Source organism: Ursus maritimus, unplaced genomic scaffold, assembly GCF_017311325.1.
Source record: "Ursus maritimus isolate PB19 unplaced genomic scaffold, ASM1731132v1 scaffold_17, whole genome shotgun sequence".
Taxonomy (NCBI): domain Eukaryota; kingdom Metazoa; phylum Chordata; class Mammalia; order Carnivora; family Ursidae; genus Ursus; species Ursus maritimus.
The window spans coordinates 46,475,434-46,599,409 of NW_024424119.1; the positions used below are offsets into that span (position 1 = coordinate 46,475,434).

At 45.6% G+C, this 123,976-nt stretch overlaps 5 protein-coding genes across 10 annotated transcripts; 2 read left to right on the forward strand and 3 right to left on the reverse strand.

The window, feature by feature from the left end:
• Positions 1 to 20,084: 20,084 nt before the first annotated feature.
• On the reverse strand, positions 20,085 to 45,333 carry FBXW2 (F-box and WD repeat domain containing 2). Of its 2 annotated transcripts, XM_040631803.1 has the most exons (8): positions 45,253 to 45,333; positions 45,042 to 45,150; positions 40,240 to 40,749; positions 32,748 to 32,942; positions 30,482 to 30,615; positions 27,518 to 27,604; positions 26,495 to 26,664; positions 20,085 to 20,737 (listed from the first exon to the last, which is right to left on the reverse strand). In XM_040631803.1, the coding sequence occupies exons 3-8, from the start codon at positions 40,727 to 40,729 to the stop codon at positions 20,449 to 20,451; spliced, it is 1,365 nt and encodes a 454-aa protein (XP_040487737.1). In that variant the 5' UTR covers positions 40,730 to 40,749; positions 45,042 to 45,150; positions 45,253 to 45,333; the 3' UTR covers positions 20,085 to 20,448. The 2 variants fall into 2 exon arrangements, with proteins under 2 accessions (XP_040487737.1, XP_008697053.1); XM_008698831.2 differs by lacking the exon at positions 45,253 to 45,333 and having other exon boundaries at positions 45,042 to 45,173.
• Positions 45,334 to 48,052: 2,719 nt separating this feature from the next.
• Positions 48,053 to 50,811, forward strand: B3GALT9 (beta-1,3-galactosyltransferase 9). The gene is made up of 2 exons (XM_008698952.2): positions 48,053 to 48,058; positions 49,466 to 50,811. The coding sequence occupies exons 1-2, from the start codon at positions 48,053 to 48,055 to the stop codon at positions 50,567 to 50,569; spliced, it is 1,110 nt and encodes a 369-aa protein (XP_008697174.2). The 3' UTR covers positions 50,570 to 50,811.
• A 3,346-nt stretch (positions 50,812 to 54,157) lies between these two features.
• PSMD5 (proteasome 26S subunit, non-ATPase 5) lies at positions 54,158 to 72,835 on the reverse strand. 2 transcript variants are annotated; one of them, XM_040631804.1, is made up of 10 exons: positions 72,444 to 72,835; positions 66,243 to 66,423; positions 65,142 to 65,255; positions 64,577 to 64,705; positions 62,668 to 62,777; positions 61,444 to 61,586; positions 60,367 to 60,558; positions 57,750 to 57,859; positions 57,230 to 57,370; positions 54,158 to 54,965 (listed from the first exon to the last, which is right to left on the reverse strand). In XM_040631804.1, the coding sequence occupies exons 1-10, from the start codon at positions 72,614 to 72,616 to the stop codon at positions 54,708 to 54,710; spliced, it is 1,551 nt and encodes a 516-aa protein (XP_040487738.1). In that variant the 5' UTR covers positions 72,617 to 72,835; the 3' UTR covers positions 54,158 to 54,707. The 2 variants fall into 2 exon arrangements, with proteins under 2 accessions (XP_040487738.1, XP_008697173.2); XM_008698951.2 differs by having other exon boundaries at positions 66,243 to 66,387; positions 72,444 to 72,832.
• Positions 72,836 to 73,155: 320 nt separating this feature from the next.
• LOC103670374 (protein CutA homolog) lies at positions 73,156 to 93,409 on the forward strand. 3 transcript variants are annotated; one of them, XR_005835236.1, is made up of 5 exons: positions 73,156 to 75,256; positions 86,530 to 86,589; positions 88,384 to 88,429; positions 88,687 to 88,736; positions 90,111 to 93,409. XR_005835236.1 is itself a non-coding variant. In XM_008698828.2 (5 exons), the coding sequence occupies exons 1-5, from the start codon at positions 81,026 to 81,028 to the stop codon at positions 90,211 to 90,213; spliced, it is 378 nt and encodes a 125-aa protein (XP_008697050.1). In that variant the 5' UTR covers positions 80,819 to 81,025; the 3' UTR covers positions 90,214 to 93,409. The 3 variants fall into 3 exon arrangements, 2 of the variants coding, with proteins under 2 accessions (XP_008697050.1, XP_008697052.1); XM_008698828.2 differs by lacking the exon at positions 73,156 to 75,256 and adding an exon at positions 80,819 to 81,144; XM_008698830.2 differs by lacking the exon at positions 73,156 to 75,256 and adding an exon at positions 83,243 to 85,321.
• Positions 93,410 to 94,677: 1,268 nt separating this feature from the next.
• On the reverse strand, positions 94,678 to 114,192 carry PHF19 (PHD finger protein 19). Of its 2 annotated transcripts, XM_040631805.1 has the most exons (15): positions 114,080 to 114,192; positions 111,446 to 111,646; positions 110,879 to 110,960; positions 108,483 to 108,578; positions 107,880 to 107,980; positions 107,176 to 107,324; positions 105,441 to 105,536; positions 104,628 to 104,696; positions 104,320 to 104,440; positions 102,045 to 102,112; positions 100,586 to 100,747; positions 99,962 to 100,049; positions 99,138 to 99,223; positions 98,165 to 98,260; positions 94,678 to 97,282 (listed from the first exon to the last, which is right to left on the reverse strand). In XM_040631805.1, the coding sequence occupies exons 2-15, from the start codon at positions 111,629 to 111,631 to the stop codon at positions 96,940 to 96,942; spliced, it is 1,743 nt and encodes a 580-aa protein (XP_040487739.1). In that variant the 5' UTR covers positions 111,632 to 111,646; positions 114,080 to 114,192; the 3' UTR covers positions 94,678 to 96,939. The 2 variants fall into 2 exon arrangements, with proteins under 2 accessions (XP_040487739.1, XP_040487740.1); XM_040631806.1 differs by lacking the exons at positions 107,880 to 107,980; positions 111,446 to 111,646; positions 114,080 to 114,192.
• Positions 114,193 to 123,976: the final 9,784 nt, after the last annotated feature.

Consider the following 123,976-nt stretch of genomic DNA (forward strand, 5'->3'; position numbering starts at 1 on the left):
ATGATGGTATCTGTGAAGACCAGGTGCTCACACGCGCGTGGCTAGTCTGGTGTCACTGGAGCAGCTCCCCGGCCCCTGCTCCTACTCAGCTCTCCAGTTCAACAGCAGACATCTAGGCTCATCTGCTGCTTCCCCAGGGAGCTCTGTGCTCCTGGGGCAGCCACACAGGTCAGAGGCAACCAGAGAACCCTGTTTTAAAAGTTTCTGTGAAAGGCTAGAGTCTGAGCTTCACCTCCTTCACGCTGCTCCTTCCCTGGCTTTCAGAGTCTTGTTGGGGACCCTGCACTTACTTCTCCAGTCCGACCTGTTCTCAGGGTCAGGGATGACAGAATAGTTCACCCTGGGGTATAAATGGCACTACGCCCTCTCCCAGGGAGTCCTGTATTTTATCAAAAGTCAACGTCCTGAGTTAAAGGAATACATCAAGACTTGTGTAATTTCGGTAATCTGCCCTCCAGGTGGGCACGGGAGGGAGTGCCTGTGGAGTCGCCAGGTGGATGGCAGGGCCCTGCATGTAGCCGGGTCTTCTGGCTCGGGCCAGTGCTCAGTCCACCAGGCTGCATTGCCTAGTTCAGGTAAAGCATTCATTCCACAACCACAAGCATCTGACTCTCGGGAATTCGTGGGAGATTTGCAGAGCACCCAGCTCTGCACTAACGGCTGGTGTACGATTCCTGTGGAGGCAGTTGGGGAAGGGTGGGGTGGCCCCAAATAAGTGGACAGTCAGAGGACTGGATATCAGTTGAGGATGTTCTCATGGAAAAGTCTAGCCCCTTCCAGAAAGTTCTGTCTGGCTCAGCAAATTGTCTTGTCATCTCATTGGCACTGTGTCTGTATTTCTTTCCCATTTCAGACCAGGAGAGAACACATGGGCAATCTCTGCAATTTGGTTTTATCTTTCCTCAGGAATGATCTAACCTTAAGCAACAAGGCCAAGAAAACCTATTCCCACCCTTTGGTCCCTCAGTCTGCTTCTAGGAATGTGTCGTAAAGAAATACTTCCAAAGATTGTTTTAAAAGCTTGTTTTCATAAAGGTTGATAGTATCATATATAACAGCAGAAAGCTGGAAATACCCCAGTGCCAAATGACAGGTGGAAGGACAAACTGGCCCATCCCCTTGAAGGAATATTATGACAAGCCTACAAATGATAAATACAAACCTTGTCAAGACGTGGGAAACACGTACAAAAGAATGTCCAGTGAAAATATGAGAAATCCAAACTGCACAGGTCTATCAATTTCTTTCCTAGAGGCCTATACCTGAAAACTGGAAGAGCTCAGGGAAATTTTAAATACAATTTAAATAAAGCACATTTCTTTTTTGTGGGTATTTGTGTGCTTAGATAGGTAAATAAAACAATCCTTGGGAAAGTGCTGTTTAACTTTTCAATATGGTTCAATATAAAATTATTACTCATTTTCTCCAGAATATAGTTCATGATTTTTATAACTGCTAATTGTTCAATGCCCCATTAGGTGGTCAGGACAGAAGAATGATTGTTTGCTGCCTGGGGGTCGGGAGAATGGGGATCTGAGTCTTGACCAGGCCACTCCCTTCTCAGGTTACTCCAGGAGCTGGGATCCAGGCAGAACGGCACACGCTCACCCTCAAGGATGGGTCAGTTCTTGTCCTGCACCAGGGGAAATCCCCCACCCGGCCCCACTGGCCCGTCCTTCTAGAGAACTCCTCTGCTCCCCAACTAATAACATTAACTATATCAGACTGGATTCTTGGCTGCAAACCACAAACATCTCTTATGCCTTTTTCAACGATAACAGTTCTTGTTGCTGGTATCACCGTCATGAGCATCCCCGTCATTGGGTGCTGGCACTGCACTGGGCTTGGTGGTAAGGGTTTGATGTGCATTACCTCTTTTTATCCATAACTTTAAAAAGGGGCAATTACTCCGAGGTAAAAATGAAGTAATTGAGGTTTAGGAAGGTTGAGAAACTTGCTCCAAGGCCACAGATTTAGTAAGTGGTGGAGATGGTGTTCAAAGTCAGAGCTAACGACAAAGCTGTAGGTCCCACCCACAGGTCCTGCTGTCCCTACAATGAAGCCTCTTTTGGGCTGTCACAAAAATCCAGCCAGCCGGTGATGGTGCCTCTATCCTCCATGGGCCCCTACTGGCCCTAATATTTCAGTGCAATTTCCAGATGCTGGCCAGAGTTGGTTGTTGACATTCACACTCCAGAGCCATGAAGCTGGCTTTCCTAGCAGCTCACACGAACTGGCAAGAAGCAGAAAGTGCTCTCATGGCCACAGGAAACATCTGCAAGTCCTCAAGGAGGCAAGACCTGCCCCTTTATCGTTTTTCCAGGAGAGATAGCAAGAGTGTCCCATCTGCAGGGATAGGACAAACATGCTGCGTTTACTTTCCAGGCTGGGTCCCAGCAAATGGAAAAACTCACTCCTATTTAACTTTTAGGATCAGCCACTTGGGAGCAGACCCCACACTGGGCAATAGGCTCACAGTCTTGAAATCAGAGTGACTGACTACCTGCCTTCTAGGGCTCACGGGGCAATGGTGAAAACAGTAATAAACCGCATTTGCAATTCAAGGTGACTGGTATGGGAGAGAGGATGTGGGGTAAGGGGAAAGCATGAACTCTGGAGTCAGAAAGACCTGTTTCTTCACATCCTGGTTGTGTGATTCTGGGCAAATTTCCTAACCTCGCCAGGTTATTTCTTCATCTGAAAGAGATGTAAATAATTATACTTTTATTGCATAATTCCCATGAGAATTGAAAGGAACAAACATGTGAATAGTTAAAATTGTCTAGCACATAGTAGGGCTCTCCAAATGATAGCTATTATTAATATTAGCAGTATTATTATCCAGATGCCAGTAAGGGTATCTATAAATGTTGTTGATAAGACGAAAACAACAGAAGGGACCTATGAGCTGGGTTTTGACAGGTAAGTAGGAGTTTGCTGAGTGGCCTGTGGGCAGGACGAGTTTTCTAGTTAGAAACAACAGCAAGGGCAGCTTTGTGAAGAAGCATGAGTGGGCCAGTTAGGAACTACTGAAATGTTCCCATCAAGCAATAAGGAACTAGGCTGGGTCAAGATAAGTCTCTGAGATCCCCTTACTGCAGTCTTCAAATAAAGGAAAATAAAGGACCTCTCTGGGTAAATACGTAAACCAGCATTCTTGTAAGCTATGTTCTCTGTAGGGAAGCAGCCACCACACCCCTGGCCGGTCAGTCCACAGGGAACACATAAACTAGCTTCCAGGCACCCAAGCCTCTGATTCGCCTCCTCTGGAGTCATACAGGCTCGGGTTTGATTCCTGGTGGAGCCACATTCCCTGCTATATCACCTTGGCAAGCCACTTGTCTCTCTCACCTCAGTTCTGTTATCTGAAACAACGGGAGTAATTAAATATTACATAGAAGTTATGATACACTATCTCAGCCCCCAGTGCATGACGGATGAGGGGTGAGGAGGGAAAGAGGGTGCTCTCATGCCTGAGCTTACAAGAGAGTGAGGGCGGGACTCACACTTTCTGGGGAAGCCTCGCAGTCTCAAACACCGAAGATAGAAAACTAGACTTCCACCAAAATGCTATGTTTTAGATACTGCTCTGCACTTGGCTTTTTTCAATGAATAATACATCACGCCAATATAGATCTTCCTCGTTCTTTTTTCTATTGAGATATAACTCCCATGCCATAAAGTTCGCTCTTTTAAAGTGTACAATTCAGGGATGCCTGGGTGGCTCAGTCAGGTGGGCATCTGACTTCAGCTCAGGTCATGACCCCAGGGCCCTGGGATCGAGCCCCAGGTCAGGCTCTGCGCTCAGTGGGGAGCCTGCTTCTCCCTCTGCCTTTGCTCCTCCCCCTGCTCATGCTCTCTCTCTCAAATAAATAAATAAAATCTTTTAAAAAATCAAATAAAGTGTATAATTCAGTGAATTTTGTATGTTCACAAGGTCGTGCACCCATCACCACTAATTCCAGAATAATTTCATCATCACCCAAAAAAACATAGTACCCATTAGCAATCCTGTCACACCAATAGTACAGATCAATGGTTAGAATCAGAATACAGATCTGCTAGCAAACCCCTTATACCAATAGTTAGAATTTCCCATTCCCTTCCCAACCCCTGATAACTACTTATTTTCTGTCTCCATGGAGTTGCCTATTCTAGACATTTCATATAGGTGGAATCTATTTATAGTGAGGCCTCCTGTGTCTGACTTCTTTCGCTCAGCATGTTTTCAAGGTTCATCCATGTTGTAGCATGTCTCAAAACTTCACTGCTTTTTACAGTTGAATGATATTCCATTGTATGGATACATTTTGCTTACTCACGAGGACATTTGGCTTGTTTCTACTTTTTGGCTATAATGAATAATCCTTGTTCTTTTCTTTGTTTTGTTTTTAAAGTAGTCTCCATGTCCAGCATGGGGCCCAACACAGGGCTTGAACACTCGACCCTGAGATCAAGACTGAGCTGAGACCATGAGCTGGACGCTCAACCGACTGAACCACCTACGCGCTCCATAATCCTTGTTCTTTTTAATAGTTGCATCGTATTTTATTGATTGGTTGGCACCTAGTTTATTTAAGCGCTTCCTACTGAAGGATAGCTCTGATCGTTCCCATTTGGGGCTCACACAAAATGCTAACGCAGAAAATGTTGCCACAACATCCTTCTAGTCTTCCATAAGAGGCAGTCAAAATTACCCCGTTTCCTGAGGAAATTATCCAACCAAAGCAAAAAGTTATGTTGACAAAGATGTAAATTGCAGCAATTTTCACAGTAACATAAAATTGGAACTACTTAGAGTCCACGATAAAGGAGACATTTAGATAAATTCTGTTATTCGACAGAATAATGTACAGTCGGTAAAAGTGATGATTATGAAGGCGCTGTAGCAACAAGTGGCTTGCTAATGACGATCTTCAATGAGAAAACCACCACCAACAAAATACAAAATGGCACCACTTGCAGACGTGGGTTCTCACAATTCGATGTACAGAATCCTAACACATTAGAGCAGATCTGCCCTTGGCACCAACTTCCTCATGTCCTCAGTGGGGAGAGTGAGGCTCAGAGAGGATGAATGACTAAAGTAGGACTGTTCAGATCTGGGATTTGAACCAAGGTCTTCTTTAAGGCTTGTATTCTTTTCACTGTGCCACCATCCAAAAAATGCTTCTGGAAATAACTTGTCCCCTGGCAGCTTAGTCAGTGTCGATGTGTACACAAAGCAAAATGTGTCTGGAAGTCCTTAGAGGACATAAAATAACTACACACACACACACACACACACGCACACGCACACATGCACACGTACACATGTGTGCGCTCACACACACCTGGTACAACCAGTGAACACATTCACATTGATAGAGAGAGGATAGGAGGACTTCATTCATTAATTGAGAAACTTTGTTAAGCACCTGCTATAAGACATGTTTGAGGCCCTAGATCCTGGTAATGAATGGTGCTCTTCTGATCTCACAGCATTTACGTTTGGCTAATGGTTGCTGGACATCTAGTATATGCTTCACATCTGTGCTATTACACCAAGAGCATTAATCCTGCTTATTGAGGTAGGGTGTCTTACGTGCCGTGACCAGGCACTATTTCTAATCTCATAACAACTGTATGAGACAGCTGGCATTAACCCCATTTTACAGATGAGAGAACTGAATATCTGAGAGTCAGGGCATCTCCGAGGGTGACACAGACCGTCAGGGGCAGAGCTGTTTTTCCAATGCACATCTCTCTGCTCTTAGAACTAGGGCTCTGTTTCCTACCAGGCAGCTTGACCTTCTAACACCCACTCATCACGAAGCCCAAATAAAAGCCTAGGACTCAGTGTATTTGTACCTATCCAGACTCACTGAACTTACGGGGATGGGACCCAGGAATCTTCTGTTCTTTTTTTAAAAAATCAGTTGTCAGGTTTATTTTGAAATTGGCTGTCAGAATCTTCTGTTCTTAGTAAGATCTCTATAGACTCCGTACCGATGCTAAAGTTTAGGAACCACTGACCTAAGCTGTATCCTGGAATCCCATAGTTCAATCTTCCAAGAATTAACCCCCGCCTCAATCCTCAAATTCCACTAGGGGGCAGTATAGGCCAATGTGTCCAGAGAAGCAGCCCATCCTTGAAGGGAGTGGAATCAGCCATGACATTCACTCATTCATTCACTGGACCAGCAGTGAGAGCCTGCCAGGTGCCAGGCACCAAGCCAGCCACTGGTGGATGATTCCTGTAACTCTTCCACTGTTTACAAACTAGGAAAGTTGCTTTGGAGCAATGTGGTAGAAGGAAAAACAAGATCATAATATTTTGCAGGCTCTCCCATCAAGGGGTGGTGACTATTTCCTCACCCCTTGATTTGGGGCTGACCCCATGACTCGTTTTGACCACAACAACATGGTGGAAATGACTTGTGGTGTCCCTTCTACCTTTACCCCTTGGAAGACTTCTGCCGTGGAGACCAGAAGCCGTGGGTGAAAGACCATGGAGAGAGGAGGCCCAGACATGTAGGGGAGGCAAATGCAGACTGGGCACCAGGGGAGCCCAGCAGGCCCAGTCCACCTGCTGGATTGTGAGAAATCATAAATCACTGTTGTTTTAAGCCACTAAATTTCAGAGTAGAATATTACCTAGCAATAGATAGAAACAGCAACGCACAGGGGTTACTCATTTCCTTAACAATTATTTATTAAGGGCCTACTGTGCACCGGGTTTTATATTATCCTAGATGTTGGGATCTGCACCTTGTGGAACAAGATAGGAGAAGCCCCCAGCCTCATATGGGAGAAGACAGATGATAAGTAAGCCGATAGACATAAAATTTCACTGGAGATTAGGGCTGTGAAGAAAATCAAAGTAAGAAGTTCAAAAGTGATTGGTGTTGGACATGGGGATTTTGAAGGTTGAGTGGTCATGGAAATGTCTAGAAAGGAGAAATCTGAATAGTCCTAAGTACTGAGAAAGAGGACTACCAGTGGAGATCTGAGAGAAGTGGGTTCTAGGCAAATGGAAAATTCAGTACATACACCCAAAGCAGGAAAATCTTCATATATTCACACAGCCTGGAGGCCACTGGGGTCTGTTAAGTACATTTCTAGCTTAGGGTAACTTTGTAACATATTTAGAATTCTTTAGATTTCAGTTTGCACTTCACTCAGAGCACAGTAATATCAGTCCCTCACATTCAGAAGTGCTAACTGAAATGGATACAGTTCGAAAGTATTTGACAAAAGATATCTGAAATTTCTTTATTTTTCTGGCTTTGGAATCAGCGAACTACTTTCCACTTTTCTGTCCTTCTTTAGTGTTTTTTGTCTTTAGTGTTCTCTTATAGTGTTTCAGACCAGATTTTCAACCTAGACTACCTCTTCAAAGAATATTAACAGTTTTAAAGCAGATAAATTAAGTTATGGGTCCATATTAAGATGGTAAACTAACGCTGGGTTCTCTCTCTTTACCAAAATGGAAAGACAGAGTTGAGGAGCTGGCAAAACAACACATAAGAAGAGGCCCCCGGGGAGTCAGATGTCTGTCTGGAACTGGTGTGTGCACCTGGGAGCAGGGAGGGGGTACCTGCAGTGGGGGTGGGGGGTGGGGGGGAAGCTGATGGAGCAGGAAGAGGACAGGCTGAAAGAAGGGCCTTTAAGGCTGGCTACTGCCTCATCAGGTGTTGTCCTGGGATAACCGCTGCCTGCCTTTCCCTGTGAGAAGCCAGCAGACCAGGCAGGCTACATGGGTCAGCCTGTCAGGAAAGCAAAAAGCCTCAACAAGAAGAAAAAGAAAATGGAGCCAGAGATTACACCCCAGAGAGACTGCCTCCTCCCAAAGCTGCTGCTTACTGTGAATTTAAAGACAAATCCCTGACCAGGGCATTATGTCCACCTAGAAAGGTGGGATTAAACCAGAGAGATCGAGAGTCATTGTGGAGGGACCTGAGGTTCTGTGACCTGGGTTACCCCCTCCTCATACCTTAAACCAGGTGGGAGGGACAGAGACTAGAGCCTGGTCTTCAGCCCTTCCCCCAAAACATTACAGAGCAGTGATATGTCAAGGGAACTTGCACTCGCAGACCAAACTAATTAGCCACTTGAGAAGCACAACCACAGCGAAAGGACAAACATCTACCAGGACAAACATCCACCATCTGAAGCAAAATGACTGGAACAGACTGGCTGAGAATATGCATGGAAAATACACTTAGGAAAGTAAGGCATTTTAAGTAAGTAAATAAATAAAGCAAGGCACGTAAAAATATAAAGCAAGAACAGGAAATCATGTTTTACAACTTTTGTGATGTGTAATTAACAGACAATTTGCTGCACACATTTGACGTATTCGATTTGAGGAGTCTTGACATAAGTATCCATCTGTGAAACGACCGCTATAATCAAGATAATGAAGATCTCCTTCCCCCCCCCCCCCCCCCGCGAAAAGTTTCCTCCTGCCCCTGGTAACTCACCCATAACTCCATCTCCAGACCGCCACTGATCTGCTTTCTGTCACTCAAGGTCAGTTTTCCATAGAGAATTTTGTGTCGTTAGAATCTGAGCGTCTGCATTCTCTCGTGTACGGCTGATTTCACCCAGCGTGATAATTTTGAAGTGCATGCTTGTTATCGTATTTGCTGATAGTTCTTCCTTTTTGTTGCTCAGTAGCATTCCATTGTGTGGATATACCTCCCTTTGTTTATCCATTTACCGAGAGTAAAATACTCCTAAAACTTTTGCTCATTCAGAGCCTTGCCTCTTTTTTAAAGTCCTGCCTTTGGTCTCTTTTCATCTATAGATTCCTCTTCTGTCCTTTTTCATTTTCTTACAAAGTCTGTGTTGCAGAATCGTTGAGCCTGCAGCTTCCCGCAGACCTCACACCCCCGGGGGCCGCTCCGCGCTGTCCTCAGTCCTCAGTATTCCTGCCCGGTGGCAGCTGCGTTCAGAGAATGGTTCAGATTCAGGTTTGGTCCCTTTGGCAAGACTGTAAGAGACCCGTGTCTGGTTGTTCCTCTCACTGGGATCCTAGCAGCTGTTGACGCTTTATGCTTAGGTATTCGGTGGGGCTGCCAACTGGTGCTTTTCTATCGTTCTTTTCCGGCTTGGAGTTGGAATACTTTTATTAAGATGCACTTCCCCTCACCTGTTATTTGTTGGTCCTCCGGGTCTATAGTCTCAGGTACATGGCATACATTCAATATGCAGTTTTGACCTTTTGGTTTAAATTGAATGTTTTCTTGATTTACAGTTTTTAGTGTTTGTTCTGTACCCTTGCTTCGGTGTTCTTCTTCGGGACCCCTGCTACCTGTGTGTTTGATCTCCTTTGCATGCCTCAAAGATGTATCACTTTCTCTCAAATCTTGTGTCTCCGATTCTTCGTTTTCTCTTGACTTACACATCTTTTTCTTTATCCTCTATGTCTCTTAAGGTGTTTGTTATCTGTTATGTTTAGTCCTTAGGCTGCTTGTGGTCCAGACTTCATTTCTTTTTTTTTTTTTTAAAGATATTTCATTTATTCATTTGAGAGAGAGCGAGCATGAGCGGGGGGGAGAGTCAGAGGCAGAGGGAGAAGCAAACTCCTCACTGAGCAGGGAGCCTGACTCGGGGCTCCATCCCAGGACCCTGGGATCACGACCTGAGCCGAAGGCAGACACTTAACCAACTGAGTCACCCAGGTGCCCCCAGTCTTCATTTCTTAAATAATTTCTCATTCTTTTCATTCCATTTTTGATTTATGCAATTCTCTCACGTCTTATTCCATGTGCTTAGTATTTTCATTTGTAAAAATATTATGGTTTTGGTCTCTTTCTAGCCACGTCTCCGTGGTGTGCTTCCATGGTCTATAGGGATGTTATTCTGCTTCCTCTTGGTCCCTTTTCTGTTCATAACTTTGGATGGAATTTGGCCTTAATACTTTTCTATTGTTTATTTGATTGTGAAATGATCTTTCCTGGCTTTTTGGATTAAGACTATGTACAGGAAAGATTTTCAACCTTTACAGAATCCTTTCTTCTGTTGCTTTTGTGTGGAGTTTAAAAATAAAGCAGCTTGCTTTCTGGGACTTCCTGCCCCTGTCCTTATCCTTTCTTGGGTCTGGGCCATCTCTTTCTTTCCTTGTCTTCAAATTCTGATAGTGTCTTACATGTTCCTACATTGCCTACAAAGACTCTCAAGAGGAATACAGTCTCTCTCTCTCTTTTGTCTCTGTCCTGCTCAATTCTGCTTTTAATCCCAGGTGTTTTTCCTAGTGTGGGGTCCTGTTCTGGAAGAAAGCAGGCAGTCTCATGAGCTTATAAGGGCTGCGCTGCTCCAGCCCTTTCAGGTGTTCTTCCAGCAGGCCCTTGCCTGACTCACTGTTGGGAGAAGACAAGACTTCTCCCAGCTTCAGATGACATTTTTAGATCGGCTGTCCCTCTTCAGTGATCACCTGTTGCCTATCTTGGGTTCTCCTGTTCTCACATCCATCATACACTACCCCGTTCCTTCTTTTTCCTCCTGCACAAAATGCTATTCTCATGGCAGTTTTTGGTTTGCCCCATCTGTTTATATTCTGGGGCTCATGGGGTTACCCTGTAACCTACTTTTAAGTATCGTCTGGGTTTTTGGTTTTGCCACTGAGGGTTGTTTTTATGTGCAGATTTGGAGAGATTGAAAAACTAGGCCTCCACCAACAACAACCTGCTCGTTTTGTGTTGAATTTCATTTGTTCAATGATTTTGTCTTCAAATTCTAGCACTGTCTTATGTGTTCCTGTATTGACTACAGAGACCACCAGGAGTAATACAATCCAGCCAACCACACATATCCTAGAGCCAGCTTACAAAGGCTGGTAACTTACAGGGTATCTGGGATCGAGAATCCTCTTAGCTAGGGAACTCTACGGAGAGTTACTTCCTCCGGGAATCCGTGGTTATCACCCCTAAGTAGAGCTTCTCCCTTATTTGTTCTTCATTATACCTCTTGGGTTTTGTGTGTATGCCCCTCCAGGGAACAGTGATATCCAAGAAGCAGGGACCATACATATTTCATCTCTGTATCCCCAGGCCCTAGCACAATGCCTGGTATGGGGACTTCATAAATATTTCCCGAGAGAAGGAATTTGAGCTAAACTTAGATGGCTGCAACTGTATTACATAACTTAAAACATTTTTTAAATTATGCTTAAAATAATTCATACTCATGGCAGAAAATGTAGAAAATACAAAAAAAAGAAGCATATAAAAATATTTACCTCTAATCTCATCCTCAAGAGAGAACCATTATTACCCTCCTGGTGTATTTCATTTTGTTCTTAGTTTGAATAACGTTGCAGGCCATTTTAACCCTGTTTTTCATGTGTATTTTTGCATTTCCCCATGTTTTATTCTTCCTAGCACTATGTAATAGCTGTGTATTATTCCGGTGTATGATAAAAGCAATGTAGTACAAAATTAAAGGCATTTCTAAGACAATAAAGACAAGTTTGCACAGAATGCCTGCTGACATCCTGACATAACATGCCCTATCGTAACTGGAAACGAGTAGAAGGCAACTCCAGTTTTAGAACACATTCACAAAAAAGTTCTTAATAGAATTAATGTACTCGAGTCATCGCCAGATGCTATTCCCATAAATTCCAGTAGGTGGCAGAACAGGTTAGCTAATGGTGGTTCTCAACCTTCACGGGCATCGTCATCACCTGCCAGGCTCCAGCTTGAGTTTCGGAGTCATTAGCCTTGGGGTGGGGCCCAATCATTTGCATTTCTAACGAGTCCCAGGTAATTCTGATATGCTGGAAGGCCACACACTTTTATAACTTTGAATTACAGAAAGTCGACGTAGATCAACCCAAAGCACATTCACCCCCACATCCATGCATCCCCGCGATCAGCTTACTTTGTACCAGTTTCACGAGCACAAAGGATAACAGATTTCCTGTTTTCCAGACATAGTCTGGGGGGGTGGGTGCGGGGTGCGGGAAGAGAAATGAAGAAAATAATGCTCTGTTTATTACTTCTACCTCTCTACGTTTTCTTCCTGACATGCAGCCTTCGTGAATGTTTGTTTTTCTGATCCCGTCTCAAATAGAGTTCAAGCTTTGTGACCTTAAAGTTTGAATGATCAACTAGTTCAAGAGTCTGTACTTACATGGCTAAATCTGCTAAACTACCAAACTCAGGAATGTCCGCTCTCCTAAAACTCTCAGAGAAGAAAAATCTCCTCTCTCAACCCACCAAGGCTTGAGATATAAAAGCACACCGGACAACCTCCTCCCTGATTCTGCATGAATAAAAATAAAACACCAGTATGACTATGTTCTTGGTATCTGCCTTTGGTTGCCTCCTGGATAAATTCCCCGTTTTAAATTTCATACATATTATGGTTAATTTTGGGAGAAAAACTTGGTTCATGATTGTCCACATATTCCTTTAAGTACCACTGATTACTGTGATACACCTGCATTAGGAAAATATTAAAAATACAGTTCTACTATATATCCAGTACTGCTGATTAGCTCTCCTCTGCAGTTCTGGGCCTTACTAGACCTACTTTAAGAGATGATGCAGGGGCGCCTGGGTGGCTCAGTCCATTAAACGTCTGCTTTCCTCTCAGGTCATGATCTCAGGGTCCTGGGATAGAGCCCCACGTCGTCATCGTCTCGCTCCCTGCTCAGTGGGGAGCCTGCTTCTCCCTTTGCCTGCAGCTTCCCCTGCTTGTACTCTCTTCTCTCTCTGTCAAATAAATAAATAAAATCTTAAAAAAAGAGAGACAATGCATATTTGTGACCTATCACATTGATTACTGGGATGTTAATAGTGATTGCTGATAGGTTTGCTTTCAACACATGCCTTGGGTTTAATTATTATTTCTAAATTAGTGATGCCCAAATTAGTGAAATTTTATTTGTGACCTTAATTCATCTCGATGTTTCCCAAGTACTTGAAAACGTAATAAAGGTAAACGGGTGAAAGATGCAGACAGAATTCAAAAGAAATACAAATAAACAGTTTTAAAAAATCTGGTTTCTGTCTTCACATAAAGACAAGAAATGCCAATTAAAGCAACCTTGAGATGCCCTCTATATACCTACTAAATTGGCAAACATTCAAAATAACCAATCTTCCCATTAAACTAATTGCTACAATAATGAATGACTTCATAAAATTCTGCAAACTTGTAGGTTACATCAATATAAAAGAAAATAATGGCAAAACATCTGTGATGTTTTCCAGTTAACATAGGAATCACCAGGTAAATATTGTTAAATTCTTTGTCCCACAACAAGAGTTGATTCATATGGACAGTATGATTTATGGTTTGTTTTTTTAACCAAATACCTCCTCGGTAATTTATAATGGCTTTGCAGTAATGTGTATCAAATAAACAGTACTGGAAAATGGATATGCATGATTCAAGTATTGAAAGATATGTAAATACATCTCTTACAGTTAATTAAAAAAAAACACGCAAAACTGATAATGTTGTGGTAAAACACTGTATTTAATCTAGCAAGGTGACAACATAAATCCCTTTGACCCCCCTGGAAAGCCATATGATAAATATGATCAAAAGCCATGAAATGTTCCTTCCTAGACACAGAGGAGTTTCTGGAGAGCCCGAAATGATCCTTCTTGACTTTGACAGTCCTTAGACAGGTGTTCACTTTGTAACTTCAATAAACTGTGTGTTTTACGCACTCTTCCCTGTCTGTGAAAAAAATGTTGAGAGAATTCTTCGCTTTTACCGATGAGTCTTCTACTGGGAACTTGTTCTAAGAAAATATGCACAAAGAAGTCCTCTCTGTAGCATTGTCTAAAAGCAAAACTGGAAGCTACCTAATTATCCACCAAAAAAGGAACGGGTTAGCAAATTATAATAATAAAAGAATATTGCAAAGTATTACGGTAACCGGAAAGACTTAAAGCACATTTTTGACAACGCGAAACACAATGATTTGTCAATGACTTGTAATCATATAAATCTATACTTAAGTGCATAAGGATTAGAAGAGAATATTAAAAATTGTTGTGATACAGGAGCTCTGGGGAATTTTCTCCATAAATTTGTCTTGTTAGATGATCTTTACCACAATGAGAGCAGAACGTGTGGTTCAAATGCAAAGGACAGGAACATCCCACTGGCAAAGACTACCCATTTCTTTTTTTTTTTTTTTAAAGATTTTATTTATGTGACAGAGATACAGCCAGAGAGAGAGGGAACACAGCAGGGGGAGTGGGAGAGGAAGAAGCAGGCTCACAGCGGAGGAGCCCGATGTGGGACTCGATCCCGGTACGCCAGGATCACGCCCTGAGCCGAAGGCAGACGCTTTAACGACTGCGCCACCCAGGCGCCCCAAGACTACCCATTTCTAATCACGGAATGATCATCAAACATTGTGCCCACATGTTCTCAGAACAATTTAGATGTTTATAGGATATGGCAGAAGAGGGGAGTCTAAGAGGAAGAGCTGTGTGTTTCGCTTCAATGCTCTGATACTCTCAAAAGTTATTTTTTTTCTAGCTAATGTAGCCCCTAAGATGATCTGCAGAACTTATTAAAATACCTTCCCAAGAACTTACTGAGCAACATGTAATAATTCAACCTTAAACGGTGTTGCTGGGGAGAGAAGGTATTCACCTGAATTTTGAAAAGATTATGGATCAAGCGTGAAAGTTAATGGTTTGCCAACTGCAAAGGGTACAATGTGATGAACTGCCAACAGACTGCATATCTAACTACCCCAGGCAAAAATGTTGAGTCAAGCTGAGTGGGGGATGTTGGTCATTTGAGGCTCTAAAGATGGTGGGAAGTCAATGGGATCCTAAAGGCTGGCCCTAGGAGTGAGAGAGAGTAACTTGGGGGGCTTTTCAATGAGAATGGGAGAAGACCCAAACTCCAGAGTCAGGAAAAGAAAGAGCAAGAACTGTTTGAAGAGATGAGTTGGAACTCAATTATGGATAGGTTAATAAATCCAGACACCTCTTGTTGGTAATAGGGAGTCACTGAGGTTGTTTGAACAGAGGAACCACGTGCTCAAAGGAGTGGTTGGCGAGATGCCCTGGAGGCAGGTTCCACGGGTTTGAAAGGTACACACAAGTGGCGGAAGGGGGAAGGAGCCGTCCAGGTTTGGATGAAAGAGACTTGAAGTAGGCAGAGAATGGGAAGGGAAACAAGGAAAGGGGGGGAAATCTAGGACCTGGGTCTGTGGAGGCTAAAACTCTGGGCCCCAACCTCCTCACCACTCACTATTCCTCCAAGCAATTAGCCATTTTCCAAGCCTCAATTTCCTCTGTATAACTGAAGTGACAATCTGCCTGTAGTGGTACTGTTGGGGATCAAAGGTACAGGGCCATGTTTGGTGAATGACAAGGAGTCCTACAAATTTAATTTTGAAGAAGAATGAACCAACTAGAGGACTGGCTGAGTAGTGGAGGAGGAAGATAATCCCAAAATCTGGAACCTGCATTAATGGCACTCTCCCCCAACCCCCACCCAATTTGCATCTACTCATAGAGCCCACCGAAATCCTTTCCTTGCATTTGACTTTTCAGTGTATTGTTTTCCTCTTGGATCTCATTCAGAAATTGCTATAATGTTGGGCTTAGATTCTAGAACATGCAGAAATATTAAAATATTAATGTTGGGCTTAGATTCTAGAACATGCAGAGCTGCTTTAGCTCACACCAGAGGCAGTTCCATTTCTAAAAACACATTCTAAAATGCAATTGCTCTCGCAAAATCCCATCTGAATTCGTTGGGGAAAGAAGGTGAGAAAATAGTCTTAACTACAGAATGTATTTTTAAGGAAATGCAGCTTTATTACTTTCAAGTACAAACAATAACTTGGACTTGACTAACCAAGTGTTGCCTAATTGACAGAACCTGCCTTAGTGTATAGATATTGATGATTTATAGTTAGCACAATCACCCATGGTAGAAGAATGCTTCGTGATGCATGAAAATAACTTCTCATTTTATAGAGACATCTTGTTCCACATTCGTTCCACTATCTGCTTAGGCAATCCTTTCTCCCAGCACCCCAGACACTTCAGATAGAAATGTCACCTCTTTTCCCTAGATCACAACATACATCAAATTAGTGAAACATGAATTGATACATTTTTACCACATTGCCATAGATGTTGGATTGGTGAGACCAGCCTTTTTCAACCTGAGCGTTCTCATCAAGAGCACTAAATCTACATTAGTGAAATACGTCTGTTCGCAACGTGAACAGAGGGACACAGAATAATTGTGAGCTTCGTCATCTGAATTAATGATTTTCCAGGTTTAAATATGCAAAAACATTTTAATTTGAGCACATTCACAAAGAGCAGAAGTAGCTGGGTTCTTCAAACTGCAATAATCCAGTGGGGTTACACCCCTCAGTACTGTGATGCTGACTTTAAGCAACTAAAGTTCCCTGTTCTAGGGAAGCTTGGAAACACATTGAAACAACTTGACAGCAAACATCCATCTGCACTGAGCATGATCATTCGGCATGACTAGGGAGTGGTGCAAAGACTACCCAAGACTCCACTGGAGGACTTATTCTGGGAAAAAACCTCACTTTCCTAGAGTAGTCACAAGGGACGCTCTGATCAGACACTGCCAAAGACAGCCAGTGGGCATTTCTATCAAAAATGCTAACCCTTGCTCTTTCCATCACTCTAGCTGGGGACTGCATAATTCTCAAGAGGGTCTTGGTGGTCTTAAAAATATCTTAGCAAGCACCAGCATAACCAGGTAGGAAGGCTATGTCAAGGGGACAGACCTAAAGAGCTACTCCCCTACCCTGACAAAATCTGTGTCCCTAAAGGCAAAGGTGACCGTGTGCCCTGCCCCAGACTGTATCCTAGAGCAGTGATCTGATTCTGCACACTTCCCTACTGAGAAAGGCACTTGCAGGCCACCTTGGCCCGCAAGAGGCCCAGAGGAGGAGGCCCAGAGACTGGTAGAGTGATAGTGGAAGATTCACCTCTAGGTTCCGAAGAAGCCAGGGCACACAGCCACAGCTTCAAGAAGCCGGCTGGGTTTGGCCAAAGCAATGTTGTAAAGCCTGCCTCCACCATCCTTACCTACTTCTGTCGGGTCAAAATGCCTAACCTAACAAACAACTTCTTCATGTCTAAAATAATACTGTTTCCAAAAATATTTCTTTTCTCCCTAAGATGTTTTCTAAATGCAGAGCAGTAATCACTCTCCTGAGAACAAAGACTAGAATGATAACATAATTCTCACTTATATTTTACTAAGTGTCTGCAGTGACCAGAACAATGTTTCTTAAGAAAAAACTATGAAAAATTAAGAGCAATCCTTAAAATTTAATAGCAATATTTCCCTACCTTCCACTGATGAAAAGCTATCTAAAACTGTGTACCTTCCTGTGCAACTTTTCAAGATCTAGCCTCCCCCCCCCCCCGAAAAGAAGTCTTTCTTCCTATTTCTCCAATAGGTCTAAAGGTCAGCTTAGGGCCAGTTTTGACAAATTTGACTTACTACTTCGAATAATGGGGCTGGAGGAAATTACCTCCCTTTGGAAGGTGAAAATGTCGCACTCTCAACTCTCCTGGACCCCCAACCTCCCCCCAGAGCCTGAAGTTGTTTCCCTGCCCCTTATGAACCTGAGAGGAGAGGAACCCTTCGCTTCCACGACACTTCACTCAAGAAATCCAATCCTCATAAAAAAAGAATGGGGTCCCTCCGCTCATGACTTACGAATTTTTCAGAAATGAGAATGTTCACAAAAAAAGAGGAAAAGGCAATTTTCTTCCACTCTGAGCTAAGGAAGCAGAAGTCAGCACGCATGTAAAATAGTCCCCTAACTCAATGCAAGGGGACTACGCCACTCCAACTTTGGCGATCCCCTACCCACTTCCCTCACTGACCCCCCACTTCACTTTCTTTCTTAAAGGACGCGTTAGCTTTTCATTTTTATAAAAGCTGGAGTTTGTATGAATAAACCCAGCATCTATACAGCTATCAAATAAAATGCTCAAGTGAAACGAAGGCCTCCGTGAGGAGGAATAAAAGTTAGGACTCCAGCCACTGCCTCAAGCACTGCTGTCAACATCAGCAGCGTCAAGCCACCACCCGCAGGGAAACTTCAGTATCCACTGAAAATTGAAATGGGACGTTGCCACAAAAGTTCCAGGTTTGTCATTTTCAAAAAAAAAAAAAAAAAACACATTTCCCACAAATACCTATAATGACTTGCCCTGTGAAACTGCTGGATGTATCTGGAAGTAAGGTGGGAATGGGGATGGTCATCAGATCAGCGATCTCAGAGATCTGTTCAGGCTGGAGAAAGGAAAAAGGCAGTTGCCCTCATCATTGCCCCACGTCTCCTGAGGCGCCTGCAAAATGGACTCCAGCTGCAGTTCCGAGTCCATTTCTTGGAAGACCGAGCGGAGCTCATGCACATAACTCAGTGTGAGATGGACTTCGGGGATGGAGAAGATACTACTTTTTTGCCTAATCGCCTTAGAGTCTCACCAGGAATACGAACTACACCTGTCCTTGACATCTAGAGTATTAACTCCACGGCATTCAGAGGTCCCCTGTCAGGCTCTGTGCCACTGCGGATTCTGGGAGAGCTGGGTCCCCACCAGGGTTGGCTTCCTTCTCAGCTCTGCCAGAAAGCCCTTTGCCCACGTGTGAAATGGATATGCTTTATATCTGCACCAGCGAGGATGAGGCACTCATGCTCCCAGGCAGAGGCTACCACCGAGGTTCCAGTTTGTGTGTTCATCTTCAAACTACTTCCCGTTGGTATGCGGATGAAATATGCCCCCCTCATTTTCCTGTAACACCATGGGAAACAGTTGAATTGTCCTGGGTCTGGCTCCCTCTACTCTCTCCCTAATGTCTGTGACAGTTACGTTAAAACATTCCCACTGATGATCTCAGAGTTACCTAACTTTACAAGAATGAGAGGGTGGAGGGTACAAACTGGCAGCTCGTAAACACACTTTATTTAGCTCACTGTATTTTAAACTATCCTCAATTAGCTGTCATCATTTTAAAAATCAGAAGATTTCAAATAAAAATCTGGATTTCCACTCCCTCCTGAAAAAATTATACGAGCTGCCGCCACAGGGCTCACTTCTACCTAATACTTAGAGCTGAGTAACTGCCCCATTAGATAAGCTTTCCATGATTCAGCACAACCCTGCCCAGCACGCTCCAATCATTTACATCATGCATGGCTGCCCCGGGCATTTGAGTTTGTGAACCCCAATCTAGGGCAATTCCTCATTTTAAAGATGAAGAAAATGAGGGTCCAGGGATAGAGAGTTAATCTGCCTGAAGCCACACATCAGATTAGAGGCAAAGGAGCAAGAAAAGTCAGGTTCAGGTGTCTTTCTAAGACCACCCATTCTAAAGAACCACGATTCCCCTTAGCATTTCATCTAGTTGCTAACATTTTCTAGGTGGAATCTGTTATATTTTCTACATTCCTTCTTTATCCATCCTTTTCATATAGCTGGTTTCCTTACAGAAAATAACTTTGTACCAATGATTTCATTTAAATATCTTCAACCTAAAAGAAATAATGAATTGGAAAAAACTGAAATGCCAACTTTTGCCCACACCTCAGCAGACACAGGACCAAAACCTTAGAAATCACTTAGCTTAACACCTGGCAACACAGGGAAAAATGGGGCCCAGGGAAGTGATATACTGCGGCTGCAGGGATGCTGGGTAACAGAGCTGGTCTTCAACCTTCTGGCTCAGTGCTCTTTCTACCGCATCCCATCACCTCTGTGCACTCACCCAGGCGGTGGGGTACCAAGGACCAGCTTGCTCCACATGGAAACAAAAACTCCAAAACTCCCTTATACCTTGGACATGGCCAACCTTGACTCTGCCAAGTGCTAGAGTTTAGAATGTGTTGTGAACAATTTATAGAACTTGATTTGCCCTGGAAGACAGACTTTCTTTAGAACTGGCATTTGGTGGAGAGTTTATGAATGTCACAGGACTCAGTGGTCTTTATAACACTGGCGGTTATAAAAGCTAAGCCCCACGTGAGAGAAGTTGCTGGAACAACATCATAGCACCTTTGCTTCAACTTCAAAAGAAAAAAAGGCGATGGTAAGAAGCTTTAATAGACTGAATGTGTTTTTATAGGCAACCAATTAGCAGATTAATGAACCATTTAACCTTCTTTACTGAAAACCAATATTCAAGGACGATGAACCCCAAATGCATCCTCTTATACTGACCAACGTAACTAAGTACAAGTGAAGTCAATGGTGTACCCCATTAGCATGCTGTGCTGTGTGTCGAGAAAACAAGCCCGCCCCCGCCCCGAGCCCTGGCCCCCTGGCAAACACAGATAAATGATTGTGCACTGCGCGATGATACCGTTAGGTGAGAACTTTGGTTCATGCAGTCGGCTGCCAGAGAGGTTGCATTGAAAACCCGCAGCCCCGGCACCCAAAGTCAGTCAGCGGTGGTCAGCTCGTGGCGTCAGCCGTGCTCCTTCCACAACACCAGGTGAATACTGTGGTCAGGCATGCTGGTGGCAAAGACCAAGCCCGTGTCATTGTGCCCATCCAGTCCATTGAGCCAGGATGCTTCGCCTGCCAGAAAGCTTGAGCCTCTCTTTGATTTCCGGTACTCTGGCAGAGGCCAGCGGCTAATCAGGCTCTCTGTCCGCAAGTCCATGATGTACAGGTAGCGGTTGTCAAACAGCAGGGCAAAGATGTCTCCAAAGCCAAGCAAGGCCAAGTTTGCTATCTCAGGAGTCTTGATGACCCTACAAAGACGAGAGTTAGGAAACATTAACCAGAAAACAACTTTACTTCTGTTTCTGCCACTGTAATCTTTCCTGGAAACATAGAAAAACAATGGAAAATTCAAGAAAATTTGAGAGTTAAATGAAAGTTTTCGATAAAGTGGAAGAGACAGAAAGCTGAGCTTCCTTAAGAAAGGGGAGGGGGAGAACCCTTCACAATGACATGATAACACAGGCATGGAAGGAGAAAGGCATGGTACCTGATGAACATTTATGAAAGCACACAATGCCTACCCAGGCTGAAAAGGATCTTACAGATTATCTCGCTTAACATCTCATTTCCAAAATGTGAAAACTGAAGTCCAGCTAGGGTACATACTTTGCCTAAGGCTTCACGACTGGTCAGTTACCAGTAAGCAAGGGACTCACGTGCTACTCTATTCAGCAGGTAGCAAACTTTAAAAACAGTAGAGGCTGAAAGATTCAAGTTTTCCTAAATAACCAAAAACATTAATAATAAATGCGTGAGAAGTTGTTAGGGAAAACACGGGAGTGGTAGGACAGACAGACAGCCTTCACCTTCTCCAAATGCTGATGACAAAGGCACAGAATGGGAGAGATCCAGCCAAAGGGCAGCATAAATGAAAAACAAAAAACCATAGTCTATTGTCTGCACACTTAGGCAAAAGGCTGACAAGAAAAGGTGATGTTCTCTTTGGAGGCACTAGGAAAAAAGCTACGAGAGAAGGATACGCAAATTCTGCTCTGGGACGATAGGTTTGGGCCCTGTGAAAGGTCGATTAACCTGAGTTTCAACAAGGACACTACTTTCCAAGAGGTCAAGCGGAACGGCAGGGCCTGGTAACCAGGACAAATAAGGAACAGGTGAAGGAGATCAGCTGCGAGGGGGAGGAAAAGACATCGCAGGGACAGGGAAACTATAGCTGATCGTCACCTGTAAATACAAAGTGAAGAATGTGTGAGGCCAGACATGATGAGCTCTGGAAGAGAGAACTAGATCCAAGGCAAAGAGTCACAGCAAAGCAGATTTCACCTGACATTAGGAGGAGAGGGGATTTAGTCATGAAGGCCTGTTCCTCACACTCAAGCCATCCCACACCAAACTTGCTGGGCAAACCTGTTTCTCCTCCTCACTTCCTGGCTTGCTCTTTCACCCAGCTTCTCAAGCTAGGAAACATGGCAACCATCCAACTCTCCTCCTTATTCAAGCCGCAGATTCAATCACCACCATCCATTGATTTTACCCCTTAAATTTTCTCCTACTTTATTCACTATTATCTAAATTGCCACAACTTGCCTGCACTGCTGCTGACAGTTCCAACTGGTCTCCCCACATCTACTGTTGGCCCCTTTCAATCAGCTAATCTCACCTTAAAATCTAATCCTATTACCACCTCTTTTCACTTTACACCCTTTGAGGACTCTCTACCGCATTCACATCTCCAGTGCCAGGCTCCTACAGTCTTACGGCCTTTGAACAGACTGGTTTCTTGGCCTCCAACGCCCCTTACTGCACGCCCATTGCTGGCACTTAGTTAATGCAGATACTCATCCTTCAGAGCTTAGCCCAAACCTCTTCAAAGAAGCTTTCCCTTACTGCTCAACTAGGTGGGGTCTTGAAGTACTCCACACAGTGTGGCCCTTAGCCCAACCATGAAAACATCTCTAGGTAATTAGCTATTTAATGTCAATCTTCCCTCCTGCGGGTTAGTAATTTCCCCCAGTGTGATGAGCATCTCTGCAGGCTCCCAGTGTAGATCCCAAAGCCTAAAACACAGGTCGTGCTCAATAACTATCTGCTAATGAATACAGCAGTGGTGCAATGAACATGGGCAAAGAAAAACTCCTACAAAGTAAACTGGGAAAACAGCAAGAAAGTCTAGTAAGTTCCACGTCACCAATGCAAAGTAGGAAATAACCAAAAACTTAGATAACTGGGTGGCTGGGGGTAGGATTTAAGCCTGGTGACGATGAGCTGACTCCAAAGACTGAAGCACAAATATGTTACAGAGGAGAATACAGGTCTCGATGGGCTCACTGCCCCTTTAGCTTTGATTACTTTAGAACTGTAAACAGACATCCCTGCTACGCAGTCTGGGCCCTTGAACTTAAATAACTCTGCTTACTGTACTAAGATAACTCAGCTCCAGAGATTGCGTCACATCTTAGATTTATTGAGCAACATGCTACCATTTGCGCTTTGCTCCATTTCAGTTAGCTTCAAAGCGTAAGCAGCCCTATCTGATCTTAGCAACTGAGGCCAAAGGAGTTGCACTAAGATTTCAAAAGAGTATGGTTTATTTGTGTTGCAGGAGGTGGAGAAGAGGCAAGAGATAAAACGCACCCCCTCCCAAAATCTGAATCTAACACTTCCTAGCAGCAAACAATTCTGCAGGTTTATTGCTCAAAGCTAGTGTATCCAAATCCCAAAAATTAACACAACTTTCATCTGGGTCTCTGGACTCTCTAAACGCCACTCGGAGTCAGAAAAATACAAATGTGAGAAAGGTAGATACAGGATCAAATTAAAACCTTTAGAAACTCAAAGCATTAAAAAGATGACGATACCTCTATTCCACCTTACTTCTGCATTCCTCCCATCCAAGTCTTAATCGAAAACAAAAACACAGGGCACCTGGGTGGCTCAGCTGGTTAAGCGTCTGCCTTCGGCTCAGGTCATGATCCTGGAGTCCTGGGATCGAGCTCCAAAATCAGGCTCCCTGCCCCTCTGCCCCTCACTCAACTCATGCACTTTCTCTCAAATAAATAAATAAAATCTTTAAAACAAACAAACAAACAAACAAAAATACTAAACCGTACAAGGTCTGATTTTCCAACGGTGACTACTTGGATTTTGTGAACTATAAAGTTCTTTCAAAAATTCCTTCTCTCTGGCTTGCTCGTACTTTAAGCATACGCCCGCTGGATGATGCGAGGATGGACGGAGAGACAGACAGACGGATGGATGGAGAGATGGAGAGACGAATGGATGGATACAGGACTAGGGTTAGCTGTGGGATGCTGGGCAAGGCCCATACCCACTCTTGGCTTCATTTTCCCCATCTATAAAATGAAACGCTTAGACTAATGTTTTCTGGGATCTATTCCAGCCTTTTTTTCTCAAAGCATAATTACCAATCATTTCTAGAAATGATTCTGACAGTTTGGAATCCTAATTGGTTAGAAATGTAGGTCTGATTCCAGGAAGACATAAAAGGGGTTATAACTGTATGACCAGAGAGACAGGGCCCGTCAAAGTCCTGCTGGCTAGTATGACAGATCCCATACAGCTGACCTCAAACAGTCATGCATAAAAACAATGACAAGAACGTTCAATTTTCTGTACTACTCCAAGTCAGCATTTCCTGAACCATGCTGCAGAACACTAATTCTGTGAGCTGGTAATAGGTGTTCTCAAAAAAAGGGGCTTTGTATACAATGAGTGTGAGGTACAGTAGGTTAAACAAATTCAAGCAGGCTTCTTTGTGCAGGGCTTCTCAGAGCTGTTAGTAATAAAGATCTGCCAGGTCCTGTGCTTGGTCCTCATTACAAGTACTTCATTTGATCTTCACTTTCCAGATCAGGAAACTGAGGCACAGAAAGGTTAAGAAACTTACATAAAATCCTCCAACTTACAGGAGGTGGTGCTGGATTCTAATTCAAGGATTATCACCCAAATAATTTCTCTTTTTTTTTTTAAAGAGAGAAAGAGAGCATGCATACCCGGGAAAGGGGGGTCGGTGTGGAGGAGCAGATGGAGAGGGAGAGAGAGAATCCCCAAGCAGGCCCCACACAGAGGGGAGCCCGACGTGGGACTTGATCTCAGAACTCTGAGATATGACTTGAGTCAAAATCAAGAGTTGGGACGCTCAACCAACCGAGCCACCCAGGTGCCCCACCAAAGTAAGTTCTCTTAGACACCATATAGCACTGGCTTCCAGTAGCCTCCAACATGCTTACAGATACCATCAATCTCCAAGAAGGGTCTAAGGTATGCGGTGAATCACAAAATTATTAGGCCATGGACCTCTTCTTATTTCTCTGGAGATAAACTCTGTAAGTTGTATTTTTCTCTAAATACCTCTGTCTTTCTACTAGTGAACAGAAGGCCACTTGATCCCTCAATGCAGAATTCTACTGACTAGACATACATAATTCAGAACTAGACACACAGATGGCCAATGACACATGAAAAGATGTACAATATCACTCATCATCAGGGAAATGCAAATCAAAGCCGTGACGAGGAGTGTCTGGGTGGGTCAGTGGGTTAAACATCTGCCTTTGGCTCAGGTGATGATCCCGGGTCCTGAGATCAAGTCCTGCACTGGATTCCCTGCTCTGTGGGGAGTCTGTTTCTCCCTCTGCCCCTCCCCCTTGCTCACGCTCATTTGCTCTCTCTCTCTCAAATAAAACCTAAAACAAAAACAAAAACAAAAAACCATGATGAGATATCAGCTCGCACCTGCCAGAACGGCTAAAATCAAAAACATAAGAAATAACAAGTGCTGGCGAGGATGTGGAGAAAAAGACACCCTCTTGCACTGTCGGTGGGAACGCAAACTGGCACAGCCATTGTGGAAAATAGCATGGAGGTTCCTCAAAAAGTTAAAAAAGAGAATTACCTTACAACCCAGTAATTGCACTACTAGGTATTTACCCAAAGAATACAAAACACTAATTCAAAGGGACACGTCCACCCTGATGTTTACTGAAGCAGTATTAACAATAGCCAAGATATGGAAGCAGCCCAAGTGTACATCAACAGACGAATAAAGACATGCTGTGTGTGTATACACACACACACACAAAATGGAGTACTGAACAGCCATAAAAAAGAATGAAATCTTGCCATTTCTAACAACATGAATGGAGCTAGAAAGTATAATGCTAAGCGAAATAAGTCGGAGATATATGATTTCACTCGTATGTGGAATTTAAGAAACAAAACAAAGAAGGGGGGAAGAGAGAAAGAGAGACAAACCAAGACACAGACCCTCAAGTATAGAGAACAAACTGATGGTTACTAGAGGGGGGGAGGTGGGTGGGGGGTTGGGTGAAATAGGTGATAGGGATTAAGTAGTACACTTGTCATGAGGAGCAGTGAGTGACATACGTAAGTGTTGAATCACTATATTGTACACCTGACACTAATATAACACTGTAGTGGTAATTATACTGGAATTAAAATAAGAAACTTAATAAATATATCAATATTTTACTAAATACACATTATCTGTCTAAAACTATATTTAAAAATATATATATCAGAACTAGGGACCTGCACTATCTCTTCATCCAAGCCCCTCATTTTCCTGAAAAGCATGCTTTTTTTGTTGTTGTTTTTTGGTAGGCAGCAACGTTTACTGAGGGCTAGTAAAAAGCTCCCGAAGAGGGAGGAGACCCAAGAGGGATGCCCAGCAGGTTCAATTCTGAAAGGGGAAGTGACACAGTAAGAGGAGATTAGAACCTACATCTTCTAGGCTCTAGGTGTACAGCCTATACTCTATAGGCTCTATAATAATATAGAGCCTATATTATAACTCTATAATAATTGTCTCTAAAACTCTATAATAATTGTCTCTAAAATATTTTTTATGTGTGTGATTTTCAGCATATAACTCTGTTTATAACATTTCCCAGATTCAAACTACTGACTGGTTTATCCACATATTTAGTCTTGTCTTTACTATTAAACCACAACAAAAAAATAAACGGGAACAGACTGTCAAAGGTGAAGGCTCAAAGAAACATTACCTGAGAATATCATAACTGGCGAAGTCCCACTGGTAGAGACCCAGTGCTGAACTACAGACAATGTATTTGCCATCGAAATGAAGTCTTGGCTGCAGGCAGATACTCCTATCCTCAGAGACAGACAATGTCTTTAAGCACTTGCAGTTGATTTCTCTCCCAATTGGCCAAATCTACAGATAAAAGAAAATTAGGGAAGATGACAAATCATACACCACAGAAAAGCTTGTCCTGAAACAGTGTCATTTGTGTTTGCCGACGCCAGATATAAAGTGAAGTACGTCGGAAAGACCACAGGTTTTATGGTTGACAGCCATGGGTTCAAGCCCTGCTGCTGCATGTATGTACTGCATGATCTTGGGTAGAATACTTCACCTCTGCACCCCAGTTCCCACAAGGAAGATACCTACCACACGGAATGGTTTAAAAAATGCAGTAAGAACAAATCTAAGAGTGCTCTCTAAACTTTTTGCAAATTGTTTTTTTTTTATTAAACAAGTAAATTTTTATGTTTTCATAGCTTAGATCTAAGAATTAAAAGGGTATGAGATATGGGTCTTAAGAAAACAGAATGTGAAGATAAATTTCTGTGGATCTTTTTTTCTTCATTTACAAATCAGGGGTAGAAACTGCCTCATACATACGGGACACCTGGGTGGCTCAGTCAGTCAAGCGTTTGCCTTCGGCTCAGGTCATGATCCCAGGGCCCTGGGATCAAGTCCCACATCAGGCTCCTTGCTCAGCAGGGAGCCTGCTTCTCCCTCTAACTGCTGCTCCCCCTGCTTGTCCTCAGTCTCTCTCCCTCTGACAAATAAATTTAAAAATCTTAGGGGAAAAAAAAAAAAGAAACTGCTTCACAGATAGAAATAATGAGTAATTTTCTTTCCAAGGAATTTCTTTAAGATGACTTATACTAAGACATTCCTGCTTCCCTTGAAATATTCCCCCTGTGCTACACCATTTTAATTTTCTTGTATTTGCTAGTTTTTCTTTGATGAGGCAAATTAATGGAGGGGAAAACCTCACCTTGATCTCATATTTGTCCGCACTTAGGAGTATGTAGTCTCCAGGGCTGTGCAAAAGAGACTTGACTTTACACTTTTGCAAAACCACCTAGAAATATAAATATCCATGTTACAGCAAGATCCTTTTAAAACTATTTCTATATTGCTTTTTTAAAAATTAAAATATGAAAAAAAGCGTGAAGTGAGATGGTATGCTGGAAGAGCTAAGCTGTAATTCTATGACCACGTTAGCCTCTAGTTAGTACAACCAGATTCTCTGGTTGTCAGCAGGATCTAAAATTGTCTAATGTTGGCAGCATTTAATTTCCGCTTTAGTCTGGAAGCAAACATTAGGAATGATTTTAAAAACTGTAAAATGTGACTTTACAGAAAATGTGAGGAATAGGAAAGAAAACAGGTCTACCTAGAAGCAGATACGAATGATCTGTTTTCCTGAGAACGTGCATTATAACAGAAAAAGCACTGGACTTGGGACCAGAATCTGCCATATACTGATTCTGCAACCTTGGGCAAGACGAGCTAGCATCTTTGTTTCTCAATTTCCTCATCTTTAAAATAGGGGATGAGGAACTTATTATATCTCATAACTGCAATGAAAATGAAATAAAACAATTAAGTGAGGAGGAGGAGGAGGATGTAATAAAAGCTAACATTCTATTAGCACTTGGAGTAGGAAGATCAGTAGGAGAAGAAAGAGAAGAAAGGGGGGGGTAAACAGAAGGGGGAATGAACCATGAAAGACTATGGACTCTGGGAAACAAACTGAGGGCTTCAGAGGGGAGAGGGGTGGGGGAATGGGATAGGCTGGTGATGGGTATTAAGAAGGGCACGTATTGCATGGTGCACTGGGTGTTATACGCAAGTAATGAATCATGGAACTTTACATCAAAAACCAGGGATGTACTGTATGGTGACTAACATAATAAAAAATATATTATTAAAAAAAATTCCATTAGCACTTGGGATAGTCTATAAACATTTAAGGGCCAGTTATTTTTGTAATAAGTCAGCACCAAGTGAGAGGGAGGCCAAGCTCACTTCTTCAGAAGTTTGGGTTGCAGATTCAACTGAAACTGACAGACCTACTACACACAGATGCCCTGCTGGGTCCTGTCCCATCATCTCATTCAGAATTCACAGGAACATTTAACAGATGAAACTCAGGCCCTGAGGGAGGAGTGACTTGTCTTAAGACATCACAGTCAGCGTCCTGGCCCCAAGTCCAATGTTCTTAACACAACACCAAATTGTCGTGTGTAACTTTTCCATTTAAATATTCAATGTGCCCACTACAGAACTGTGGTAAAAGATACATAACATAAAATGTACTCTTCTCAAACCATTTTAAGTGTACAATTTAGTGGTGTTATTGATCTTCTCACAAACTGTCCTTTTAGTTCCGCCTATTTCAGAAAAACACATTCACCCACGTGAACTAAAACCCACTGGATGGCTCTAACTCCTCCTCCTTTGTTCCGCACGAGTCGGTAAGTTCAGCTGGCTTTCCCTTGAAGACAAATCCTTCATGTGTGCTCTTCTCTTTCTTCACTGCCACCCGGGTCCGAGCCACAGGTATCTTTTGCTTAGACTATTGCAAAAGCCTACCTGGCCTCCCTGGGTCTGTTTGTGCCCAACTTCAATCCATTTTTTTTACCTAGCAGTTATTTTCTTAACAGATAAGTCACATAGCTCCTTGCTCAGAACACTCAACTGTTTCCTACTACACATATGACATCCAAATCCTTAACATGGCCAAGGAAGGCCTACATGATGGCCACCTCTCCCATACCGCCCCCAACCACAGCACAGCTCCACTGGCCATCAGGCCATCAAATGTTCTGGGATCTTTCTCACCCCAGGGCCTCGGCACATACTGTGCACTCTGAAACACTCCACTACTCTTTACCCAGCTACCTCCGATTTCTTCTGCATGTTTTGTCCCTTGTCAAGAAGCTCTCCCTGGGGCGCCTGGGTGGCACAGCGGTTAAGTGTCTGCCTTCGGCTCAGGGCGTGATCCCGGCATTGTGGGATCGAGCCCCACATCAGGCTCCTCTGCTATGAGCCTGCTTCTTCCTCTCCCACTCCCCCTGCTTGTGTTCCCTCTCTCGCTGGCTGTCTGTCAAATAAATAAATAAAAATCTTAAAAAAAAAGAAAAAAAAAGAAGCAGCTCTCCCTGAACAAATTAAATTAGATACCTTCTAGACTTTTTCACAGAACGCTGCATTTTGCCTTCATAGCACTTAACGGCATTTGTAATTGTACATTTATTTGTGAAATTATTGTTTAATAACTGTTTCTCCTACTGGGCTAACACTTGGGCCAAGCCTGGGTCTGTTTTGCTCACTCCTGTATCCTCTGTCCTGCACAGAAAGGAATGGGAAGTTCAGGAAAGCGTTTCTGCATGACATTCCCATGATTAATATTCCATTTGATCCTCACAGCCACCTTTTTTTTGAAAATGAGAAAACACCACAATATTCTTTTAAAGATCCCATACGTTTTTCTTTATCCCATTTCTTGGAATTATTATTTTTTCAAGATGAAAACTGCTTTCCTGATTAAAAAAGAAATAAGTTTATCCTAAAGGGAAAAAAACACCTACAATTTCATAAGTAATAATAACCTGTAACATTTTGGTGCATAACACACTTATTCAGAAATTGATATCGTACTCTACAATGTAGTTTTTTGTCTATGACCTGTTTTATTTGCTCCCTCTACCCACCGAATACATTGTGGGCATTTTTCCACGTCCATAAGTCATTCATTTGTTAACTGTTTACCAAGCGTCTTTTACTTGGCTGGTCACTGTTGCAGGCCATCGTGCACTGTGGGTACATCCGCTCCATCTTACGGCTCCCCTACCACTTACAAGGCAGCACCTAGCATCCTCCACCCCACCCCCAGCTCCCTCACCCCTACAAAGCCTGATGTCAAGGAGATTTCTTCTGTAAGTCTTCCTACCTTGGTGACCCATTCCGTGTGCCCGGTGAGTGTGTTCAGGCACGTCCCAGCAGATAAAGCCCACACTTTCACAGTGAAGTCTGCAGAGCCACTCACCAAGATGTCCAGTTCATCATTGTAGTCAACGCTAAACACTAGTATATATAACATACACAAAGTTAAAACATGCCCCTGTGAGGGTCTTTTATAATAAGAGTTCAATCATGTTCATTCTCCCTACCTGACCAACTGTGTCATTTCTCAACCAGAGACACAAAAGAATGGTGCTACTCAACTAAGAATTTTATGATAAGAAATACATCCATTTCAAAATTCTTGTTATTATTATTATAGCTTATTATTCTAAGGATGAAATGTCCCAGGAATAACACAATCCTTTTTACTTGTGCTAGCTTCGAACTGAGAGGTAAAACCAGCGCTGGAGATAATGGCATTCCCACTCAGGCCTGCCTGCCTGACACTCCACAAAACTAATCCAGCTCATGCAGGGAAAATACAACACAGGCGGCCCTAGTCAGAGTTGCACTATTCATCACAATGAGACAGAATGTCAAGAATAATACCCATAATCAAGAAAACAATACCCATAATCAAGAAAAGCCAGTGAAATGAGAAACACACACACACACACACACAAGTATCTCAAAGGTCAAACTAAACCATTCTCTCCAATTACCTGAATTTCTTCATGGGTGTACCCCCAGTACCTACAACAGTACCTGAGTACAGCAAGTATTCACACATTTGTTTTTAAATGCCTGCCAAACTCTAAAGGAACACTGGCGACCCAGAGATGAAGACATTGGGCTTTTCCTTAAGGAACTCAGTCTAAGTGAAGGGTGAAGGAGTTGTCCAAAAAAAAAAAAAAAAAAAAATTAACTGTTTACCTCTTGCTAGGGAAACACCAAGGAGAATGACTAACTCTGCCCAAGGGTAGCAGGGAGGACTTCAGGGAAGAGGTGATACTGGAGATGGGCCCTGAAGGATGAGTAGAGTTTATCAAGAAAAGAAAGAGAATATTGCAGGTAGAGGGAACAGCAAAGGCTTGGAGTTAGGAAAAGCCATAGCAATGTCCAGGGAACAGCAAGGAGGAAATTTTTTAGAGCAGAGCTCTTGAAGTTGATCAGGCATAAAATCACCTGGAAGTCAATGTACATCTGGACATACAGAACAGTACACTCAATTTAACATATACCATGCTAAATCATGTACCTTCCAATATTAATTTCTATAACAAGCAAGTGGTAACAAATAGACTGAGGAAAACATGTATAAGATGACAAACAAAATGGGGAAAATTGTTGTCAGCACAATAGCTAGTTCACTTCAAAATATTACTGAGCACCAGACACAATACAAGGAACTCAGGACCTAAGGGTGAACAAGACATGCAGGATCCCTGTCCTCCTGGAGTGTATAGCCTAGTGGGGAATCAGACCGCCATACTTTTTTGTATGAGGAGTGTTAGGACAAAATACAGGTTATCGGGAAACCTACAGAGGGGAGTCCAAGAAGGCTGCTTATAAAACATGATGCTTAAGATCATAGACTGTGACTCTCCAGGGCCGAGGCAATGGGTAAACAGAGGAAAGGAAGAAGGGAGCTGATGCACAAGAAGCTGGGAAACAGCTCAACATGATTTCTGCACAAAGCTATAAAATACAATACAGCAGAGGTTAGCAGCTCAGGTCTCAAGGCTACATTTAAATGACCAGTTTCTGCACACTAGGCCACTATAAAATTATTAGGAAATATTCAGGTATCTGTTTCCTTTATCTTATCTCTAGGCACTGGTTAATTTTAATCAACTGTCAACTCCAATCCAACATAGCATGTATAGATCATACAATCTGAGAACTACTGTCACTCCAAAGGATTTTCAGCCCTAATTCTACAAATAGAGTACACTGAATTTATAAGTGTAGGACTTGCTCAATTTGGAGGTATGGAACCTGACAAAAACAAAATAAACTGATTGTTCAACAGGGTATAAATGAAACACATAAGGAGAACCACCCCTTCCCAGCACAAGGGTACACAGAAGAGTTCTGAAATGTGCCAAGGAAAAAGCAAAATTCGGGAAAAAATTCCAAATAGGAGTACCTTAAATAAAGGGATTAATCGCTATGACTAAGAAAAAAGAGGAGGGAAAGGCATGTTAAGTTAAAAAGCAAAAAGAAAACAAAACGGGGTCACATTCTTGGCTCCTGATCTTAAGGAATGAGGTTAAAGTAACTGTAGAAACCCCTGAAAAAGGGCAACACACCCGCCCCTGTGTGCCCCCGGAAGTGCTGGGTCCTGGCTCCAGAACTCCATTCCCAGCAGGCCACAGTGTTGTCAAAGGAGCCTGTCACAAGCTTCTGCTCATCAAATTTCACTGCTGCACAAGTGTGGGTCTGGATGCCATAAACGCACTGTCCTGTACTCACATCCCACAGTTTTGCAGACAAGTCATCTGACCCTTCAAGAGAAAAACAGGGAGGTTAGTAAAAAACCAAACACTAAAGAAGGAAAATCAATCCCCAAACCATGGTATTCTTCAAGTAGAACCTCATGATCCCCTCTTCTAGCATTTCTATTTCATAGCTGAGAAAAGCAAAGTACGGGGAGGGAATAACTCACTCATGGTCACCAAAATGGTGTGAACAGCATGCAGACTGCAAACTTTTCGGTTTAGTCCTTTTCCCTTTACTTTCCAATCTATAAGGCTGTAGTAGACTAAAGCATCCCCTGGTGCTTCACTTGTGAGATTTCATAAATCTTTGACTACAATGAGCTTTCTGATTTGAGCTTGAAATGGAGTATTACCTATGACTGCACATATACATATGCATGCCTATCCATGACCTAACCCTGGGCAAATAACGCATGCAGAATAGTAAAACTGCCTGCTGGAATATATTCTACTCTAAGATCAAAGATAAGCCTCAGATAATGGGCTAACTTCTGCAAAGGCTAACTGCTAATTCCTTGAGCCATCCTGAAGTGTATAAAGGAACCTCTAAGAAAACCACGGATAAATTATTCCCAGACATTCACAACAACTCAACAATGAGCTTATAAAGACTCTTAAGATTCTGCAGAAAAAAGTAGGTTTTATTCCTGCATCTGATGAGATTATACTGATCATGATGATAATTCAGGATTAGCTTTAATTACGTTTAAAAGTCTAATGATTAAATCAGCCTCACAAACTTACCTTTATAACAAAAAAGTAATAATAAGAATCAATAAAGACGTTTTGAGAATACAAAAAATACAGTCACTATGACAAGGACATAGTATGCAGGAAAGCTCTGAATGACCAGTTTTAGAAAAGACGAAATGACTAAATAAAGCCGGCCACAATTTTACCTTTAAGGGCTGGTGAAAAGCCACTGTTTCACACAATGGAAAAATACCACTTATGAAAGGGGTAGAGCATGAATTCAACCTGGACAAATGCTAGGAGAACACACTGAAACGAAGACTATATTTGCTGTCACTTTACTATTGAGAGACTCAATTTCTCCTTTATCAAACAGGGGGTGGGACTTGGTTGGTGCTCAACAGTCATATGGAGACAGGAGAATCATCTGGGGAGGGGCACTGGGCTGGCTCAGTCAGCAAAGCATGTGACTCCTGATCCTGGGGTTGTGGCTTCAAGCCCCATGTTGGGTGTAGAGATTACTTAAAAATAAAATTTGGAAACAGTACTGTCCAACAGAAACAAAATACACACCACAGAAGTAATTTAGATATGTAATTTAAAATTTTCTATTTACTTTAAAAAGTAAAAAAACATGTAATTTCATTAGCTCAATATATCAAAAATACAATTTCAACATGTAACCAATATAAAAAATTAATGAAATATTTTATATTCTAAGTCTTTGAAATCCATTGAGTATTTCCCATTTCACATCTCAGTTTGGACTAGCTACACCTCAAGAGCTCAAAAGCCTTATGTGGCCTGTGGCTACTATACTAGACAGTATGTCTAGATAATCTCAACTACACAACACTTAAAAATGGTTAAAATGAGGGGCGCCTGGGTGGCTCAGTCGTTAAGCGTCTGCCTCTGGCTCAGGTCGTGATCCCAGCATCGGGCTCCCTGCTCAGCGGGAAGTCTGCTTCTCCCTCTCCCACTCCCCCTGCTTGTGTTCCCTCTCTCGCTGCCTTTCTGTCAAATAAATAAATAAAATCTTTTTAAAAAATTGGTTAAAATGATAAATCTAGGTGTTCTATAAATATGCCTTAGGAAGTGGCATGATTGGCTCCTCAATCTTGCGTATATTTTACACAACTTGATAAAAACAACAAAAAAAGGGAGATTATCATAATTATTTAAATTAGTTTATATAGGAAAATATTGGGCCATTCAGTTTCACACCTTAAAGAAACATCAGAGAGCAATTACCTTGACTTCAGTTCGATTTTATAGTGTTGCAAGTCTAGTCTCCACTGTTAGGCTTCAGGAGCCATTATTCTCCCCTCCTGTTTAGTTTTATTTCAACATTCCCTGTGGACTCCCATTTGCTGTGCTGACCAGCAGCAGGTCATCAATGATGCAACCCAGGGATGAAAGGGGACTAAATAAATGCAGACTATTTTTCATTATATGAAAGAAAAAAAACAAGCCCTCTCTATTCAGGAAAGATGATGAAAACAACACCTTGATATAAAAAATTACAGGGATGGGTATATAACAAAAAGGTAAGCAGAAAATGGAGCTGTAACTCAAATGGAGTAAACTATCGATCAAGTGAAGTTTAAATATTTAACTGGTAGAATCAGATCTTGGCTCTCAGCCGCCTCTTGGGGGCATCTGATTCTGATGACCAAATGAAGAAACATTTGTCACTGCATCTTCGAGACAGGCAATTTTCAATGTCCTTCTTGAAACTCTTCATCACCATTCTGCTTCTGTACTTCTTCCCCCTCTAAGTACACTCTTCGAGGATCCATCCTAGGCTCTATTCTTCTTCCTCTCCATCTCCTTTTAAAATTTCCCTGTTCTATGGGGCGCCTGGGTGGCTCAGTCGTTAAGCGTCTGCCTTCGGCTCGGGGCGTGGTCCTGGGGTCCTGGGATCGAGCCCGCATCGGGCTCCCTGCTCCCCTGGGAGCCTGCTTCTTCCTCTCCCACTCCCCCTGCTTGTGTTCCCTCTCTCGCTGGCTCTCTGTCAAATAAATAAATAAAATCTTTAACTAAAATAAAATAAAATAAAATAAAATAAAATAAAATAAAATAAAATAAAATAAAATAAAACTTCCCTGTTCTAGCCATAGCTGTGATGTGGCTAACCCCTCAACCTCTTGCATCCAAAACTCTGATGTTGCATTTCCAGATATTTGTGGAATCTCCACTCGCATCCAGCTGCATTAAGTTCATCCCAAACTGAACTCCCTCTACCCTCTCGACTTTATTCCTTCATTTCCTATTCTTGTTACTAGTACCGCCAACTTCCCAGATGTATATATAGCTAGAAATCCCAGTCATTTTTTAAATCAATCCTTTCCTCGCCACATACTCAATCCACTGCCAAATCCTGTCAATTCCATTTCAGTGGCTGCTCTTCCATTTAACTGCTCCTTTAAAAAAATCTCTACCCTTACTGTCCTAAATCTAGATCTATTTACTCTTATCTCAACTGAAATACTCTAATACTTTAATTTAGAAACTCTACATTTGTCTCTGTCAAAAGGTCTCAACAGAAGTAGTATCATCTCCTAAGGGAACATTTTAGAAATGTGTAGGGGTGATTTCAATTGTCACAATGATTCTGGGGCAGGGGGTAAGGGGCATTACTAGCCTCTATTGGGCAAAGGTTGGAAATGCTAGACATCCTGGAACGTTTGGGACAGAACACAAAAAGAATTGTCTCATAATTTGCATGACTTCTTAAAGATTCTGCCCAATACTAAGTGAAAAGCTTATTCTTAGTTGTCTGAGCCTCAGACCTGTTTTATAAAAGCATGGAGTTTATTCTAAATTTTCTGAGTGTACCAGGTAGGTTGAGGAAAAATGTACTTTGCTTTGTTGGGGACTTTGCTAAGAGTTTTTCACCACTTGAGGTCACATCACTGATGGTACAAATACAACATTCCGCATTTAGAGCTGTCATGTTCATGATAACAGTACATACACAGGTGCAAACGTGTGATTACACGTCTGTCGTCTAGCACAGCTGTGCATGAGCGCAACACGTTTAATGTGTATTATTTTAAATTACTGTCTTTTTATTTCTGCTCTGGATCAGAGTTTAAGTATTACACTAATTTTTTGAAATATGTGTACGTGCAGCTAAGTTATTTCTATGAATTTTACTTCGAGGTAAGAGAATATTATAAAATATTTATAAGAAGAGGACCTGGGTCTGACAGAGATAAGAAACACTGGTCTACTTGGAAGATAGCTCTGATACTGGCCCTTTTTCAGCTCAGAAATCTTTCGTATTTTTTTTTTCTTACTACTCACAGAAAACTGTCCAAACTCATGTTCCCAATATTTAAGGTTTTTATACTATACCTCAAGCCAATTCTTCAGCTTATATTCTAAGAATCTCACAGAATCCCTACTTATATCCTGAGTTCAGCTAAAATGAATTTTCTTTATTTTCCTCCTATATGCTCCATGCTTAGTCCTTTCCACACCTTTGCTAATGCTGATCTTCCTACTGGAAAGCACTTATTCTCATCTCTCTAATATGCACCCATTCTCCAAGATTCAACATAAACACTGCTCAATTTTTGCAAATGGAGGAAATCACTCCTTCCTCTGAACAACTACATGATTTGTTTTCTCATATAATTCAACTATATCATTTGATCACACCTCTTTTGTAGCTATTATTGTTCTTATTCAACTATAAGCCAAAGTCACAATATGGCAGCTTGCAGACTCAATATGACCCAATCATAATATTTTTAAAATGTGAATAATACTTAAAAATACACTAAAAAAAATCAAAATATTGCACAGAAATCTAGATTTGGGACTTCTCTTAATATCAGATCTGATTACCCTAAACTTAAATCCCAAATGGCAATAATTCACTACAGTGGAGCAGCAGCTACCCTCTCTAGAAGGGCAAGTGCTCTCTGATTAGCAATAGTTTACATGGAGACTTAATCAGGCTACCTTCCCGATCCCAGTGTGTACGTTCTCTGAGCAAAGAACTGTCCTAATTCATCCATGCATGCCCTGACATTGTCTTTCACACAGAAGTCATTTTATAAATATCTACTGAATGGCAGAAAGCACAACAGGTTCCTTTCGTAATTACCATTTCAGAACAAAGCAGAAGGATAACTACCTAATTCACTATACTGTGTTAATTTTTAGCATCAGCCACCAATCTTTTTGGCAATACTATTTTATTGCTTGTTCAAGGGGCTAATCTAAAGATGTCACTGTAAACTTATTGCCAAATTCAGAATTTCCCAATTCAACCAAAGAGAAAGCACAAGCTCTTCAGTAATAGCATGCAACAAACACATGTATAATGGTATAACAAATACTTCTCTCACTGGTTACAGTCCCAGGGATGCTGCTATTAGAAATATTAAACCAGGGGCGCCTGGGTGGCACAGCGGTTAAGCGCCTGCCTTCAGCTCAGGGCGTGATCCCGGTGTTATGGGATCGAGCCCCACATCAGGCTCTTCAGCTATGAGCCTGCTTCTTCCTCTCCCGCTCCCCCTGCTTGTGTTCCCTCTCTCGCTGGCTGTCTCTATCTCTGTCAAATAAATAAATAAAATCTTTAAAAAAAAAAGGAAAATTAAACCAATGCTCTGGATTATTTTCAATAGAGCCTAATTTTCAGTATGCAAAGCTGATGAATTTAATCAGAATACAAAATACAGAATATAGGCCACTTAGAAAATAACCTTAAAATGCAGGGGTGGGTTCACAGTTATTGTAGATATTAACCTTCCAGGTAGTTAAAGAATTCAGTGAATGTGTCCCATTCACTTCTGCTTCAAGTAACTGAAGTTTTACTGCATTTCAAAAGTAAAGTTTGACGAGAATTTTTTTCTTTAAAATGCTCAATGTGGTTCTGAAAATGAGTCAACTGACAGTATTTACTCAAGTGCAAGTGACCACAAATCTCAAAGGTAATGCTGTCTTAATCTTTAAAAACTACCTGCCATTGATCATAAGCAAAAAGGATACAGAAAAGCTATCACCCCAAATGGGAAAGTACATCAAAGTATAAAAGAACAGATGATGCCGTTCCAATAATCTGGCTTATAGGACAGGGAATAACATGAGCACGGAGTAACTTTAGGATGACAAACAAACAAAACCATGAAAGCCTTAAATTTTATAAAACTGGCAAAATATCTGGCATTTCAGAGACTATATCACCACATGAGAAAAATGTATATCCTTGAGAAATCCTACATCTCAAAAATATTAAAATTGAGTCTAGTGGAACTCTCAGAAAGAAGCAGGTTATTTAAAAACTTTGCTGTGGCCATGGCACCAATTCAATCTCTCTGCAAAGGACAGTAAGAGGAGCTTTAAAATCATTCATATTTCTGGATCTGTGATTCTTCTTTGAGGCTTCTGCCTCAAGTAAATAATTCGAGGGGAAAAATGCAAAAAAAAATTCATAAAAATAGAAACAACCTGAATATGCATTAATATTCAACTAAATAATGATGACATATTTACATAAAAGAACAGGAGGTGCTATTAAAAAAGGCAACTATGTACTTTAGATAATACTCATAAATGTTCATTAGAAATTATCTTGGGGAGCGCCTGGATGGCAGAGTTGGTTAAGCACCTGACTCTTGGTTTTCAGCTTTGGTTGTGATCTCAGGGCTGTGAGATCAAGCTCTGTGTCGGGCTCCATGCTCAGTAAGGAGTCTGCTTGAGATTCTCTCTCCCTCTTCCTGTACCCCTCCCACTTGTGCTCCCTGTCTCTCGTAAATAAATATTAAAAAAAAAAAAAAAGAAAGAAATTATCTTGAATGAAGAAAGAACACCAAGTATCCCTAAATATTATATACAATGAAAGTGACTAGGCATTGGGATCATTGATAAGAACTGCCTGGAACCATTCTAGACATTGTCTAAGAATTACTTACAATGCCTATCAAAATGTATTGCCTAAAACATATGCGCTGATTATAATTATATGCAGAAACATATGCCCATTATAACAAGAAGATACACATAATTTCAAATTTTAATGATTACTTTGTTATATAGTTACTTAATTGCTTAGGGTTAAAATATCTAACTTTGTTTCCATGTTCAGCCTCTTCTAATTCTTCTTAAAACCACAGGAATTTACAGCAAAAGAGAAATACTTCCCTTTCCATATTTTATAGACAAGGAAACAAACACAGAGAGGTTAAGTAATTCTTCCAAGATGATCTAACTACTTGCTAGGTCTAGACACCAACTTTTCCACTGACTTTTCTCAAAAAACATTGCTGACAGAAAAAAGAATTTTTAACCAACATGGAGAACTGTACATGGAAGAAAAAAGCACTGAAAAAAATAGTTACAGCTTTCTGATTCACATCACATTTAAAAGAATGTCTGGAGCTTTCTTCTCATACAATTTTATAAAAATGATTTGTTTTCTAGAGGGAAAGAGGATAAAGGGAGGTAAAACCACTCAGGGATGGGGGTGGAGGGAATGCCACTATAGATATATAGTTAATACTTGCCATCCTCAACCCTAAGGAGTAGTTTGTTCTGTTTCTAAGATTATACCCTACGAAATGCAAAACAACAACAAAACAGTTCCAGGGTCTCCTACCTGTACAGAGAAGTCCATCTTTATAGTAAAGTGCATACACTCTGGCACTGTGTCCAATTAATGATGAGGTCTCAAAGGCTTCATGGTCCTCCAGTTGCTTCATTCTCAAAATAGCCTTCAAATAAACCTTCTTCCAGTGCAAAGCGTCCTGAACAGAATCATCTATCTGCCAGCCCAAATTTTTACACGCAGTCTGCCACACCTCTGTACAGGCACTTATCACCTTATTCCACTGTTTAGAGACGAGGCAGCATGTGAGTAAAGTCTGAGGATCGAGCCATTTTAACAAATAAAAACTGAGCTCCAGGGGAAGGAGTTTGAGGAAGTCCCGCTTGAGGAGAGTCTCCAGGTTATTGGAGAGATGCCTGAGCTGGACTGCCCCACTCAGACTAATCAGGTGATCCAGAGTTTCATTTTTCTGCAAGTCCGTCAGAGAAAGAAATGTAACAGAAATGTTATCAAGCCATGTCTCAAAGTCCTTTCTCTCCATAAGGTTATGGAAAAATTTACCTGTGGCACATCAAAATATTGTATTAGTTCTGCTCAAAAAGACTGTTCAAGCAAGACTGCTAACAAATGAAAATTAGTGTAAAAAACGTGGCATTACAACTTTATGCTTAGTTACTACATTACAACTTTACAGTTAATAAATTGCATTTGAAAATCTTCCATGCACACAGAGGAAAATACATCTGAGAAAACATATTTTAATAAATCATGATCTCTGAAACACAAGTCAGTGAGACTTATGTAGGTGTATGTGACTTGCTCCTTTTGAAGTCTAGCACATGCTCCACGCATCTTCACAGTAAAAGATTTACAAAGTATTTATTCATTACAAAATAGTTTATTCCACATACTTCTCCCCCACCACATCAAAACCATCATAACACAATTTCCTTAATACATCCTATTTGGGTACTAAAATCACAAAAATAAGCACCAGAAGGCAAGTCTTCTGAGCAGTAACTGGATTTATTAGTTATCATGCTGGGCACAGCCTGACCTGTTACCAAAATCACAAAACTGACTACTGACTTTTCAATAGATGTTCAGGCAAAAAAGGTTTAGGGAAGAAAAATAAGCAGATGTAAAAAGTTATGTGGCTCAGGTATTCTGGCTCTTCTACTTTGTTTATGGCACTGCCTGTTAGAACATGAATTACCAAAGGCCTCAGGTGACCTTACACAGTTTTTATAAGTCTCATATGAGCTGGTGACAACTCCTAACCATGAGGTCAAGGAAGCCTGCACAAGTAAGTCAAATTAGTAATCCTGGTGCTTCCAAACACCAAAAAAACCAGGTAGCATCATCTCCACTTTGCAGAGGAGGAAGTTAAAAGTCAGAGAGGGTAAGTGATTTGCCTAGTGTCAACAGAGCTATTAAAATAGCATCAGAACAGCCTGGAGGTCAGTGCTCTCACCGTCAGTACTCTTCCAACCCACACCAAGCTGTCTCTTTCTGATGACGGCTACAACCAGGAGAATCACAACCTGGTCATAAAATCTGGAGGCACTGTAACTATCTGATTACAGCACCTTCTCCTTTAGGAGAATGACAAATTGCTCCAGGACTAACTGGAACAAAAAAACCCTTACAATATACAGCATCACATACTGTGTCAAGGTGTCAACCCACTTTTAACAAAACGGACTAAACTAATGAAAAGAAAACAAAAAACAAAGCAAATCAGTAAAAACATCTTTCCCAAGGCTGGCTATATGTTCATAGATGTTAGTGCTGGATGATCAGTACACGGAGGTCTCTTTATTATCACATGCTTAAACATTTCCATAATTTAAAAACAAAAAAAAAAACATCTTCCCTTCTAATCTGACCACTTATTCTCCCACCAGATTGTCATACTAATTTTAAAAAATTATATCCAAATTAATGCAGAAGAGGAAAATTCCTTCCCATATATGTCATCTAGGTCAAGTCTACATCAAAAGCCAAATCTCATCTTCCCACTTTGTTCATGTAGGTCAGTAAAAATCATTTTCACTTATTTCCCAATACCAAATTTGACAAGAATGTTATTGGACACAAAAGAGTAAAAGCAACCAAACCTTCCAATCATATCTGATAGTTTGGTTTGGGGAACAGTGAATGAACTTTAAAATAATACTCTGGAATCCTCAGGGTTTGGGCTAGGCAGGATTTATTAGTTTAAGGATTTACCTGGCAGCCAAAACATAATCAGTTCACCAAAAGTTTTATCAACAAAACAAGCTAACAAGCCTCCTCCTTCTGAATCCAAACATCATTCTATCTGTAACATTTCTGGAAATTTTTTACTCTAAAAAAACCACGCACAGTAAGGCAAAACAACTCTTTTCTGTGGACGTTCACAAAATGTCACGACAGCTAATTAATTAATACTGGCCAATTAAAAACACCAAAACATCTACCCAGGAAGAAGTGTGGAGGACATCCTCTCTCACATCTACACACACACACAGGTATCCATACATCCATCACAGAAATACTTATTTCTGCTTATAAGCTGAATTATTATTTAAATGACTACAAGGAAAATTTATAATACCCATGAAAACATTATCAGGTTTCCACCACTGACAAAAACTAAGAGACATCCTACAGAATGCCAAATTAATGTACTCATGACACCACAGAAGATTATGGGACAAACTTTCCAATGAGCACCTTTAAAAAACTCAGCCATTTCTGAGATTCAGATATTCTCTTAACCCCTAATAATTTTTTCCCCAACACTGCACTATTAAAAAAACACCAGTTTTTACTTTCCTAAAAAAATCAACTGTCTTTGGAGGGAACTTTCTTAAGATCGCAGGTTACAGGTCTAAAAGGAACCGTTTTAGAGAGCCTCTAGGAATATCATGTACTGGCAGCACAAAGCCCAAATGGGACAACTTCAGGAAGCAGGGTTTCAATTCAACAGGCGCTTTCCAATAATATAAGGGCTGTCTCCAGAATGGTGTGAGATTCCCATTGCTGGGAAAGTTGAGGACAGTTAGAAATAGAGGGAGAATGAGGTAAATGAAAATGCTCTGGAGTGAGTCAAATCTTTTACTGATTCAGCCACTTCCTGCAGAATCATGGACAACTTTGACCAACTTCTAAACTTCAGTTCTGTCATGTGTAAAATGGAAGCTATCACTTTGAGAGTTATGAAAATCAGAAATAGGGCAGGGACATCCTTAACACACAGTCTAAAGTAACTCACATCATATTTTTGTTAGTTTTATTACTATGAATACCTGCCAGGAAAGCTTATAGTAGCCCTAAGGTTGGAACAGATAGAACCACTAACATCCCTTTCAATCCTATGATCCTTATCATAAAGTTTCCCTTAAAATGGCTTAAAATATATGGAGGAAAAACTCAAGGGATTAAACTTACTGGGGTTTAATTTCATAATTAAGGATAGTTATTGACTTGAGGCTAGAATTTCCCACTAGGTGCACTTTTGTCTCTACCCACACTTCAATTCTGCCTTGCCCTTTTTTCCCCACTTCAGATTAAACATTAAACCTGCCCTTCTGCCCTCAATATTAACAATCACAAGGCTCCGACATGGGTGGTGTGAGAAAGACTCCTAAACTGGAAGATGGGAGGTCTGGATTTGGTCTCTAGTTCTGCCATTCACTTCCTATGTTCTCTTAGGCAACTTTCATATTTGTATTGGTTTTAAAAGACTTAAGTACTACTCATAGACAGTAACTCCTTTGATTATCAGAACTTTGTGGGAAGTATCAGTACTACTGCCCTTAACTAATAAATGAGGAAATGTATGGCCTAAGAAGTGGAGTGACTTTCCCAGGGTCCCATAGGAAGCAGCAGCTTAACATCCTTCCCAGCCCCCACCCTCTGAAAACAAAACAAAACCTATACCCCTAGGTTTTATTAGAGACCGCCATTCTGGATAAAACATCACATATGTGTTTTCCTCTTCTCCACCAGGACCCGGCCTAGTTAAGAATGAAAGCATGACATTTGTTGTTGGAGAGGTGGCTTCATCTTCTCTGTTTTCTTATCAAGCATTATCGGCCGTTACAGTACAGAGGTTTTGAAAACGTGTATTTATAAACATACACATGCCTGTTATCTTTTGAATATTCAAGAAGCTGGTAACACTGGTTGCCTCCAGAGAAAACTGGAGCTAAGGAATAGGTGCGAGGAGCCCTTTCTTGAATTTAAAACCATGTGAATATACTATTTATTTTAAAACCGCCTTTAAGATAAATAAAAACAGCTCGGAAAGAATACAGTGTTAAATACAGGCTCTGCAACTCCACTTGTTGCTGAGTGACCCTGGGGAAATCACTTCACCCGTCTGAGGTCCAATCTCTTCACTTGTAAAATGCAACCACGCACAGCATTCCCTACTAAGGTTTTTGTGAGGATTAAGTCGGATAATGCACGTAAAGCGTTTAGCACAGTACCCGACACACTGTAAGCCTCCAAGAAACGCCAGTTACCATTATTATTTAGCATTAATATTGTTATCTGTATTTCAAGCGGCACCCCACATACACACCTGTTTCCATCGCATACCCACAACTATGGCGCAGTCCCTCACATTAACACAGCGCTTTGTACTTCATAAACCACCTCGCCACACTTCATCATCTTTTAAAGTCATGGCTCCCCTGGGACATCATTGTTAACTCATTTCGCAGCTAAGGAAACTGAGGAACTAAGAGGCAGTAACTCCGAGACTCAATTTTCCCATCTCTAAAATCAACTCCAGATCCCTTCAACCCGTTCGTCGCTCCCAGGTCCCCTGCTTCCAGAGTCGTGTTCCGCGCAGCACTGACCTGAGCGAGCGCCCCGGGGCCCGGGACCTCGCGCCGGGCTCACACCGACTAGGCGCGCTCGGGCCGCCAAAGCCTCGCAGCGGCCGGGTCCGCTCCGCAGCCATGGCGCCTGCACGGAGAGAAAGACAAACGGCCCGAGGCGCGGCTGGTCAGCAGCGGCGCGGGGGCCTAAGAGCCCCCTCCTCGGCCCGGCCCCGCCTCACGTACAGACCTGGACCAGCGGCCGCCGCTCGGGGTCTGCAACCTCACAGGGGAGCGGCTTCCGGTGCTGCCTGCGTCATCTCCGCGCGTCCCTCCGCCCGCGGCGCCCAGCGGACGCGGGTGCACTTCCGGCCCCGGCCTCGCGGGGGAAGCTGGCTGGCCGGGGAGAGCGCGGAGGGAGGGGGAGCATGCGCGCTACAGCTTAGACCTGTGGAGCTTCTTCCTGAACTTGTTTCACAGCTATATATCGGAACCGCCTCTCCTCCGATCTGACCTTGCACTGTGTGGCACTTTTTCTTATCCTCTCTTTTCGGAGGAGAGGGAGGAAAATTTCAGAGACCTGTCCAAAGTAAAACAACCCATTGTGCCACTTATTTTTTCCCAAACACTGTTCCGAGAGATGAGCGAAAAGCACAAAAATACACGATCGCCTGGGATTTACGTCCTAGCGGGGGAAGCAGACAGTTAAATAACTAAGCAAGGCATGGTGCAAGTCTTAGCAAGTGCTAAGGAGAAAAATTAAGCAAGTTAAGGGGATTGGTGAGCGAAAGAATGAGTCAGGTGATCTGGATTCGAATCCCACCCAGGTCTTACACTCCGGCTGTGCCTATGGCCTACTTATTGAACCACTCTGATTTATTTCCCTCTTCTGCATAGTAGTTATAGTACCCTCCTCGCGTGATCCTTCTGAGGACTGAAAGATGAAGCATAAATCTTTAAGTGTCAAAGAACTAAAACTGCTTCCTATGTACCAGGCGCTTTGGGTCACCGCACTCAATTCCCACAGCAGCCCTACACGGTAGTTTCTATTATTAGTTGCGTTTTTAGAGAAGGGGAAACCGAGGTCAAAAGGGATTTAATTATCTTGCCCAGAGTCTTACTAGCTGGCTATCATAGGATTTCACCCCAGGACCCCTGCAGAGCATAAATTCTCCTTGTCTCTCTGTAAAAGCTCATAAACTGCATGCACACAATCGTATCTTATACCAGAACCATCTGATAAGAATTTCAGCAATGATATTTTCTATTTGCACTGTCTAATAGGGCAGTCACTAGCCTCTTGTGACTATTGAACACTTGAAAATGCCTAATATGACTGAGGAAATACAATTTTAATTAATTTAAATTTAAATAGCCACACGTGGCTATCGGCTACCTTGTTGAACAGACTGGTCCAAGAGATATAGCACATTATATAGACAATACGACAGTCACATATCCAGTTAGTGGTAGAGAATGGCCAAGGCTCCAAGCATCCTGGGTCCATCTGGTGTACTTGAAACATGGGAAATAAAAATTTGACTATGTGAGGTAGAAGTCTTGAGAGTCAGGTCTCAAGAGAGCAAATTTGATTTGGTAGGTAGCAGGAAGCCTCTCTAGCCAAAGAGTGACTGATGACAACATTATAAGAAAATTTAGGAAGACATGGGTACTAAGATCAGATAACCTCCATGAAAGGGAAGGCAGTGCCAAGGTAATTAAAGAAACCAAGCACCCCTATGTGTCTCAACCCCAACATGGTAGGAGTTTGATGACTCAAACTGAAAATCCCAGATGGAGCTGCCTGGAGATAATGTTGTTTGACCTACCCATGGACCAAACAACCACACTGTCTAAGTTGAAGCCAAGAGGAGATCTGGGAACAAAATTTATAGCTCTGAGAAATGAAAATTGCAAAATAGGATTTGTGTTTAATTAAATACAAGATGTATTTAATTGCTAAACTTAGAATGTATAAAAAATTTCCTTTCACTTGCATTTTCTAGGTTAGATTTTCCCACTTTGTAAAAATTTCCAAGATTGCATGACAGTGGTTGAGAAACCATAGCCAACTTTGAATGTAATGGGATTTTCCTAGCCAACCAATTACAAAAAAAAAAAAAAATGCTGTGAACGGCAGGCAGGAGATCAACATGTGAAAAGACAAAGATGAAATATAGCCCTGCCTGAAAACAGAATGCTCAGTACAACTGCTTATGTGACAAGAACATGAAAATATGCTGCATGTTGTTTCTTTTCTTCAACTTGCTGGTAGAAACAGTGTTTGGAATAATTCCTACACATTCGTGCCCTAGGAAAATGGCAGACATTAAGTGCTTAGTTTCTTCAATTCTGGCTAAAATGGACTACATGTTGCTTTCTATTTTGAGGTAAAAATTCCTGGAGAGATAATCTGGGTGACAGATAACTGATCTAGTAAAGTTCTTGCATAGCCTATAGTAGGAGTTCAAAATCCTTCCCGATGAGACATAAGCCGAGCCTCACCTATGATGTTTCTTTGGGGAGAAAAAAATGTACCCATTAGGGATGACAAGTATTCCTTGATGTTTAGTACATGTCTTGCACATGCATATACCAGGGAGCAGGAACTATTCCAATTGTTTAGTTCCTTGAGAGCACTCCAAAACGGACTGTATGACATTTCTCCTTGTGTGATGATGAGTGGAGGGGTGATGTAGGAGAACTGCTTTTTCAACTCCCACACTTCACCAGGAATTCAGCATAAAGGCAAGGGGTCAGTTTTGAGAGGTACACAGGTTGGAAGTGTTTGAACAGGCTTGTGTTCTTTGTTCTTTGTTCTGGATTCACTCTAGCTGTAACATAATATGCACTTGATTTCCTATGGAGCCAGCAGGTATTCTGGGACAAAAGCTCAGGTTGATTAGGAAGAAACTTTATCCTTAAAGTCTCAGGCACAAAGTACTTCACTTCAATTGCTGTTAGACTGGAATGGTGCTCAGCTACATTTGGGCATCATTTGACATCTGGACTCAATAATTTCCAAAGCCCTGAAATTGCTCACAGACAACATGCAGGTAAGTTTCTTAAATCTTTGAAGCATTTGATATTTATTAAAACAGGCTTTGAAAAAGCTGAAGTTTCTTCTATGTGCAAATCATCAGCATTGAGAAAATGGAAAGGAGTTCAGATTATAATTGCAGGGCTGATTTTGTGGAAGAATACTTTCTGCATGCTTTGCCTTATGTAGATATGAAAGTTCTCGAAATAAAGGATAAGGCAAGAAAATTGAACGTGGAACCCCTAAGAAGTAATCTTTCCAAGTATTACATCCTGAGCCAGTCGGAGGTGTGTAAAGGGAAGAACATATAATTCGTTTTGTTTTGTTGTTCTTTTCCAATTTAGTAGACATAGAAAAGGAAAAGATGAGAGGATTCTCAGTGGTTAAGAGTGAGCTTCGGAATTTCGCAGACTTGAATTCAAATCATAGCCCTACCTTTTGTACTTAACCATTGAGTGATCTTCAGCAAGTTACGAAACTTGGATGCTTACCTTAATTTTGAAGATAACCTATCTAAAAGGGTTATTACCAGGACTAAATGAATTAAGGCATGTAAAGTGCTTAGCACAGTGCCTGGCACACTGCAAGTGCTCAGTAAGAGGTTACTGTTATTATGGGAGGCTTTGTCAATCGAAGCTCCAGTAGAAATTTAATTCCTTTAATGTTTCCTTGCTCTGTTACGTTACAATACTATATTTACCCTTCCAGATGGAAAGTTTCCATCTTCTCTGATGATGTGGAGCAAATTTGGCACAGGTCCATCTTAGCTCTCCGAAGGGGTGCTATGCAGATAGCGGGAATTTGCCCATATTGATAGATGTGTCAGATGGATTAGGGGACATTGCCAAAACAGACAATGTCAGAATTCAGTATTAGATTAAATTGGAAAGTCATACTAGAAGGATGTAAATGTTTGATAGTACCCATTGTTCACTGGCCAACAAAAGCAACTACTTCATGGAAAATTTTCCCTTGACCTTTGTAATTAGAGAAGAAACTGATCCAAGTGCTTCACTTCCAGAAAGAACATCATATATTTTCTTGTAGGTTTTTAGCACAATGCTTGCTACTTTGTATCCATGTGTCTATGTCTGAGTCCTCTTTGCTTCTCCAGAGTGTAACACAGTGCCTTGCATAAAGTAAGTAGGCTTCCATCCAAACAAGGGAGAAAACAACCAACTAACATTTTATTCAGTTTCTACTTTGTGCCGAACACCGAACTCTGCAGCACTGGAGGAGAGAGGCATGATGCCACCTGTCCAAGGGGCCACGATCTAGTCGGAGAGACATATAACAAAAATAAATCAGAAATCCCTAAAATAGTGTACTCAAAGTGCTCTAAGAAGTACTTATAGCATTCAGTGGGGGCAAAAACAAGAATGGAGATGAAGTTTGAATGAACATGTGTTTTCTTCTTATTTAGGTGACATTCTGCAGGATCCGGACTCACCAGTGGTGTTTCATTCTATTTAATGTTATCCTATTCCATGCCTTGCTTTTTGGGGCTGATTTTGTGGAAGAATACTTTCTGCATGCTTTGCCTTATGTAGATATGAAAGTTCTCGAAATAAAGGATAAGGCAAGAAAATTGAACGTGGAACCCCTAAGAAGTAATCTTTCCAAGTATTATATCCTGAGCCAGTCGGAGTTGTGTAAAGGGAAGAACATATTTTTACTCTCTCTTATCTTCAGTAGCCCAGGAAATGGAACAAGGAGAGACCTCATCAGGAAAACCTGGGGTAACGTGACCAGTGTCCAAGGGCACCACGTTCTCACGATGTTTGCTTTGGGAATGCCTGTTTTGGTAACTACTCAGCAAGAGATAGACAAAGAGTCCCATAAAAATAATGATATAATTGAAGGAATCTTCTTGGACAGCACTGAGAACCAAACCCTGAAGATCATCACAATGATGCAGTGGGCTGTGACTTTCTGCCCTAATGCCCTATTCATTCTCAAGGTTGATGAAGAGATGTTTGTCAACCTACCAAGCTTGGTAGACTATCTTCTCAATCTGAAAGAACACCTTGAGGATACCTATGTAGGAAGAGTTATCCATCAGGATACACCCAACAGAGACCCCAATAGTCAAGAATTTGTCCCTTTTAGCGAGTACCCAGAAAAGTACTACCCAGATTACTGCAGTGGTGAGGCCTTTATTATGTCCCAAGAAGTGGCTCGGATGATGTATGTGGTTTTTAAAGAAGTACCCATTATGGTTNNNGCTGATGTGTTTGTAGGGATTTGTGCCAAGTCCATTGGCCTTATACCCATCCACAGTTCAAGGTTTTCTGGGAAAAAGCACATCAGATACAACAGATGTTGCTATAAGTTCATTTTTACGTCCTCAGAAACTACAGATGCTGAAATGTCCCTGGCATGGAAGGAAATTAACAGTGGGAAAGAATGTACCCTGTTTGAGACTTACTACGGGCTCATTTCCTGCAAACTTCTGACATACCTTGACAGCTTTAAACGTTTTCACATGAGTACCATAAAAAACAATGGCATGTATTTTGGTGATTAGGACTTTTTTTTTTTTTTTGCTTTTTCTTATAAATGTGTTCTTTTTAAATTAACTCATACCTTGTTATAGAAAGCATCCCTCCTTCCTTGTGTTTGTATAGTTTCTCTTAGCAAGTTGCAAAATGTTATTAGTGCTGTGATGTACGACATCATATTGAGATCTCATTTTATGAAATTTAAGTTGATAGAGCATGATTCTTTTAAAAATAAAACCTTTTTGGGCACCTGGGTGGCACAGTCAGTTAAGCGTCCGACTCTTATTTTCGGATCAGGTCATGATCTCACTGTCGTGAGATCAAACCCCACACGGGCTCTGCACTCGGTGTGGAGTCTGCTTGATTTAAGAATCTTTCTCCTTTTCCCTCTGCCCCTCCCTGCTGCTCTGTCTCTCTGTTTCTCTCTCTAAAATAAATAAATAAATCTTTAAAAAAACAACATAAATCCAGAAATGAGAGAACATTAAATTTAATTATAACCAGAAGTCTTGTTTCTCTTTACAGTTAGTGAATTTGTAAACATCATATTCTGTGGAACTGTCATGACTTGGCAATAACAAAGGTGATTGATTTTGGGGAATGCTCAGAATTCAAGGAAAACACTCAGGAATGTGTTAACAAGTTTTCATCTTGGATGTAAGCAAATATTTTAGTAATCGGGTGGTGGAATTATACACTTAACTTGAAAGTATTAACCACCTAGTATATGTTAACTTAAACCATACCAAAGATTTGGATCTCTAACTCTTTGTAAAGCAATTTTCTTCAAGTCCTAGTTAGACACTGCTTTACAGATGGGATGCAACAAATTCACGTTTCATGTTATGTGTATACTCTCCATTAATTTCCTAGGAATGCTGTAAGAATGTACCACAAATTGAGTGAACTAAAAGAACAGAAATGTATATGCTCAAAGTTCTGGAGACTAGATGTCTGAAATCAAGGTGTTGGCGGGACCCTGCTCTCTCTCTCTCTTTTTTTAAAGATTTTATTTATTTATTTGACAGAGAGAGAGAGAGAGACAGCCAGAGAGAGATGGAACACAAGCAGGGGGAGTGGGAGAGGAAGAAGCAGGCTCCCAGTGGAAGAGCCTGATGTGGGGATCAATCCCAGAACGCCGGGATCATGCCGAGCTGAAGGCAGACGCTTAATGACTGAGCCACCCAGGCGTCCCAAGGACCCTGCTCTCTCTGAAGCCTATAGAAGGTAGACTCCTTGCTTATCTTTTCTAGGTTTGGTGGTGGGGAGCCATCCTTAGCATTCTTTGGCCTGCAGACAGATCACTTTAATCTGTCTCCATCTTCACACATGCCTTCTCCTGTGTGTCTGTGACTTCACGTAATCTTCCCTCTGTGCTGTGTCCAAATGTTCCTGCTCTAAGGACACCAGTCATTGGACTGGCACCCAAATGACCCCATCCTACTTTGATTACATCAGCAAAAACTATTTCAAAATAAGGTCACATTAGGAATCAGGGGTTAGGATTTCAACATTATCTTTTTTGGGGGACACAATTCAACTTACAACACACTTTCTGATTTCTCTTGTATAAAGACTAAGCACTAGATCAATAGCTCCCATCCTGGGGTTCTTGGGATTTTAGGTGTCCCCAAAGTAATACACTTTGCACATCCCTGCCATGACACTTATTAGATCATATTTTTTGATATATTACTAAAATATACTGAGCCTCAGTTTATGTACAAAATCAATCTTATAGGACTTGTGGACGAAATGAGATATGTCAAGCATTTAGCATTGGATTTGGCCCCTAGTACACATCCAATAAAAGGATGAGGCAGCATTTAAAAACGTATGTTCTGAGTTAAACAGCCTAGGTTCAAATCTTGGCTCCACTTACTTGCTATGTGATCTTGTGCAAGGTCCTTAATTGTGCTGTGCCTTGGCCTCAGGTGTAAACAGGGTAATAGCAGTATTTTATTCCTGGGAGAGGAAGGATAGCAACATGAGTTAATAGATGAAAAGTTATTTATTTATTTTTGGGGGTCGGGGAGAAGCAGAGGGAGAGGGACAAGCAGACTCCCTGCTGAGCAAAGAGCCTGACTCCGGGCTTAATCTCACAACCCTGAGATCATGACCTGAGCTGAAATCAAGAGTTGGATGCTTCACTAACTGAGCCACCCAGGTGCCCCTGAAAAACTTTTAGAACAATGCTTAACAAACATTTGTTTGCTATTATCTTCAAAATATAATCAAGTAACACATCTGACTAGCCACCAGGAAGCCAGGTGAACATTCTAGCTCTGGAGTGTACAATTTGTCAGAAATAGTAGCTCCTATTAGTAATAATGATAAGGAATTTTGTAACTTTCCCCTTTTAAGTTCCAGGGTTTGGTCATATTGCCTTGTAGTTCCCCAAATGTTTCTTGTTTTCATGTCTGGGCCTCTGCTTGCCCTGCTACTCTCTGTTATTTTTTACTTGACTCTCTCCTACTGGTTCTTCAAGATTCAGGTGTTTCCTTCTCTGGAGAACCTTCCTTCAAGTCTAGGGTAGGTGTTTCCTGTTTTTCTCTATTATTGTACTTACTATACACTAATGTTCTATTTCTAACAGAAATTAGTTTCTCTTTTCCTCCACTATTAGTCGCTTGCTACCTGGGTGTTTTTGAGATAAGCTACTTAGTTTCTCTGTGCCTGGGTTTCTTCATCAGTGAAATACAGATGTAAAAATGTAAACGAGATGAACTTAGCACTTAGGACAATGTCTAACACTCTTCCCAATGCCAAGCATAATGAGCAGTTAATAGTGTTTATTGATTAAATGCAAAATAAAATAATAATTTGCAAATCTTATTTAATCTTAGAAAAAAGAAGTCACAGATGCAAAATCAGAATGAGTGTGTAGGCCACACATAGGAGAGAAGGCAACTCTCTGAACTCTGATATTAAATGAATAAAATCAACATCATGGATGAGATTAAACAAAAGTCATCTTAGAAATAGAATGTTTCTCAGGCCAGCAAAGACTTGGCTGTAGCCTAATTAGTGGTATTAGCTGTGGAGAAATGATCAGTATGGAAACAAACAAACAAACAAAATATCAGAGATGGTAGAAATGAGATGACCCATCTGGGACAAGAGAATTCCAGGCACTTGAGAACCATTTTGTTACAGAGCGGGAATGGTTTATCAACATCACCATGGCTTAAAAGAGACCTACCTCTGGATTCTTCTGAATCACACTCTGATAGCACACTCATGCCGAAACGTCTGACTGGTGAGTGGTGTGCAGAGTGCTTTTCCGGCTAGAAAGCAGGGCAAAGGAAACAGGTGGGAACATTTTTTTTGTCAATGAAAAGAAAGTGCATCCTCTGTTAATCAATGTGGTGGCATCCTGGTTTATATACAGTGTCCTGCCATCTGACTCTGGTTATTAGGAGTCAGTGTCTCTCTCTCTGAATTGATGGATCTGAAAGATTAAAAGCAAAACCCTCAACAATGATGATCCACAAATAAGTAAAACAAGATTTTGGGGAATCTTTCTGCTTTAGCATGTAGCACTCCTTCCAAACCACAAACCACAACACAGTAAAATTCAATGATAAACAACAAAAATAGCAAAGAACATTAGAAACATTTTAAAAAGATTTATTGTTCATTTTCCAAAGGAATACAATGGTAACAAAAAATCCAAAGACACCTTATTAAAAGTATTTATTCTTAGCATGGAGAACATAATTTCAAGATTCCATATTGTTTTTCAAAGAATATTTATATCTGAGACATTGAAAGTGGAATCAGAAAGGCGAAAAGGACCAAAAAGAAAAAAAAAAGGTGGTAAAAAGAATTCAGAAACAATTTGGTTCCATTCTATTTGAAGCGAATTTTAAATAAGACAGTGAGTAATTCCACGAAAATTTTCTGGGAGAACAAAACCTCCATCTTGGAAAGATTAAGGCAGTCAGAAGAATCTGAAAAACACCCGGTGCAATTAAGACCAAGTTTGCCTGCTTTCCTGTTTGCACACCGTGTTTCCATGCAGAAACACCACAGATGTAGTGATATAATTACGTTAGACACTCCATGATAATTCTGGGGGAAGGGAAGCCTCTTTTGTAAAATACAGGTGAAGTCAAATGCCTTAGGAGTTTTGGTCAAAAACGGTCTAGACTCTAGAGGAAATCATTCAGCTCCTTCCACGGCTGTTGTGGAAATAGGTTTCACATAGTATGGACCTTCACTCAGGTAAGTTCTGAGCCTCAAATAATTTGGGTTCCCAAAGATTTCGGCAATTGTCTTGGAATTGGCAAGTGCTTTCACCAGTTCATATTTGGCATCTTTTGAAGCTTTGTCATGCTCCACAGACCGGTCCATCACATACTCCACAAACCCTGGACTATTAAACATAAGTTTCTGAGCCCAGGGTTGATTTGCGATGGCCTGAAATGGAAAGCAGAAAGATCACAACTCCTCTGAGCCTTAAGAAGTTAAATGTGTTACTCGGAGAGCACAATCCTTAGAAAAAAAATTGGGCAAAATGAACCTTAAAAATGTTACTTTTTGGGTTACCTGGGTGGCTCAGTCGGTTAAGCGCCTGACTCTTGATTTCAGCTCCGGTCATGATCTCAGGGTCCTGGGATTGAGCCCCATGTTGGGCTCCACACTCAGCAGGGAGTCTGCTTGAGATTCTCTCTCTCCCTCTGACCCTCCCCCCACTCACACTCTCTCTCAAGTAAATAAAAACAAATCTTTAAAAAAATGATACTTTTTGCCTAAATAAATTCCCTTCTGAAAATCTAAGTTAAGAAAATAATCTAGGGGCGCCTGGATGGCTCAGTCAGTTAAGCACCTGACTCCTGATTTTGGCTCAGGTCATGATCTCAGGGTCATGAGATCAAGCCCCATGCTGGTCTCTTGTTCAGCGTGGAGTATGCTTGTCCCTCTCCCTCAGCTCCTCCGCCCACTCATGCACGTTATCTCTCTCAAATAAATAAATAAATAAATTCTTTAAAAAAAAGAATCTAAATGTTAAAAAGTTTTGTATACAAAGATGTTTATTATAGTGTGAGTTATAAATATCTAATAGTGGGGGGATGGTAAGTAAATTATGATATATAGCAAGAAAAAATAAACATTAAGAATAATGTTTATAAAGAATAGGTAAATCTATGATATTAAAAAAGTAGATCCAAATTATATACATGGCATGATTACAACAGTGGAAAAATAAAAACAAAAACTAGAGAAGAAAAGACTACCCTGAAGAAACTCTCATATGTGTGCACAAGATAATATTTTTGAGAATGTTCATTGTAGTACCATTTGTAATAGACAAATACTGAAATCTTCATAGATAGGAGAATGATTCACTGTGGCTATACAATGAAATAATGACTTTTTTTTTTTAAGACTTTATTTATTTAGAGAGTGCAAGTCAGGGAGGGGCAGAGGGAGAGAGAGACTCTCAAGCAGACTCCACACTGACTGCAGAGCTCAATTGGGGCTCAAACTCACAACCCTAAGATCATGACCTGAGCTGAAATCAAAAGTCAGACACTTAACCAACTGAGCCATCCAGGTGCCCCTGAAATAAAGACTTTCTAATTGCCACTTTTAATATACACAAACCTTAGAAACATAATGTTGACGAGAAAAGAAGGATATGAACAGCATGATACCATTTACAAAGTTTAAGAATATGCAAAATATCGTAATTTGTTTTAAGATACACACATATGTAGTAAAAATATAAAATCATGCATAGGCTTGGAAACCATGAATGCATGACAGTGATTAAATCCAGAGAGGGAGGAAGGGGAAGGGGTTGGCAGAGATTGGAAAGTATTACTGCTGTCTGAAATGTTTCACCAAAGCATGCCTGGGTGGCTTAGTTGGTTAAGTGTCTGTCTTTGGCTCAGGTCATGATCTCAGGGTCCTGGGATCAAGTCCTGCATCAGGCTCCTTGCTCAGCAGGGAGTCTGCTTCTCCCTCTCCTTTTGCCCCTCCCCCACTCGTGCATGTGCTCTCTCTTAAATAAAATCTTAAAACATTTTTTTTCACCAAAAAAAAAGTAAATAAATACTAACACTAAAAGGAAATACACGAAACAGGTCTAACTTTAAGTGATTTCAAAAATTCCTACTTTGCAATGTTTTCCAAATTCTAAAATAATAAATAAGCAGCTTTTATGAGAACTGACACTGCTTAACTCAACCTTGTGGGTCTGGGCAAAGCTTGCTGAAGACATACCTGAGCTAGTCCTTTAAGAATGAGTAAGAGGTTAACAAGCAAAGCTGGGGAACAGTGTTGAATGTAAAGGGCACATAAAGGTCCAGAGATATGAAGCAGTTTGGTATCACTAGAGCATTAAGTACCAGAAGGGGAATGGCAGGAAGTAAGGCTCAGGAAGACTAGGGCTGGGTCAGTAGAGGGCTGGCTTGATGGCAGATAAGGAATCTGGAATTAATTCTGTGATCCCATAGAATCCTGTCCAAACCTCTGCCACAATATCTAATATCTTTAACTGAAACAATCTGTTTACGCATCTGTCTCCCTCATTAGTCTGCACTAATAGCATAGGGCAGAACCTGCACTACGCACTGGTATATTCCAGGGCATGGCAGAGGCACTGGCTCACTCTAAGCACTCACATGCTGAACTAGCTTCATCCCAGAAGGACCCGTGAAAAAGAAGAGGATGCTTACCGTGAACACTTTTAAGGCAGCGCAGTGCAGTTCAGGGAAGGGTTGATTACTTATGCCACGGAAGAGCTCCAGTGGATCCCGGGATAAAGAAGAAAACCAGGATTCTGTCATCCGCAGGAGGTCATCAGTCTGCTGCTCAGGCTACAGGACAGAAAGGGAAAATCTCAAGCCTTTGGAAGTCAGGAAGCCTGGGTCTGATGGCACACTGTCCTCAGTTTGCTACGTGATCTCTGCTAAGTCTGGAGTATACTTTCCCAAACCCAGCTCAGACTTCCCCAGTTGTTTTTTGTTTTCCTGATCGGGTTGATTAGGCAAGCTCTAGGGTCCTCTCTCTCCAGTTCTAACCTCGATGCCTCCACTTTAACTTAAAAAATGTCACCAGTAATATAGTGAGGGTTATCTTCTTTTACTAAAAGTTGAGTAACATTTACATTAAGTTAACCAGTATTATGTTGACTTATACAGATTTATTCTCCCAAACATATCCCACTGTCCTTCATTAATTTCCCAATTTACTTACCGATATATAAAAAATAGATGAAATTGCATCCAAACACCTAATTTTGAGCTCCGTCGAAGCATTCTTTGCTTGATATCCTATTTTCATGAGCAAGCGCTCAAAGCGAGTTCCTTTGAAGGATAACAAAATATTTTTTATTGTGGTAAAGTTAATATAAAATTTATCATTTTAACCATTTTTAAGTATACAGCTCAGTGACATTAAGTACATTCATATTGTTGTGAAACCATCATCACTATCCATCTCCAGAACTTCTTCATTTCAAACCATTAAACAGTAACTCCCCATCTCCCCCATCCCCTACCCTGATAACCAGTATTTTACTTTCTGTCTCTGTGTATTTGACTACTCTAAGTACCTCATATAAGCAGAATCATATAATACTTGTCCTTTTGAGTCTGGCTTATTGTACTTAGCATAATGTCTTCAAGGTCCCTACATGTTATAGCATGTATGAGAATTTCATTCCTTTTTTTTGTTCCGACTGGTCCACGCCGAGCGTGGAGCCCAACATGGGGCCTGAACTCATGACCCTGAGATCAAGACCGGAATTGAGAGCAAGAGTCAGACATTTAACCACTGAGCCACCCAGGTGCCCCTCAGTCCTTTTTAAGATTGGATATTTCACTGTATTGTATACACATTTTGTTTATCCATTTGTCCATCAATGAACATTTTGGATTGTTTCTGTATTCTTGGCTATTATGAATAATGCTGTTATGAATACAGGTGTACAAATACCTCTTTAAATTCCCTTGGGTGTATATCTAGAAGTGTATTTGCTGGACCATATGGTATACTTTTTTAAAAAAGATTTTACCTATTTATTTATTTGAGAGAGAGAGAGAATGCACACAAGCCGGGGGGAGGAGCAGAGGGGGAGGGGAAGAGAAGGCAAAAGAATCTCAAGCAGACTCCATGCTGAGTGCAGAGACCAATGTGGGGCTCAATCTCAGGATCCTGAGATCATGATCTGAGCTGAAACCAAGAGTCAGTCACTCAACCAACTGAGTCACCCAAGCACCCCTCTATGTATAATTTTTTGAGGAACCAACCACCATAATGTTTTCCACAGCAGCTGTACCATTTTAAATTCCCAACAAATATGTACCATGGTCCCAATTTCTCTACATCCTTGTCAACACTTGTTATTTTCTGTCTTTTTTTTGTCATAATAGCCATCCTGATGGGTATGAAGTGAACGATGTTCACTTTAAAGTATGCTTTCATATACTATGACCTCTATCAACCTAAACAAACACAAAAATTAAACACATAGTGGAAGAGACCAAGTGACAGGCCTAAAACACACATTCATATGCAATACAGCATATCTATATAAGCCAAACTGCAGAGGTTTTGGAATCAAAGGACTTGGATTTGAGTACGAGATGACCCACGGTCTGTGTGATCTTAAAAATATTCTTAACTTCCCTGAGTTTCAGCTACCTTATCTATAAAATGAGAATGCCATAGTATGTTCTTTGCAGGACTGTAAAAGGATTACATGTCATAGGTAAAAGCACTTAGGAAAAGTATATATAACAAGGATACTAGTTGTGATACACAACAGCATACTAATTTTCAATTCAAGATATATTTCATCAAGGTTTTAATAGTGACCACATTATTTTTTGTATAGAATTCAGGAGTGTTGGGGCACCTGGGTGGCACAGCGGTTAAGTGTCTGCCTTTGGCTCAGGGCATGATCCCCGTGTTATGGGATCGAGCCCCACATCAGGCTCCTCCGCTATGAGCCTGCTTCTTCCTCTCCCACTCCCCCTGCTTGTGTTCTCTCTCTCGCTGGCTGTCTCTATCTCTGTCAAATAAATAAAATCTTAAAAAAAAAAAAAAAAAGAATTCAGGAGTGTTTTAAGATACTCATGAATGCGCCGTAAAAGTATCATTCTTAACATAAAATTCGCAACAAATTTTTGTTTCTTTTTCTTCTTGGACATTACAAATATAAAACAAACGTGTGTTTTCATTAAATATTCACAATCCCCAGAAGCAGTTGTTTACCCGTTTTATGAATGAATGAGGAAAAGAGGGCCTATAGCAATGAAATGAGGATATGAAGTTCAAAAAGCAAAGTCAGTGTTGGAACTGGGACATGAACCCAGGTCTTTCTGACTCCAGGCCACAGTCTCTGGACCAGGAATACCATCAAGGAGGGTGCAGAGGGGACACAGTGCTTGGTCTAGCCAAGTAAAAGATAAATAAACAAAAATTCGATAATAATTATGAGACTTTCTGGGATGAGTCCAAGGTCACAGTAAGAAGACTGCCGTCTCCAAGAGCAGTTTCTACAATGTAGTTAATGCGCCAGCAAGTGAGCTTATATACTGAATCCTTGTCAAAAATGAAGATACCGGGGCGCCTGGGTGGCACAGCGGTTAAGCGTCTGCCTTCGGCTCAAGGCGTGATCCCGGCGTTATGGGATCGAGCCCCACATCAGGCTCCTCCGCTATGAGCCTGCTTCTTCCTCTCCCACTCCCCCTGCTTGTGCTTCCTCTCTCGCTGGCTGTCTCTATCTCTGTCGAATAAATAAATAAAATCTTTAATTAAAAAAAAAATGAAGATATTCCTAAAGAAAGCCAAAATAAGGCATACCAACCTGTTTTTTGTAAAACTTGTTTTCCTTCAACATTCGATCCCAGGATTCCAATTGTGTCCACTGCTACACCAATCATGGTGGGGTCCTGACTTTCAGTCATTTCAAAGACTTTTTCCACAAAGATAGGATAACGCTCACAGATCTGTTGAGGACTATCCATGATAGCCAGGTTTCCAAAAAACTTCACAAATCCTAAAGGTATTTCCAAAAACATACGTTAATAGAGGAGGAAGACCACATAAATTGTGGGCCTTATGTTTTCATAGGGGCCGTAATGAACTACTGGCCAGGAAGGGGAGAATGGTTATAGTACTGTACTTGGTTGACCGGCAACCAGACAGCCCATAAGGAGATACCGAAGGACCTGTAATGTGTGGTGCTGAGAACAGAAACCCCAGGGTGTCAATGGAGCTGGATTTAAATACTGAAGCACTGTCATATGCAAGAGGAAGAGCAAAGAACAAGGACCACTGGATACAAACTATAGGAAAACAAGTTTGGAGTGATTGTTCGAATAATTTTTTTTTTTTTAATAACCTCTATGCCTAATGTGGGGCCTGAACTTACGATTCTAAGATCAAGAGTCACATGTCCTACTGACTGAGGCAGCCAGGCGCCCCAAGAAATTTTTAAACAGAGATGTTCATCGATGAAGTAAGCTAGGCTACCTAAGGAAGGAATACATTTCCAATTCCTGCAAGTGCTCAAGAAAAACTAATTAGCCATGTCCTAGAACAGCATGGCTGAGTAGATCCTATGTTAGATAAAGACTCCACCAGAGATTTGCTGAATCTGTGAAATACACTATAAATGTCATTAGTAGTATTTTTATTTATGTTGCTTTTGACTGACATTTGAAAGAAACTATCCTAATGCTCTAAACAGCAATGGTATTTCCAGAAAATCAGAATCAATAATGCACGGCTCCCAGGACAACAGATTCCACCTCATTAAGGGACTGTGGGTATAATCTAAAGGGAATCTGCTCTAAAGAAAAAATAATCCCTGGCCTCTCCTGTCAGAGATAACTCAGAAAAAACATACACCATCATTTTCACAGAAATCAGTATTTCTTACCTGGCAAATAGAAACTAGAGAAAGGGTCTGAATCTGCCCCAACAATTATATTAGAAATCTGATCAATTACTCCTTCTTGAGCAAGGTACTGTCGTCCATGATGAGTATATGCCAGTGATGTCACCATTTCTATACAGGTGGCTCTGAAATGCCAAGATTTTGCATAGTTTATATAGCATATAACATAGTTTATACATTGCTTTTATAGGCTATCTTACTTAATTGTTTTAATCTGAAAGGTCAGTAATCCTGGCTCTACTTTTCAGATGAGGACACAAGGATGAGAAAATTGCAGTGATTTGTTCAGAATCACATTGTTATTACAAGGTAGAGTTTAGACTTAAATTTTGATCTTCTGAGTTGAGGCCCATTACTATTTCCACTGTAACAGAGCTGCTTCCTAAAGAATTTTTTTTAATTTTTATTTTGAAATGTCATGCATATACGAAAGTAAAGAGATCAGTGCAGTAAGCCCCGATGTACCCATAATCCTGATTGCACAGCTCTCAAGATTTTGCCTTACATACGGTTTTGACAAGATTTTGTTTTTCATCTTCTTTCTTCCATTTTTGCTGAATTATTTTAAAGCAAATTCTACTCATCTAGCCATTTTTCCCTGCATAATTTGGTATGCATCTCTAAAAAACATGAACATTTTCTCACACAATTATAATGCCATTTCCACGTATTTTAAGAATTGATAAAAATTCTTTGTAACACAAGCAGGGGGAGTGGGAGAGGAAGAAGCAGGCTCCCAGCAGAGGAGCGTGATGCGTGGCTTGATCCCAGAATGCCAGGATCAAGCTCTGAGCCGAAGGCAGACGCTTAACGACTGAGCCACCCAGGCGCCCCAAAAGCCCATGTTTCTTCTATCATGCCATAGTGCTTTTATTTAACAACGCCATAAAATGTGTAGGATAATCTATTAATACAAAATGGCAGTTATGTGATTGCAAAAACACACATGCCTAAGGACAGGGAATACGGTTAATCTAAAGTAGTTGAATTGTCATGGTTGATGGGGGGGGGGCTCGGCTACATTCTAGTATACTGTCACAATATAACTTGAGTAATTTCTAAAGGCCCTTTCTTTAGGACAGCAGTCAAGAGATTGCAACCCAGGCCCAGGGTCTCATAGGGAAGATCACTCTTAAGTCCCAAGGCTGTTTCCCATGCCTCCAAAAAAAAGACATTTTGCTTTAAGAGCTCTCTCAGCCAACATACCTGACCAGCACATCCTCCCCAGTCAGCTCTCTGAGGAGCTGGGTTACCAATCCACTGGTGGTACAGTAGGTTAAAGATTCTGGTGAAACAGAAGAAATCTCCACAATTAACTGAAAGAAAAAAAAAAAACAGAAAAAGCAAAAAGGTCAAAACAGTCCCAAATCTGTTAGATCTCATTTTAAATTAAACACAGGACTAGGCACTTTATATAACTGAATTTTTAAAAAAAATCCATTATTTATCTCCATAAGTAGAAAAACGTCAATGAACATGTAAAAATTACTTTGGCACAGAAATATTCCATTATATCTGATTGTATCTGTGGGGTTTTTTTTTGTTTTGTTTTGTTTTTTAAGAAATCATCAATTCATTAATCAGGGTACGAAGGCTGAATCAGCAAAAAGATTGCTAAAAATCATTCATTCATTCATACATTCTATCAGTCGGTCATTCACGTACTCATTCCACAAGGTTGTCCTGAGGGCTTATGGAGAGATATAGGACACTGAAGGATTTTAAGCAGAGGAATGACAGAACCAGATCTGAATTTTATAAAGATCATCCTGACCACATCTGAAAACAGACTAGTGGTGTCAAAAATGGATGAGAAGAGACCAGTCTGGATGGAAATACAGTAGTCCAGGCGAGAGATACTGGTAGTTTAGACTAGGGTGGTGGTGGCTATAACAGGGAAGAGAAGTGCATGGTTTAAGTAAAACTGATAAAGCAGGATGATCTCATGGATGTGTGGCAGGGAGAACAAGGCCTCACAGAGAACGAGCCCAAGGTCTAATACCCAACCATGCTGACTAGGATACAGGGCCAATGTGTTGCTGCTATTTTTGGTTGGAGCATGGGCTGGGTAAGGAAGCTTAGGAGTTTGGGTTGAGCCTGAGTGTGAGGGGCCTAGAATACATAGGTCCAAAGGGAGAACAGTGAGTAAGCAGCTGGACATGAGGGTCTGAGCTCAGACGAGAGGCCTGGGTTGGAGGTTTATGGAGTCATCCCAGATAGACAGGAACTGAGATCATACGATGAGTAAAACTGCCTAGAAATGAATATACAGTGAGGACAGGGTTTGGGAATTCACCTTCATGAACTACAACAATTCAAAAAATTCAGTAGAGGATAATGAGCCAGGAGACTGAGAAGAAACAGCTAGAGAGGCAGAAGGGAAGCCAGGATAGCATGGTACTGGGACATGCAAAGTAAAAACGTGTTTTGAACAGGGAATTAGAACAAGGGTTCCATTTTGAATATGCAGCCTATTAACTGTACGGCCTGGGTCAGCTACTCCATCAACAGTGAGGTTAATGACCATCAAGTACAGGGTTTACCGTAAAAACTGAAGACAAGTTATGTGGCGATTTAGCACAATGCTAAGTACAAAGCCCGTGCAAATGAGAGTCATTTCTTCATCTTACCACTATAACTATTCCAAAGTCTAGTTTTAACATTATCTCCTCTATTGTAGCACTTTATGGAGTGCACTGTAAATATTTTTTATAGGACTGTCTCACACACTAGGCTGGGAGGTCACCCTCATATCCCCAGCATCTAATATAGGGCCTAACACAGACTATCTGCTCAGTAAGTGCACGGTAAACAAGCCATCTTGCCTTCCAGTGTAAGCTCTACCGCATTCTGAATTGTAGGCATCAGAAAGTGTGCTTTCAGGGTCACCTGGGTGGCTCAGTCGGTTGAGTGTCCAACTCTTGATTTCGGCTCAAGTCATGATCTCAGAGTTGTGAGATCGAGCCCTGAGTTGGGCTCCATGCTGAGTGTGGAGACTGCTTAAGATTCTCTCTCCCTCTCCCTCCCTCTCTCTCCCCTCTGCCCACTCCCTGCATTTGCGTGCACTCTCTCCAAAAAAAAAAACAAAACAAAAAACTCATGCTTTTAGTCTTACCTCATACACCCTGTATCGAACAATGTCGTTTGTTTTCATTACCCTTTTCAAATCATCCAGCAGATTGCTTTCAAATAAAGCCTCCAGTCCTGCTTGGGTTAGTGATATTCTCGACAGGGACTTAATGGCCTAATAAGGAAAGAAAATACCTCTTGAATCATAAAAATGCAGAATATTAATATCTACTTCATGAGATTGATGTGAAATTAGTGTGCGGACTGCATCTTGCACAATGAGCATTCACTATGTTTTAGCTATCATTATTTAAAACTGAAAAAGATACATAGTATTCCTTCTAGAAAACAGATGATGTAAATTTTATTTCTTATCAAGCAACCTAATATAAGCTCCATGATGGATAATTTAGATATGTGTATTCTAGAAAACAGAAGGGGTTTACTGGTATTCATTTGACACCATTTATGTATCTGATACCATCTATATTAGGTTACGAATTCAACTATACAAATCATCCATCCTAAACTTCCACCTCTCAATCCAGAAGGCCTTCTTTTGTTTTTTAGGATACTCTGTGTGTTTAAGCTGATGGTTCTAGGTGACTCACCGCTTTAGCTACAGACAGATTGTCTCCACCAATACAATAAACGATCTGTTTTAGTAATTCAGCATTATTTAGAATCTCAGTAACAGCATCAGAATTTTCAACAATTTTTCCGACCTGAAATAAAAAAGCAATCAGAAACTCCCTTGGTGTGCATTTATCTTAGGAATTACTGATTACAGCTATAAGACAAGCCATTAAAAAATTCAAAATGACCCAAATTCATTAAAGCTGAACACACTCCTGGTATAGTCACATTATTGAAAAGAAAGAAAAAAATTAACAGTAAAGAGTTAGACACTTCAGTGAGAGAAGACAATACAAATTCTAGTTCTATCAATTTTTAGCTACACTGCCCTTGGGCAAATTAACTAACTTCTTTGAACCTAATTTCTTATCTGTAAAATGAGAACACAATACTTAATTGCAGGATAGTTATGACGACTAAAGGAGACTAAATAGGAAAAGTACCTACCACTGTGTCTAGCACATAAACGGTCAGAGAATCAATCAATACTTTCTCCTTTTCTGTTGAATTAATACTTCCACAGGAGAAAAGGAAAAACAGTACTTGAATGCCTACTGAATACTAACTGCTTGGGTCCTAACATCTGAACAAGATAATCCTCAGCAGCAGCTCTTCACCCAAATAATAGGGTATTTTGGTTACCAGGGTTTTAAGAGTTACTGTCTCAATTTCTTGGTTTAGTGGCCTTTACAATAATACTTTGTTCATGCCACTATAAGACCTAATATGGCAATTACTTTGTCTAGATTAGGAGCTCCTTGAAGGAAAGAAATCGGCTTTATTTATCTTGGTAGCTCTAACACTATATGGCACAATGCCTGGCCTGAAAAAGGAATTCAGTCAGTATTTGATGAACGAATATTTCAGACAATACTGACTAGAACTCATTACTTTAGCTGGGATCCTCCTGGTTATAGTTAGCTATGCACACTAGAACAGACTAGATACTTCCTAGGCACAGAGAGAGATCATGTTTTCTTTATCTCTCTGTCTTTGGCACCCAACACAGAGCCTGGTCCAAAGCAAGTGGTCACTAAATGTCAGTTCCTTTATTATATGCTAGTAAAACTTCATACCTGGGACAGAGTGAGAATTTTTACAGAATCATCGGGGTGAGTCAGTCCCCTCTGAAGGTCAGCCCCGAGGTTCCGGGCCACATGAACTGGCTCCATAGCTTGGAGCAATCTCTCCAGAATGGATACACACAAAGTGGTCTGTTCCCTAAAGGAGACGTCACAGATCTCATTAGTTTGTGTCCTGCCAAGTACAAAGTAACAACCTATTAAGATCTGAATCCTGGTTCAATGAGATCTTCACCCTTCAAAATACTAACTTTGGGGGCACCTGGGTGGTGCATGTCATGATCCCTGGGTCCTGGGATCGAGCCCCATGTCGGGCTCCCTGCTCCCTGGGGAGCCTGCTTTTCTCTCCCCCTACCCCTGCTATTTCTCCTTCTCTCTCAAATAAATACATAAAAATCTTTAAAAAAATACTAACTTCTACTAATTTATTAAACGTTTACTAAGTACCTATTATGTGCCATGCCTGTGCTGTGGCTACAAAGAAGAATATATATTCTGTAGCCTCAATGAGGTCAGTCTAATGGAAAATACAGAAGAACAGAAAGGCAACTATAATCAGATGCATAAATGTTAGAGGTTAGGGTTGGAAGCTACGGGAGCTCAAAAAAGAACATGGAGACCAGGAAGTCCTCCCAGAGGGGTAATAGCTGAGCTAAATTTTAAGAAAAAGTGGGAATTATCTAGGAGGACAAAGGAGTTCCAGGTAGAACACATGAAGGAGCACAGAGGAATGAGGCAGTGTTATATGTTCAAGGAAGTATAAGGAACTCCATATCACTGGGGTAAGAATGGGAGAGAAGTGGGGAGAAGGTAAGAGGGGAGGTACGAATGGGGAGAAATGAAACAGAAAAGATGCACAGAAGCCAGATTCTGATGGGTCTTTTTTGCTATGGAATTCAGACTTTTTCCAGAAGGCAATGGCAAGCCATGAAGTATATATAGAGTTTTTCAGTTGGAAGGCAGGTGATGAGGGAGTGAAACGGGGGAGTAGTAAGGAGGGATGGAGAAGAGGGAAAAGATTCAGGAGCAATGAAAGAGGTAAATGAATCAGAACTTGATGACTACCAGTTGTGGATACAGAAGATGTTTCAAGAATAACTTCCTTTTCTCTTAATGGGCAGTGCAAGTAAATAGCCCAGTACTCATACTGTTAATAGGAGTATACAATTAAACTGATACCACTTTTCTAAAAGTTGATTAAGCAATACATAGAAAAAGGCTTAAAAATGAACACAACTTTTTTAACTTAGGGATTCCACTTTGTATAACTGCACCTAAGGGAATAATCAAGAATGTTTATTATACCCAAGATAACTGAAACCATATGTCCACACAAGAATTTGTATGTGATGTTCATAGTAATAGAAACAACCCAAACGCACATCAATTAAACACAACCCGGTTTTATCCATCCAATGGAATATTATACAACATGGATGAAGTGTGGAAATATTATGCTAAGTGAAAGAAGCCAGATATAAAAAGCATCCTTTTGATGATGATTCCATTTATATGAATGTCTGGAACAGACAAACCTATAGAGGCAGAAGGCAGATTCCTGGATGTCAGGGGCTGGGGGAGGGATAGAGAGGAGGAAGGGAGACGAGGGACTGTTAATGGATATGGGTTTCTTTTCCTTTTTAAAAAATTGTGACTGTATATACCACAGCATTTACCATTTTAATCATTTTTTAATGTACAGTTCTGTGCATGAAAGTTCATTCACATTATTGTGCAACCGTCACCATCAACCATCTCTAGAAGTTTTTCATCTTCCCAAATGGAAAACTCTGTATCTATTTTTTCTAAAGATCCATTTATTTATTTGAGAGAGAGCGAGTGGGGGGTAGGGGCAGAAGGCAAGGGAAAGGGAGAAACTGAGCAGGAAGCCCAATGCAGGGCTTCATCCCAGGACCCGATTCATGACCTGAGCCAAAGGCAGATGCTTAACCAACTGAGCCACCCGGGTGCCCCAAACTCTGTATCTATTAAATGCTAACTTCCCATTCTCCCCTCCCCGGAGCCCCCAGGAACCACCATTCTACTTTCTCTCTCTATAAACGTGACTACCCTTGGTGCCTCATCTAATTGGAATCATACAATACTGTCCTTTTGTGACTGGTTTATTTCACTTAGAATGGTGTCTCCAAGTTTCCTCATGTTGTAACATGTGTCAGAAGTTCCTTCCTTTTTAACGCTGAATAATACTCCACTGTATGTATCCACACTTTGTCTATCCGTTCATCTGCTGGTAGATACTTGAATTGCTTTATTATTGTAATTTCAATTTGCATTTCCCTAATGACTAATGATATTAAGTATCTTTTCATGTGTTTATTTGCCATCCATATATCTTCTTGTTCAAATATTTTGCCCATTTTTAAATTGAATACTTTTCTTGTTACTGAATTTTGAGAGTTCTTTATGTATTCTGAATACAAGTCCTTTATCAGATATATTCTTTGCAAAGACTTTTCTCCATTTGTGACTTGCCTCTTTATTCTCTTAACTGTGACCTTTGAAGAGCAGAGTATTTAATTTTGATGAAACCAATTTATCAATTTTTCCTTCTATGGATCATGCTTTTGGTGTCACACCAAAGAAATCTTTGTTCAACCCAAGGTCATAAAAATTCTTTCCTAGGTTTTCTTCTAGAAGTTTTATAGTTTTAGGTTTTATATTTAGGCCTATAATCTCTCATACACTGTCGGTGGGAACGGAAAATGGTACAATTACTTTGGAAAACAGTTTGGCAGTTTCTTCAAAAGTTAAACACCCACCATACGATCCAGCCATTTCACTCCTAGGTATTAACTCAGAGAGAAAAGAATATGTCTATGTAAGGAATTGTACACAAATGTTCAAAGCAGTATTATTTGTAATATAGTCAAACTGAAGACAGCTCAAGTGTTCACCAGCAGGCAAACTGATAAAGAAATGCGGTACATCCATACAAGCAACTACTACTCAGCAATAAAAAGGAATGAAGTATTCATCCACACCACACGGATGAGTTTAAAATAATTATGAGGAGTGGGAGAAATCAGAGTACATACTGTGGGATTCCATATATATATATATATACATATATATATATATATGTATGTATATATATATGTATATATATATGTATATATATATACATATATATATTATACATATATACATATATAAATATATACATACATATATACATATATATATATAAAATATAAATAAAAAACCTCTTTTTTTAAAAAAAAGGCAAACTCATCTATAGTGATTGGTGGCTGCCTGGCTGAGGTGGAAAGGGATTACAAAGAGGCGCAAGGAAACTTCTGGGGGTAAGGCATATCTTTGCTATCCTAACTGTGGCAATCATTTCGTGGGTGTATACATATGTCAATACTTGTCAAATTGCATATATTTTTTAAAGATTTTATTTATTTATTTGACAGACAGAGAAACAGCACAAGCAGGCGGAGCGGCAGGCAGAGGCAGAGGGAGAAGCAGACTTCCCGCTGAGCAGGGAGCCCGACATGGGACTCGATCCCAGGACCCTGGGGTCATGACCTGACCTGAAGGCAGACGCTTAACCAACTGAGCCACCCAGGCACCCCAAATTGCATATTTTTTTTTAAAGATTTTATTTATTTGACAGAGAGCAAGAGAGCACAAGCAGGAGGAGCGGCAGGAGAGGGAGAAGCAGGCTCCCTGTTGAGCAAGGAGCCCGATGTGGGGCTTGATCCTAGGACCCTGGGATCAGGACCTGAGCTGAAGGCAGACGCTTAACCGACTGAGCCACCCAGGTGCCCCTCAAATTGCATATTTTATTATGCGGAGTTTATTTTATGCAAACTACATCTCAATAAAGCTTTTTTTTTTTTTTTTTTACAAGCAGCCATAGGTTAAGCTGTATAGTGCATAAATTTTAGGTCACATGTGGCCCTTTATACCAAAAAGCCAAAGAGTTAATCTACTATCAGTCTCCACGTTGTAAAGCAATAATCTTAGGACTTACATTCTATCACAAAAACTCCTGTCAAGATTCTAGATTTACATCTATTAAATCAGACTCTGAACCAATATCTAGCAACCTGGGTGGTTTTGCCAGGATAAAAGAAATAGATCTAGAGACTGCCAATCTACTATCTGCAGAAGAATTATTCCCACAAAATGCAACTGGTATCTACTATGTAGTCCTGAATTACCCTGCACTTGATCTTAGCCAAAAGGCCGAGAAGCGATTCTGAATTACCCTGTTTTAAAATTTCCATTAAAATTGTTTCTAGAGCACTGCTCCTTCATTAGGCAAAACACATCCCCCACGGACCTTATTCTTCAAACTCCCATGCATTTCATTTGATCAGCCTTGCGAGATCTGCGGGCACAGCCTCCCTTCCCGGGGTTTTGGCCGGGACTGCAAGTTGCCCCGGCCGCACCAACAGCAATAGATCCCTACTGTATCTCTGGTGTTAACTTGTAGTATGATATTTGAAATTTTCTTCATCCATGATATAAAGCAGTTGGACTAGGTGGCCTCTTTAAAATTTATGAGTCTGGTCATTTATCTGGCATATATTGTACTATGTGCTACACCCTAAGAGGGATGCCGAGATGCACAAAATACATCCCGTGCATTCAAAGAATTTTCAAACTAGAAGTAAACACATAAAGAACTATAATATAATGCAACAGTGTCAAGTAGCATTAACAGAAATGATGATAATGTCTCTCAGGAGATCTGAGGACCATTCACTTGAAGCTGGAGTGGCCAAGTGAGACTTTTTGCAGGTGACAGCACTTTACCTGGGCTTTCAGGAATGGAAAGAATTTGGAGAGAGGGAGGGCATTTCAGTTAGAAGGACTGGCAAGAACAAAGTTAGGAAAGTGCCAAGTCATGCTCAAGGGAAAGTAAATGGTGCCACATGATAGCTGAAGCAGATGAAATATTGTAGAGGAGTGGAGGGAAAAGATGAGGCTGGAAAAGTAGGATGGAAATATACTGTAAGGGCCCAAATGCCAGAAAAAGAAGTCATGATTTCACACTGCAGACAATGGGAAACCATGGAAAAGATTTGAGACAAATGACCCAAGAAGTTAACTGTGGTTCCTGTGTGGGAAGAACATGCTGGACAAGGAAGCTTAAAGGTAGTGAGTCAGACTCATGCAAGAGACATAGCAAGAGGGAGAAAATGAGGGACAGAAAAGAGATATTTCATAGGCAGAACCGGATAATGTTAACTAATGGATTTAATGAAGTGCAACATGTATAAAAAAGGGAGGACTCTCAGAAGGAGATTGCCAAGAAAGCCCCCTGAAATCACCCAGGATTGATCCAGTGATTTTTTACCTTTTCAAGTAGAAGGGTCACTTTTACATTTCTGGATCACAAACATTTGTAAACTGTTTTAAATTATCGAATGATCAAATATAAAGTGTTTTTTAATCAAACAGTACATATGTGCATAAAATGAAAAAGTTGCCATCCTAAGTCCCACTTATGTATTAATAGTTTCTACTGTATCTTTCGGATATTCTCAGTGTTATACTAGTCTGTGTACTGGGGGTGGGGGCGGGCGATTGAAATCCTTAAAAACGTTACACATAATGGGATCATAAACTCACATAATTTTCCTTTTCCATTCAACAACATAGAGGTTTTTCCATGTCCACATATATAGATCGACCTCAATTTTTCTACCAGCTGCACAGGGTTACACAGTAATGTATCATTATTTATTTCCAACCCCTTTTAATGGCTATTTGGGTTGTTTCTAGTTTTTTTGCTGTCACCTTCTGCCATGCATCTCTCTCTCTATATAGGACATTTTGAGTGCGAGCATACCTGCCTGTTCAATGCCTAAGGATCAAAGATAGGTTAATTTAAAATGTGGATGGATCTTGCCAAATTGCCAGGATAGGACCCCTTCTTAAGAGAAAAAAGTCAAGACCCGTACACACGATTGCGGAGCTTCCTTCTAGGTGGGCAACCTCGCTTTCCCTCTCCAATTCCTATTTCAAGGATGAAAGGCAGTGAGGCCGGGCGACGGCCAGGGGCACACAACTAACGCTGGACTTGAGCGCCCTATCTGGCCTCCCGACCCACGGTCCCTCCCGCTAAAGTGTCCGCGATTTCTTTATCCTCCCTGCGGCTGGGGAGAGCCCCTCCCCTCCTCGCAGCCACCCTGGTCTCCAAGCTTGGGGTCGTCTCACCGGTGGTTCTCGTTGAGCAGGGAGAAAAGCGGGCCGAGGCGCAGTTCTGCCGCCTGCTCGCGGAGCTCGCTGAGCGGCACGGTCTGCAGCACCGAATGAAGCGCGCGCAGCTCCTCCAGCGGCGCTTCCAGTCGCGATACCTCCCTCAGCAGCGCCAGCGCCTGGACCGCCATCGCGCCCCTCCCGCCGGGGCTCGCGGGGCTGCGGGTGCGGGATCCCGGCGCGCCGCTCCGAACCTCGCGAGATCTGCGGGGCGCAGTCTCCTTTCCCGGGGTTTCGGCCGGGACTGCGAGCTGCCCCGGCCGCACCAATAGCAATGTGGGGCCGGCGGGCAACGCGCGCGCTCGGGGGCCGCCAAGCCTCGCGAGACGGGGGCCGTCAGGGGCCGGGCCAACTGTCGCCGGTGGTTGCGGGGTCGCGGCCGGGCGTCATCGTGGGCGCCGTTCGGTGGGTCGCGGAGGCCGACTTTCCGGTCGGCTTGCGTATTTCCCTTAGAGAGCGAAGACGCGGCAGATGCCCGGCAAGCGGAGTGGTGACAATGAGGACCCACAGAAGGTTAAACGGCCCCGCGGGCGGCCTCCCGGCCCTAAAGCCAGGCTGTCGGCTGCGGCGAGGGCGGCGGTGGTGGAGGCCGCCGCGGCTTGGGCAGCGGCCGAGGCCACCCCAGGCGGCGCGGAGGCCATGGGCATCCTGCTCCCGGGCCAGACACGAATCAAGAGGAGGCGGAGGGTCATGCCTCTGGAAGACAAGATGAAAATTCTCGAGAAGCTGGAAGAAGGCGTGAGTAACACCGACGTGGGGCGCCTGTTTGGCATCAACGAGTCAACCGTGCGCACCATTAAGAAAAACGAGAAGGCCATCAGGGCCAGCATGGAGAGTGTTTCGCCCGTCTGCTCCAAGGTGCTGTGCATTCCCCGTGACGTAAACATCGAGAAGATGGAGACCGAGTTAACCTTTTGGGTGGAGGACCAGACCATAGGGGGGCGGCCTCTGACGCTAAAGGCCATCTGCAGCCAGGCCAAACGCATTTACAAGCAGCTGGTGGAAACCACTGGGAAGGGCAACCCGGATAAGTTTCATGCGAGCAAGGGATGGTTTGAGAAGTTCAGAAATCGCTACAGTCTGCGAAATTCGAGGTTGATGGGGGAGGAAGAACCACTGAATGCCCAGTCGGCTCCCAAGTATTCCAAACAACTCCAGAGACTGATCAGAGCCAGAGGCTATGTGCCTCAACAGGTCTTCAACGCCGAGGAGATGAGCCTGTTTTGGAAGTGCATGCCTTCACGTACTTTTAGGGAAAAAGACAAAAGTCCTGAAAGCTTAGAGGAAGCGAAGGACAGGATTTCCCTCATTTTTTGTGCCAACGCCGCCGGTGACAAAATGATTAAACCCTTGCTGCTTTATAAAGACCCTAATCCCACGTGTCTTTTGGAAAAAGATAAAAACCGCCTTCCTGTGTTCTGGCGATCGCACCCCAAAGTATCATTAACCGCTGCCCTCTTTTTGGATTGGTTTCATAATTGTTTTATCCATCAGGCCCGCAGTTATTTAATAGAAAAAAATCTTGAGTTCAGAGTGTTGCTAATTCTGGACAGAGGTCCCAATCACCCAGACTCATTATTCTTTGCTCATCCTAATGTTGATATTGTGTTCCTCCCTCTGGAAGGCACTAGCTATCTTCAGCCCTTGGATCAGGGTATAATTGAAGCATTCAGGAGGTATTACACCAAGCATATGTTTGACCACTTTGCTGACTGTATTGAAAAAAACCCTTGTCTTACTTTGAAAGAAACATGGCAACAGTACAGCATTGCTGATGCTTTGGTAGTGATAAAAGAGGCAATGGATGATATAAAACCGGCTGCTCTTAATAAAGCCTGGTGGAAACTTTGGGCTGATGTTGTAAATGATTATGCATGTTTCCCTAGAGCTAATGAAGAAGTTGCAAAAATCATAGAGTCTGCAAAACGGATGGACTTAAAATTCCTTGACATTGAAGAGGGTGAAATTAATGAACTGCTCAAGTTTCAAGCTTTGGCCATAACGGAGAGAGAGTCTGTATCAATAAATACGGAAGAAGACAAGTCCCCAGAACCAGAGGTAAAGATGAATCTAAGGAAATTGAATGCTGTTTTACGCCAGGCTTCAGACCTCATTGATGCTGCAATTGATATGGATCCTTTCCTGGACCGAAGTTTGGCCTTTAAAAAAGACTTTAATAAATTGTTATATACCTATAAAGAGGTGCAAAAGAACCTTCAAAATAAAGCAAAGGAGTTGAAGAGTGAAAAAGATAGAAACAAAGAGGAAGCAGTGTGGATGAAGAAGATGGGTACAGAACTGGAGTCTGAATCAGAATCCGAGTCTGAATCTGAATCCGAGTCTGAATCCGAATCTGAATCCCATGAGGAGGAGAAGGTAAAGAGAAAGAAAGAGGACAAGAAGCCTCCAGAAGAAGATTCTGGACCCTCAGGCAGTGGCACTGAGACTCTTACTATATCTGAAAAATCTGCCAAAGCCATAAATGCAGAATTGGACTTTTGGAATCTAACCTTGGAATTGAATCTGGAGAGAGTAGACGCTCCTGAGTTAAAGGAATAAGAGAATCCAGAGGCAGTTCCTTCCAAATGACAGTTCACCTCTTGCCATGCTTCCCCTGTTGCCCCAACATCTACCTTCATCATGACCATCCTTATCATCACCAGCCACACATTCATATCATTTAGTCATTCAACAGTTATTGAGCATAAGCTGTGTGGGGTCCTGTGCTAAACTTGGGGACAGCATCTCAGGAAATCATCTCAGGATCTAAGGTAAATGGTCATTTACCAGTGGCTACATTTCTTATTAATGTAATAGGTATAAAAGATCACAGCCTTATTTTACTGGACTTTGGATATAAAGGTTTTCTTAGGACCACAGCTTCATTTTCTCTAATCCAGTTTTTCCACAGATACTAAGTTCTTCAATCACAAATGGAAATTTTCTGAGTTAACCGTGGTAGTCAGTATGAGATTACTTTTGTTTCGTTTGATGCTTGTTTGTTTAAAAGTTTATTTTTAAGTAATCTCTACACCCAGTGTGGGGTTCAAACTCACAACCCTGAGATCAAGAGTCACATGCTTTCCCACTGAGCCAGCCCGGAGTCCTGAGACTACTTGCTTTTGAAAAGCTGACATGGTCTTACATTTTCTACAACATTCTTACATGAATTTTCTTTGTTAATCTCCACTTTAGACCTGTGAAGGTGGTATTAGCCCTTCCTTTACCACCCTCCCCCCAGAGCTCAGCCCTTCCTTTACCACTGCCCCTCCCCACCCAGAGCTGAGAGAGTTTATGTAATTGGCCTGAGTCTTCACAGCAAATCATGTAAATGATAAGACCAGGGCTACAAATGGTTTATAAACTACTTTGTCAGACAGGGTGAGAAGTGTGGGCCTTTAAGAAGTTAGAGTCCGAAGTAATGAGACAGACAGTAAACAGATAATTAAAATAAACACAAAGGCTGTGAACTGGCAGCCTGCAAGCCAGATTTGGCTAACAGATGTGTTTTGTTTGGTCTGCCCAGCATACGACAATTTTGAATTGGTTTCCAGCATTTCCCAGGTTCCTTAAGGTGCTGTTTACAAACGATGCAATTCACCAATATAAGTGCATAGTTTGTTGAATTTTTTTAACACTTGTGTAACCACTACCACAGTCGAGCTATTGAACAGTTTCCTTAACTTACAAAAGTTTACTTTGTGTGCTCCGTCCTTTCCCCTGCCCCAGAGATATCATTTAAAAATTAAAATATTTCACATTAAAAAGCTGGATTAAAAAATTGCGCAGCCTGGCATCAGTGGACTCCGCATTCCTGAAGGGCCCCAGTCAGTCATTAGCTTGCGGTTCTTCTTATTTGTTTGCAGCTCTGCATGGTTGATGATGTCAAATGCTGCCACAGAAGTGTGTACAGAGTGCCTTAGGGGAAATAGAGGACTGTGGGATTAACCCTGCAAAAAGCTGCATGGAGCAGCTGGCCTAGAAAGATGAATGAGTTCCTAGGGAGAGCAGGTGGGAACAAGAGTATTTTAAGCCAAGGAGAATTAGATGGGAGATCCTGGGAGGAGGAGGTGCTGTGGGGGATGGGAAAGCAGCTGTGTGTGTTCGTGTGTGTGTGTGTGTGTGTGTGTACACACGCATGTGTGTATGTGTGCTTCCCTTGTTTTTGTTGGTTGGATGGGCCCTATAAAGTGGAAGAGTTTTGTGTGTGTGTATTAGTGTTTGTGTGCCGTGGTTTCTGGAAGTTTTATATATCTAAGAAACTTAGATCTCTTTATCTGTACATGTGGGTATTTTGTCTTTTTTTGTTGTTGTTAGAATGGGAACAGAAAATTAGTATTTTTGTTTTTGCAGGGGTTGTAGGTCTGCATATGGTGTCTGGGTTTTTTGTTTCTAGGAAGAGAATTGCCTAGTGAGAATTACTCCCTCTTTCCCTGCCCCCTCCACTCTCCCCTCCCAGCCAGCCTGGCTGGGGCCTGGCTGGACAGTGGGGCAGGCAGCAGGTGGTGAGGGGATGGGGCAGTGTAGGCCCTCAGTGCCCGCCCATCAGCTTGCAACTCAGCTCGAGGCCGCAGTTTGTTACGGCTGTGCTACTAAATTACCAGCGACGCCATGGACAGGCTGGGCTCTCGGTGCCCTCTGCCAGGATACCTGCGGCCCTCTGTCCTCATATGCCTCCTGGTGAGTGCCCCAGGCTGCAGTTCTGTGAACTCTCTCACCCCTAAACCTCCAGCCCGGGGATTGAGGGGAGAAGGTGCATTTCTTTTTTCTGCTCCTGGGCTTTTGAGCTGGGAGCAGGCAGGAGATGGAAGGAGAAATCCCCCAAGAGACCCCCCCCCAGGTGTCCTGGAGACTATAGCATGATTCTGAAGATGACCAGCAACCCTTCACTCCCCACTTTGTGAGGAGGAGCGGCTGGGCTGCGTTTCATTGCCAGGGTTGTCCGGGGAGGTGAAGGGCTGTCTGCTGGCGGAGACTCATCTAGGGATCACATGGTAGATTCTTTTAATCTTTCTCTTGCAGTCACCATCTTGCTTTGATGCATTTGGGGAAGAGCTTGGTTTTGTCATCTCTGCAATATCTTAAAATGTTAAGGTTGGAAGTGGCCAGAGTACCACCAGTGGTGTGGTAATGGTGGTTGAGCACGAGGTGGAAAGAACTGTAGGAGAGGGTCATAAGTCTTGCTGTTCACTTTTTGGGTGATTTCTTCTCTCTAGCCCTTACATCCCTCATCTGAAAAATTGGCACAGATCAGTGGCTCTTAACCGCTTTGGAACTGTAGGTTTTCTTGATGTGTGTGTGTGTGAAAATTTGGATTTGTACAGGGAAAATGTATAGGTAAATACAATGTAGCACTCAGTTCCAGAGTTCCTTAAAATTAGGTCGATTGGAACGTTAGAACCACTGGGTGGTTTCCGAGGCCCCTTCTGCCTTAACACAGGTTGTAAAGTCTATCATAACCTCTTTAAAGCTATGTAAATATTCCAAGACAAAAAAAATGGCAGAATGAAATATGAACCAAAGGGACACATAAAATATTTTGAAAGAATGTAAAATTAGAAAAAGTGTTTAGTAAAAGGTAAGTATGAAAATTTTATGAAGACTTTAAAAATTATAGTGAATCTTTTTCCATTATAATGTTTCTATCGGGGAATATTGTGATGTGTGTATTTTCCGTCAATTTTGCATTCATAGGATGTCACAGAATATGTCATAGAATATATCCTAGTCCACCTTTGGTTCCAAACTGGCCTCTCATGCTTCTAATACATTGTTGCTAAGCGCACAAACATTTCTCAAACCTCCCTGTCAGGGGTGGTAAAGTCCTGTGCATGTGAAAATGATTGAGACTGAAGAGCTCATGCCCACTTGGCCGGGGCGGGGGGTGGAGACCGTGGACATGTGTAAACAGCTGTCTGTACTTCACTGTGAGCAATGGAACAACGGAAGGATGTGAGCAGCAACCCTGGCCTCTACCTACCTACTAGATGCCCAGAGCATCTCCTCCCCAGTCATCACAGTCCGAATTGTCTCCAGACATTGTCAGATGCCCCCCGGGGGGTAAAACTGCTCCGTGTTGAGAACCACTGGAGTATGTGAAGCTGAAATGACACCACTAAACCCATTCCTAGACATGCTCACTACAGTTCAAAGAACCCACAGTGGGATGCAGGGGTCTTGGATTCAAGTCTTGGTCCTATCACAGAGTTTCTGTGTGTTCTCAGTTACCTTGTTTGTAAAATGAAGGGTTATCTTAGATACCTGAGGGCCCATTTACCTCTTAGCATTTTGACTGAGTTCATATGAGACTTTGAATACATTTTAGATGAGTTTATAGTTAATCCTGTAAGCTCAGTTTTCCACTGATACCTGCTGGCTGAAATGTTCCACATCTTCCCTAGGAATGGCTTTTTTGTTTGGGGGACAGGCCACTACCCCTTTTGTCTAGAGTCTGTGCTGGAAGCCACTTTAGAGTCTTTGGAGCCGTACAGCTCAAAGCTAACAGTGTGTGACTCAAAAGCCCTATCTACTTCACTATTTAGTCTTTCTTTTTTTTTTTTTTTAAGATTTTATTTCTTTATTTGACACAGAGAGAGAGAGAGAGCACACAAGTCAGCAGAACGGCAGGCAGAGGGAAAGGGAGAAGCAGACTCCTCGCCAAGCAGAGAGCCCGATGTGGGACTCGATCCCAGGACCCTGGGATCATGACCTGAGCCAAAGGCAAAACCTTAACTGATTGAGCCATCCAGGTGTCCCCGCTATTTAGTCTTAATAACCACATCTTGCTGGCATATTATTAATTCACTAGTTTACTAGTATTTATTGTGAATCTTCTGCATGCCATAAACCGTGCTGGGGGTACAGTGATGAGCAAAGCATGGTCCCTTTGATTACAAAGTCTTTTTCCTATCTGGTTTGAACCCATGACAACTCTGAGGCAGGCAACAGAAATGTCAAAATCTGCATTCTCTAATAACAGAGAAGGGAGAGGAGCTAACTTGTCGAAGACCACGGGGCAGTTAGCAGTACTGGCACTAGGATTTAAATCCTGCTCTCTAGTGCTTTTATTTTTGTCTTAATAGTCTAATTGAGTTGTCATTAAGAAACGCACACATGCAATAAAAGCTTCATTGAAAAGCCTGGTTCTTTTGTTCTTGTTTGCTCACTAGTTTAGTTCAGAGGACTGGTATTTTGATTTGGAGGTGTTGGTGGAGGTAGTAGGAGGGAATGAGAAACCCAACCCAGACAGGCCTCCAGTCAAACTGAAGCTCCAAACATAAAACCCCTGCTCAGGCCCTGCCAAGAAGTAGGAGCCAGGCCCCAGGCAATAATGTGGAAGGAGTGGGAGGACAGAGGCTTTTTTGAGTGAGGCCTGAGCCTTGGGCTGGGAGGCAGGAGAAGCACACTTCTGTTCAGCCTTGCCTGAGTCACCGTGGGCCTCCCTGTAAGTCGCCTCTACCCTGTTAATGGCCCCATGATCTCCCTCAAGCAGAGAGCCCTGGAATGGAAGCCGTTCTCCAGTTTTCAGTTCCTCTTATTTTAAATGTTTATCATTAAAATAGTAAGAACAATTGTATCTTGAGTGTCTTTTGCTCTCACATTGTCACTGCCATCTTCTTTGCTGAAGATCTTAAGGTCTGTTTCCTAGATCATTGTAGTGTACTGCCTTCTGGTCACTCCTCTAACATTACTCTGCCTAGCTTGACCATGGTTATTACTCTCCTACTTAAAAAACCTCCAAAAGCACCCTATCCCATGAGTACAAACCCCAAACTCCTCTGACTGACCCTTTCTCTATAAGGCTAGACAGTCTCGTTTCCTCCTGGTAGCATAGCTGCAGATTGGATGGCTCATCTGTCCCTAAATACCGCTTGAGTTTGTACATATTATTGTTTACTAGGAGTACCTCCCTCTCCTGTTGTAAATGTACTTATGATTTCAGATCCACCTTAAACAGTATATTTTCTTCGAAGCCTCTTCTCCCTCAGGTACAGCCTTCCTCTAGGTCCCACCACGTCTCAGTTACAACAGCACAGGTCACATTACTTGGAATGAGGCTACCTTTTCCACTGGACTGCCCACAGTGCCTGCGCAGACACAAACGAATGGAAGTGAAATTAACTCTCTACGACATCAGTAGATCATTCATAAATCATCCCCATAGGATGATAGCATCTCAGTGGATGCCAGTTGACATTACCTCCACTAGCAGTTTTATACAGTAAGAATGGATTTCCGCTCATCCAGACAACGATTCCTAACCATGGCTTCACCAATTGCAAGCTATATGATCTTGATTTCTGAGCCTTCATTTTTTATCACCTGCAAAATGCAGAGGAAAACATTTAGGTGCAAAAACCTCAAGTGCTAAAGCCCAGTACAGATACCAGGAATCATTTCGTGGACGGGGAATGGGGATGAAAAAATGATGCTTAGCCTTGGTTCCAGTTTGTTTGAGCTGGCAGATGTGTATCACTGCTGACCTATGCTTTTCTTTCCCTACCATGTAGATCCTGACAGCTTCTTTCGTGTCATACCCCATGCTCAGGACCCTTAGCCTGTGGCTCCATTCAGCTGTCACCGGCAGCTATGTCTCCGGCACTTACTCCATCGTCTTTGTCAACTGTCCCAATGAGCAAATTGCCAGAGATATTGCCAGGTACGGTGAAGGAGCGTAGGTGCTGCCCCGGGAGGCTGGAGGAGCTGTCGGGATGCTCTACTGTGTCCGCTACGCAGCTGTCTGCTTGGGGTGATAAGAGGAGCACGGCCGATAGTCCCCAACAGATCCTGCTGCTGGGCCTGAAAACATTGAGTGGTGCATGGGAGCATTTAAGGGACATGAGGCGAAGAGAGCTAGGTGGCTTGTCCAAGGTGTTAAGGTCAGAGGACAGGGGAACTCTGCAGGCTGAGAATTTAAGTCTTCTAACTCTTGGCTCAGCTCTCTTTCTTCTTGGAGATATGCTCTTAGCTTACTCCCAGAGGTGCTCACCAGGGCAAGTGAGGAAAGGCTATTCCATGTATTTGGTAAACTAACTAACTTTCTTTCTTTCCTTTCTTTCTTTCTTTCTTTCTTTCTTTCTTTCTTTCTTTCTTTCTTTCTTTCTTTCTTTCTTTCTCCCTTCCTCCCTCCCTCCCTTCCTTCCTTCCTTCCTTCCTTCCTTCCTTCCTTCCTTCCTTCCTTCTTCTCTCTCTCTCAAAATTTATTTATTTATTTTAGAGACAGAGAAAGAGAGTGTGTGAGCAGGGGGAGGGACATAGGGAGAAAGAAAGAATCCCAGGCAGACTCCCCACTGAACGTGGAGCCCAGTGGTGGGGCTTGATCCCACATCTCCAAGATCATGACCTGAGCCGAAATCAAGAGTTGGACGATCAACTGACTGAGCCATCCAGGTGCCCCAGTATTTGGCAAATTCAAAAGCAGCTATGGTGTGGTGCAAAGAGCGCTGGACTTACAATCAGACCAGGGTTTGAATCTTGGCTGTGCCACGTCAATAACTGTGTGACCTTGGGCAAGTTGCTTTCTTTCTCAAAGCATTAGTTTTCTGAGTTACAACATAGGATAATGCTACTTACCTCACAGGACCACTGTGAGGGTGAAATGATACGAAATATGTACAGTTCTTACCCCAGTAAATTGGACATAGCAGATGCTCACTAAATGTCTGTTGTATCTGAATGTCTCCCCTCATTCCTTTTTATGGATGTGTCTCTGAAGAGGGTTAGTGGGTCTGGAGGGTGATGGACTTGGCTTACTCTATAACTCAGCCATCTTGAAATTTGATGATAGACTAAGTTACGGTATTTTAAAATCGAATCTGGTCTTTGGGGACACACAGCTTCCAAATTCTTGGTCACAGATTAACCTCGCAATTTATTCCATTTTTCTTCCCCCTACCAGAATGTCTGTTTTTCCCTCATTAATATTATATTCGGAGACTAGCACTTGTCTGAAAGAACCCATGATTACTCCAGAAATATGACTGTAATATTTAGCAGCTAGGAATTGAAATCCCTTTGATGCTTCTGGTATACCTGGGGTATGTGCTGAACTGTTCGGATCACCCACTCCGGGTCCTGTCAGGGAACAACATCAGCTGACATCTGTGAGGTGGGGTATTGGGAGGAAAAGGACTCTTAACGCCTCGATCCTACCTAGTCGAAAGGCCCGTTCAGTAAATGGATCCGTGTGTGCCTGGGGAGAGGTCTCTCTTGCCTTCTTGCATCCAAGGTTCCGATGAGAAGTCAGGTGTTTGTCGAGGTCTCATTCTTTGTAGGCAATGCTTTTGGTCTCTGATTTTAGAAGTTTCTCTGTCTTAATATTCAACTATTCATTTGGTAAATATTCTCTATCTTTCTGTGTCCTTTTCCTGGATCTCCTAGTTAGGTAGATGTTGAATTTGTTCTCTGGGACTGAACTTTTATATTTTTCTGTTTCTTTATTCTGCATGCTGGGAGAATTTCGGAGCAGTCTTCTCTCTTCTTTGTTTCTCAGCTGTTTTGCTATTCAGCCCTTCTATTGTTTTTGTTTGTTTGTTTAAACAATTACAGTTTTTTAAAATAGTTTTTTAATAGTTTTCCTTTTCAAGATTTCTAATTGTTTTTTAATAACCAACTGCTCTTATTTCATAATTATCTGATCACATTTTATGGATGCAATAACCTTGCCTTATCTCTCTATGGATATTAATTATACTTAATGTATTTTAAATTTTTTTCCAGCTTTATTGACCCATAATTGACATATAACATTGTGTAAATTTGAGGTGTACCACATGATACTTTATATAAATACATATTGCTAAATGATTACCACAGTAAGGTTAGCTACCACATCCATGACCTCTCATAGTTGCCTTTTGTGCGTGTGTGTGGCGGAAACTTTGAAGACTTGCTCTCAGCAACTTTCAAGTACACATAATTTTACTTATTTTAAAATCTTAATTTTGAATGTTCTATTAACTGATTCTCTTGTGTAAATTCTTCTGTTTGTTCAGTTTTTGTCTCTCTTAGTTACTGACCTTCCTCAGTTACTTGTGATCAGCTGTGACCTCGCTCATCTTTGTAGTCACCCTTGGGGGCCAGTGCGGCTAGGAATTGGCATTATGCAGCACTGCTTTTAGAGAATGTGGGCTGGGGGCTCTCGTAACTTCTCTCCTAGCACTTAGTGCTCCTGCCTGGGCCCTGGCAGATTTCAGGGGTCCGCCTGCTACTGCCCTGGTGTCCCAGCTACTCACCTCGATGGTTGCCTCCAAGTTCCTGCCTGCTCTGGTTCCTGTCGCCTGCGGACAGGCACCGTTGCTCTCATCTTCTGTGGCAGTTGCCTGCACGCTCCCACTCATGTCTCAGGGTGACCTTTTCTTCTTTGGGGCCTCCTCGTGGTCGCTGGCACGTAACACGTCCTTACTGTGTGCTGGCAGGGCTGAGTGATGAGTGTCTCCCGTTGTTTCTAAGGTCTGCTGTCAAAGGCAAGGCTGCAGCATCTGTTTAGTCCGCCTGCTTGACCTTTAGGAGCCTTTAGGGGTGTGGCTGTGGAGCTGTCACTCAGCCTGTTTTGTTTGGTGTTTTTTATTAATGTTTTTGATAGAAAAGAGGCAGACAGGTTTAGTTGCCAGGATCTGTAGAAGGAGAGCACATGGTACATGATGGGGAGGGCCCCAGGAACAGGAGCAGGCAGGAACCCCAGCTTAGCTCCAGAGCCAGCACTGAGGCCTGGTCCCTCAGCTCCGGGCTAGTGGTCTGTCTTCCGTAGTGTTCTTTAGAGTTTAGTCTGCTGCCTCTCAGTTCTGGATTGTTCATGTATGGTTCCTGGCAGGTTCTTAGATCTCTTTATTGAAAGACACATTCTTAGCTAGAAAGATTAACTGGAATCATTTCCAGTTGGGGCCAGGGTGAAAATCCTGAGTGTTGAATCGGAAGACCTGGATTCTAGTGCCCTCTCTGCTGCCAGCTCCCCATATGACCTTAGGCAAGTCTTCCATCTCTGGGCTTCCATCTCCTGTGTGTAGAGGGAAGTGGATTAGATCAAGGGCGCAAACACAAGTACCTACAGGCAGGCCCCTAAATGAGCAAAGTGGACTGGAGTGTCATGAGGGCAGGTGATGGGGGATAAGCAACCCTGACTCCTCCTGTGTGTTGGGAGGAGGGAAAGCAGTGGGAACTGTGTGGACCTGAGAAGCGGATGTCACGCCTCAAGGGAGTAGCCACTGCTCAGCTTTAGCTAAATGTGACCTTGTTGGACTGTAGTTCTAATGTTACAAGACTTAACTTTCTGGTGAGAAATAGATAATCTGTATTTTTTGAGTGTGAAATATCCTGGTAATAAGTATTAGTAACAAAGTCAAGATTTTTTAAAATGCTGTAAGAGCCAAACCATGTCTGCGGTCTGTGATTCACTAGTCTGCGAACCTGGCAGTTTCTCGAGGCCCTAACAGCTCTATGTGTTTCTATCTTCTGCTCTTCTCAGATGGGCGTGAGGGCTCCAGCTCCCATCTCTGACTCACTGTGTGTCTTGGTGTATGTGTGTGTGTCATCAGTCAGCTGACGTGCTTTCTTTTGCTCTCACGCCCTCTGGTTTTGTTTTTGTTTTTGTTTTGGGTTTTTTTGGCCATAGGGTCTTTTTGAATAACACAGTCCTCCGGATTTCTGCAGTCTTCTACCTGTGGACAGGCTGCTGGGATCCGTCACCGTCACCGTCACCGTCACCGTCACCGAGGAGTTTATAATCTGGGCCTTTGAGACAATGCGATTATTTTTTTTAAAGGTTTAACTCACTCCCTGTGTTTCCTTGCCACCTTCAGGAGCAATAAAATGGGATTTCTCAGTGAAGAGTTGAGTGAGTAAGTCTTGCCGTGGTTGCTTAAACAGATTTGTGCCATGTGCCTCTGCTTACAGGGATTTATTTAGCTCTGGAACACTCCAAGGGAATGCCACATTAATGTGGAGCCTTAAATAGAGCACTGTTGAGCCTGGAACCCATGGAAGAGAAAGTAGGTCAGTTCTCTTGGCAGCAGCAGAGGGCAGGAGGGATCGGTGAGCAGGGCTCAGACGAGGTTTATCTGGCAGGGTCCAAGCACTTCAGAGCACAGAGACCAGTCCCTCTTGGCGGCCTGAGACCTGAGAAAGGTTTGTCAGGGCCTGCCTGATTCTGAGGGCTTCCGGCTTTGATGCCTGGGAATGCTTCTTTGCATCGATGAGCTGGTGGTGCCCCTGTTTCTGAGACACGTACACTAATTAAGGCACATCTGATTGTGTTCCCCAGGGCTCGGCACAAGAATCAGAACCTCAGACCAGGAGCTCCAGGCTGTGGTCTGCCCCCAAAATCTTAGAGGTCTGCAGAGTGATGACTGTGCTTTTAGGGCTGTGGTAGAAACCTTTTCATAAAAAAAGGTGAAAAGAGCCTATATTTGCCAAACACAAGGTAGGACAGGGGTTTTGCTTTTACTTGGAGTTATAGCTGTTCTGTGCGGTCACATGGGTATCTACAGAGCAGAAGCAGTGAGTGTCAGCCCGATACGTACCTGAGAGATAAAGGCAGAAGGTGGTGATAGGATAAAACGACGGTGGAAGGCTTGGAAGCCAGTGGCCGAATTGATCCTGTTATGGTACAGCAGGGGGGTCAGCCTGAGTGAGGGGGGCATGCCCGTCTTGGGTAGGTGCTCAAATACTTATTCTTGGGTTGAAAGAAAGAACGTGGTTAAAGTCACACAGCCATCCACTGCACGCTCAGGAACGGAATCCAGGTCTGTGTCCAGTGTTAATCAGCTTCCCTTCCCCAGACAGGGCCTGGCCTTAAAACTGCCTTGCCGTAGCTACTTCCTTCCTTTTCTCCCCACCCAGGGAAGGATTTATAAACTGCGCTGTCTTCAGAAGTTTTGTGCATGCTGGTTATGGAATGTCTTGGTTTGAGGGGGAGGGGGTGCTCTAAATGGTTCTCTACTTAGACTCTCATTTCCTGGGTAATTCCCAGGAACTCCCGTCCCTTGTCCCTTTTCTTAAGATGCTGGGTACTTACCCTGGTGACGGTGACTCTGTCTGTTTGCTTTAGGGCTAGCCTGGATAAGAAGCTGGCTGCCTCTGTGAACATCCTGCCCAAGGCGTCCTCACTGTGAGTTTTGCTGTGGCCTGTAGAAGGGTGTGGGGGCGCTAGGTCAGGTCCTGCTGGTGGAAAGAGCACTGACCTACTGGGAAATTTTCAAAGAACTGCTCAAAGGTACTAGTTTAATAAACAATTCATTGTTAATTTGTATTCAGAGGAAGTCACCTAGTGGACATCTGTCAACCAACAAAAGCAAAAATAGCCTTTAATGGAGAAGGGAGGAAAAAGGCCTGTATTTTAGGAACAGTGAATCTTGTTTGCACTTTGTTTAAATTAGTTAGCTTGCTGTTAGCAAAGAAGTCCGACTGGGCATTCCATCCCTGAGTAAGCCTATTAGGGATCTCAAAGAAAATAATTCCCACTGCTTTTGAATTCTCTGGGGGTTCTCTGAGGGGTTGGCCTCTGTGACAAGCTATTTCTTTGTTATCTGCCTTTCTTTTCTTTAACACCCTCACTTTAGTTAATTCTGGTCTGTTCCATTGCCCTCATCAAAATATGTCAGCATCCCAGAACTAGCTGTGCAGGATTTGTCTTGTGCCTTGATCTCTCCCATCAGCCTGTTTCTCATCTCCTTCCTCCCCTGGTTGGAGGTGGGGAGGAGAGAGAAATAATATCTACTCTGAAGGTCAAAACAGAAAAGTGCTCTATAATGGAAGCTCCCTCCACACCCCTCCCCCAGCGATGTTACCCCCTCAGGGACTCACATCATCTATAGCTATAGCTCCCAAATTCGTCTGTGTTTTAGATTCCTGAGCTCCATTCTAGATCTGCTCTATCATTCTCCCTGAGGGTGGGGCTTGGGTCACTGAATTTTTTAAAAATCGTTTAGGCAATTCACATAAAGCCAGTCTGGGAACAAGTGTGTGGAAACTAGAACGGAATTTGAGCCTCACCTTCCCTTCATATGTCCATCCTTTTTATAATTGACCCCTTCACCATAGCATCAGTGGCCTACGTCATCTTAGACTTGCCCTGAGTCAGTGTAGATACTTTCAGACCAAATTTCTTTCCCTTCCCTTGATACTGTTTTTGTACTCTTTTCTGAACTTCATTACTGACTTTGTCTTTTAGCTTTTGTTATAAGGCTCACTTTTTCCCTGAAGCCTCCCTGCTTTTTTAATTATTCATTTATAGGCACTGCACTTTGAGAGTCAATAATAAAAGTAGCACCAGTCCAAAGGATGGGAAGGGCCTAGAAGCCAGGAGTATAGGATGAGCATAGAAAGAGCTGAAGGGGAGCCTGGGTGGCGCAGGCGGTTAAGTGTCTGACTCTTGGTTTTGGCTCAGGTCGTGATCTCAGGGTTGTGAGATCAAGCTCCACGTTGGGTTCCATGCTTAGCCCGGAGTGTGCTTGAGACTCTCTCTTATTAAGATAAATAAATAAAAATAAAATCCAAAAGAGCTGGAGATGCCCGTTTTGGAGGAGAGAAAACATAGGGGTCTCTGCGGGGCTGCCTTGAGGTGGCTCTTTATGTGGAAGTTGGAGAAAACGACTGGGTGGCAGATGTTGGCATGCCATAAAGAAAACCATCCCATGTGAAAGCCTGTAAGGTACATTGATGGACTTCTTCAAGAGATGGCGAGCCTCTCACCCCCAGGAACATTTAGGCAGCTTTTAGAAGTATGCATTAGAGTGGTTGGACTAGGTGACCTTTGGGGACTTGGCCAATTCCAGACATTTTTATGTGGGCTTGGAAAGATTTTCAGGTCTCCACCTTGGTAAGTCACCCAATTGGGCCAGGTTTGGCACCTCACTGGGCTCCTCTTGTGAGCCTCATAATTTGGTTTTGTTCTCTTCTCCAGGTACTTTTGGAATGGAGAAATTGAAGAAGCCACTGAGATCCTTTTGGTGAGTGAGGATGGGGAGTCCTGGGGCCTTGTTAGGGGAAGAGTGAGACCAAGGCCTTTTCCAAGGTTCCAAGTAAAATTGAGCAAAGATCAGCCCGTTGAGGTTTTTGCCCAACATCGGATGCCCTAGGCTACTTTGTGAATGTACCAGTGCCTGGTCACCTGGAGGATGCTGTTTCCTGAGCGGCCAGATGAATCAGCAGCTGCACGACTGGGGCTGAGGTCCTCCCTAAAGCAGGGATTTTTTTTTTTTTACAGCTAATAAAGACAAAGACTTCCAGGGTCCACGTGCTGTCCAGCTATATCAGGTAATGCTGGCATCTCTTCTCAGCCACGGATGTGCTGGGGACTAAGTGAATGAGCTTGAAAAGCAGGAGTCCTAGAACCTAGTCACCAGCCTCCCACATGACCCCGGGCACATCCCTGCCCCTCAGAGTCTCCGTCTGTAAAATGGGAGGCTAGAATGAGTTAGTTGAGACAATGGTTCTCAAAATTGTGGTCTCAGAATCCCTTTACACGTTTAAAACTATCAAGGACCCAGAGGAGCTTTGTTTACATGGGTTATATTAAAGTTTATTGTATTAGAAATTTAAAAAATTTTTTAGTTCTTTTAAAATAACAACAATAGGGGCACCTGGGTGGCTCGGTCGGTTAATCATCCAGCTCTTGATTTCGACTCAGGTCATAATCTCAGGATCCTGGGATTGAGCTCCATGTCAGGCTCTGTGCTGGGCATGGAGCCTGCTTAAGATTCTCTCTCCCTCTGCCCCTCACCCCCCCCCAAAATAAAACAAACACATATGCTGATGTGTGTCCCTAAAATAAGAAAATTCATTATCCCCAGTCAATGGATAAAATTACCCCAACTCCCAAATGTTTAAGCACCTGTGCGTGTGTCGTGATTTACTAAGTCTGCTATCTCATGAGAACTTGACAGTGCCTCTTTCATTGGAAAGGAAGCAGGGGATTATCACCCCCCTTTGACAGATGGGGTACTGAGGCCCGAGGCCTCCTATATCTTCGGTTTGAGAAGTGAAGAGAACTTGCATTGTGTGCCGAGGGCCAGGTGAAAGAAATGGAGAGAAGGGAAAGATCCCTGTGGGTTTGGATGGTCAAGGAAGATCCCTTGGAGAAGGTCAGTCGTTGAATTGGGCCTTGAGGGATAGATAGGCGTTTAAATGATCAACAGAGAACTTTCTAGGTGGAGAAGAGAATCCAGAGGTATGGGGGGGTTGTTTGGGGAAGGCACAGTGAGGGCTGTGGGATAGTGATGAAGACAGTGACATTTAATGAGGGCACACCAGGCTGGTCAGTATACCAGGTGAGCGCTTCCTGTGCCTCGTCACATTTACTCCTGGGCAATCTAGTCATGGAGGGACTATTTTTATCCCCTTTTTTGGGGCCTTTGGAGAAATTAAGTGATCTGTCCATAGTTCCATAGCTCTGAGGGGCAGACTTAGAATTTGAATCCATGACTGTGAGACTCTGAAGTCATCTGGCCCAACTCATCCCTTATTGACAAGTGGGAAACAGGCTCGGGAGCAGTGGGGCCCAGTGCCTCACAGGGACAGGTGGGCTGCAGCAGATCGCAGGGCAGCTCGAGTGAGGCTTTCCAGTTGGGTCTAATTGCATAGGCTGATTCTAATCCTCGTCACTCACAGGGCTCTGCTTTCTTTCCAAAGGTTGGTGCATCCTTTTGAAATCCCAGAAGTCTTCAGTCTTCCCATGGACCAAGGAGATGTCCACTATTTCAAGTGGCTGGAGGAGGGCATGGAGGAGGACTGAGGGGTGGGGGGGGGCTTTTGTGTCTGCTGATGGCTGCCTCTCGCCTGCAGCAGCTGCACTCTGGGGCAGGGGGCCTCTCTCGGCTTCGTAGCACCTCTGGATTCCATGTCTTTGTCGGCACAGAAGAGCTAAGGAACTTGAGAGGCTGAAGGCCTGAGCGCCGGGGGCTGGAAGAAGAGGCTGGGTTGGTCGGGCCAAGCAAGAACCCGGTGGAACTTGTCTCGAGTGCTTCAGGCTTATAGGTGGCCAGGGCGGGGTGGGAGGGTGAGGATGGTTATGTGGGGGGCCAAGGGGAGGTGGCAGTGAGCATGAGGTTTGTCATCTGCTCCTTCAGTCACTGGGCCTACCTTGAGTGCCCAGGATGTAATTACTCTCCTGCTTCTTATGAGGAGGAATGGACCTGGTGACCTATTTACCCGAAGCGTGTGGGATGAATGTCGCCTTCTAGGGGAACTGGCAAGCACTTTATCCAAAAGGATGAATTGCTAATGGTAGAAATTCAGGGACAAGCAAGATTATTTCTTGTAACTAAAGATTTATAGTTTATAGTTGTTCCTGAGTCCTGAGAAAGTGGGAATGGGCTTCACGGGTGTGGGTAGGACTGGGGGAATATTAGGAATTAGACACAGCCTCATGGCTTAGAAGCAGATCTAGACTCTTCCATAGCCTGAATGTGACAGGTGTCAGAAGGTTCTGGTGCCTTGCTCATTGGAGACATAGGTTGGGAGCCTGTGGTACTAACCTTGTCACTTGAGCATTGACACTGAGCATCCTAAAGTGGAAAGACCCCTGGGGAACTGCCAGACCAGTGTTTTCCAGACTTGTTTCCTTGGGCCTTAGAGGTTGACAGAAGGTACCCTGGGTGCTTCTGGGTAGGGGTAAGGGTATGAGGCTCCCCATCCATTCCTCAACCAGTATAACTACCTTTTATCATTTTTATATATTAAGCTCCCTTGTAAGATGTTTTTTTATTTTTTTATTTTCATTTTTTAAACATGTTCTTTGTTAAAAGCTAGTAAACCAGTGGCCTAAGCCAGTCTCCATTTTATAGATCACCGAAGGACACTGAAGTGCATGGAGGTGCCGCAAGGGGGTGGCCTGTCGCATTGAGGATGGTAAGGCCAGGCCTGCTCCCGTGTCCGCTGCTCCTCTGTCTGCTTCCCCGGGTCTCCGGTGGAAGAGGCCAGGGAACGCAGAGCCCCTTTGGTGCGAGAAGAAAGACTTGAGCTAGGCCCCCTCCATGAATCTGTCACCAGGTAACCTCGCTCTGGGGAGACTCGTGGGCAGTTCGAGTGGGGGTCCACACCAGTTCTTCCCAGAGGGAAGGGTATTTACTGCCAGGCTCTAGTTCTGACACACGCTGTGCTTCTTAAACCTTAGTTCCTCCAAATAAAAAACGGAGGCCCTCCCAGGGCCCTGCTGTGAAGCCCTTGTAGGGACATAAGGCTGAGGCTCTTCCAAAGGTCCAGAGGATCCTTTTTGGATAGCCAGTGGGATTTTGGAGGGCTGCCTCAGGAGGACAGAGAGAATGATAATGGTGACGTCCCTTTTTACAACAGGTGTTTCTGATACACAGGAAAATCTTGTATAAAGTAAACCCTAGGGAAAATGCTTTGGGGACCCCAAAAGGACTGCCTCTGTTGCTTTCAGGTTAGAGCCCAGTTTCTTGGTCTGGCCTTCAAGGCCCTTCATAGCCTTGCCTCACTTCACTTTTTCCATCTTCACCTTCCACCTCTCCTTGCCCACGCTGGCAAGGAAATGGCTCCAGTATGCTGTGTGAAGTTATTCCTGTGTTCGGGCCTCCCCTCGGCCTGGAGCGCCCTCCTGCACAAACGCCTGTGAAATCTATCTCCCCCTTTGCGAGGTCAGCTCCCCCGCTTGGAAGAAAGCTCTCCGGCCTTGGTGTCCCTGTTATCCTTTGTATCATGGTCAGCCTCCTGTTTCTAGATCGTGAGCTGCTCAAGGTCAAGGGCATGTCTGAATCTGTTTGATCTCTTGCACAGGACTGGACAAGTATTTCCCAAATTGATGTTTCAAGGATTTGAATAAAGCTTTCTCTGTAGCCCACAGCTACTAATTTATGGAATTGGCAAAATCCCGCCTTTTTTCTTTGAACTTTCTTAAACTGGGACTAGTTCCAAAGGAGATTTTTCTATTTCTGGCCTTCATTGGAGCATTTTCTGTGCTGGCTGTGCACAGAAAACTGTTGCTTGGTGGACTTCCTTTGCCTCTGTCACAGCTGGCTACAGGAAATGGGAGAGGAGAGGACAAACGCCAGCTCTCTGGCGCTCTCCTAGGTTCTCCACATTATTTTATCCTTCTAACTCAGTATTCTCCTCAGCTGGCAGCTGACTCCTGAGATAGAGAGCATGACACTTAAAATACGTGACCAAGCTAGGCTGTGAACCCACGTGTCCAATTCTAGATCTGATGCTCTTACTGCCTCCTTCAGAGAGGTTGGACATATCCCTTTGTAGGCCAAACACCTAGAGAGCCTACTGTAGCCAACTCTGAAAGAAGGGTTATTGGTTCCAAAAACCAATAACAATGCAGGAAGTTGGTCTGGCACTTAAAAATGTATTGTATATACAGTATATTGTATTGTTTACTTCTCCCCACAGATCTGGAGGCTGGTGACAGGATCTTTATTCTGCAGATGAGGGAACAGATCTAGAGGAGTTCAGGGACTCCCAGCTTACTTACCCTAGACCACATTGTCCCCCGAGAGCGCTGCTGTGGGGCTGGGCTAGGACCTAGACTAGTGGCTCCATGCAGGATTGCCTTCCCAGCATTTCTCAGGAAAGGTCTGTTTTTTGAATCCAGAATCTCCAGAAAAATCACTTGAGGAAATGAGAAAAAAATATGAAAATTATCTGTGAATACTAAAGCTTAAAAGCATCGAGATGTTAACTGGTTTGAAGAAATCATTAGATAAAAAAAGAGCACAAAACACCAACATGCGGAGTTGAGGGTGAAGGGAACCAGGACGGGAGCGTGCAGGAGAGAAACGATTATCATGGAATCAGTCTTGCGATTGTTGCCGTGTTCCACGTGTGTCTGTCTAGCCCTGTCTGCTGCAAACCATGAGTTATTTTTGCAGATAAGTTTATACACATAGTATACTTTAAACAAATTCTATGAGCTTTGTTTGAAGAAATCAGCTTTGGAAGCAAAATAAATTTTAATTGAGCAGTTCTGACACGTGATTTCGTGTATTCTTAACCTTGCTAGGATATTTGTTCTTTAAATACTTTCCAATAACGTTTCCAGTGTTTAAATAGGCCTTATAGGCTACAGTTCTTTCTAAATACTACTGAGCTTAAGATTCCTATTTGTTAAAATTTTTTCAGATATCTATGATAATGGGGAAAATATGAAAAGTGTTTCAAATATTTTAAGAATAACTTATGATTTAGGGAATTTTTGAGAATTCTAATTTCTTGCCCTTAAGGTCCAAAGGTAAATATTTGTTGTAAATCTGAATCACGAATCTAGACCACAGAGAACCAGGCACTCGTCAGCCTGGAAAGGACCACTGGTCTCAGGAGGGCTATACAGCTGTTCGCTTTGGAACTTGGCCTGGAACCCAAGTCTCTTGACGCTTCAGACCACTCACTTTTCATTCCATTACACTGATCTCAGCCCAAAGAATAATCCCGCCCCCTTGCCCTACCCTGGCTCCACTGTGGTTTTGTTCTAAGGGCAGTTAAAAGGCCAAAGCAGAAAGCATGGTAGGAAAAAGTGGGAGCCACAGTTGTTACTGAAGAGTTCTAAGTGCAGCCATCGATACTCAGGGATTAACAGGCTGCACTCCACCCCTGAAATTACAGAATCCACTGGAACCCATGGCCTGCACCTCCCTATTGCTGACTTTTCCTATCCCTTCATGCCAGTTTTTCTCAAATTTAGACAAGTTTAAGGTCCTAATCCATCACATTTATATGGGAAATGGTTTCCTCTTTCACCTGGGAGCTGACTTCAGCAGGGATTATTGCTGGCATTGGAAGGGTGAGGAACGCAAAGGAACCTACCCAAAGCGCTGTAAGTTACAACTAGCAAGACAGGCCTAGAACTGACTGCAGATTTCTAGGATTGTGTGCAGTAAGTAGTTTTACAGTGGCTGTACATAAGTATTTTCATAAGGTCTGTTTCTAAGGCCATTTCCCATCTTTTACTTCTCCACGGCCCTCAGCTAATGCTGTTTGCCTTCATGGGTCAGGTACTCACAGATAAAAAGTTCCACATCCTGTTGGTGGTAAGGGTGAGAGTATTGTGGGGAGAATGTGGGAGGCAGTTGAAGGAGTGGCAGGTGGCCAGATGGGGTCCTGTCATTCCTCCTCAGTTTCCAGGAAACCAAGACCAGAAACCAGATAATTCCTCCTGGTCCCCAACAGCTGATAGTTCATTTGCTAGAGGCAAGATAGTTAATTTTTCAAAGGGAACTTTTAAATTATAAACCAGACACATTAATTATAACTTTAATATAACAAATGTTATTAAAAGCAGCAATTCAAAACCATAAATCTTTTCAAAGGTGCACAGGGTTATTATAAGGTCAGTTGGCAGTAATGCAGCTGTTAACTGGTATGAATGAAATGCTGGGATGTGGAGTCTGGGTGGCCTTGCTAGGCCTTATGCTGACTTTCCAAATGAGGAAGACACCCCCTTCCTCCCTTCCCCCTCTTCAAGCCCAGAGCCTCTCTGGGGCTCGAGTAGAGAGGGTGCAGGAGTCCTGCGGCAGGCCTTGCTCATGCTGTGCTTTCTCAGAAGCCTGGAAAGCAGGCCTGGGGGTTGCTGTGCCCTCTGAAGCCAGGCAGGAAGCCACCGATTGGATCCCAGGTCCCACACCCCAGCCAGGCTGGGGGCTGGCTTCTCAGCTCCCCTTCCATCTGGCCCCAGTTGGGGGCGTCAGTGGCAGCAGCTGTGGGGCTGAGAAGGGAAAGAACGGGGCCCACCCCCAGCTGCTCCGTGCCTGGCTCACGCTAGGGAAGCAGAGGGAAGTGGGTGGGCCATGTGCAGGACGTGAGGTCCTGTGAGAAAGGCACTGTAGGAGCTGAGGTTTGAGGCAAGGGGCATCTGGACCATCTCAGGGACTCCCTGATGCTCGCAGGTGGGGAGGGGCCGAGCCTAGTAATGGAAAAACCAGCTCCCCAGGCCCACTGCCCCCACGCCACCCCTCTGTTCATCCACCTTCGCCCTGCAGCTGGCAGCCTGCAAAACCCAGCCAAGCTGGAGGCCACAGCAGCGGTTGGCAAGGCTGGTCCCCATCTGGTCCACCCCCTGCCCTAGTGAAGGCACTTCTTTCTACTTTCCAATCATCTGAGTCAGTTTCTAATATCTCTGGAAGCAGCAAAAATGAGGGGTCCCCTTCCCTTCTCACTTTTGGTTTTCCTCCAGATGGGTATGAATTATAATGTCAGTTCTAAGAATTCTATTTTTACTCCCACTGACAAAGAATTTCCTTTGAGGGGACTGAATAACACAAGCCCTTTAAAAATCCCAACCTGTCCCAAAAAGTGATTGTCAATCTCAGGGCACAGCAGGGGCTAAGGAAGAGGGTAGGCGTCCTCTGAGCCTCCCTGCAGGGTCACAGCTGGTTCATGGCTGAAAGAAGGGGGCAGAGGCTGGACTTTCACATTAAGTTGCAGCACACGGCCCCTGAAGAGGGCCAAGGGAGAGCCAAGGGCAGGAACTAGGCTGGCACTGGAGGGAGTGGGAGTGTGTGTGTGTGGGGTGTGTGGTTGTGTGTGTGTGTGTGTGTGTGTGTGTGTGTGGTGTGGGTGTGTGTGGTATGCACTCCTGGAGGGTGAAAGCACACGTGTGGTGGGAGCTTCTGTGTGAGTGTGTATTGTTTGGCTGTGTGTGTGGTGGGTCTGGGGGTGGGAGGCACAGGAGACAGTCTGAAGTTTAGCAGGACATGGCTTCCTTTCCTCCCACTTCCTCTCCCTGTCCTGCAGGTTTGCAAGGCCAGGCACAGCTCCTTGGCAACTAAGAGGGGGTGTGGCCGGGGAGAGGACAACTTCGGGGACCTGGGAAGCTGACACCCACAGCCTTTACTCGGCCTTAGTAACTGGGCTCTGGTGCCAGTGCCTTCTGAGGCAGAGACCCAGCCTCTTCACGCCTCAGATCCGAGAGTCCCGGGGTCTCTGCCTCCCAGGCTTTCACGGAGGCCGTCTCACCAAGGGCAGCAGGGGGTGGCGGGAAAGCCAGAGGGAGAAGCTGAGAGGCGTCCTCTTCTCCACCCTCAGCCATGCTTAAAGGTTCCCATTCTTACAATGTGATCCCCGGGACGACTGGCTGCCCATGGGTCAGGAGTGAAGGACATCCAGGAGAGGGACAGCCACACGCACGTAGGTGTGTAAACACACACACCCAACAGGGGTGGGAGAGAGAGGGACGCAGACACAGGGAAAGACTCAGGCCTCAGGGAAAAGGGGCGGAGAGCCAGGGGGCCACAAATTCAGAGTTACAGGTAACCAGCTGGAGGGAGTGTGTGGAGACACTGGGTAATAGCCAGGGGGACCTTGGAGACACAGGCAAAGGGGTGACGAGCCGAGGAGGCCCAAGAGCAGGGTGGGCACACAGAGCGGCGTGGGCCTCAGCCTGGCAGGCAGGCGCGAGGGGCCTTTCGCCAGGCACTTGGCGTCTTGCTTTCCTCCCCCACCCCAGCCTGGAGAGAGTGCTCTCTCCGTTGGTTTCGGGGCTCCTGGCATCTCCTGGAGCGAGTCAGTACGGGGTGGTCCCTTCCCACTCCACCAGGTACTGAACCTTGCCCTCGGGCGTGACCCTCCTGGCCAACACCTGGTACTTCTCCCCGCAGGCCAGCCGCCCCGCCGCCCCGAAGTAGTTGGTGATGGACGACTTGAGGTGGGACAAGGACGAGTCGTCCTCGCTGATGCTCTCGAAGGTGTGGCTGTCGATGCCTTCGTCCGGCCGCTCGGGGCCCAAAGCCCCCTCGGCACTGCTGTCTGAGGGGCAGCGTCCACCCAGCTCGGCTGCCCGCCGCTTTGCCCGCAGTGGCAGGTACGCCTTGGCTGCCAGCTTCCTCTTGCGGCTGCCCACCGTCCGTCTACGGCGGGATGGGGAGAGGAAGGCGCGGGAGTGGGGCGCAGTCATCCTGCCCAGCCCCTCTCCCCGAGCACGCCTCGTCCCTGCCCTGGACTCTTGGCAGCTCAGAGTCCAAGCGGGGCGGGGGGGGGTGGGGAGAAGCATTAACGGACCTCGGCCCCAGAGCCTGAGCTGGAGAAAGGCAGACACGGGGACAGGAAGCGCTGGGCGAGAGACGGACACACAAAAGAAGAGGTGTGTGTCCTCAGGTGTTTAGATACAGGAACCAAGCCCCGAAGAGCTTGTGAACCAAAGAAACAGGAGGAACCAAACACAAATACAGGGGTGCTGGCAGAGAGAGACACCCACAGTCGCCTGCGGGCGGACAGAAGCCAGGCACAAGTGTCCTGGAACACAGCTGCGGGAGCCTCCGGCGCCGCTGGGGACCGGCTGCCACCAAACAGACTGCAGCCTTGCCTAGGTCCCTGGGCACTTCTGTCCCCTCTCCTGGACCCCACACCCTGCACGATGCCAATTCCCCTCCATCAGGCTTCCACATGAATGGCTCTTTTCCTTAGTGACCCAGAAGACAGATCCTAGGTTTAGACAGCCACGCAGGGCACCCTGCGGGCAGAGGCAGGGTCATGCAAAGCCATGGCCCGCAGAGGCCAAGAACCCTAGCGAGGGAACTGCCCAGGGACAAGTGTCACATCACCTGCAGCCAAGGCACAACACCCTGAAGGGCCACACGCAGCCCCGTCTGAACCCCAGGACTCAGAACCAGATGGTCCCAGGCCCAGACTCACGAGTGGAGGAGCCCAGGTCCCCGAGCTTGAGGAGACCCAGGGGGCAGGGGGAGGGCTGAGGAGAAGCCAAAGCCGAGCCCATCCGGCCGGAACCTCACCTGGAGTCGTAGGAGAGGCTGGTGGAGGCCGAGCCGGAGGTGCTGGCAGCATCAGTGGAGTCCACATCTGAGAAGAAGGTCTGGCCTGAGCTGGCACTGAGAGGGAGGAGAGGGTGAGCCTGCGCTGGCCCTGGCCACCCCTTCGTGCCTCTCCAGTTGTCTCTCAGCCCCCAGCAAAGGCTGAGCTTCCCCCCACCCACTGTGCCTGCCGTGGCAGCCCCTCTGCCTGTCCGTCTTCTACCCGGCCAGCCCTCCAAGTCCAAGGAGTCACGGGACACTGGAGAAAGCCTTCCCCCGGCACCGTCCCTGGTGGTGACAGGAGCACTGAGGAGCCTGGCCCCGGCCACCCAGCTGCTCTATAGACCCAAAGGGCCTTCATTTCCAGCATCTGTTTCAATCTCGTGGCAGCCGTGCAGACACGGTGAGGAGGTTCAGAGAGGCTGAAGTCGCAGCTAGTGACTGCAAAGTAAGGGGCTGGAGCCCAGGCCTGACCGACTGAAGCCCTCCCCTGAGGTCCCTCCCCTGAGGGGCACCAAGCACGAGGTGCTGTGGGAACACACGGGAGCGTCTGACACAGCCTGGGGAGCGTCAGGGAAGGCTCCCTGGAGGAACGGGAATGCGGGATAACCAAAGCAGTTCTGGTATACGGTGTGAGGGCTGGAAGAAGCTGGAGAGGGGCTGGAGAGGACCAGAGGGCCCAGGCAAGGCAGCCTGTGACCCAGCTCTGGGGAGCGGTCCCCGGGGTCCTGGCCACCTTCCGGCAGGGGGAGGGATCGCAGAGACGGCTCTAGGGCAGGCGGCCAGGTCGCCTGCTGCAGTATGCACCCTTGTAACTGAACCGACCCCGACGGAGCTCCCACTCCTGAAAGGCTCTTGGCTTGGCCCCTTCCAGAGCCTGCCTTCACTGCTGGGGAACGGAGTCGCGGCCTGCTTCCACCCCGCACTGCAGGGCGGCCGTCTCCGGGGCCCTCACCTTCTCAAACTCTGAATCTCATCCAGCGAGAAGTCGAATATGCTGGCCAGGTGGTGGTTGGTGCTCCAGGCTGAGGTAAAGTCGCTCTGTGGACACAGGAACGGGGGATCAGAGGGCGTCAGAGCCGCCTCCCACAGGGCACTCTCTCTGCCGATGGCCACCCAGGCTCTCCGAGGGCAAGACCGGTCCCTTGCTCCTTGGTCCCAGGCCGACCGAGGAGCCGGATCACACCGCTTCTAGCCCTGACTCCGTCTCTAGCTGACTGCACGACCTTCCCATCTCGGGCCTCCGTCACCTGAACTGCAAAGGGTGGACAGGAGCAGCTGCGGTGCTTCCCTGCTCCGGGGGCTGGGACGCAGGGCCGAGTGAGGGGCTGACTACAGGTGCCTTGCACGCCGCCAGGTGCGGAGCAGGCGTGAGGACCGCTAGTGTCCCTGCCCGCACGGAGCGCCCATGCGCGGCCACTAAGGAAGGAGTGCTCCAGAGCCCTGTTCTAGGCTGGCCTTGGCCACTGGCTCACGTGTGACCTCAAGAGAGTCACTGGCCCTTCCTAGTCTGCGGTGACCCCATAGGACTGTGGGGGCAAAGACGTTACCTCCCCTGCCCCGCCCCCTTCGGCTTCTGGGGAGAACCTGGGGAGATAAGGGAGTGGTCTTGCAGTGCCTGGCCTTGGCTTGTTAGCCCTAGGAGGAAGTGGCTTCTCCTTTAAGGGATGTGGGAGAGCGCCCCCTGGGCCTGGGGGGGCCTCAGTTTCCTGCACAGGACTCCCTAACATGTGCTGACCCTGTGTGTGAATGTGGAGAGCAAGAAAACAAGAAACTAACACTGGGAATAGCATCTTCCAGCAAAAACTTTGATCTTTTTCTTCTATAAACTCGCCTTTTCTGCTGCTGGAATTCGTGAGGCAACAAACTGTGGAGACAGAAAGGGGAGAGGGGGGCCGGGTCAGAGCCTGAAGGCCCAGAGGGAGGAGAGGCAGGGCTGGGGACACAGCAGTGCGGGTGGGGACAGGTGCTCCTTCCAGGCAGTGGGTGTGGGAGGGCATGGTGGGGGGGAATGGTGGGCAGAAGAGAGAGAAAGCTGCTCTGTCCCCGACGCCCAGGACGAGGAGCTCAGCTCGGCGAGGAGAGCCAGGGACCCCTTACACACTCTCACTTCCCCTTCCCTCTCTGCCTAAGCCCTAACCCAGCAAGACTGGGCCCCATGACCTGGCTTGCCCTCCAAGCAAGGCAACAGGCTCCTCTGGTGGAAGAAGCCCAGAGTGTGGGACCGAGTCCCAGCTCGGTTGCTAACTGGCCCTCTCCGGTGCCTCCAGCTGGGCCTATCGGGGTGGAGGTCCTCCCTGCTCACTTGCATGCCACCGTCCTCTCTGGGCCCACTGCACAGCCAGCGGCTGGGGCTGGAGCTGGGAGTAGTGGAGACCCCGAGCTCGGTCCCCAGGCACTGACCCAGGCTTGCTCTTTCCTCTCTTCCGCAGCTCAGAGGAGGCGCCGCTCTCAGTGGGCACCAGGCCCTTGTCGGGCAGCAGCTTCCCTGGCGGGTTGGGGGGGACACGGATGCGCAAACGGAAGATGCACTTCTTCTTCTTGATCTCCTTGCCGCAGAGGAACCTGGGGGGTGGGCAGGGGGAGGAGAAAGCTCTGGAGTCTGTCGGTCCCTCCTCCTGGGGAGGACAGTCAAGCGTTAAAATTACCCTCTCTGCCTCCTTGGACCCAGAGCTAAAATCCAGGGTTGCCTGTGGAGATGCTGATTCCTCAAGGCCTGTGGGACCAGGGGTCCCGGGTGGTGGCTGGGAATGTGGCCGATGGCTCGTCCCTGTCCTTCCTCTTGTTATGTATGGGTCTTGCTGCTCCTCTCCCTTTTCTTCTCTGCCTCAACTGGCCCCAAGGTCACCTCCTACAGGAAGGCCTCCTCCAGCTCCCAGTGGAACTGCTGGATTCGACACCATTCTGTTTTCGGGTCTCCCCCAGGAGACTGAAAATACCTCCAGGCGCTTCCCTCCTCTTTCCAACACGGGCTGAGGTGCCATGAGGTGAGGGGAGGTGCCCCAGACAGTCCTACCCTCAGGAGACGGGCCACAGGGAAGGCGGAAGGCCCCACTATTCAAGCATAGGACTGTGTCTGGGCCCCAAACCATGAGAAGGTGGAAGATAAGAGTGGAAAATTCTATCTAGAGATGTCTGGAGAGGTTTCAGAAAAGCAGGGGCCATGTCCTGTTCCTTACTTAGTCCTCGGGACCCGCACAGGGCTGACACAGAGCAGCAGTCCAAAGTTGTTCACGGAACAAATGAGTGAAACAGATGGAAGAGCATTCTAGTCAACAGAGGGGTCTGAGCAAAAGCACTGAGTGGGAGAGCAGTGGCTTCCGGATAGCCGACACCCAGAATAAATAAAGCAAAGGGTCGGTGGCAAAAGGCATGGGCAGGGTCTGCTCATGAGAGGCCTTGAATGCTGCGCTCAGGAGCCTGGGCAGTCCCTGCAGTGGCAGCAAGGGAGGTGTCAGCTGTGTGTTCTGAGAAGGACTCGGAAGTCTGGAGGGGAAGACGTGGGCCAAGGACGAGTTAGGAGGTTGCAGCCCACCCGGGAGATGATGAATTGATCCTTCAGTGCCTGGTCCAGAACCATGGCGAGGGGAGGAGGGCCCCTCAAAGATCAGGTGCACCCCCTAGGGCGCTAAGCCCAGGATCCAAATGCATCAAGCTGCTGGAGTGGTCTGGGAGGCATCACAAAGCAGGTGGGATGCTCCCTGAATCTGGAAGAATGGGCAGGACTTATCTAGTCAAAGAGAAGGGGAGGGAGACCCAGGCTGGAGCACAGTTTGAGCAAAGGCCATGAGGCAGGAAGATGCTTTCCACCCAATCCCACCTGTCGGGGGCCCCACGCACTCCCTCCCTTCCCCGCACGCACCGGCTTTTGTAACTGTTCAGCGCGTTGAGGAGATGTGGTCCTCGGTCCGTCACAGGGGTGCTGGTGAGCTGGGGGGAGCAGCCAGCAGGAGAATCAGACCTGGCACATGACCCTCGTCCCCTCCCTCCTCCTCGATCTCTGAGTGAGGACCCTGACTTCTAGGATTCTAAATCTTTTCACCTCTCTGAGCTCACTTCTCCATCTGGAAATGGAGAGAGTTGACTCCTGTCCTAGATGGATCAAGAGGCTTAATGGGGCACCTGGGTGGCTCAGTCAGTTAAGCATCTGCCTTCAGCTCAGGACATGATCCCAGGGTCCTGGGATCGAGCCCTCCGTCCAGCAGGGAATCTGCTTCTCCTTCTCTCTCTACCCCTCCCCCCCAGCTCATTCTTTCTCTCTCTTGCACACACATGCTCTAATAAATAAATGAAATCTTTAAAAAAAAAAAAAAAGGCTTAAGAATGCCCATGCCCTTGACCCAGTCAGCCATTCCTTGGGCTCTATCATAGAAATAGAACGTGAAACACAACAAAGCTTTAACAAAGCTTCCCCAGAGTGTCAGTCCTAATGACCGGCAGGTGTGCAAAGCAGCGAGGCAACTACCTGCCCAAGAGGTAGGAACGCAGTAAGTAAACCACGGTGGAAACCAATGGAGCCTTTAAAAATGTTGATAAAAACGCTTTCGGAATATGGAAAAGTATTTATGATATAATGTAAACTGGAAAAAAAAGATGGCTTAAAATTTTATAAACTATATAGTGTAAACCAAGGAAAAACAGACACAGAAGGAAGGATGGGATACATTAGTGGCAGTTGTGTCACGTGGTGTGATGGGGAATACGATGACTTTTTTTTAAGCAGGCCCCACACGCAGCATGGAGTCCAACACGGGGCCCAAACTCAAGACCCTGAGATCAGGACCTGAGCTGAGATCGAGAGTCTGACACTTAAATGACTGCTCTACCAGGAACTCCTGGATGATTTTAAAGTATACTTCTTTACACTTTTTAGCGCTTAACCGTTTTTCTACCAGGAACATATATGTTCTTTTTATAAATCAGAAAAAAGTTATTAAAAATACCAGCTCTAGGGGCGCCTGGGTGGCACAGTGGTTAAGCGTCTGCCTTCGGCTCAGGGCGTGATCCCGGCATTATGGGATCGAGCCCCACATCAGGCTCCTCCGCTATGAGCCTGCTTCTTCCTCTCCCACTCCCCCTGTTTGTGTTCCCTCTCTTGCTGGCTGTCTCTATCTCTGTCGAATAAATAAAATCTTAAAAAAAAAATACCAGCTCTACCTATCTTTTAAGGCTTTACAATACGTATGTATTTTTAAGAAAGATTTATTTTTCTATTTTATAGAGAGAGAACAGGCACAGGCACGCGTGTGCACGAAGGGGGAGGGATGGGAGGGAGGAGAATCCTGAAGCCAACTCCCCACTGAGCACAGAGCCCTATATGGGGCTCCATCCCAGGACCCCGAGATCATGACCGGAGCAGAAACCAAGAGTCAGCTGCTCAACTGACTCAGCCTCCCAGGTGCCCTGACAATATTTATGTCTTAGAAATTATCAAACACTATAAATGAAGATGTTAGTATATGAAAAGCTTCTGCAAAGCATAAAGGTCATTTTTTTTTTAAATACCTGTCTCATCAAAGAGAGATTTGGGGCAGTCAGTAGAGAAGACACCTCACTTTGGATTGGTGGAGAGGACTCTAAGGTTGCCGTTAGGGAAAAGGGGGCATGGCCCCACCATGGGAGAGGTTGGGGCTTTGCTGGCCACCAGCAAGTCGCTCTCCCCCCTCTGACATCCTGGAAGTCTCCTGTTTGTTACTTCACTGCCTGGGTCCCGGCCCCCCGGGGACCACTTCTGCTATTCGGAGTAAGACCAGCAGGGGGCAGGCCGACTTCACTTTCCACTGTAGCCAGGTGGCCCGGAGCAGGGCAAACATCTCTGCAGAGAGCCCTGCTCCAGCCAGATCCACCGCTAGCTCCCTGCTGCTGAGGCAGTGAGACCCCAACCCGCCCACGGCCAAAGCCTGGGTCAGGAAGCCCCTTGCCGGGCACTGGCTCAGAGGCTTGGACTCAGGGACGGGGCAGCAAAGAGGCTCTGAGTCTTTCTCCCAGCCAACAGCCCTCACAGACAGGCAGCGCTGCTGAGAGTGATCCGTTAGACACCGAGATCCCAGTCCTGCACCGTGTGGCCCGCTCTGGAGCTCAGTAAGCCCACCGCGGAACGGACTCCTGCCATTCTGCCGTCCCGCGGTCCTGCGTACCTTGCCAAGCTGCAGGAGCTCCCAGTGGTGGTTGACAAAGGCCAGAATCTCCTCAAAGTCAAAGTACTTCTTCTTGCTCTGCACCCCCAGGTTGTAGAGGGCCAGGTGAACCACATCCACCCTGGGCAAGGGGGCGAGTAGGTGGGGCGGGGGTGAGGTGGCAGCCTGCCCCAGCCAGGGCTGGAACCTCCCGGGTCCAGGCTGCAGGGCAGGGGCAAGGCTGGGAGCTGGTGGCTGGATATGGAATTGTTCCCGGTGGGAGGTGGGAGCGGAGCAGCTGGGAGGGGACTCAAGCCCCACCCTCTCACCATCGAAGGGGCAGCCGCTCGATGTACTCCGGGCCCTGGTTACACACCGAGCAGAAGAACAGGTAGAACCTGGGGGCGGGTGGAGAGGGGCCTGTGGTGGGAGGGGCTGACACCCCACCCTAGCCCAGCCCCTCGCCCCTCACTCCCCACCTGCCTTCCCACAGTCAGTGTCGTCCTCTTCCCAAGGGCTAGTGGCCCTACAGAGGATGGGGCAGTAAGGATGGGGCAGGGCAAAGACCGCAAAATACTTCCCTACCCCTCCTTCCCCTCCGTCGTCATTATCCTGGAGCGTGACTGAGTTCAGAGTGAGCTGAGCTAGGCCGGGCTGGAGGGGGCACCCTCTTCCCCTCTGAGAGATGCGCGCGCGCGCGCACACACACGCACACACACACACAATCACAAACACGACACACCAACCAAGACACACAATATCTGGTGCGACACACATTAGCCTTCTGTTAGCTTAGCCCCATTTGTCAGAAGCCAGATCGATCATCCCCCCTTCCCAGTGGTTCCTCTTACTAGGGGTGGAGGTAGGGGTGGGGCGGGACACTGGAAGAGACTGGGGTGTAGGGAAGGTGGGACTTGGTCTAAGGTCCCCCCAGAAGTCAGTGGCAACTGGGGCTGTGGCCTGGCACGTTCCTCTACTGCGAAGGCCTCCCTCGCCCTGAGCTGACTCCCCTAGACAGGTGCCCACCATCAGAGACCCTGCGTAGGGCCTGGCAGGTGGTCTGGAAGAGCTGCTGCCCCTGCCCCTGTTTGCCCCCCCCCCACCTCCCCCTCAAGGCTGAGTGGGGCCGGATGAGCACCTACCGGTCTCCGAACATCATGGGCTCATTAAGGCACTGGGTGCAGGCCTCGTGGAACCACTGCCGGCACCGGTAGCACTGCAGCATCCTCAGGTACCATCTGGAGACCAGAGCAGCCAGGGTCAGCCAGGCCCACGCTCCCAGCCAGGCATCGGCCTCAGCCACCTCTCCCTATGGCAACTCGCACGCCGGCGGGGAGAAGGAAGCGAACTCACAGTCACCAAGCACGAGCACGGAGGCTGCGCCAGGGGCGGGCGGGGAGCAGGCCTATGCTCTACCGTTTCATCTCACCGTCTGGTAAAAGACCGGCCACTGCCCTACTTTTACAGAAGAGTCTGAGCTTAACAGGCTTGCTCAAGGTCGCTCGGGAAACAAGTGGTGGATGGTGACTCAAACCCTGGCCTCCCTCACTTCAGAGCCTGTGCTCTTCGTGCCACCCTGGAGCCCCCACCTTCAGCGCGCACACTGCTTCTCAAACGCTACCGGGATGGAAAGGTTTGCCCGGGAGACGTCATGGGAGACTAATGGCTCCTGGAAGCTCCGTGGGCAGCACCGTGTCTGGTGTTTCTTATGCGGTATCTACCCTGTCTCGGCCGTTCAACGACTATTCAGGGAATGTGAATGGAGAGCCACGTGGTACTTTAACAACTGATGCTTTGTTAGCAGCTTGCCAGGTGAGCTCCCTGGACTGCCTGTGGCGTCAGAGTCACCTGGGTCTCTAGATCAAACTATGAAGATTCCTTGGTCCACTTGAGACCTACTCAATCTTTAGGGGAGCCCCTGGGAGATGCATTCTTAACAATCACCCTGAGCAGTTTTGCCCAGTAAGCACCAAGAGTCACTGCCTCAATTCTGTAAAGGTCTCTTTTAGCATTTCTCCCTGTAATCACAAAGACCTTCCCACACACAGGGAAGCTGATCCCACTTGAGAGATGAAGGACTTCAAGCAGTTTGCCCAAATTACCCAGCTGGACTGCGTGAGCCCAGCCTCCAGACCCCTACTATTGTCAATAGCGCTTGGGGCTAAGATTCAGGACTTCAGGGTATCCTGTAGGCTGTGTCCTGAGGGCAGAGACCCCATCTCTCACTTCCGTTGTTCCTGCCACAGTGTCTAGTGCAGTCAGCCCAAAGGAGCACCCATGGCTATATGGAGACCCAGCCTGGTAAGGAAGAAGCAATCAAAGACTCCTGTAGTCGGGGCAAGAATCCCCTCCACAGCAATCCCCTCCACAGTACCCTACACATGACCCCCAACCCCTGCTTGCACACCTCCAGAGGGAAGTACCTTAATATCTCACCACCAGCCTGTCTCATTGACTCTGACAACAGAAAGGTTTACCTTCAATTCCATGCACGACAGTAACAGCTCACGTTTATTAAGTGCTGACCAAGTGCCAGGCACCGGGTGAGACTTTATATGAATTATCTAATCGCCACTCTGCTCACAAACACCATATAACGGGAACACTACGATGAGAACTGCGCTCAGGGGCTGCGGAGGGGGCTGGGAGGATCTGGACCCTCGCTTCAATACTTCTTTCCCTTCCCAGGAGCCGCTTTCTGGGAGCGCGAGCCTCGCCGCCTCGAGCCCCGCCTCCGGGCCCCACCCCGCGGCCCTACCTCCGGGCCCCGCCCCCGCCGCCGCGGCGCGACCCCGCCCCTCGGGGAGGCCCCGCCCCACCGCCCGACCCCACCCCCGCCCCGCTCCTCGGGGGAAGGCCCCGCCCCCGCGGCCTTACTCTCCCGGCCCGCCGCAGTAGCAGTAGCACTGCTGCTGGTTGGTACGGTGGGGCGAGTCCCACTCGAGCTCCTCAGGCTGGTAGGACAGCACCATCTTCACGGCCTGCAGCGTCCTGGCGATGGCGCCCTTCTTCAGCGCGCCGCCTTTCTGCGGGAAAATGAGGGTCCGGCTCAGCCGTGGGGTCCCGGCAGGGGGTTGGTGGCTGGCGGGGGCGGGGCGGCCACAGGAGTCAGCACGCTGCGGCTGGCAACGGACCTGCTGACCCCGGGGACCGTCAGATATTCCAGTGTAGTCAGAAACGCAAGAAGCTTTTTCTCATCGATCTCAAATCTATCCTCTCTCCATCCCATAAGTTTCTCTTAGTAACAGTATTAACATGCAACAATAAAGTTAACAATAATAACCAATATGCATTGAGTGGGGGTGCTCACGTGGGTTTTGTCTTTTGATTGCAAAGCACCATTGACTGGGGGCCTCGGACCCCTGGCACCAAACCCATATCCATTTTACCATTTGTTGAGGAAACAGGCTCAGGGAGGCTAAGGAACCCGGCCAAGGACAAACCACTTGCCGATCAGTGGCGGCAGTGCTGTCTGCCTCCAAAGCCCAAGCTCTGTGACCTGGAATCCAGCCTGAGCCCAGGGAGTCTAGGCTTCCTGATAAAGTGGGGAAAGGCAGGGACTGCAAGGATGGAAGGCTCACCCGCACGGCCAGTGCGAAGATGCAGCGTCGGCAGAACCAAGGTGTGAGCAGGGGCCGGTCCGCACTGCCCGCTCTAGGGATGTGGCACTGCTGGTGGTACCCTACAGCAGAGGGGGGCTGGTGAGTGGCCACGGGAAGCAGTGGCCCCCAGGCCAGTCAGCCCAAAGGCCACGGGGCTGGGGAGGGTGGCAGCAAGTCGGAGGAGCCGTGTGCCTGCCAGCTGCTGGGGGCCTGGCTGGCGATGCTCGCCAAGGCAGCCAAGCTGGTGTCCAAGCAGGCGACTCAAAGACAGCCTGGGCCCCAGTGGGGGAGACACCACAGTCTGGCTTCAGCCTCTGTGCCCCATCTCTCCACCCAGCCTCTCTCCTGGGCTAGGGGGAGCTCCAACCTACACACCCTGTCTCACTTTCCAGAAGCCCCAGCTCTCCCCAGGGGTCACCTCCCTGGGCCCTCATTCCCAGACACTGGCTCCCCGTCACTCTGGAGCTCCAACAGGAACAGGAAGCCAGCTGAGATCCCAACAGTGAGGCATGCCCACTGGGCCAGTGGGGGGTGGGGAACCACAGGTCAGGGCCTCCTCTGTGCCCTGCGCACCACACTCACCCAGGCCACACTTCCCACAGATGAGGATCTCATTCAGTGGCCCTGATGTCTTCCCCAGACAGATGTTGCACTTGGGCTCCTCCCCTGGAACGCCAGCTGAAAGGGAGAGAGAGAGGCCTTCCAGGGTCAGATCCGGCTCGCAGGAATTGGAGAGTTGAAAATTCACCTTCCAGGCACTGAGCCTCTACTCGGTGCGGGGCCTGGCACTGAGCCCCATGGGCCCACTCACTGAATCTCCCCAACCACTCTGAGGTACCTATTATCATTAGCCCATTCTAGAGATGAGGAATTGAGGCTCAGAGAGGTTAAGTCCCAGAAGTTAAGTAGGAGAGGAGGAATTTGAACCCATGACTATTGGACATCAAATCCTTTGTTCTTTCTGACCATATCATGCTGCCTCTTCTGCCTAATTTAGTTCGTTAAACATTTTTTTATGTTAACAATAATAGAATGTTATAGTGAAACTCCTTGTTCTTATCAACAATTAAGAACTCGTAGCCAATCTTGTTTTGACTGTATTCCCACCCACTTCCCCCCTTGTATTATTTTGAATCAATTCCCAGATACCTAACCATTTTCCGAAAGTACTTCAGTACGTAATTCTGAAAGATTAGGATGCTCTTTAAAAAAAAAAATTACTACAGTGCCTTTATTGCACCTAAAAATTAAAAACGATTTCTCAATATCACCAACAAATTCAATTAGTGTTCACATTTCCAACTGTTTCTTAAATAAAAATGTCGTAACAATTTTAAGTATGTTCAACTGCTTTTAATCTACAAGTTCTTTCTCATCTCTTTTTTTTTTCTTTGCCTTTTTTTTTTTGTGATTGTTGAAGAATAGGTGTGTTTATGTGTGCAAGGTTTGAGTGAATATTTTAATACATTCTGACACATGTTTCTGTCTTGTTCCTCCTAGCAGGGCAGAAATGGTATCTGCTCATCACTCTGTCCCCAGGACCTCCTACAGCGTGTAGCACGTGTGTTCAAGACACGTTTGCTGACGACATGGTCTCTTGTCTCTTATTACTGAATATGGCACTGTGGGTCCCAGTAAGCCCTCCCTGGCTTAAGGAAGTAAGCCGCTGATGGAAGCCAGGAGAATAGTAAGCTTCATTAAGTAATCGGTAACTATGGCTCGTTCAGCCTTGTGCTCTCATCTTGGGTGAAGCCAGAGGGGCACCGTCCTGCCTGCGAGGCACGGGTATCTGGCTGGGGAGACAAGCTGTTCCCTAGGTGAGCACTGAAGCACATCTGGGGTCCCGGCACACCGTGGGCCTTCTCCTCAATGTCTGCTAAGGCGTCTGTCTGCACCTGCTGGCTCCCTATGCCTTCAATGAGAGGGTAACTCAAGAGAAGAGCTCATCGCTTTGGACCTTTGTAGAAGAAATTGAGAGGTGGGGGCTTGATGAAGAGTCTCCATGTCTGCGTCAGCTGCGACATCTTGGGGACATGGGCCGTTTGGAACCTCTATGACCTGGCTGGGTTCTGTGGTCTCTACTTGGCAGGCTCCTTGAAATCCTTTCTTACAATAAGAAATTCTTTAGGACGTGCTTCCCTGTTAGCACTGGGCTAAGTGCTATACTTGGGGTCTCATGTCACCACCCTGTGAGGCCACTACTGTCATCACCTCCTTTCTTCAGATGAAGAAACTGAGGCTTGGAGAAGTGGGGTCACTTGCCCAAGGACGTGCAGCTAGCAAGCGGCAGAGCTGAAACTTGGTCCGAGGTCTACTGAGCCCAAACTTGGAGCTCTGTTTTGGAAACAGATGAGTGTTGGGACTCCTGAGTGGGTCTGTCGTGTCCGTGGGAAGGGAGAATGGTGGCTGGAGTGGGACAATGTCAGCTCTCTGCGCGCAGGGATAGCACCCAACTCAGCTCCCTTTCAACCCTGAAGCCCGTCTAACTCCATCCAGGCGTGTCCATCCTCACCCTCCCTGGTCCATCTCTGCCTTCTGGGCTTTCCACCAAGGCCAGGGCTGCCTCCGCTCGTTTTCTTCACACCGCGCTCCCATCCAGAGGCGCCAGTTTTGATTGCCTGGGCCCCTCCCCCCTCCGTTCCTAGCCCTGTACTGACCCCCAGCTTTGTGCAGAAGTGGATGATGTGCCATCCCAGCTCTTCCAGAAGCTTCCCGAGCCACCTTCTCCACCTGCCCGCCTCCCTCATGATGCGGGACTGATCGAGGGCACGACAGACGTCAGAAGTGCCTTTCCGTGTAAACACACAGCTAGTCATCTTATCTCCTCAGGTGGGCTGGTGAGGGGGTACGGGGGTCCATGGACAAGGCCAGATGCCAGGAGTACAAGAAAGAAGGAGAGAAGAGAAAAAAATGGAAGTGGAAGAGGAGAGAGGGCCAAGGATGGGGCAGGGGAGCCCGAGCTCTTAGGGAGTACTCACCATGCTGTATGTCCTTCCACAGGACCCAGTATTTGGAATTATCTTCAAAAGTCACAAGGCAGCTCTGCTTAGAACTGCTGACCTGGGGCATGGAGAGGGAGGGGCAACGTGAGAAGTAGCTGAGGAAAAGCCGCCGGGACATGGTCTTCCTCTCCCATTTTTGTCCCCACAGGACAGAGGGATTACACCTGCTCCTTGTGCCCCGGAAAGCAGAGCGAGGCTGGAAGGGGAAAGACAGCAGCTCTGGAGGTAATGTGCACCAGTCCCTGGGGCTGCACAGTCAGGGGCCAGGGGACCACAACTTGGTGGGACTGCGGAGGACAGCACAGGCCAGGTGGTCATCTGAGATCCCCTCCAACCTTGTTTGGTTTTGCTCTGCAGGCTCACGGAGCTCTATTCTAAAGACCTGGTTGGATGATGTTGGCCCTAAGGATGGCATCTGCAAAAGCAGGTTCTGGTTCCTTCCACGGTCATCTTTTGAGCGTAAGGGGCATGAAGGGAGGCCCAGGCCAGAGGATGAGCAGAGACACTGCGCCTGGGAACAGGGGCCAGGGAGGAAAGGCTTACCCTCTTGATCTTCCCGAGGTAATACAGCCCATCGGTCCAGCGGCACAGCACGTACTGGCCCTCTGTCAGCTTGGACATCAGGTCTTTGAAGTTGTTCTTGGCTTTTGCCAGGGCCCCCTTGTTGGGGAGGTGGCTGGTGGCACCATAGGAGTCCCGAGTCCCTGGGTCCAGAGCCCGATTCTCCATTAGCTTCCCCTGACACTGGAAGAGAAAGAGAAGAGAGTTTTTACTCCTCACTCCCGTGCTCCAGCAGTCCCTCCAGGGAAGGAAGGAGACTACCTCACACAGCCTATGGTACTAGGCGCCAGGCACTTCTGCTATTGCACGGGATCCTCATGACAACCCTGCAAGGGAGACATTGTTATTCCCATTCTACAGACAGAGAAACTGAGGTTTGGCAAGTGAAAGTGGCCAGTGGGGCAGAGGCCGAGCTAAGGCTCAAATCAGGTGGGTGGATTCGAAACCCTGCCTCTCTTCCCACACACGCCATGCTCCCTTCTAAAGAGAACGAATCTCTCAGCCAACCACAGGGCAGTCTCCCTGCCCCGCTGGCCTGAACTCCCAGGCTTAGGAGCCTGAAGCTTTATCCTTTAAGCAAACATGTTCTCTAAGTGGAGGGCCTTCTCCAGGGAAGCCGCAGGAAGTCTTCACTACCACCCCACCCCCCAGCCCGTGCCCTGAGATCTGGCCAGAGGAAACTCCCCTAGGAAGGAAAACTCCTAGGTGGTTTGTGACCGGGTATAGACGATTCACCTGTGTCTTCCATAATCCCCCTTTCTGCTCTCAATTATGGGGTGATTTAATAGGAACCAATTCTGGGACACTTAAACTCACTCTGGGCTTCTCCTGAGATGCAAATGTGCCACAGGCAGGTAAGTCAACACAAGCTGCCTTCTGGGCACCTGTCTCTCTCACCATCCTATAAAACACACCATATAAAACACTGCTCTCTTCTTCCTGCTAATGGGACCACTAATGGTACCCAGAACCCCTGAGCATCTTTAGACTTCTCCAGCTAGTCAGTTGCCACAGTTGGCCAACTTCAAGCCCAGTAGATTTCTGGCATCTGGCCCCTCTTTTCCATGTCCCTGTCCTGGTCTGAGTTCAGGCCTCTCCTTCGCTTGGGCCATTCATTCATTCATTCATTCAAGAACTGTTTCCTGAGCCTTGTGTTCACTTATGCGGGGTGCTGGGATGGGGGATGAGACCACCAGCACCCAGTGCAGGTCACTCCCTGCTTTTCTGTCTCCACATCAGACCCTTCCACAGGGCCACAAATTCTTTATTTCTCCCTTTCTTATTCTCCCTTCCAGAAACTTTCTGTGGCTCCCCAGTGTCTTCGCAGGCATTGGAAGCCTTCCCCAAGGCTCCCTCCTCCCCTCTCTGGGCTCATCTGGCTCTAAGCCCCTCCACACACTCTCTGCTGAGCCCAACACAGCCTTGCTCTGTTCCCTGCACCCCCTACTCCGGTCCCCTCCTTCTCTGCCACTGCACGGCACCGGGCTCCTGGTATTATGATTACTTGTAGACAGGGCGAGAGTCCTGTGTGTTTTGCTGTGCCAGTGCGTGTGTACTCCTGTAAGATTGTGTTTCATGATCTCTGCGGCAGTGTGTCAGTGGGTATGTGAAATTAAACGCATGTGTGTGCCTGTCAGGGGCCCTGGGGCGGGCAGGGCACTGTTGGGGTCTTGGCTCCCCAGATGACGGTGTGGCCACGTTCCCTTCCACCCCACACACCCATTCTGCCCTTTTCTGGACGGCAGAGCAGCGCAGGCATTGGGCAGGGTACGCAATCCGAATCCCAGCCTTCTCCCTGCCACCTGGCTCCCGGGAGCTGCGAAGTCCCCGCCCGCCGGGCCAGGGCGCCGGGCCGCGGCAGGTTCACAAACTGACACTTCCTCCCCCACCGCGCCGTTGGGAGCCGGCCCGGTCGCCGCGCCCCCACTGGCCGGGCGGGGGCCCCCGGGTGGCGGCCCCCTCCCCGCGCCTCCATCCTCCCGGAGCGGGCCCCCGCGGGCTGTGATTGGCTGATTCAAACCCATCTGCAAAGAAATGCCTGTTTGCGGGTTCCCGTCGGCTTCCAGTTCAAATCCGCGGCACCAGGAGCGCGGGGCCGGGCGGGGGCAGGAAGCGAGGATGATTCATGCGCCGGGGCCTCTCCCAGGGCGGCCGTTGGCTTTTTTAAAAAAAAGGGTGTTCAGGAGGGGAAAAAAAACCTTGCAGAGGTAACCCCCTCGGGCTCAAGCGCTTCTCTCTTCGGTCGCTCCGACGCCAAGCCTCCCCCGTCCCAGTCCTGCCGCTGCCTGACTTCGGACGTGAGCAAAATCCCAAATGCCTGGGTTGGTCTCCACCCCCGCCCCCCCGCCGCCCCCGAACGGGACAAGTCAAGATTTGGGGCCAGGGAGCAGCGACCTGTCACCCACGCCCCCCCCTCGAAGGCTCGGGGACCCGGGCGGGGCTCCCCCGCCCCGCAGACGCCGCTCAGCCCCGTTCCAAACCCAGGCGCGCAGCTCCGCGGGACCCCGACCGCCCCGCCTCCCGAGGCGCTCGGTTCGCCGAAGTCCGGGGAGATTTCGCAAAGAGGGATGTGTGCCGGGAGCGAAGCGTGTGGCGGGGAGTCCCCGCTGAGCTTACCGCGAGCCTGCGTGTCGGCCGGTCCCACTTGGAGTCTGGCCACCAGGCGCATCGGCGGCGGAGGCGGCTGCGCGCGGCCCGCGGCTGCCCGGCCGAGTGTCCGCCGTGGGGCCGGGGTCGGGGTCTCGGCGGGGGCGGGGCGGGGCGGGGGCGCCGCGGGGAGGAGGGGGGGAGGCGGGGGAGGGAGGGGCCGGGGCGCTCAGGAAGGGGCCCCCCGGGCGCGGGGCGCCATCTTTTTCGCGTTTTCCCGCGAATTATTGACGTCCCGCTTATGTAATTAGCGGGGGCCGCGCCGGCCTCGCCATTGGAGCCCGCGGCGGAGGGGCACCGCAGCGCCTCCTGCCCGCGCCCGCCCCCGCGCGCCCCCGGCCCCCGCCCCCCGCGCGCGCATCCCCGCCGCCCCGCGCGCCGGGCGCAGGCACGCGGCGCGACAGCACGGGGACGCGGAGCCCGCCGCGACCCGGCCACGCCGCGGGCACACGCGGAAGCACCGCCCCGCGCCGCCGGAGGAAACAGTAGGCTGCGCGCGGGGCGCGGACCTCCCGCTGGCCCAGACGCGCTGCGGGGAGGTGAGGACGCGCACTGACTGCCCGCCCAGCCGCCGAGCCGGGGCGGTCGCCAGGGACTCACACACGTAAACACTCGGCCGCCCGCGCTCGCCGCGTGGACCGCCGGCACAGCGACACAGCACCAGCCGACCGCGGAACCCTGCACCGCGCACCCAGCGCCGACCCGAGGTCCCAACACACGATACACACAACACGCAGTAGAGACATTTACAGAGTATAGGCACAGATACACACAAGGAGAGACACGGTGTGCACAGCATAGACACACAACAACACATACGCGTAGGGTAGACAGACGGGCAACAGGCACAGACCCTCAACACAGTAACAACACAGGAGGGAAAGCACACCACAAACACAACACAAAGATACAATCGCAAATACATACCACGTACACAAACACAATGTATAAGTAATTGCACACGGTGAAAGACAACATGCAGGGTCCTGGGAATAGCAGATGGATGCAGTGGACACGGCTTCAGTCAGATAGTGTCCTTGCCCAGGGGAGAAAGGGCAGACCTGTCCCGATCCAGACTCACTCTTTGTGGGGGCGGGGTGGAGAACACTTGCAAACAACCCCCCACCCCATCCCTCAGCCCGCCTCTGACCTGCTACCATCCCATTCTGCAGACACCCCCGCGAGGCTGGGGCAGCGTGTGCAGCATGGGTATGGTCGGTGGACATCCCCATCCCAGCCTTCCTTGCTCACTGTCAAGTTGCCCACTGTTGGCTCTTTGCCTCCCAGCCTGGGGGTATGATCTCTCCAGCTGGCTGGCTCTGCCTTTAGGATGCTAGGGGCGGAGATTGTGGCAGGAAGGGCTTACCTCCGGGTCTGAGAGGCCAGCTCCTCTGATAACCGGTGGTGCGACCCTGAGTTTCCTTATCTGAATAGAGTTGCTGTGAAGATTAGAGTTAATATTTGCACAGCCCCTGGCACCCAGTGGGTGTGCCATGATTGTTGTAGTTTCAAGAAATGACATATTTATGGAGGGCACCCTGGGTGGGGGGGACTAGAGTGGGAGGTACGAGGTCCACATTCTCAAGGGAGAATCAAGTGTGGGCACAAGCTGGGACAACACACGTATACACAAAGGACAGGTGTGGTGCAGTGATGTAGACCATGGAATTGGGAGAGTCCTGGCTTCGAGTCTGGCTCTGCCTTGGGGCCTCTGTGGGATCTTGGGGGAACTGGTCTGTCCTACAGCCACGGTTCCTCATTTGTTCAATGGACTTATGAACACTACCCCATCTCATAGGTGGTTGCATAGATGGGGTTGAAATCAGATTATGAATGAAGATGAAAATAGCATCATGAAGGAGCAGATACTTTTGTAAAGGAAGAAGGGGTATGCAAAGTGAGGAGCTGTTAAAGCACCACACACTAGGAAATAGGAAACACCTCCAGCAAGGTAGAAAGCATCACCAGTGATCCTTTAGAGACGACTCTAACTTTGAATTGAGAAGAGAGTATAAATATCATGGGAAAGGTGGCACGTAGGCAGAATCTGGAAATAGGGAGGTGAGCCTTCCAGGTGGAGTGCATGGGTGTGTGCAGGAAGCCTGGACACAGCAGGCTGTATTTATGGGGCTGGACTTCGGGAGTGTGGAGGGGAGCAGTGGAAGAGGCAGTTGGAAGAGAAGGTGGGGCTGACTTTGGGGCTTAGCTCGGTTTGCAGCCCCCAGGCAAACCAGGGCCGCTGAGCAAGGTGACGAGCTAAGCTGTGCATCTTCGAGAGAGAGAGAGAGAGAGAGAGAGAGAGAGAGGGAGGTGGGAAGTGCGGTGGTCTGAATTTGCTTTGGGATCTGGCAGGAGTGGGTTGGAAGTGGGGACAAACAAGACAGAGACAATCCGATGGCTAAAAATAAATAAATAAACAAATAAATGGTTAAGGATATCAATGGGCAATTCACAAAAGAGGAAATCTAAATGGCCAAAAATATGAAAAGAAGTTCAGCCTCACTGGTCATGTGAGACATGCAAATGAAAAGAGCCATGCTACCCCGTTTCATATCCACCGGACAGGCAGAGTGAGAAGTCTGTCATCGTGGGGCGTGGGGTGGGCTGCTGAGCACGTGGCACGGTTGGAACCCTCATACCCCACCGATGGGGATGTAAGTGGCTACGGCTACATGGGACAAGTGTTGACAACCTCTAAGAAACAGTCCAAGGTGCCCATATAGGCTGTGCAGTGACCCTACTGCACTCACGCCACCTGTGATGCTGAAAACTTAGACCTTAACTGTCCATCCACAGCTGTCCAGACAGATAAATCGTGATCTCTTCATATAATGTAATGATATACGGGGTGTAAAAATAAACCAAGGCTGTAAACTTCAACCCAGATATTTTCTAGAAGAAATTTAAAAAAGCCAGCATCAAGCTGTGGAATAGGTACAGTGTGATATAAAAAAGTTTTTAAAAACATTCAAAACTGCCCTATATATATTTTTTTAGGGACACAGTCAGGTGCAAAGAGTGTTAAAATGTGTGCGGGAAATCAGACACTGAATTTACACTAGCGGTTATGTCTGGAAGGGAGGGTTAGGAATGAGATCAGAAAGAGACACACGGGATTTCATTCTATCTGTGGTGATTTATTTCTTAGGAAATTAAAAATATCTGAGGCAAAGACAGCAGAGATTTGACAGAACTGGGTGGTCAGCCCAGAGCTGTTCTCAGCACCCCTTCTCCTTCTCAAGCCTGAAACTTTTTCTGTACTTTCTGTATGTTTAAAATATTTGGAAATTTCATTTATTTGTTTTTAGTAATCTCTACAACCCGATATGGGGCTCACACTCAGGACCCCAAGATCATCGCACACTCTTCCGACTGAGCCAGCCAGGCACCCCTGAAATATTTGGTAATTTTAAAGACCTTGACGAGAGGTGGAGGAGGTCGGTAACAGCATTACCTGTCACGTATGCAGGGCCAGCACGGTTACCGCGTCCTGCCACTCAGTCTGTCACAGAGGCCTGCCAGCCCTTGGGGAGCTGGGCGAGGCAGATCCGATGGCAGGGGAGAGAATGGAGGCCAAGTGATTGTGATTTGTCCAGGGTCCTGCACAATGAGGAGGGAGGACCGGTCCCCCTCTCCTCAGCTCTGTCTCAGCACCTGCCTGTCACAGGAGACGACGAAAGACCAAAGAACCTCCAGAGGACGTCACTCTCCTTGCGGTAATTCATCCTTCTCCGTGCATACGCTGTCCCGGTTTCTTCTACCGATTAAGGACAACCTGGAAAATAGGGAAAAGCACCGGAAGAAGATAAAAGTCATTTGTGATTTTCACGGTCTTCTAAGCTTTACTAGGTAGTTCCTACACCATAAATTCACCTGCTTTCAAAGTACAGCACTAACTTATTTTGAGAGAACATAATTTAGTTTCGGAAATATTTTTCAAGTGCTCTGCAAAGAAGACGTGATTTTCACAAATATGAATAATTATCGCTGTAATACAATTTTGGGAAATAGCTATAGTGAAGTTACTTCTACCCTCGAAGCCAGGTGGCCAGCGAGATGGGTCTGTGTTTCATTGCCCGAATTTGGGGATCGGTGTATAATGTCCCTGGCACGGAGGTGCCGAGAGTTTTCAAATTATAGTAGAAAATATGATTGTTAACACCATTTAAGAGTGAAAAACAACAACGACAACGCCATTTGACAAGGTCAGACTGTGACCCATTGAAGCCCTTGTGGTCTTGGTCAGCTGCCAAGCCATAAACACCTTTACCTGTGGCTTTTGTGGGGAAATGAGAGAAGGCAAGGGTCTGCCCCCTCTTCCAGCCCAGGAGGGGAGAAAAAAGACATCGCTGAGATACAGATGATCCTACTAGCCCTCCCCCCAGGCTTGCTGCGGGACCCTAGGTGGGTCCCTCCCCTCCTCTGAAATGTAGTCTCGCCATCTGTTAAAGTCGTGCTTTATTCACATTCCACCTTCCGGAGACTTTAAGGGAAACGTGCTGTGGGCGGGTGCTGTGCAAGAAAGACGGGGTGACGGCAGAGGGAGATGTGCCATAGAGAGTAAGACACAGCCTCTGGCCTCAAGAAGTGTCTGGACCGGAGCTGGCCGGTGGGATCGGAAGGACAGAATCCACAGGTCATCGTCACAGTGCATTAAGAGAGGGGTCAGGACAAAGAGTGGTGGCCTGTAGCAAATACCAGGGGTCTCTGAGGCCCCTCTGGCACTGCGCTGGGTTTCACACGAGCTATTATTTCACTCATGAGGGGACAGTCAACTTGGCAGAGTGAGCCATGAACCCGCCAATCTGGCTCCAGAGCCTTTAACCTCCATGCCCTCTGAGCCCTATGAACATTGCTATTGGGTCTCTTGTAGGGGCTTGTGCAGTTTAAGACACCCTAGATACATTGCACAATATTTCATCTTACGATAATACTTTGTATATGAATAGCGCTTGGTAGTTTCCCCAGGGGACCCTCATCTCTCACTCCATCCCCAAAGCCCCTGTACCAGATGAGCAAGGCGGGGACCATGATTCCCCCGTTTTGCAGGTGATGAATCTGAGGTTGAGGTTAAGCGATGTGCCCAAGACCATGTAGCTAGAACAGGTTAGAAACCAGACTCAGGGGGCCGGGAGTCACAGCAACTGGAGAAGACCTTCCAAGTCAGGTGGCCCACTCCTCTTTTTAGCTGGGGAAACTGGTGCCTGGAGAGCAGGTAAGGCTTGCTCAAGGTCATCCAGGAAAAGTTTGTTCAAGGTCAAGTGGTAAATCTGATCAGCCATCCTGCGATCAAGGCTTCTGCCTCCTTGCCCAGAGATTTACGTCACGTTGCTTTTGTCGGATCTCCAGCACTCCTCTCGAGTTTCTCTGCTGCCAGAACTTGTTTAAAAACCCTTCTGGTTGAGTGTTCTGTGACATTCTCATGAATTTCAGAGGGAGTCTCTACCTGGGTGGGGGAAACATCTACGTGACCTTTCAGCTTGGAGAGCCTGGATTGGGCCACCAGAATTCTACAGCTATTTCAAGATAATCCTCACTCTTTTGCTGCCCTCAGAAAAAACTCTCAGGTCTGATCTCTGTCTTTGATCTGTCCTGCTCCCTGATCTTTGGGCCTAAAGTGGGGTGGTAGTTCCAAGAATCTCAGCTAGGACCACTCAGCTCTGCGTCTACGGCAGCTTCTTCCAAGATTACAATTCAAAGTCCCCTAGGCCTCCCGCCATGGAGGAGAGGAAACATCTGGGCCTGAGCCGCGTGGAGGCAGCCCAGCTTGTGTGGGAGACACCCTGGGTAGGAGGCTGTGAGCTCAAGAGCTCTTCATTCCAGAAGAGCTCAGATCATTAGTGTCTGGATATCACCTGTGAGGCTTGGACAGGCCCAGGGTATGCAGGGAAGGTTAGAAGAGAAGTTGAGAGGGGGTCCAGAGCAGTGGGCACTCGGGAAGGAGGAGCCTATGGGACTTATCAGGAGGCCCCCCCTGGGACGGCCCTTCTGTGATGGTTAATTTTAAGCATCCATTGGGCTGGGCTCTAGCTCGCTGGTATTTGATCCGACTCTGATTTAGGTGTGGCTTTGAAGGTATGCGGTCGATGTGGTTCGCATGTGCAGTAAGTTGATGGAAATGAAGATTACGCCTGGTAGTGTGGGTGGGCCTTATCTGATCAGTTAGAGGCCTGAAGAGCAAAATCTGGGGTTTCCCGGGGAAGAAGAAACGCTTTGTCAGGACAGTGACACCAACTTCTGCCCATTTCCAGCCTGCCAGCCTGGCCTGTGGACTCGAGACGTGGCAGTCCCACAACCCCGAGAGCCAATTTCTTAAAATAAAGATATCTCTAAATGAATGAATGAATGAATGAATCACATACACACACACACACACACACATAAACATATAAATGTTTACAGATTACTGATCAGGCCCTGACGGGCTCATCTCCTGAGCACCTGATGGTACACATGGAGGTCCCCCCCCATTCCTCAGTCTTTGGCACTCTGTCCGTCTGTCTGTATCCCCCAGCCCATCCCTCCTTCCGCAGGCCATCCCCCAGGGTTTACTTCAGCCTGCTTCTCCACACTCATGACTGTGAAAGGGCCAGAAGGACCCAGACAAGATCAAGCTTGGTGGCAGCTGGAAGCGGGNNNAAGAGCGGAGAGGCCTAGAACCGTGTGGTGAGGCCGAACGGGAGGTTATGTCTGGCTGTTCAGGGGACAGGCAGCGGCCTGGACAACTGGGTCTGTCTGCTGGGCTGTTTCTTTGGCGCTGGTAACCGAGGCTGTGTCAACATTTTCAGGGCATTTCCATTTCAAAAATGGTTTTCCTGGTAAGAATCTCCTAGGTCAGAGCCCACAGCAGCACACAAGGTGGCTATTTCCCACTAGCTCGGTAAACGGGATGAGGACCTATGACCTTGTCTCAGTCGGGATTCTTGGTTACAAGTCACCAGGACCATCTCTGGCCATCTTCAGCAAGGAGGGACTTGTGGGAAGACAGTGAGGGCTCCCAGAACAAACAAGAGGCTGGAGAACAGGCTTGAGCAAAGGGCAGAGCCAGGGGAGCCATGGGAACCCCAGCCAATGGAATGCTGCAGCCACAGTCAGATCCAGGGGCCTCTACTGAGAGGGAATTTCAGCTGCAAGGGTCCCCTCACCCCTCACTCTAGAGTCGGCTTAAGGAACAAGTACCTGATTGGCTGAGGTTGTATTTCACACATGCCGATTCTCTATCCAGGTAGGAGACGATGCTGGCTGGCGAAGAATTCGGCTTCACTGTGCTTTCATAGTAATGGTGGCCATGAGAAATGAATGCTGGTTTTTTTCCTTCCTTACAATGGAGAATTCCTCCAAAAAGGGAATCAGGGTTCTAGGTGGGAGTGCATACTGGACAGATTACAAGTAACAGTTAAACCTTTGGAGCTATTGTCTTACTTAAGCCAGGAGCAGATGGCGTTGCTAAAAAACCAGCAAGGTAGAGTGGACGGAACTTCGATGTGAACTTGGATGACCTAAGAGCAATTTCTACCACTGACCAGCATCATGATGCTGGGCCTGTCATCTAACCTCCGAGAGGCTCGGTTTCCTCCACTGAAAAATGGGAGAAGAGCAACACAGACAGCTCACAAAACTGCACGTGTAAACATTTTGTAAAATATTTTGAGCCCTGGAGGGTGGTGGGGATGGAGCAATCCGCCTGAGGCATCTTTCCATCTTGGTGCCCGGTTCACAACCTGGCACCTAGTAAATGCCCAGGAAGTGTTTGTTGAGCGAATGGATAAACATGCCGTCAAGTGATTCTCGTCCACATCCTAACTTGACCATCAGCTTTGCAGAAAAAAAGGGCAGATGTTCTTGGACTCTGGATGTGGGTTTTATGAGCTGAGGCTTCACAAATGAGGTTATACACACACACACACACACACACACACACACACACGTACATACATATATATTTTAAATAACCCCTTTGACATTTTCATTTTAATATGTGAAACCTGGCTACTTGTCTCAGGGAGAGTTTATGGGAAGAAAGCTTCCAGTTGGCTATGGGGCAGCCCATAAAAACGTACTGAAAACTGACCAGTTAGAAATGCGGGGCTGTTGGGGAGATAGAGATCAGTGACGGCCCTAAACCCTGGTGAGGCCCAGAGCATTTCAATAATTAGCTCTCTGGGCAAGAGGATGCATTCTTCATTCCTTCCTGGTTCCCAGTCAAAGGATGGGGCCCAGAATCTCTTAAAGAGAAACCACAGCTTTCAAATAACAGATGAACAGATCTTTAACACAGGCTGTTTGATTCAAAGGGTTTCCAAGGGTGTGGGGGAGGGAAAGATCTTCAAGAGCTTTAAGCACAGCAGCTAATCAAAATGCCCCCACCTTTCCCTCCCTGCCAGCTTTCCAAACCCTAAACCCCGCCCCCCCACCCCACAACTCAAGTCTGACCTCCTCAGCAAGCCCTCCTTGCTAACTCCAGCTCATCATGGGTTTGTTCAGCCGTATGACTCCTTGCCTTAAACCCCCCCAAGGTTCCTCTTAGCTTCAGGGTCAAGTTCAATGGCTTTGCAGTTTGGCCCTTTCCCGCTGCCTCTGGGGCCTCTTATGCTCCCCACCCCAGCCTTGATCCAGCCATGCCGACAACCTTCAGCTCCACCTCCTCCCCCCTCCAGTCGGGCCTCAGAGTGTCGGACTGTACCCTTGCTTTGGCCGGGATGTTCCTTCCCCTTCTTTATGTGGCTGGATGGTATTTACTCCCCAGACTTAGCCCAGGCCTCTCCTCCAGAGGATGGGGGGAGATGGTTTGCGTCTCCCAGGCTGGGCTAGGTTCCCCCCGCGTGGGTTCCCCCCGAGTACTCACCACACTTACTGTAAAGTCCACTCTCCTTCCGGAGCTTTGCTCACCTCTGTGTCTCGACAGTCCGTACCAGATCTGGCTCAGAGAGGGTGCTTGGTTTTGCGTCCTGCCCATCACACCTGGGAGCCCACTGGGATCACCTCTGGAGATTTAAAATGCAGACACCCCGTTTCTCATCCTCACAGGTCCTAATCGGTCTGGGGGGGGGGTGACCTAGGCATGGGATTGGGGCACACGGGTTGAAAATTTCCCCAGGTGGTTCTAATGTGCAGCTAAGGTTGAACAGCTCTGTGACTTACAGCGCTTGACTCGGGACCGGCCCAGCAACTCCGAGGAGCTGCACTCAGGGCGCCTCTCGCAGGCATCACCTTGAACTCCCAGCCCCACCGTACTTGCTGCAAGTGGTGTTGGAAGAAGCACCATTCGTCCTCTTACCTGGATCAGCGGTGCTGAGCAGCTCTCCAACCCCCGCCCTGCGGCCCCCCAGCCCTCCGGGCCGACGAGGAGGGACCACCTGCGTCACAATACCTGGGAGAAGGATGCCTGTCTGAGCCCCACCGCAAATCCAGGAGCCCATCTGGGACCCGCAGTGGAAACAAGTTACCAGGGGATTCTGAGGCACACCTGTGTGCCGCAACTCGGGGCTGTAAGCTCCCAGGGCTTGCAAAGCCAGGCGTGGAAGTTAAAAACATAAAGGGCCTTGAGGGAACCATGGGAGCGGGGGTGGATTGGAAAACTACCCAGACCTAGCCAATCCTTGTCCTTTGGAAATGTGGGCCCCATGTTGTCAAATTCCCCCCCCTTTTTTAAATTAAAAAAATCTGGATTTTTCTGTGAAATGTAACTATTTAAACTTGACAACTAATTCAATACAACTTTTTAAAGTTTTTATTTAAATTCCAGTTAACCCACAGTGTAATATTAGTTTCAGCTGTAGACTCCAGTGATTCAGCACTTCCATACAACACCTGGTGCTCATCACAAGGCGTGCCCTCCTTAATCCCCATCACCTGTTTCCCCATCCC

Bases quoted from the DNA above. Each gene is read 5' to 3' on its own strand.
- FBXW2 (XM_040631803.1), bottom strand. From the start codon at position 40,729: ATGGAGAGAAAGGACTTTGAGACATGGCTTGATAACATTTCTGTTACA. The intron at 32,943-40,239 runs GTAGGAGACCCT...TTTCTCTTGAAG, and splicing joins AGATGGACTTCTCTGTACAG to GGTCAGATGACTTGTCTGCA. The intron at 27,605-30,481 runs GTAGGAAGACTT...TTATATTTCTAG, and splicing joins ACACGGAATGGGTCACCAAG to GTGGTTTTGCAAAAGTGTAA.
- PHF19 (XM_040631805.1), bottom strand. From the start codon at position 111,631: ATGGAGAATCGGGCTCTGGACCCAGGGACTCGGGACTCCTATGGTGCC. The intron at 104,441-104,627 runs GTGAGAGGGTGG...CCCCTTGCCCAG, and splicing joins GAGCGGCTGCCCCTTCGATG to GGTGGATGTGGTTCACCTGG. The intron at 100,050-100,585 runs GTCAGTGCCTGG...CTGTCTCCACAG, and splicing joins AGAGGAAAGAGCAAGCCTGG to TTTGTTGCCTCACGAATTCC.
- LOC103670374 (XM_008698828.2), top strand. From the start codon at position 81,026: ATGCTCAGGACCCTTAGCCTGTGGCTCCATTCAGCTGTCACCGGCAGC. The intron at 81,145-86,529 runs GTACGGTGAAGG...TGTTTGCTTTAG, and splicing joins ATTGCCAGAGATATTGCCAG to GGCTAGCCTGGATAAGAAGC. The intron at 86,590-88,383 runs GTGAGTTTTGCT...TCTCTTCTCCAG, and splicing joins CTGCCCAAGGCGTCCTCACT to GTACTTTTGGAATGGAGAAA.
- PSMD5 (XM_040631804.1), bottom strand. From the start codon at position 72,616: ATGGCGGTCCAGGCGCTGGCGCTGCTGAGGGAGGTATCGCGACTGGAA. The intron at 57,860-60,366 runs GTTGGTATGCCT...TATCCTTCAAAG, and splicing joins ACAAGTTTTACAAAAAACAG to GAACTCGCTTTGAGCGCTTG. The intron at 54,966-57,229 runs GTAAGCATCCTC...TTTCCATTTCAG, and splicing joins CTGCCTTAAAAGTGTTCACG to GCCATCGCAAATCAACCCTG.